The sequence below is a fragment of the Mytilus edulis genome, chromosome 1 (assembly GCF_963676685.1).
Source record: "Mytilus edulis chromosome 1, xbMytEdul2.2, whole genome shotgun sequence".
NCBI classification, from domain to species: Eukaryota; Metazoa; Mollusca; class Bivalvia; order Mytilida; family Mytilidae; genus Mytilus; species Mytilus edulis.
The window spans coordinates 73,365,741-73,499,979 of record NC_092344.1 but is presented as its reverse complement, the minus strand read 5'-3'; the positions used below and the strand labels follow the sequence as shown (position 1 = coordinate 73,499,979).

The window sequence follows — 134,239 nt, the reverse complement described above, 5'->3', positions numbered from 1 at the left end:
AATGTAGATTCAAATATTTTTCACTTTAAACGATAAAGTAAAACTTCTTCAAAACTTATATATAATGTATAGTTCGGCGAACGCAAAAAAGAAGCCAAGGAGAGTGTTTATCTATTCTTCACAAATACGTATTTCATTGAATCGCGATATTTATCATGTTTATATTTTTTCTAACAATGACGTTCTACCTCCATAAGCCTGGAAATGTCATGGTTGGTCACAATTTTGATATATAAATATAGGTACCATATTTTAGTTAATATTATATAAAAATGGGTACATTGTTTTAGACAAACATAGCACATCCCTACCAAAAAAATTCGAAGTTAACCCTTCCACCCATATCAAAATTGATAATTCCAAGATTAAAGTTAGAAATTGCAAGATTAAAGTTGATAATTCCAAGATTAAGGTCGACAATTTGAAAGCAAAAACTAAAAAAGGATGACCCTAATACGCTTTCGTAAAAAACGGAATTACATAAGTAAATGCCAAAAGTATCATCTCTCGTCAATCATAGACCGTAACTCCCAAATAACATAAAGAAAAATTGTCAAAAACTTAACACGAATTTTGTTGATATAACAACATAAAATTATCAGAATTTGATAAATGATACACAAAATCTGTCTTTTGTATATACATATTTTAATAACTAGATTCTTCCGTTGGAAAAGTAAGTTATTATACAAAATGTAAGAGATTTGTTGTTGTTTGCTTAACCTCCAGTGGTAAATATTTCATTCATATTTAAACTTTACGAAAAAGCGATGATTTCAATTTTTCCATTGTGAACGTTCCATTTCAGTGAAGCGACTTTCCAGCTGTAGTAGTATAGGGCTCGGGTTTCTTTTCCTATTTTCTTGATAGAGGATTGCTACTTGCAAGGACGCTGTGTTACCAAGGGTTTCAAATAGTTAAGTTGGATGTATCCCTATGAAGGTTTAACGGACCCTTTGCCTTGTTTCAATGGGTTCGTGTTCTGAACAAACTTTCTAAAATAGCTTTCAGTAGTATATTAAAGTGTAAAGTGCGATCGTTTTTGGCTTTCGTAATCACGGGGAATCATGATAGATTAATGAATATTTTTGAGTTTTGAATTTTGAATTTTGAATTTTGAATTTTGAATTTTGAATTTTGATTTTGAATTTTGAATGATCCTTCTCGGTTTTCGTATAAATATATAAGCATTTCCTACTTGAGTGTTATAAATATTTACATGTCCGATAATGTAAACACTAGAAAATCTTTTGTTACGTTAAAATATCAAATCACTTTTTGGCCTATATAATATATTGACTTCTTGTTTTTCTCTCTGTTGTGTTGATATGGAGACACATTAACATAAGAACAGTATTGTTACTGAAAAGAAAAAAGAAGATGTGGTTTGATTGCTAATTAAACAACTCTCCACAAGAGACAAAAATGACACAGAAAATAACAAATATAGGTCAGCGTACGGCCTTCAACAATGAGGAAAGCCCATACCGCATAGTCGGCTATAAAAGGCAACGAAATGACAATGTAAAACAATTCAAATGAGAAAACTAACGACCTCATTTATATAAAAAAAAAATGAACGAAAAACAAATATGTAACACATAAACAAACGACAACTACTGAATAACATGCTATTGTATTTTGTATGTCATGTCTTTCAAATGAAATATGTTAAAACTTAAAAGCTATCATCACAAAATTAAGGAGATTAAAAAGAAATTTCTGACATAGTCCAGTCAATCTAGCATAAATTTGATTCTAACCTTAAAGTAATTGCAACAGAAGATTTTTAAGTATTATTCCTTAGCATTATACTCCAAATATGCACAGAAAAAGTCCCATAGAATCTTACTAAAGGAAGACTAAAAAAAACGATTTAAAAATCCTATGGGGATTTGCATTGAAAAGGGAGATAACTCTGACAAAAGGCAGAAATATCACTAAAAATTGATACAAAATTATAACTTTACCGCTTCTATTCAACAGAATGTACTGATTCTGGATATTTCAGCCATCTTTAGAGTATAAAAAACAACTCTTCAGGTGTTTTCATATCTTTTATTAAGCTACAATCTAGATTTCATAATTCATTAGTTGTCCATTTATTGAATTTTTCAATATGTCAAGGTAAAGAATCTCAAATCTAATAAAAATAATTCAGCATATAAACTATTCTTCTTTTTGTTGTTTAAATTTTCCTTTACCAAGGTAGATGCTGGACAAATATGATATACAGATATAAACAATACCAAATTTGCACATTATTCTTTTAAAATGGTTTGAAAGCCACAAATTTGCAATTTCTTAACTGAAAAATGCACCACAAAAAATAAAAATACTCATAAAAATTTGGTTTGTACATTTCATGAGCAGAAGATTATATAATATAGTCAAATGTGAACTTATAACCTCATCACAGTATTATCCTTTACATACATTTAAAAAAAAATCAACTAAAAACGAACAAAAGATGACTCATTTTTGCGAAGTTATCTCCCCTTCCAATGTTAATTTCCATAAGAAATTTAAAATGCTTAATTTTTAGTTTTCCTCAAGTAAGATTTTATTGGCCTTGTTTATGTGTATATTTTAAAGGGCTTAATGTTATAGATTAGAACTGCAACATTTTCTGTTGCAATTAGTTTGAGGTTAAAAATTAGTTTGACTAGACTAACACTTTTGTCATTGAACTTATCCTGCAATCAAAAATATCAGTGATAAGCAAGTTTTTATCTAGCAAATTTATAATCCTAGAAATTCGAGTGTAACAAATCAAGTGAAAGTTTTGATCGATTCACACGGTCCTCGACCGTTTTGAGGAAAACGATTGTATGCCTATATCGTTTTTAAAATAGAATATTTTAGATGACAAACATTGCGGAAAAAATGTTTTAAACTAACATTTGGATTCATCCAAATCAAATTAACAACTTGTTATTTTTTTCGAGTGTCAAAGACGCGCTTGGTAGTCACCCGGATGACCAAAATATATAAAAAAAAACCCAACAAAAAAAATCCCGTACAGTTCCGTTCTCACACGTTACAGTAATTTAATTCAAAATTCTTACAAAGTAAACTTTTAATCATCATCATGATTCTAGACAGTATAGCCTTACAATTTCAGAAAGTACTCCCATTAATGCCTTCAACTTTATTTTAAACACTTTGGGTGGTTAATTCTCTGATAGGTATATCACTGTACACATTAAATTTATAAACCTGATATCACCTAGTGATGAATTCATTGCGGCCGGGTTACAGTTTTAGAATTGGTGATCCTTTTACAGAAATAAAGACAGGCACACCCCACAATTCCGCACTGCACATACAAAGTAAAATAGAAATGACAGCGCAATTTCGAATTCTCAACCCATTTTCATAAAACCAGTACAGTGTAACTTCCTTAAAATTTAATTGATAAACATCTTCCAGCTTCCCATCAATTGTTTTCAATTACATCAAGTGGTTTATCGGTAAATACATATTTTTAGGTCTAACAGTGAATCGAGTGAGTGACTGCTTCTTGGTATTTATTAATGAAATGTTTCCTTGTGTGAATTTCATCATTATATGATACAGAAGTTATTGTTCACGCAAGGTAAATAAGAAATTTACATTTTAAGAACAAAAAATCAATCTTTTTCTGAAACAGTTGTTCTTTTTTTTTTTTAAATAATTTGAAAATATATTGTTAATATCGTCAGTTCATCTGCATATCACACTGTATAACAGAGAGGATAAAAGATATGGTGTATATACGGAAAATATTTTGATGTTTTAGATAAAATGAAAATATCAATTCTTAATGTTACATCAATTAAGAATTGAATGCTCTTTTTTGTAAATTTATTGGGGTGTAAAAGCGTTGACCGAAGTACATTTTGTATGAAGCGGAAGCGCTTCATACTAAAAATGTGCGCACGGTCAACGCTTTTACAACCCTATAAAGTTATAAAAAAAAAAAGCATTCAATACTTATAATTACATTTTTACGTATAGGATCATGAAAACACGCCTTTTATCAAGTTTTTTTTATTTCATTTACCTTTGCACTTTATTGTGGGACCTCGTGTCATCATGAATGAAAAGTTGCATTGTGTAATGCAATTGATTAAGGAATATCACGAGACTGGTAGTTAGCCAATCCGAAAAACGTGTTATAATGAAACATACATCTAATGTAATTATTGTATTGTAAATATTATAAAGAGGCCAAAAATCAATTTATTAATTGCGGGTTTTTTTTCTATCTACATTTTTATAGGCAGAAGTACGTTCTATAATACAGTAGATGTCATACTATGTTTTATACATTTCTTATCAGCGTTACTGTTGTATTGAGTGTTACAGCACAAAGTAAGTAACTGTTGTGTTTTCTATATTGTTAATCATACTCCATTAATCTTTGGTTTTTCATTATTTCACTCAGTTTTAAACAAATGATCAATGAAAAATCTGCGAAACGATTCGCTTGATGAAATTTGAATGCTAGTTGAACAAACGTGCAATTGAACTTCTGTTATTTGTGTTTATTTCAACTGTAAATACGTATTTGACTTGACATTGAAATTACCAAAAACCTAAATTATACATATTCATTCCTGTAAAATATATAACAAATTATCTATACTCAATTTAACAAGTATAAGAACCTTGTCTCTTTTCTCGAATGCTTTGTCAAATACATTAATAGATAACCATGAACGTTTCTCAAACGCATAAGAAGATTTATTCACATAAATTGCCATATCAAATAGTACTATGAAAGACAAACGAACATTTAAATTTACATTTTTTTATTTGATTTCTTACCATTGCTCCGTCAAGTAGTGAACCAGTATTTATACCATTATACATGTACTTCCAAACAAGGGATTGATTTCATGATTTCAAATAAGATTGGGGAATTCCGAAGTCAGTTTCAGGAATATCCTGACGACCTGTTGTTATACAGATTGAGGAAGCTAGATTGAAAATGCTCAACGAGGTCATCGACCGTCGGCAAAATATCGCGCCATGCGTATTCATTGAGTTCGGAATCGATTACACCATACCAGAAACACCTCGCCAAAAACGAGTTTTTAATTTACATCCTCAGCAGTTGACAAGATTAAAATTACTCTAGTATGAAGCTAAACATAGTTTGAACACTTTTTTAATGCAACATCTTTAGAGTTTATAAGTCAGTTACCTGTACAATGTGTTGCTTATTTCATCGTGTTCTTATAGATATATCATATAATAACGGTTTAACTATGGTTAAATAGTAAAATGCTAAAATTACGATTTTGATTGCGGTGGATTTGGTTGTAGATGACCAATTTTGAAGTTTTTTTTACGAAAACAAATGTGTTTATGCAAGCATTTCAAGAGACATAATTGTCTTAGTAGCCCAGCTCACATGCTCATTAGAATAGTCTAAATTACTACGGAAATGTTTTTATGAGTTTAAACTTCTATAGTACATATGTTACAATAACCAGAACTATTGATAGTACCTGATCATGATAAGCATAATAATCATCAAAGTAATACATAAACATTATCGTATCTTCGGTGCACTGACGCCCATGTATTGTTTAACTTTAAAACAAAATATTTTTGCTATTTTGTAAAACATCAAAGTCAGATTTTCCTTTTCTGGAATGTCAAACACAGTGTTACTTTCAAAATTGGATTCCACAGGTCTGTCATTCTAAAACTAATGACAAACGTGGTCTTCGCTAAATAATATATGATTAAAATATTTTTTGCTGAACATGATACATTTATGATTACACTTCCATTTTTAATCCCTATTTTCTATATGTATTCGAAACTTTGAAATACGAAAGCTTATTAGGGTCACAAAACTATTTTAATTTATTTCGTTATAACGAGATAAATATCTCGTAATTGCGAGAAAACTATCGCACAATTACGAGACAATCATTTTTTTAGCTCGTAATTACGGAAAATTATTGCGTAATTACGTGATAACTATCGCGTAATTACGAAAAAATATGTCGTAATTACGAGATTAAATCACACATATATATATATATAAAGATATACAGATCATGATTACCCTTCCGGGGCACCTGATGAAACGCCCGTTTTTATAAGCATAACTGACCCAAAGGGTCAAGTGATCTTTTCCCATCACTTGGCGTCCGTCGTCCGTCGTCGTCTGTTACCTTTCACAAAAATCTTCTCCTCTGAAACCACTTGGCCAAATTGAACCAAACTTGGCCTTAATCATCCTAAGGGTTTCTAGTTTAAAAAAAAGTATCCTAAGACCCCACCCACTAACCAACATAGCCACCATTGCTAAAAATAGAACATGGGGTGTAAAATATAGTTTATGGTTTATATCTCTGAAACTAAAGCATTTAGAACAAATATAACAGGAAAACAATTCAGACGAATAAGACTTCCCGTTGTTTGGATGATTATTTTTCAGTTTTTGGTTATTATCTTGAATATTATGTAGAAATATATAGACTGTAGTAGCAAAAATGTTTAGCCAAGTAAAATCTACAAATAAGTCAAATGTCCAAAAGGAGTTATCGCCCTTTAAAGTTATTTCTGCAATTAAGTTATTTTTTGTAATCTTTTACAAAAATCTTTCTCCTCTTAATCTACTTTGCCAAATGAATTTGTATCTCTTAATTACGAGATAGTTTTCTCGTAATAACGAGATATTTATCTCGTAATTACGATATAATTATTTGTTTGTGTGACCCTCATAGGCTTTCGTATAGAATTAAATATAAATCAAATATATACTTCGAATCATGAACACTTCACGTCTTTATTGCAAAATAAACGTAATAATATTGCAATAACATTTTCTTCTTTACCAGGAACCTCAAATAAAAAGACCATTGGTCCATCTTTATCACTTACATAAGGAAAGTTATAGTATGTGCAAGTAAATAACTCTCATTCAGCTTGATTGCATTTAGTGTTCATTATTCTCTCCAAAGAGATGAATTTATTTACGCTACAAACTTTACCCTTTGACGATCATTTTGAATTTCCTATCTCCTCAACAAGTGACATTCAAAGGTTTTTGTAATTCTGTCATAGTCTGTAATTCAGTGGCTGTAACTCAAAACGAAATATCTAATAATCAGAACCAAATTAAAAGGTCTTTCATCAGAAAAGTGGTAAAACGCCGTTATCATGTGAATGTATGTACATTTTAAAACATATCTATGCATCACTGAGTTGGTTATGAACTGTGAAACTTTATCATTTCTTCATTCAACACTAAAGAAATTGTAAATGATTGTAGAGTTCATCTCATACAGTCGTCAGTTGATGGATAATTATGAATATGAACGTGCAATTGAACTTCTGTTATTTGTGTTTATTTCAACTGTAAATACGTATTTGACTTGACATTGAAATTACCAAAAACCTTAATTATACATATTCATTCCTGTAAAATATATAACAAATTATCTATACTCAATTTAACAAGTATAAGAACCTTGTCTCTTTTCTCGAATGATTTGTCAAATACATTAATAGATAACCATGAACGTTTCTCAAACGCATAAGAAGATTTATTCACATAAATTGCCATATCAAATAGTACTATGAAAGACAAACGAACATTTAAATTTACATTTTTTTATTTGATTTCTTACCATTGCTCCGTCAAGTAGTGAACCAGCATTTATACCATTATACATGTACATGTACTTCCAAACAAGGGATTAATTTCGTGATTTCAAATAAGATTGGGGAATTTCGAAGTCAGTTTCAGGAATATCCTGACGACCTGTTGTTATACAGATTGAGGAAGCTAGATTGAAAATGCTCAAAGAGGTCATCGACCGTCGGCAAAATAGCGCGCCATGCGTATTCATTGAGTTTGGAATCGATTACACCATACCAGAAACACCTCGCCAAAAACGAGTTTTTAATTTACAACCTCATCAGTTGACAAGATTAAAATTACTCTAGTATGAAGCTAAACATATTTTAAACACTTTTTTAATGCAACATCTTTAGAGTTTATAAGTCAGTTACCTGTACAATGTGTTGCTTATTTCATCGTGTTCTTATAGATATATCATATAATAACGGTTTAACTATGGTTAAATAGTAAAATGCTAAAATTACGATTTTGATTGCGGTGGATTTGGTTGTAGATGACCAATTTTGAAGTTTTTTTTTACGAAAACAAATGTGTTTATGCAAGCATTTCAAGAGACATAATTGTCTTAGTAGCCCAGCTCACATGCTCATTAGAATAGTCTAAATTACTACGGAAATGTTTTTATGAGTTTAAACTTCTATAGTACATATGTTACAATAACCAGTACTATTGATAGTACCTGATCATGATAAGCATAATAATCATCAAAGTAATACATAAACATTATCGTATCTTCGGTGCACTGACGCCCATGTATTGTTTAACTTTAAAACAAAATATTTTTGCTATTTTGTAAAACATCAGATTTTCCTTTTCTGGAATGTCAAACACAGTGTCACTTTCAAAATTGGATTCCACAGGTCTGTCATTCTAAAACAAATGACAAACGTGGTCTTCGCTAAATAATATATGATTAAAATATTTTTTGCTGAACATGATACATTTATGATTACACTTCCATTTTTAATCCCTATTTTCTATATGTATTCGAAACTTTGAATTACGAAAGCTTATTAGGGTCACAAAACTATTTTAATTTATTTCGTTACAACGAGATAAATATCTCGTAATTGCGAGAAAACTATCGCACAATTACGAGACAATCATTTTTTTAGCTCGTAATTACGGAAAATTATTGAGTAATTACGTGATAACTATCGCGTAATTACGAAAAAATATGTCGTAATTACGAGATTAAATCACACATATATATATATATATAAAGATATACAGATCATGATTACCCTTCCGGGGCACCTGATGAAACGCCCGTTTTTATAAGCATAACTGACCCAAAGGGTCAAGTGATCTTTTCCCATCACTTGGCGTCCGTCGTCCGTCGTCGTCTGTTACCTTTTACAAAAATCTTCTCCTCTGAAACCACTTGGCCAAATTGAACCAAACTTGGCCTTAATCATCCTAAGGGTTTCTAGTTTAAAAAAAAGTATCCTAAGACCCCACCCACTAACCAACATAGCCACCATTGCTAAAAATAGAACATGGGGTGTAAAATATAGTTTATGGTTTATATCTCTGAAACTAAAGCATTTAGAACAAATATAACAGGAAAACAATTCAGACGAATAAGACTTCCCGTTGTTTGGATGATTATTTTTCAGTTTTTGGTTATTATCTTGAATATTATGTAGAAATATATAGACTGTAGTAGCAAAAATGTTTAGCCAAGTAAAATCTACAAATAAGTCAAATGGCCAAAAGGAGTTATCAACTTTTAAAGTCATTTCTGCAATTAAGTTATTTTTTGTAATCTTTTACAAAAATCTTTCTCCTCTTAATCTACTTTGCCAAAGGAATTTGTATCTCTTAATTACGAGATAGTTTTCTCGTAATAACGAGATATTTATCTCGTAATAACGAGATATTTATCTCGTAATTACGATATAATTATTTTTTTGTGTGACCCTAATAGGCTTTCGTATAGAATTAAATATAAATCAAATATATACTTCGAATCATGAACACTTCACGTCTTTATTGCAAAATAAACGTATTAATATTGCAATAACATTTTTTTCTTTACCAGGAACCTCAAATAAAAAGACCGTTGGTCTATCTTTATCACTTACATAAGGAAAGTTATAGTATGTGCAAGTAAATAACTCTCATTCAGCTTGATTGCATTTAGTGTTCATTATTCTCCCCAAAGAGATGAATTTATTTACGTTACAAACTTTACCCTTTGACGATCATTTTGAATTTCCTATCTCCTCAACAAGTGACATTCTAAGGTTTTTGTAATTATGTCATAGTCTGTAATTCAGTGGTTGTAACTCAAGTCGAAATATCTAATAATCAGAACCAAATTAAAAGGTCTTTCATCAGAAAAGTGGTAAAACGGCGTTATCATGTGAATGTATGTACATTTTAAAACATATCTATGCATCACTGAGTTGGTTATGAACTGTGAAACTTTATCATTTTTTCATTCAGCACTAAAGAAATTGTAAATGATTGTAGAGTTCATCTCATACAGTCGTCAGTTGATGGATAATTATGAATATTAGGAGAAAAATATATGGGAATAATACCAGGAAAAATATTTTGTCTTAATTAACAAACCTTTATTTTCAGTGAACCTTACATCGTTTGGTACAGCTAATCAAAGTTCCCTATATTGGCCACATAGTGCTGGACCATTAAATGCGATACAACCACCTATATCAAACACTTGGGGTGGAAATCTCTGTACACACACAAAAGCTCATCTAACCCCAGCTTGGTGGATGTTCGACATTTCGTATGAATCTCCTTTCATCACAGATATTAATATCTACTACAGAGAAAGTTGTACGTATACACTAGGACATACATCTCTTTTCATTATATTTAGATGATGTGGCTGCAGATACATCATTTTTTTTAAAATTTGATATAAACTCTATTTCTTTCAACTCGCAGTCAAGACTGAGCTTTTCTTCCATGTACGATATTTAGCTGTCTCTTTGTTTTGTTTTTTCTTGGGAGCTTGCATACATTTTGTGTCATTAATCAATAAACAAGGTAAGTTTTTTTCTATGAATGTAAATGACTTTTTCTTTTATGGCTGCCTATGCGACAAGTTTAGCTAAATGCGGTACGATGACTATAGTGTTTAACATCTATATGATTTTTTGCCTTTGGCGGAGAGTTTTCATTCATATCATTGGCAATAATGTCAGATTCTTCTTAATTTAATAGTTTCATATTATTAACTCCCATTGAATTATATTTGGATTCAAATGTAAAGATGTATTTCAAAGGATGTGTAAAGTTTGAATGTTCAAAAGAAAATTTAAAATATTTCAACTTTGATATTAGAGATTCAGATTTTAACTCGAGATATTAAGCTGTAAATGCGATATTTTTTGTTAATAAAGTAAACCTTAAAAGCCCGGTCACAACAGATCGTACGATTTCTTGTCGTATGAGCTCTATAAAATAGTTGTCGTGTCACTGTCGTGCGAAATGTAAAAAAAATATGTCGAGTGGTCACATCAGCTACGACATGTCCACGATGGGTACACGGCAGATTTATTATTAATTAGATATAGGAAGATGTGATATGAGTGCTAATGAGACAACTCTCCATCCAAGTCAGAATTTATAAACGTAAACCATTATAGGTCAAGGCACGGTCTACAACATGGAGCCTTGGCTCACACCAAACCGCAAGCTATAAAGTGTCCCAAAATTTATTAGTGGAAAACCATTCAAAGGGGAAAATCAACGGTCTAATCTATATAAAAAATGAGAAACATTTATTGTTTTTAAACACTTATGAACCACATAAACAGACGACAATCACTGAACATCAGATTCCTGACTTAAAACAATTGCAGCGGGGTTAAACGTTTTAATGGTCAAACCTTCTCCCTTTTCTGAAGCAATAGTATAACATCACAACATAGAGAGACATACTATAAAATATCAATTAGAATGGCTTAACTCAACAAAAAAAAATCAATCGTAGTAACACAAATTAACACATAATGAAGCATGATTTACTCGTTATTCAGACCCAGATCAACTACACATTGTCAAATGGCACAAAATTTTTCCTATGAATGATACGGCAGGCAATGTTTTCCATTGAGTTAAGCTCTAAATATAAATGTGTTTTTTACCTTAATTTCATTCAATAAAAGGATTGATTTTATTCTCCAAAATAATCAAAAAAGAAATGAATTTAAGTACTTGTATGGGACTGGTATTGTTAGCAAATGAACTTATGAGACACAGAGAACATTCCAGCAACATCTGCAAAACAGAAGTATTTATCTTCCAGTTGATTCGATATTGATTTTAACCTTTTCCTTCTGACTATCTTTGAATAGGTGATTGTTGCTCACAAGAACTTTGTATAACCAACGGCATTTTCATATAAAAGTTGACGTTATTTTTTCAAACATTTTACAGATCATGGTCCTTTTGAATTTAAAGATTTATAGTTAAACTTGGTAAACAATAACTATTGTTATTATACTTCATGTCAAAATGCCAGTTTTTGATTGGCTTATACGAGAGTGTTAATTTACTTTATTACCCTTCATAGAGACGCTTGATCAAGTGTGTGCTTTATTAAATACGACTCTATCGTATGACAAATACTCTATTACCCTTCACGGAGATGCTTGATCAAGTTTGCGCTTTATCAAATACGACTCTATCCTATGGCAAATACTCTTTTACCCTTCACGGAGACGCTTGATCAAGTGTGCGCTTTATTACATACGGATGGTTGTTATGTACAAGACGTCATAGTTTATTACTTTCAATTTGAAATTTAATCAACAGTCATAACAGAAGATTCAGTATAATAATTTAAATAACACATATCTGAGAGGGCGATAGAGCAGATTTTTACCCCTCGAAAAGACATTGTCAACCTTGGCTTCGCCTCAGTTGACAATGTTTTCTTGGGATAACAATCTGCTATATCACCCTCTCAGCTATGTGTTATTTATATAATATCATCTACTTGTTTTATGCACTATCATGTTCTCTTTATCTGATAAATGCCTGCACCAATGTGAATATTCAAGAGAGTTGTATTTTGAATAGTATACATTTTACTCTTAAAGTTTAAGCAGCAACTGTTTTTACATGTTTATCTGTTGCTCATGTCTAATGGAAACTAAGAAATTCAGTAACATTCGTTAATAGAGGAGGAAGGAAACAATTGAACACGACACGCAGAGTTGTCTTATATTATCGATCGATCGCAGATATATTCGAAAAGTGTTGATGAATATTATAATTAAAATTCATAAGTGGCAAATTCCTACATGCACAATTCAATGCAGCACAGGTTTTGATTATACTATCTGGCTCAGAAAATGAACATGAAAACACAAATATACAACAAGCACAATAAAATGCAGCACATATTTTGACAAAGGAGGTAACACTTAATTGAAATTTCGTTTACAGATTATAAACCCAATGAATCAAAATAAATAAATAAATGAATACTTTATTCTCATTAAACAAATGGAAAATAACACAAATATCAAACTCCAAGTAATATTCACAACGGAAAGTCCCTTATCAAATGGGGGAAAAAGATCAAACACATCGAGTGAATGGTGAACAACTGTCACACAGAACAGTTACAACGACAAAACATAATTACGTTCAGGTTTTGCCAAAACTGACTCAACCTTGCATTGATCATGCTGTGTACATTCTGTTTTATTATTAATATTTGTTGATTATTCCTTAGTTTTTATTTCATGAATAATATTATTCGTATCACATATTTAAACTATTAATAATATCGAATTGTCCAAATTCATTTTGAAAGATTACTTAATTTGGGGTTGTTTTGTTTTGGCCGGTGGTTACTTTGGTAGTTAATTAATTTTAACTTTTTGCGCATAATGTTTTTGACAATAGCCTTACCAATCATCTATTTTAATTAAGATTAATTCGTATTGAATATAACAAACACAGCTGATTTTGTACCATTTTAGCTTTGAATACCATATTTTGTCAAATGCCCGTTCGAGGTACATTTACGTGTTCGCTTATTTAAGGGTTTAACAAACATTTATTGCGAATAATAAATAATGCGTTACATGACGGATGCTTTGTAAACATGTTTTCTGATTTATAAGCAAATGAAAGAAAAACTGATTAGTACAAAGTAAGTTCAAAATTGTCTTTCAAATATTGGAATAAATTCTAAAACGATCCAATTATTTTGTAAATGATATTATATTTCGGAGAATTCGGAAACTTGCACGTATGACACGGATGCAGGTAGTACAAGTTTGCGTGTTAAATGACACTACATTTTTTTTGTACTTACTTGTTATTTATTCATAATGTGAAGAGATTATATGAAATAAATTGTAGTTGAACAACGGATGAAGGGATTTAAGTTGTATATAACGAATACCTCAACTATTCCGCCTACTGGTTATCTCTGTTACGAAGATCTGGGTCCTGATCCTCCAAATATTAGGCAAAATATTTCCTGCAATCAACTTGGACGATATGTCATTTATTATGATGATGTGCCAGAACAGGGTAAATCAGGAAGTGTTATTGAATTATGCTATGTCTCCATTAATGGTAAGTTGTGTGTTACGGTGTAAAGACATTTTTCCAAAGATAATTATATAGTAGACATTATTTCTATGGCAAACAAACAGTTTAACGTAAAATGATTTTTTTAAGTCCAATTAAGATTTAATTTTTTTATTTCAATCGGATTAAAATACAGATCTAGCTTACAAGGATATGAAAATGCTCAATTCTACTTTCAGTAAAACGGCCTTTTGAGATCATCAGTATCGTCACTGATGAGTCTTATGTAGACGAAACGCGCGTCTGGCGAACTAAATTGAAATCCTGGTACCTTTGATAACTATTATTGTTGAAACGATTCAAACTTTCAGAAGTTTGAAGGCAGACATAAATTTTCATTGAGTGATATTTTTGTTGATGATCAAAACAGAAAGTAGACAGTATAATTGTTCTTGTACGCAACCAATGGTCACATTGTTCAACGTCAAAAGTTTCAGATAAATAAAATATTCTAAGAATCTTACTCCCAAAGGTCTGTACTTTGCAACTACGGTTAGGCCAATGTGAGTTACTGTAATTTCTAAATTCTTAAAACTACATGCACTGCTTTCACCATTTGCAATCATTTTAATAACTTGTTAGACCATTTTTTTAAATAATTAATATGGTATCAGTGCATAGCGTTTTTGATAACAGACACTTTCAAATATGCTTGTATTATTTATGTTTAATCACTCAATATGTTTTAAGTGTTTTTCCCATACTTCTCAGGTTGTCCGAAAAATCTTTGGGGAATAAATTGCACTAATTCCTGTACAAAACGATGTGTAGACCAACATTGCTATCCTGGAAATGGTTCGTGCGTATGGGGATGTAACACTAAACACTGTTTGGGTGATATTTGCAATAAACACACTGCAGTTTGTACACACGGTTGTAAAAAAAAACGAACTGGAAAATATTGCAACGAGTGTAAGTATTTTTACGCATACGTTTTAACATAACATGACAATTTGTTTTGCATGCATTGAATTGATTCTAACTCTTACTTTCAAAGTCGATGGACAGATAGATCACTCAGAGCACGTTCAGTAGTGAATCATGCTACATTTTATTGAAAATAAATCTTATTTTGAAATACCTTTAATTTGTTTCCTGATAATTACATTACAGATTTTATAATGTAATGTAGGAACATGTATTTTGATAAATTTGTATTGATGCTAATTAAACAGCAGTGCTGTTCTTTTTCCAGCATTAAAGTTTGATATTCAGAATTGTAAGAAACAATTTAGCAGAACTAGCCCTTCACAGTTCTTTTACATTGCACATCTGATGTTTTTGCACGGAAACAATGACACAGGACATATATTTGATACTTATACCGCTTGGTTATTTCTCCTTATCAACATGCTACTTCTCTTTTATAGATAACATTGCAACTGATGCTTTAGTCTCACAAATTTCAAGTGTTACCAAAACGGCCCATCTTACAAATGATGGAAATAACACATCGTGTTTCAAAACACAAGGAACTAACATACGGATTCAGGTTGACATGAACGAAATCAGAATTGTAACAGAAATTCATCTTACTGGCAAAGGTATGTTTAAGTGCCAATGTTTTTTTTCCTTGAAAGGTAAGTAAATTCAACTATTAAAATCAAATAGCAATTAACATCTATAAAATTATTATTGGTTGAAATAAATGAGTTATCTAAAGTTTTATAACAATACAAGATATAAATATATCTTCTTAGTTCACGGTGCATAACAGATTAACATGGTTTTGAAGTTTGCCTTGTGTTTTTAAGGAAAAGTATCGACATTTGATATAATATAAGTTGATATACATTGTAACTATTGAAAGCTCCAACAATTTGAACATGAGAATTCTGGCGTAACAAAAATAATCAGAAAAAACCCTTTGATTACTTGTTTTATTAATATGTGATATGCATTCATTTACTTATTTCAATGTGTAATGTAGTCGTGACTTGAGAAATGCCTTAACCGAGGGAAAAGGCAAAAGATACATGAGAACAAACAAATCTGCATTGATCTTTGTGCGTATTTTATTTTACTTATCCTCCCAGAGCAACTGAGATCACCCCTAGTTTTTTGTGGGGTTCGTGTTGCTTATTCTTTACTTTTCTATGTTGTGTCATGTGTTCTATTGTTTGTCTATTTGTCTTTTTTCATTTTTAGCCAGGCGTTGTCAGTTTACTTTCGATTTATGAGTTTGACTGTCCCTCTGGTATCTTTAGTCCCTTTTTTTTTAATTTTAAAATGATTATATCATTAAAACTATTAGTTTAAGACAAATGGGACTATCAGTTATTCTTGAAGAATAATATGAACTACTTCAAAGCATGAACTTTACCCTTAACCATTAGTTTTCACTTAACTCAAACGCTTTAATAAAATTGAAGAATTTAAAAAGTTGCTCTGTGTTACATATTTTATTTGTTTTTCGTTTATTTTTTTTAACTTAAATTAGGTCGTTAGTTTCGGGCATTTTATAGCTGATTGTGTGGTACGGGCTTTGCTCGTTGTTAAAGACCATACGGTGAAATCCAGTTGTTAATTTCTGTGTCGTTTAGTCCCTCATGAAAATTTCTCTCATTGGCAATCGTACCACATCTTCTTTTTATTTAAGGAATGCCTGTAATACTTTTTCTGCTATGAAGAAATAACATAAAAAATGTTGTGCACACTGCATAACGTGCGTAGCGTGTTATTTAACAGTGTGCACCACATTTTTTATGTTATATCGAATAGACTGACAAAATATATAGTTTATATTTCTTATAATTTAATTCTAAATTCCATTTTAAACCGGAGTAAATCATGAAAAAAAGGTTGATGACGTCTTGGTCACCTGACAATATTGTGTCTATGATATGATAAACAAAACGACGTGAGCCAATCAGAAGACGCGTTACATCCAAAATTAAATTATTCTTAAATGATTAAACAAACCAAGTGAATCATAGAGTTATTTCAAAGGCATACATGTTCCATATAACGTACAAATATTTCTTAAAGTGGTCTAGATCCCAACTCCAAACCATATTTAGTCCTATTTGTCATGTCAAATGATTTGAATAATTTACAGAGTTAGTAAATAAAGGCAACAGTAGTATACCGCTGTTCAAAACTCATAAATCCATGGACAAAAAACAAAATCGGGGTAACAAACTAAAACCGAGGGAAACGCTTTAAATATAAGAGGAGAACAACGACACAACACTAAAATGTAATGCACACAGAAACGGACTAAGCATCAGACAAAATCCCACGAGAATAACAAATATAACATCAAAACCAAATACATGACTTTGGGATAGACAAGTACCGTGACACGTTTTTATCGCAATGTGAAATTACACTAAATATTAGGAGAAAACAAACGACGCAACGTTTAAATGTAACACACACAGAAACGAACAATAATATAACAATGGCCATATTCCTGACTTGGTACAGGACATTTTTTAAAGGAAAAAACGGTGGGTTGAACCTGGTTTTGTGGCATGCCAAACCTCGCACTTTAATGGCAATGTTAAATATAACATTGAAATGACAACATAATATTACAGGACTACAATACAAATAAATAGGAGAACGTATTAGATAAAGAAACACATGATTAATGGATAACAAAAAGCATCAGGTTTAAAATTCAATACGCCAAAAACGCATGGGTCATATTTATTCCCTATAATTTGATTACTTTTAAATATTTTGTAAGTCGGCAAGATCCTCGACCCCTAATCATACATTTTCTGGTTTGACATTAATAGGTAGATTTAATGAAGTACCAAGAGATCATCCCAATCTTCTATCATAAGAGACTGTTTTGTTTTCCTTGTAAATATTAAGGTTCCAAACTTAAAGATGAATTGATTGAATCAAAGAGAAAGTCTTGATGGGTTTATTCTTATTTTAAAAGACTTCTTAACAGCATCCTGTTGCAATCGTGTCGTGTTTGAACAATAAATTACTACACACAAAAAATTAGTTTGAGATATCTAATGGTTTATTGGTTAGTAAAAACAATACTTGTGAATCTCAATTATCTAGTATACAAAAAACCTAATAATATCAATCTTGTCCATGTTTAAATCATCATTTATGATGAATATCATATTTTCTTGAGTAGCATTGATAAAATCGGATGGAAATTTTGAGATTGTAACCCGGATTTAAAAAAAAAATTTGTTATGAGTTTCGAACAGCGGTATACTACTGTTGACTTTATTATGTTTTCAGTAAACAGTACGAACAGCAACCTTGAATATAAATTTTACGCCTCAAATTCAAGTAATGAGCTAGAAAAAGGAACTATTCTGTATCGAGAAGGAAGTTTACCAAACAATATCAACCGTTATTCCACTTTCAGATACTTGACATTTATGTCATCTTTCAAGACTGCGTCAGTGGAACTGGAAATTTGTGAAATAGGAATCGTTGGTGAGTATTTAACTCGAAACGACTTATATAAAACCTTAAATGATTAAAATGAATTAAGTTACATATCGTTCGTTAAATATTTGCCAAAAAGATGCTCACATATAAAAGTTAGTATCTACTATATATATATATATATATATAGCTAGCACTAGAAATCTGGATTTGTTTCACAAGTTCTGTTTTAATCGATAACGAGCCATAATAATTGAAGATGATAACAAATCTATGCTAGAGGTTTATAACATGTAAAAGCTTCAGTAATACATGTACGTCGTAATCGGGGAAATAAGACAGGCCTGGGATGGTGACTACGATTGAACAATGTCACTTTTGCCAGACACTGGTAACACTTCATGAAATTTCATTTCTTAGACTTTAGAAATATGATACTTTCTTACATTTTTTTTTTAATTTTGTCATATTTTCTTCGTTTACCGTTATTGTAATACAATGACGTATATCTTCATTGCATTGCTGACTGTCATACGGTATATGTGTATCGAAAATTGAAAAGAGCACACACCGAAAAAGTATGCTGTTATTCAAATAGTCTAAGACTTTTCAAATCAAAATACAGTGAGCAGTAGCTTTGTCTTAACGATGCTACCGTTTATCTAATAAATAGGATTTTGAATAACAACAAAAAACTTTATTTTTTTAGTAGTTTTACCTACACTTCATTTTAATGTTGAAGTAGATTATAATTTTTTTTCTTACATTTGTCATCATCTACAAGTTGTGTCTTATTATATTAACTTGAAGGACAAACTTCGATAACATCTCAAAACTATTAAAATAATTGTGTCAGAAAAAGTATTGTATATCGGGTTATTTGATTTAAAGGTTGTCCTTCTTCAAATTATGGTAAACTTTGTAAAAAGAATTGTCCCGAAAACTGTCATGGACCGTGTGACCTGGAAACCGGACGATGCATATCTGGATGTTCAAATGGATGGATTGGAGAAAAATGTGAAGAGGGTATTGAATATCAAATATATTACTTATTTTAAACATAGTTTGCTATCATTTGAGAAATTAAGAGTTAACATTGTAGAGTTGTTAAGGGTACCTTAAGTAAGTAAAACCAATGTTAAAAGAAGAGAGATAGTCTTTTATTAGATCTTAGATAGTAGAACAATGATATTGTGATCGATATATTAACCATATTTTTAACATGTTTATTGACAAAAGTAAAAACCATTTTGTTTCTACATGTATTTCACTCAAACGATGTCACTATATACTATGTATTTTCATTTCGAGTTGAAATATTTCGGTTCCATAGATCACTCAAGGTAATGGTACATAAGAAGACACCATTGATATGTATATACATCAGAAAATAGCCAGTCAACACTGAGGTTCGAACCCACTCGTGCGGGTGCACGCGACTCTAATCTTAATTGACTAGTATTGTCAGTTTTCCTATCGTAGATCGATGGTTTTTTCCGGGCACTCCAGCTTCCTCCACCAATAAAAAAATGGCCGCCACGAAATAACCTAAATGCGGTGCTTAAATGTGGCGTTCAAACACCAAAAATCAACGGAAAATAAATAAAACAGATGACTAATAAAGTCAACAGTAGTATACCGCTGTTCGAAATTCATAAATCGATAGAGAAAAAACAAATCCAGGTTACAAACTCTTAGGTTAACGTATCAAATAGGAAAAAACTACGACACAACAGAAACACAACACCAAAATGTAACACACACAGAAACGGACTATAATGTAACAATGGCCATTTGCCTGACTTGGTACAGGACACTAAAATATTCTAATTTGACTGATACCTTGATTTTACAGCGTGCACTTCTGGTTTTTATGGAAAGGAGTGTTTTCTCAATTGTTCAATAAACTGTTTAACGCCACCATGTGATCATACGACTGGAAAATGCACTGGTGGGTGCACTATAGGATGGAAGGGATTCAATTGTACACAAGGTGGGAAGAATTCTTCTGTATAATTTTGTATAAGTTATAGAACTATACTTCTAGATATTTAGAATATCAAATGGTAATTTTTATACATTTACTGTTTGTAAAAGTATAGATTATTCGAAGGACTAATGATTGTCTCATCCAAGGCATAGATTACCTTGGCTGCATTTGTCATTTTTTTGGACATTTTGGGTCCTCAATGCTCTTCAACTTTGTACCTGTTTTTGCTTTCTAAATATTTTAATATGAGCGTCACTGATGAGTCTTATGTAGACGAAACGCGCGTCTGGCGTATTAAATTATAAACCTTGTACCTTTGATAACTAATAATACAAATTAAACAAACACATTTTTATTTTATAGAAGATATGTTAATGTGATGAAATAAATGACAGAACAATAAGAGTAATCTGATTTTAACCTTTGAGTATGTACAAGTTTTTTTTTTAAATAAACGAAATGTGTGTAGTATCATAAGATAAGTAATAGGGATCAGAAGAGGGTCTTTCCGTTTTGAATTTTCCAGGGAGTTCAGTATTTTTTGTGATTTTACTTTTTTTATGAAACACAGCAAGAACTTACTAATCATAATTGTTTAATCTCAGAACATGTTTCAGTGGGATCTGATAAGCAAGAAGATACTAACGGAGCAACGATAGGTGGAATCATTGCTGCTATCATTGGGGTTATTTTAATAATCTTAGCAGTATTTATTATTTACAAGTAAGTTCATTATTCATAGAAAGTATCATCTTGAAAATAGAATTGCTATGAATGCTAATTTTCAAATTTATTCAATCGTGTAGTGGAATGAATTATTGGTGGATTCTTATAAATTCTATATAACTTTTGGACTATTTAAATCTCGGTCTATTTCTAAAATTAATTCTTACATACTTTGATGTTTTAATCCTGCATGCTAACATTGCGCATGTGAAATTTTCAAATTGTTTGTATATACATTGACCGACAAATTTATGTGACGTATAGAAATTTCTGACGTCAGAAACGCGAATCAATGAATGTGTTTGTAGATGTTTTTTTGTGTTCTGTTAAATTGTTCCTACTGAACTTGTTACACGATGATGACTGCTGTTCCCATATTTTGACTATTTTATTTATTATGTCTGTTTAGTTCAGGCATCATTGTATATATAACGGAATTTGGTGAGACTGTCATCAAAGTTAGAGGTTTCGCGCTATAAAACCAGCTTCAATTCATTTAAGTCGAATAATTTGTCAGAACATCAAAACAAAAGCGAAATAAAGTTGTATTAGATGAAACAAACATATTATTATGATTGGTTCTTGTAATGGACATTTTTTCCTATATTACTTTTATATTTATATTGAGTTTGAGTATGTAATATCGGCAGCCTAGTTGCTCTGTGCTACGGTAATGGCATCACAGTATGGACTGTCTTTTATGTCATGCCATTATCGTGGTTTTTATAAAATTTGCAATAATAATAAGTTTTAGGACATCATTTGACAATAAGGAATGTATCTCCTTGATGTATATCTCTGATTGTTTGTCCGATTCTAAATATACTTTTGGTTCTGTATCAGCTCGTCAACGTTTGTTATAGGTTTTATACTTGAAACATGGAGTATTGTTATGTGTAAACTAGTATGTCTGTTTTATTCACGCATCGTTGTAAATATAATGGAATTTGATGCGACTGTCATACACGTTAGAGGTTTTGCGCTATAAAACCAGGTTCAATGCACCATTTTCTACATTTGAAAATGTCTGTACCAAGTCAAGAATATGACAGTTGTTGTCCATGCGTTTGATGTGTTTCATCATTTGTATTTGCCATTTGATTAGTGACTTTCCGTTTTGTAGTTCCTCGGAGTTCAGTATTTTTGTGATTTAACTTTTTACATTATTTGGCGAAATTTATTTGAGGTGCTATAATATTTATTTGACACCATGGTACCTCCAGGTCAGTTAGCAATTAAGTTATTAAGTTACACATGTGTATTCACACTTTACGGGCCGAGGCGGTCGAGTCGTCTAAGTGGTCAAACTGCTGAACTCTAGCCTGGCAATACTAAGATTGTGAATACAAATCTTGTACGTGACAGGTGTGATAAGTTTATCAGTTTGTAGTGAAAACCGTTTTTTTTCTTCGGCTTTACTGTGTTTGCTTTGTCTTTTTATATTGAAATATTGACCTACAGTGATTATTATCAACAGCTTACCAACAGTTTACCAAAGTTAATTAGCAATCCCTAGATCGTCTTTAAAATGCAATTTGTTTTCCAAATTAATACGGCAAAAACAGATCTTCTTTCAAACAAGACTGAAAACGAGGTGTTTTATTCAAATCCTATTTAAAATAAGTATTAAGAAACACGATACCAAATATATATTGACGACTGTAAGAACCTATAAGATGACTTCGAAATAGAGTTTTACAAATACTCTGAGATACAGAATTATGATAAAACATTTCACACGTCTATTCGCTTAACAATTGCAACATTAAAATAACTTTCAAAATTGAAACAACAACCACAATATCAAACTTTTTAAGAAAGAATAGTTGTGCTTAACCATGTTATAATGTGTTTTTTTTTATATTTTCAGACGCAAATCAAAATCAACGATTGATAAATACTCAGACAAATCAAAATCAAGTCAAAGGACTACCTTTAGTGAGTTTAAGTATCATCTATCTATTACAACGGTACTGGCATGAAAATACGGATGTTTTGTGTTATTAAAATTTCCTGTTACAAAATATTAGAAATTATTATAAATTAAGGTATGTATCTCCCTCTTGCAAAACTCTGATTCCTTTCACGGATTTGGCTATACTTTTTGGACCTTTTGGATTATAGCTCTTCATCTTTTATATAAGCTTTGGATTTCAAATATTTTGGCAAAGAGCATCACTGAAGAGACATGTATTGTCGAAATGCGCATCTGGTGCAAGAAAATTGGTACCGTTAATTTAATTACTACCACTGGATCGATGCCTCTGCTGGTGGACTATTAGTCCCCGAGGGTATCACCAGCCCAGTAGCCAGTACTTCGGTACTGGCATGAAAATACGGATGTTTTGTGTTATTAAAATTTCCTGTTACAAAATATTAGAAATTATTATAAATTAAGGTATGTATCTCCCTCTTGCAAAACTCTGATTCCTTTCACGGATTTGGCTATACTTTTTGGACCTTTTGGATTATAGCTCTTCATCTTTTATATAAGCTTTGGATTTCAAATATTTTGGCCAAGATCATCACTGAAGAGACATGTATTGTCGAAATGAGCATCTGGTGCAAGAAAATTGGTACCGTTAATTTTATTACTTCCACTGGATCGATGCCTCTGCTGGTGGACTATTAGTCCCCGAGGGTATCACCAGCCCAGTAGCCAGTAATTCGGTACTGGCATGAAAATACGGATGTTTTGTGTTATTAAAATTTCCTGTTACAAAATATTAGAAATTATTATAAATTAAGGTATGTATCTCCCTCTTGCAAATTAAAGCTCTGATTCCTTTCACGGATTTGGCCCATACTTTTTGGACCTTTTGGACTATAGTTCTTCATCTTTTATATAAGCTTTGAATTTCAAATATTTTGGCCAAGATCATCACTGAAGAGACATGTATTGTCGAAATGCGCATCTGGTGCAAGAAAATTGGTACCGTTAATTTTATTACTACCACTGGGTCGATGCCTCTGCTGGTGGACTATTAGTCCCCGAGGGTATCACCAGCCCAGTAGCCAGTACTTCGGTACTGGCATGAAAATACGGATGTTTTGTGTTATTAAAATTTGCTGTTAAAAAATATTAGAAATTATTATAAATTAAGGTATGTATCTCCGTCTTGCAAAGCTCTGATTCCTTTCACGGATTTGGCTATACTTTTTGGACCTTTTGGATTATAGCTCTTCATCTTTTATTTAAGCTTTGGATTTCAAATATTTTTGGCCAAGAGCATCACTGAAGAGACATGTATTGTCGAAATGCGCATCTGGTGCAAGAAAATTGGTACCGTTAATTTTATTACAAGAAAATTTTCTTATACGCAAACTACAAAGACATATCTTTGATATATCATCTACCCAATCAAAATGTGTGAAATATTCTATATCTGCATTCAATTTATATTCTCTTCCATTCATAAGTTTCGTTTCATAAGTATGTGGTCTGTAATTTGATTTGTTCCTTGTGACCGACTTAATTTTTCCCGAGCAGCTAATTCCTGTCTGACGATACCTTACATTTTGCTTATTTTATCGGAATGGAATTGTTTCGTTACGTTTTGCTCCTTCCGTGTTTTGAAATAGTTTTATACTCGATTTGTAATTCTATAGCCATAGTTCTGTTGTATCCAATTTATTAATCAACTAATGACATATATATAATATACATAGGATATATAAATGAAGTCATATCTTGCTCTTCTTCAAACTAGCAACTACACCCTTGATAAATAAGTGAGTCCGTTTAGCAGTATTGCATGTATAAATACACAGTCACTTCCGGTCACCATAGTATCTTGTCACGATCTCTTAACGTTATAAACACTTACAACAACTATGTGATGGGTACATATGTACCGGTGGACTGGTGCAATGCTTAAAATGTCTCTATCCAATGTGCCTTTAGGCATAGATCACCTTAGCTGAATTTGGCAACACTTTTAGGAATTTTGGTCCTCAATGCTCTTCAACTTCGTACTTTATTTGGCCTTTTTAACTTTTTGGGATTCGAGCGTCACTGATGCGTCTTTAGTAGACGAAACGCGCGTCTGGCGTATATACAAAATTTAGTCCTGGTATCTATGATGAGTTTATTTATATGACTGTTGTTCTCAAAATTTATGTCAATCATCCCAGAAGACTTTCACTTGTTTTTATATTTTCAACGATCATCAAATTATCAGTATCTATAACGAGTGGAGGTGTACTTAGCATGACATTTCTTGTTTAATTTTAAATGAAAAATTGTCAATACAAACGAATAGCTGCCATTACTTTTGTTTAATGTTAACTTTATTTATACGTCCAATAGTGTAGCTGTTTACTCAACAACAAGCAGAATTGCAAAAAAAAACTACATCTCAGGAACTCTGTGTCAAGAATTTTAATACTGAATTGATTATGGTTTTTTTCAGCATTTTTATTTTACAATATTTGATATACATGTACTTGGGTGCCGCATGAAAATTTTATCTGAATTATTTTCGTCTATATTTATGAAAATAATCACCAATAATTCCATGTTAGAGGGAAACGTTGCGTACCTACTAATAAATTTTGCTAAATTTGAGTCATAGAAGTGTTAGAATTTTTTTTTTTATAGATAAGAAAGGCGAAAGCAGTAATGAACACGAATATGTAAATGCAGCCATTACATCGGATACAAGGGAGGTAACTGTTCACCTTCAAGACACTGATCTAGAGGAAACTGAACTACCATCTGGAAGGAATGATAGCGTGTTACAAATATTACCTACTGATCTTTCTGTCTACAAGATAAACATTCAAAATTTGAAAAGTGTTATTAAAGGAAAACGGGTAGACAGAGGTTACAAAGGCGAATACGAGGTTAGACATTCACAATCTGTCTTGTAATTGAAATCAAAAATATTCTTTTTATATTCACATGTTTTACTTCAAGCAAATGCAATTGTTGCTCAATTGTTGTGCACGGATAATTTACATTGAAGTGCAATTACGCCTGCACTTTATTTATCCTAAATAAGAAGTCCGAGGTTCTGATATCTCTCGCGAAATACTTATCTTACATGCAGGGTTATGTTTTCAATTCAAGATAGAGTATTATAATTGGATTTATGACAAACAAAATCGTCTGTCTATTCAGTTATACGTGTAAGGCGCGTGTAACTACACGTAGCAAATCAGGAATTGTTTACCCTTACAGAGCACGTACGGGTTTAGATTTAAATTGTATGTTGATTTAACTAACGTTTGCATTGAAATGATTTTTATGCTGTAGTATTTTCCAATTCACTTGTAAATTATCTTGCAATTTCAGCTTTTTCTCAACCCATAAGTACGACGTCCAAGTAGTCTTTTATAAATTGTCTTCCCAATAGCCTTTATAACATTCAAAATTAAAACATTTGTCACTACATGTATAACATATAAAAAAAAAGATGTGGTATGATTGCCAATGAGACAACTGTCAACAAGAGACCAAAATTACACAAACATTAACAACTATAGGTCACCGTACGGCCTTCAACAATGAGCAAAGCTCATACCGCATAGTCAGCTATAAAAGGCCCCGATAAAACAATGTAAAACAATTCAAACGAGAACACTAATGGCCTTAAAATTATTTATATATAAAAAAAATGAATGAAAAACAAATATGTAACACACTAGTAATATTTCGTTAGCTTTTAATTTACTGATAACAAAATCAATATTTATACCAATAAAAACAATATTAAATGATCTTATTACAGTGTTGAGTAGGTAACCTTTTAGAATAAGTTTATTTAAAGGAGCGACAAGTTTACATGGATGATTTCTAAATTTCTGGGCACGGTCAACAGCATTTCCGTAAAAATGAGGATGTGCTTTCCCGTTTAAAATAAGTTTTCTACAGGTACAACCAAACTTCAAAACCAAATCTTTATATCTATGGAAAAATTTAGTAAAGGTTTTAAGTAATTTATGGTAACGATATCCCTGGTTTAATAATTTACCAGTAATACATAGATTGCGTTCGTTAAAATCAAAAACGTCACAACAGACATGGACATAGCAAACGAGCTGTGAAATATAAACCTTTCTCATTAGAGAAGAAGGCTTTAAATGAGTTGCAGCAAATATCTTTGCATTCAGCTTTACCAAACGATTATTTAATTAAATAGGAAAACTTTTGTTTAATAAGGTAATGTGGAAATGTAGCGTAAAGAGTAGAAAATTAAAAAAAATGTCAACAGAATCAAAAGGACCATCAAAAGCACGTAATTTATCTAAAACATCAAAAGATTTTTTTACGCTCCAAAAATGGTTTATTCCACTATGTTCATATATTTTATTACAATAGTTTATGGTAAGCTCTTTGATAGTAACTGTAGTTAATGAACTACATGTAGTTAAGAGCACTGAACATGTTTTTATTTTTTTAGATTTTACCTAAAGGTCTTGTCCACCCACACGTTGAAGGCTCAAAAGAAGAAAATAAAGTCAAAAACCGTTTCCTAACAACATGGCCATGTATGTTGGAATAAATCAAAAAAAAAGATCTGGCAATTTTGAAATTAACACTTCACGAAATATTCAAACATTCTGTCTGTAGTCAGATAATATTTAATCTAATTTATATACTTTGAAACAGGTCTCTAAAAAAATGTACGGCGGTCAAATCTTGAAAATCTTTAATTTTAAATATGTTTTGCCGTGTTCATTTTAGCCCAACTTCAATCTGTTATGTCTTGCAATATTCACAAATGTTATTTCACAATTTATTTTACAAAAATAAGAAACTCCAAACCACTGTGAATGCGGAAGTTCATAACAAATCATTTAATCGTTATTGGCACAAATGAAATTGATACAAAATTATCAATTTACGTTACCAGTTTAGTATGTTATATACTTTTTTAAACTATGCAAGATCTGGTTTAAATATTTTTATTTCTTTCTTTTAGATGATCATTCACGTATTGTACTGAAGGGAAACAAAAAGACGGATTATATTAATGCTAATTACATTGATGTAGGTTATGAAATTATAATAATTTAAATTTAAAGTGGGAATTGAGTTATGCCTTATACTTACATCATATATAAATATATAAAATAAATTAAACTTAATTAAGAAAACATAGATTTGACACAAAAGCATTTTCTTTATTCTTTTTTATTCCTTTTTTTAATTCTGATTTGGTTTAGCTTAATAAAATATTTATGATTTTAAAAGCATTGTGTCTTTGAAGAGTTGTTTATTGTATTTTATTATTTTGTCATTTAAACAGGATATTATTTGAATTATTTTTGATTATGGAATTTGCATAATTTCTTGTGTTTAAATTTTTTTAATAAATTCCATGTTTATTTGGTATCATAGTCTTTTGGGCGGTTAATAACACTTTCCATACAATGTATTTTGGTTAGATAGTGCACAGTACATTCTATTGAAAATAAACTATTTTCTTTGTAATAGAAAGTGTTGTGCGCAGCACAGAACATTATAATACAGAACAAACATGGAATTTATTAAAAAATTCAATATCACGAAATTAAGCAAATTCCGTAATTAAAAATCATTCCAAGATCAAATAATAGCCTGTTTTTAAATCTTTTTGTAAAAAATATCACAGAATTATCTGTCATACACGTATGTTTTTATTTATAATGTGAATTTTTTGGAAATATTAATATCTTTATAATATATTACCATGGATATTTTTAAAGCTATTTAAATACTAAGAAGCATGTTAATTTCAGAACTATGACAAAGAAAAGGCTTACATAGCAGCCCAAGGTAGGTAAATGCTAAATCTAAAAAAAAAAGGTATAATTTATATGAAACTGGCATGCTACTCAAAAATTTAAAGGTAATATTACTAAAATGAAAAGACGCATGTTTATGAATTGTCCGTATGATTTATAGGGTTGACTTATTAGACGTTAAGATAGGTTAAGCCTCGGTCACACCTTACCGGATAGCACGAACGGACGCCTAACGGATGAAAATAAAAGTTGTCCGTTGACAAAATTGTTATCCGTTGGGAGTCCGTTGATGTACTGACCGAATAAAACGGACGTGTAACAGATGCCTAACGGACACACACCGGATATGCAACGTACGAGAAACGGACACGTATCGGACAGAACGGATGTCGAACGTACATCCAACGGACGAGTACCGCATAAAACGGACACCTAACGGAAGCGTACCGGATAAAACGGATGAACAAGACATACGAAAAAACCAAAGGCGACAATAATAATACATGTAAATCGCATATATATTCAAAATGTTTCTGTGTAACTGGTTTAAGCAGGAAGTCTAATTTAGTTCCAGTATCAACCAAGAAATTTGACAAAAATAAACAGCTGTGCAGAGGTGATGTTACAGTCTTTCCGTCTCTTATAATAGTTGCATTCAAATGGACAAAAACAATTCAGTTGGGTAATCGTATTTTAAGGATACCTTTGCTTGCATATCCTCTATCTAAATTTTGCCCAGTAAATGCATATAAAAGGATGTGTTCTTTAAATCCTTGCACGTCAGATGATGCTGCTTTTTCTTATAAAAAAAAGGGGAAATGCATACCAATTACTTATAACCAGTTTCAGAATAAACTGAGAGAATTACTTTGTAAAATTGGGTTAAATCCAAATTTATTTTCTTCCCATAGTTTCCGAAGAGGTGGAGCAACGTTGGCATCGAAAGCAGGGGTTTCTCCTAGTTCTATCCAATTGATGGGTGATTGGAAAAGCAATTGCTATACTAAATATATTGTCAGTTCTTTGTCTGATAAAATCAATGTAGCGGAACAAATTAAAGACTTTGTTTTAAAATAAATTTTGCTCTTTATAGATTTTAGGTCTACTCTGGTGTGCGATTCCATAGCCAAGCATGTTAAAACTATAAGAAGGTGTCACTTGCAAGCCTTTCCTGGAGCAAATATTTGGGATATGATCAATTTGCTTAATTGTAGAACAATTCAGGTAAATTATGATATAATTCTGATGCATGTAGGAACCAACAATGTTGGTACCTATGAGATTGCTGATTTTGATATAGGCTATAATGTGCTTATCTCTACAATTGAGAAATTAGTTAAGCCACATACTGTCATAGTTATGTCAGCAATTATTCCACGCTTACTTGATTTTCAGAATACAAGTTATTTTGTCACTACTATTAATTCTAGATTAAGAAGTTTATGCTTTAAACGTGGTGTTCAGTTTGTAGCTACTTATAAACCTTTTTTAAAGTTTGGGATGCCAGTTTGTGAACTTTATTCACCCATCTGTAAGTTACATTTGAATTATTTTGGTAATTTAAAATTGACAAATTTTTTTGTTCAAGTATTGTCTCATTGTTAAACAAGAGGATGTTAAGTCTCATCTTGTTACTGTTAAACAGAAGGAGCAATCTTATTCTGTGCCTTTTTTGTCTAATTGTGCTTACAGTACGTAGTGGGTGATTGTATATATCCTTAAGGGAACATTTTGTTTTCTGGCCAATCTTGTCAGAAAGATCTGACCATTCATGTCAGTGGTATTGTTTGATATCTGACCATTCATGTCGGTATTATTATATGTATTTGTTAGAAATATCTGACCAATCATGTCAGTGATATTTTTTGATTTCTGACCATTCATGTCAGTGATATTTTGTGATTTCTGACCATTCATGTCAGTATTTTCATTATTTTTGCTTGTAACTTAAATAGCTTTTAAATTTTATTTAATATCAATCAATGTGCTGTAGTTACTGTTTGGCCGTTGGGGTTTTGGTGCTGAACATTGATTGGATTAACTTTAACGTCTATTATTGTTTTTTCATATGAAATTGTAATAATTTGCCAAAATTAAATGTTTTATTTTAATTCGTTTTAATTCCTACTGAGCATTTATTTAGTATTGCTTTGCATCCAGTCGTCTCATATCTTTAATATATCTGCGTCTATTTACTTCGAAAGAGCAAATTGTGCTATTTTTAATTAATTAAAAATATATAATTGGCGACTAGAGATAAAAGAAATAGACTTTATACTGTTCGAATTATTTCGGTTCTTTACATACAGCTAATGATACAACTTGTTATGAATTTTATAACATAACAATGCATTCTGATTGGTTCCTTTATATACTTGTGATTTAAAGAATTTTAAGTTTTTCATTCTGCCGTCGATAGCCGAAAACTAACCCTCCCATTATTTATCCCACCCAATATTTATAATCAGTAGTTTCAGTCTCATTTTCTGTGGAAGTTTTATTTTTCAGTGTATGTTCCTTGCCGGTGTTACTGTGGATATACGAATTTACAATATAATCGACTGATTAAAGGATAATAAAGGAGCAATAGAGTTTATAACCGATAATTTGGATACGGATTAATTCACAATGGTGTAGATGTCAGATTTATTGTTGCCCGCTGAATACAGACGTGTGGTCAAAGTGTTGTTGATGAATGGTGGTGCTGAACATTGATTGGATTAACTTTAACGTCTATTATTGTTTTTTCATATGAAATTGTAATAATTTGCCAAAATTAAATGTTTTATTTTAATTCGTTTTAATTCCTACTGAGCATTTATTTAGTATTGCTTTGCATCCAGTCGTCTCATATCTTTAATATATCTGCGTCTATTTACTTCGAAAGAGCAAATTTAACTGGTTTTGGTTTATTCTTCAAAATTCCGCCAAAGGGAGTGTCTAGCCTGAATAAGAACTGCTTGATTGTGAAGACGTGCCTATACTCTAAGATCGATTACGAATAATAAGAATTCATGAACCTTAAGAAATCTGACATACCAATAATTGGCATTTCTGACGCGAAATTTTCAATTGGCATTTATCCGTTTCAGATCCGTTCATCGTCCGTTTTATCCAATTTACGTCCGGTAGAAGTCCGTTTCTCGTCCGTTCAACATCCGTTTTATCCGTTAAACGTCCGGTAGAAGTCCGTTGGTGAATTTATCTTCCAGACCTCCAACGGATGTATAACGGACACGTAACGGATACAAAACGGAAACGAAACGGACGAGTACCGTACAAAACGGACGCCTAACGGACGTTCAACGGACATTTTATCCGTTGGACGTCTGTTCAAAGTTTTGAACATGCTCAAAATTTTCAACCGGACAGAACGGACGCCGACGAATAAAACGTACGCTTAACGGACATGCAACGGATATGGATGGACGTCTAACGGATAAGAACGGACGTCTAACGGACATGAACGGATTGAAAAAAAGTTATCCGTTAGGCGTCCGTTCGAGCTATCCGGTAAGGTGTGACCGAGGCTTAACCTATCTTAACGTCTAATAAGTCAAACCTATAAATCATACGGACAATTCATAAACATGCGTCCTTTTCATTTTAAAGTTATACTTTTTTTTAAATAATTGCATCTGATAGTTTGAAGGCTTTACACAAGGCTTTTTGTATTGCTTGGACCATAAGCTTTGTTTAATGATTTTGATGACCTCAAGATGTCTTGTTTTCATTACTATGTAGTGATTGGTTGCTGTCTTATACATAGTGTATTAATTGTAGAAATATAATACTTGCAAAAACCAAAATTTTTGTTTAAAATATTTTATATTGTTTTTGAATAGTTATGATGATTTAATTTTCATTAAAATGTAGTTTAAAAATATATGAATATGTAATACACAAAGATACGAGGACAGAAAATATTTTTCGAGATTTCATATGCTCAACACGGCAAAGAGTTCCTATCCCGATTATAGTTCAGACCTTATGTCATACATGTATGATCAACGGGATCGAAGTGTAAATTTGGTATGTCTCTCTAAGTTACAACAGATATGTTACAGGTATTGAAATTGTGCAAACCTTTTCAGGTTGAAAGATTCCAACTCAACTTTTATACCAATTTGATGATGGTATTTGGCAAAAAAGGATTACTACCAATAGTTTTTTATTTCTGTATTTCATTTTCTGATTCAAGGTCCCAAGAAAAATACCGTTCGAGATTTTTGGCATATGATATGGCAGGAAAATGTTGGCAAAATTGTAATGGTTACACAGCTGAAAGAGGGAAACAGGGTATCTAATTGCATTATCACATTGAATATAATAAATCAGTTAAATCTAATATATATATATTATATAAAAATTATTAAGCATTTACATAACCACCAAATCAAAAATTCGGCCTAAGAGGTGAAAACAATTGTTAAAAAACCCGATGTGGTTTGTTTGTCAATTCGACAACATTCAATAAGAATCGAATGGTACATTTTTAAAGATGATTCTAATACTAGATGTTGGATGTGGTATGTGTTGTAAAATTCTGGCCCACCATACATTGCTCTTCGGGTCATATTGCCATGGTTATATCGTGGCACTATGCCTACCTTTAAAGATTTTGAAAATTGATATGGAAGGTTGTGAGAGGTCTCTACACCATGCTTGTGATATTTTAGATTTAAGACAAAAACTAACTGGGAAAAAAGGTAAACTGTGTTCAAGCAGGAAGACATTAAAACATGTAACCTTCCGCTTTGGTATATAGTTATAGTACGAGCAGAGCTAATATAAATATGTATATTACATAAACATATTTTCGTCCATATATGCATGTAATATTTGCCACTGGAAGTCAATTTACCATCCTCATCTAAGGATTATAAAAATCCGTGATTGTTCCGATTTCAAATGCCTCGTGATATACAGAGTTAGGACATAGGTTTAATGGCGGATGATATGAATGTAGATATAAGAAGATGTGGTATGAGTGCTAATGAGACAACTCTTCATCCAATTCACAATTTATAAAAGTGAACCATTATAGTCAAAATACGGTCTTCAACACGGAACACCGAACAGCAAGCTTTAAGGGCCCCAAAATTGACTAGTGAAAAAAACATTCAAACGGAAAAAAACAACGGTCTAATCAAAATAAAAAACGAGAAACACTTCTGAACCACGTCTACAAACGATGTAACATATTGACAATTTTTCTATTTAATTTGTTTCCTAAAAGATAACGCAAAAAAACACTTCGAAGTTGTACTGGATATAGAACAAAATCATTATCATAATTACTGTTTTGAAGACATTGCTAGACATTAAACACGCCCTGCTTTTTATTTAAAATTTTGCAACAGATAAAGATATGAGAAAAAAAGAAATTTAGAACGTTACTTTAAACATAAGAAGATGTGGTATGATTACCAATCATGACACAGATCTCCAAAATGGAATAATTGAAATAGAAAATAACAACTATAGGTCTTCAACAATGAACAAAACACATTCTGCATAGCCAGCAATTATAACAAGCCCCGAATGACAAATATAACACAATTTAGAAGAGAAAACACAGTCTGTTTAATGTACAAAATAATGAACGAAAACCAAATATTATATACAGCAACAAACGACAATTAATGAATAACAGGAAGCTGAATGTGGATATGCAAATACAGAATGAGACGGGGTTAAACATATTAGAGTGTGTTTTATCCTCCCCTTGGAAGGAGTAACTCAACAGATCGATAAAATGAGAAAAATAGTAACAACAACAGAGTGGACGTGGCAGGCTACTTACACATGTTTTAATTACTAAAAGATGTTTCAGGATCGATGTTTGAAATCATTTTTTCTTCCGAGTAGTTATTCAATGTTAGTATATCAAATGTTAATGAATTTTCTTCAGGAAAAATGTGTACAATACTGGCCCGATGCAGTTAATGACCCAATGGTAGTACACAATTATCGACTTACAATGACAAAAGAAAAAGAAAATACTCTATTTGTATACAGACTGATAACTATATCCAACAATAAAGATAGGGTAATATATAAATTTAGATAAATAAAATAGTTGAGAAGTTAAAGAAAAAACGATATTCAGAGTACATTTATGTAAAAATAATATATCAATATAGGGATTAACGGGAATTGATTCAAAGCATATTAAATGCAGTTAAATGAAATTGAGAATGGAAATTGGGAATGTGTCAAAGAGACAACACCCGAACAAAGAGCAAAAACAAGTGAAGGTAACCAATGGGTCTTCAACACAGCGAAAAAATACCGCTCCTAAAAACGATGTGTATCCATGTTTTGTGTCTATGACTATCATCAAAAGTAGATGATATTATATTGATTCAAAAAAGCATGAACAGCTTCACAAGATCCATGAATACGTTGACATGGTCAAAATCATCCTGCGACTTTTATAAAATGTATAGGTTATTTTATTTCAAATACTCATGTATTGCGTTTTAATGAAGTCTTAATTAAATCTAGAAAATGAAAAGTTATCCGCAAAGTAAGATTTGCATATCAGTCCATTAACAAAATTCATCAGTCGATATCTTATAATATTTGTTAACAATCGCTGGCGTGTTTTTTTTTTTTTAAACATCAATAAACAGAGATAATGTGTAAGGTAGCTTCATCAGCCAAAAAAATCTGGAATATAGTCAACATGGTCGAATTTATCAGTCGACTCTTTACATTTACATTGTCATTAAATGACGATATTTACCATTTTGTTGGTGTTTATTATTCAATGAAAATTTTAAAAGCTTTTAAAAGTAAGTAGAATCATTTAAAAACATAAATGATAAGCAAGTGAAGATCTATAAAATGTAAAACGTTTACATTGTTGAAATCAAATGATTTATTTTCGAAGTTCTTGAGCTTCAATGTCAATGTTCACCTATATTGCGTTTTTGGGGGTAATTGATAGTTGTTAGAGCGAAACTGTAACCATTTTAAATTATCATTAATATGAAATCTGCTAATAAGTCAAAGTCGTCAAAGTACAAAGTACAAAATGTAGTCAGTAAATAATTGATAACAAATATATAATTGATGAAGAAAAACAAATTTCGGATAAGACAGTTTTATGGAAAGCCACAGTGAACCCCCCGATTATTTTCCCATTAGAAATGCATTAAAAATAATTATTCGGCGGCCTTCAAATTCCCGCCCGCAAATTATCATTATTCCCGCCCGAAGATTTTTTTATTAATCCTGCCCGCAAATTATTATCATTCCCGACCGCAAATTATTATTATTCCAGCCCGCATATTCATATTTCCCTATTCCTTTTTGCGGCGGCCGCAGTTTTATTTTCACAAAGCCGACAGATTATTATTACACAAACCCCGCATTTTTACACAAGGCCGAAAGATTATTTCAACACAAAACCCGCTTTTTTACACAAGGCCGAATGATTATTTCAACACAAAACCCGCATTTCTAACGCAAGTCCGAAAGATAGATCAGTATAGAAAGTCCCTGCTTCAATAGGATAGGTATGGAAAGACACAGTTTCAATTCAAAACAAATGTTCAGGTTCCATGGTCTCGAGCACTTAATACTTCAAAAAAATATTTTATTTAGTGGGTACCTGATGCGCAACAAATATTATTCTTTGACTGTTGTTCATGTTCATGTTTATGCTCCTTTCTCATCCTCTTTATTGAAGCACCCCCCCCCCCCCCCCCCCCCTCAAGCCAAACCAAACCCGTTTTATTTTAGTTGTTTTTATGTTGTTGCTGTTCATGGTGTATTTTTTCATAGACGTTAGGTAAACATTTCTGCATTTTTGTATTTTTGATTTATATTTAATACTAACCTTTATTTAGAGCCAAACGGAAAGAAGCATTCACCATTTTCATTTCACTCAATGGCCAGACCACGGTGTTCCTGACAGCATCCAATTGGTACATTTTTACAGGAAAGTCAAACTCGAAGATTGTGATCAGCTTGGACCTATGGTTGTACACTGCAGGTATGAATGAAATATTAGATAAACATGGTTTGATTTGTACGATTCCGGTCTTTTTGCATTATAATGCCATACTGAAACATTAAATACTAAAAAAACAAAAATCCTCTAGACTTAGTAATATAGTATTAATTGTAGTATTGTATTTTAGTCTTAATTGTCAAGACGAGTTCTATTTCTTACAAAAGTTTGATATTTTTACATTTGAAACATGAAATCAATAATAATTTCTTTGATTTGAATGTAAAAGAAGCAAAGTGAAACACATATTTTGCAAGCGCTTAATATGTCATATTGATCTTGCCGTTCTATATATCATTTTAGTGCTGGTGTAGGAAGAACAGGGACATTTATTGCAATAGATGCATTATATGAGCATGGAAAGAAGGTCAACAACGTTAATGTTATGGAATATGTTCAGATGATGAGAAAAGATCGGATGAACATGATTCAAACACCGGTAGGTAACTTTGAGTACTGATAACTATTTTGAGTGCATATTTGTAAATCAAGAAAAAAAATCTGTAACGAGGCAAAGAAAATTCTTTTTAAGAGGAAAGCAACGTTTAAATGTTGCTGTCTATCAGTCTCAGAGTGTATTTTCCGAAAGGTTACATAGCTTTGATAATGGTGCTCATACATGTCTAGATCGTGTTAAAAGAAGACGTTTTCAGGAACGAACACACGGATTTTTTTTTATCTTCAGACAAATTAAATAATACGATGAACAGCGTTCTATTGATATTCGCACATATCGACAGCAACAAGATCAATATAGAACTTAGACAAATGTGATGATTGATTGCAACTTTCCAATTGTCAACTTCACATTTTGCAGCAGTAACATACCCTCTGTTTCATCGTATGGCGTTATCATATCAAGAGAAACGCTACGATCGCGCATGTTCCCGCTATACGATCTTTATCACCAAGGTTGTGCTCAAACAGAGGTAAAATAAAGAGCCGTGGTGTAGTTGTAAGTGCATCGGACTACTAAAACAAAGGTTCCTGGTTCGATCCCCGTTCTGGGGTGAAACTTTCAGGGAGTTAGTTTTCGGCTCTCCCTTGTCACCATTTGCGAGTATGGTCTTAAGGAAACAATGATAGTCCGTCGGAAGGGGACGATATAGACAATAATAGTGCATTGACTTGACATATCAACGATATAAGGATGAGGCTTAGAAACGGGGAAATGCGAGGCTGTGCCGAGCATTTTCCCCGTTTCGGGCCGAATCCTTATATCGTTAATATGTCAAGTCAATGCACTATTATTGTCTTTATACTGCAATCTAAAAAAAAAAAACATTTTCAATTGTTGTTTATTATGTTAATGTTATTTTTTTTTATTCAAATATTGGGGAAAATCCCCCTTTAAAAAGGCCTCATATCACACAGACGGAGAAATATTAAACACGATGAAATGTACATGATTACCGCAATCAATGGTGAACGAATTCGTTGCAGACTAAAATATCAACAATAAACATAAAACATAATGATTTATAGGTTGCAAACAAAAAATATTAAAAAGTGAAATATGTTTTCCCGAAAATTGCAAAAGAAACAAGTTTGAGTCGTTAAACGCATCGTTGTTTACATTGAAAACAAAAACAGGTTGAAGAGGTCATATGAATAATTAAACACAATTTCGACAATTTCTATTTAAATATTCATGAGGAAAAGTGATATCAGGTCAGTGACTGTATATGACATAGAAATATACGGTCAACGCATTTTGACCTCTCAAATAGAACGAGTGCAGTATAAAAATTGATGACCCATGTTAAGAGAGAGCCATATGTCTTTGCACGTCATAGACACCTTTGTAGATTTAAAAAAAGAGCAGGCTAATGCCGCTACAAGGCAGCAACCTGCAAAGTGGAAAGGGATTAATTATAAATAAATATGTTTAAACTAAGTAAACAGAGTTTTGCAGAAGAACAACAATAATCGACACGACATAAAACTTTATTTGTTTCTATCACGAATTGTTTAAGAATTGAATGCTTCTTTTTGTAACTTTATTGGGTGTAAAATCGTTGACCTAGGTACATTTTGTTTCCGCGCTTCATTCTAAAAATGTGCGCACGTCAACGCTTTATCAACACTATGAAGTTATAAAAAGAAGCATTCAATACTTATAATTACAGTTTTTAGCTAGGATCATGATAACATGATTTTTATCAAGTTTTTATTTCATTTATCTGTGCATTTTATTTATGTCGGCGTCACACATTGGCGTATAGACCGGCGTGCACCAAACGTACAGAGAAAATTGACAAAGTCGGTATACATGTACGTTAGTTGAACGCCAGAGGAACGCTTAGCAATCGTTAAACGCGCATTGCATAAGTTTGAAGTAAGTCGAAATAAAAAGGTAAACGCTTGGTGAACGCTACAACTCGAGGAAATTTTTATGCAGCATAAACATTTTATCCAACTCTGGGACGCGTCTCAAATACGTTCAAGAGTTTTTTTCATACGTATCGTGTATTCCATCTACGTTAGACACACGCCAGGCATACGCCAACTTACGTTCATTGAACGCCCGATATACGCTAAGGTACGCTTCTCGTACTCCCAATACATGCTTAAAGATCGTTGTGCACACGATACAGATAGGATTGACAGGTTGCATGCATCCAAAATTACTAGCGTATTGGCAGCGTACGTGATTTTTTACCACGCCCGGCGTACGTCGGAGCTATACGCTGATGTGTGACGCCGGTACAGGTACCTCGTGTAATTATAAACGATATTAATATTATTGTGTAATAAAGTTGATTGGGAATAACGCCAGATTACCTTGTAGCCAATCAGAATAACGTATCATAATGAAACATACATTAATGCAATTATTAACACGTACGATATATATCTGTGTCGCAACTCACTAGCGATATATTCTTGCATATGATCCAGACCGTACGCGTGCGGTCTAAATACTCGTACACGATATGTCGTCTAAGCTTAAAATTAAGTTCGGATTCGTATGGCAGTTGATGCATTCATAGCAGGAGACGCTTACCCTGTCAACGCAACCGTTCGTTTCGCTTCTTTTGGAGTTAATGAGATTCACTCAGATTATGTGTGTTGATTTAATTTGTCTTTTGAATCGATTTATGTAATTTGGTAAGCTACTGTTGGCCCAAAAGTATGCCTTATTCTACATGTAGTATATCTTTATACTTAAAACGCAAGATAGTGAAAGGCCTACTGCACTATTCAAATTTAATTCAAGCCATTCAGCGTTATGTCTTTTTTTCAACACGTGTTCAACACGTAGGCAGCTGAAGTATATGGATATTTTTTTGTAATAAACGTTGCAAATTGTTATATTTTTTTCTTGATATTTTTGTTTGCTAAGGTATACACATTTTGATACACTACTTGTAACAAAAGTAGACATGAATTATAGTTCTAAAAACCTTGGCCCTAAATTAAAGATAATTGATATAGGTTTTATTTAATTATAGACTTTGCTCATTGTTGAAGGCCGTACGGTGACCTATAGTTGTTAATGTCTGTGTAATTTTGGTCTTTTGTGGATAGTTGTCTCATTGGCAATCATACCACATCTTCTTTTTTATATGTCGATGCTTATACTTTTGAGGATTTTTAATGATTTTTCCTTGGTGAAGGGTTTATCAGTGGGCAATTTGTTAATAAATCATTGAACACGCATACTTAACATTTTATAGGAACAATATGAAACAGTATTTGAAGCACTGCTAGAACTGTTTACTATACAAGAAACAAATATTCCGAAGAATGGTTTTTGTAGATATATGGAGGTACAGGAAAGTACAACATTACCAACAAACCAGAAAGCGTTCAAACAGCAGTTTGAGGTAAGACGTTTAACCAGACATTAAACATCATCACACATCAACCAAGGATGCATAAAAATCCAAAAGTTCAGTAGACACATTCTGTCAACTCTGGCCTTGAATAACATCAATAAAATGAAACCACAAAACAACACATTGCTGCTATCAATATGCATACATATTTGTGAAACAACATGAAAACAACGACGACTAATGATTACACATCCAGTTAATTAGTATAAGTATCTTCAATATCAATCAATACACATTTTGTCTGATAAAATTCACATAAATAAAAAAAATGGCATTTGAGCCATCTTTTTTAGCTAAGCTAACCGCTAACGTTAACACATTTCATACAAAGGACAACACAACTTGTTTTTTTTTTATTGATGACTTATTTCAATGTTTCTTGCAATGCCATTGTATTTTGAACTAGACATTACAAACTCTGCGGCCTTCGTATCCTGCATCTGAATATTCCGCTGCAAACTTGAGGGAAAACATATCAAAGAATTCGGTAAAGAACATTCTTCCACGTAAGTACATATTTCTCGTTATGTTTAGAAATCTTTCTTAACAATGTCTATTTTAGATTTGAAATTTATTGAAAATTATTTATTCTGTGTTATGGATAAAATAGGTATAGTACATTCAAATAAGTTGGGCAAGATTTACTGTTTATCTTTAACCTCATTTTCATTTATTGTTTCCTGAGAATAAAAGTTAAAGTCATATGAAACGAGTGATCAGTGGTGAAAAATAATGTTTATCCAATTCTTGAATCAATGCATGTATATATCATAAACTAAGTCCTTTGTGCACGATTTTCTCATTTTTTACGCAAATATATCGTATAATCGTCAATTTTTTCTCTCTCTGTCTATTATGATTTAACAAATATGGCTGCTAATTAAATGCCGTGTTTTGAAGCAGAAGATTACCGATTGTCACCTTATAGTAAACAAATAACAAAAATCATGGGTATTGAGCACGTGTTTAACATGTACAATCAGAAACTTGTTTATTTTAATGACAGATCCATGCGTATTGCGATCACCGGATTTTTACGAGGAGGGTTACGCTCAGGTCACTATGCATACGGAAAATATGTCGGCGAATTGCTTCCTGGAAAGGAAGCAAGGAATTATAAATAAGTAAACTTCTTCTTAATGTGGACAATTAAAGAATTTTCCTCAGAAAAAAGTATATGTACATAAGTTGTATAGTGACAACTATCCATTTAGTTATAAAAAACCTATGCATATTTTTTTTTAATTTGAGGTTTCTTATGACTTTAATTATCGTAGGATCATTGTCAAATATAAGGTGATCTATCAATTGATCGTTCCATTTTGAGCAATCGCATATTACATTTTATTGCAGACGACAACTTTAGGCCATACCTTATGTCATTTGGAAAAAAAAGAACTAATTACATCAACGCAGTGATAATACCTGTAAGTGTTGTTATACTGCAATCAGCTATTTTACTATACAGATAATTATACGTATAAACGTTAGCTTTATACGTCAATGACCTCAACTTACCTATAAGCCCCGCCTACTTATTAGAACTACTGTATTTCATCAACAACGTCACGTCACAACCATGACAACGTGAAATAACAATGGTCAAACTTTTATGAATTTAAACTTGTTATGTCTTCAAATTGGTAATTTATATACAATGTTTATAAAATTTTATTAATTAAGTTCATTTTCACTTTCTAATTCCTTGAGGGCATCCGACACAGTTTCTCGATAAAATGTCGTTTTATAATTTTGTAATATGTTGTAGGCCTTGGCATGTTATAAAATAAAACACATAATAAAACATAGGTCACCGTGCTTGTTTTCGAGAAAATTGATGCTGAAAATTGGAGATTTGTGCAATTTTGTAAAAACATTAGGCAATGTTATAAATGTTTTGAAGCAGATATTTTTCGTCGTAAATTATCAAGAGCGGGTTCAATCTGAAGCTGTGATAAGTGACACAAAGGAAAAAAATAAATCACTGCACGAATAACTATACAATTATTCAAGCCGTGCTTGACATTGCGGACCAGATGCATAAAGTGGTATTTTTTCAAACCTAAAAGAACAATGGAAATAAACTGTTTCTGAAAATGACATTTTAATCATTTTTCTGCATAAACTGCATTTTGTCATGCTTTCTCCAAATCTCAAATAAAAAATATAGGTCACCGTGCTTGATTCCATGATAAACGCGATTTATCCTAAACATTGTGTCCCCCTTTTCACCATATAGCGCGTACATAAAATATCCCACGTCCATTCCTTTGTCTGTCCTTCCGGTCTTTCTGGTTAATTACATTTTTCAAGTGTGCAATTCTTGCCAACTTTTTATAAAACTGATATCGTATGGACTCGTTCGAAAATCAGTGTATATCAACTATTCTTTAAAAGATTTATGCCATTTGAAAATATTGATTATATTGGAAATTGCATTGTATTTACTGTCATTCCATCATTTCTTTAATATATCTATGAAAATATAAAGAACAAAATAAACAGCTGCGCCACGAGCGCATGATACGCCCGTCGTATTATGAAAACACATAATACATGTTTTTTAAAATAACACGGCATGTTCAGAGTCAGACATGTCACTTGTACATTCTTGGAAGCCTTTATCTACCCCATTCGAATGGTGTTCTGTACAAATGGTTGGCCTCTCCTGTCTCAATAAAAAAAACTAACGATGCGCTTTTAGTCTGCTTTGTCTGTTAGAAAGAACCTCTGGAGCACATCGTCAATGGCGCTTATACGTCAGGAAACTTATACTAGTAAAGATTGTTTCAATAACAACGAGGTTGAGATGAACTGTTCTAAAATCGTCAATATCAGTAATAAATTACTATTTCAACGCTATGCCATTAATTTTATACAGGAATAGGAATAGGAAGTTTGTATATCACAACATATTTTATATGATCCCAAAATTGAAGCTCAATAAAAATTCAAGAACTCAAAAATGAATTAACGAATCATCACACAAAAGTATACAGATCTTAAGAATAATTTAAAGAAAAAGTATGTGAAGTTTCATGCAATAATTTTAAATAGTTTCTGAGATACGGCGCGACATGTGAAAACCCCTCTTTTTGTCAAAAACTCAATAACTCTAAAATCAAATTTTGAATCATCCTCAAAAAGTATATACAGATCTTCAGATTAGTATAACTAAGAAGTGTGTAAATTTTTAAGCAATAGTCACAAATCGTATTTGAGATACAGCGCTAACTGTGAAAAAAAACCTGTTTTACTTACAAAATCCTGTAACTCAAAAAGTTCACCAAAAATTAAACAGATCATTTGACCATCATGACTGAAAAAAGAACCATGTTCAATTCAATGAAATTTGGATAATATACTGTACCATATTTACGACGGACAGACGGACGCGGGCATTTGTATACCATAATACGTCCCGTCAAAAAATTTACGGGTGTATAAACATATTGTTGGCTATTGCCTTTTGTTAGATAAAATACGTGCAACGTGGAAGAAATAAGAACTTTGTTCTTTTATAAAAGTTGTATCATTGTTAAAAAATATTAGCGGCGTGTACCTACATTTTCGGTATAAGTTTTAAAATATCATTTGTTTCCTGTGCTGTAATCAAATGTCATGGATGATGAATTATAATAAAAATGATAAAATTATGGACATGCACCAAAAGGGTCAGTCGTCTTGAGATTGCTCACTATACGATATTTTGTTGAAGATCTCAAAGAAACAGTAATTTGTTTTATTTCTTATGATGTTATTAGACTGTTATCCTGTTAGAATGAAATGCACTAATATTAATGGCGTAGAAGTCAGCATGAGGGAGAAACAGAAATTGGAGTATCGAAATTCCACATTAAATTTCTTATTACGGACAATTACACGCATTACGTCCCGCAAAAAGTGACGTTTTGCGGGAATTCAAACGCTTAACGTCACGCCAAGAGTTAACTCCCTTGAAACTGTATCGGATGCCCTTAAATGTCAATGTCTTACAGCCTGGACTACGCTCATAAGAAAATTCCCCAAAATGGTACCCCATGAGGGAAATTCCAGACACTATTTTCTAACAATATTTGTTACATATTTTTTTTAATTTTTCATCGATTTCAGTATAAAGACAATATACGTATAGTGTCTTGAAATATGAAATTTATTTGTATTCTGCACGAAACAGGAAAATGCTCGGTATAACCTCGCATTTCCCTCGTTTCTAAGCCTCATACAAATAAATTTCATATTTCAAGACACTATATGTGCATGACGTTTATTGTCTAATTGTTATCATTTTATCTATCAGTATGCACGAATATCAGAAAATCAATTAATTAAAATACTATGGATATTAATTTTGGACTAATAATAAAGACTATGTTTATATGTTTTCACAATTCCATTTGTATATGCCAAATTTGTTTAACAATACATATGATGTTATGTTTTTTAACTTTAATGCCGAGTGTTTATTGTTATCTGCATGCCTTAATTATATGACTGGTAAAAAGAAAAACAGTAATGGTATCGCTTTGTCTTTATTTGTAATATAAGCTTTTGTTTTTGTTTGTTTTGTTTTGTTTTTTTTTCTGTTTTCTGATTTTATGTATTTTTGTTTTGTTTTGTTGTATGTTGGGTTTTTTTTCTTGGCCACGTATATACAACTTGTAATTTCAATAGATCTGGATGGATTTCGTACAATTGGTTGTTTGAGTTATTATGTTTTTTATACATCTTCAGGGATATAGAGAGGAAAGCCGATTCTTCGTAACACAATGTCCAATGAAAGACACTGTTGTGGATTTCTATACTATGATATATGACCACGATTCCAGAATCATTGTGTTATTGGACCAAGTTAACCCAGTAAGTTTGTTTTAAATGTCTTGTCACTGGACGTGTGTTTTGTCAGACCTTCTTCAGAATTTTTATATCTATGTGAAAGCACGATGCTTAAAAATGTCTGATATTTAAGAATTGAGGAGACCTTACAAATATAGCGATAATTTGTAAAACAGTACCACGTTTTCAAAATTTTCGGCTTAAAGCATTCTTGGTGAAGGTAAATGCAGACAAACGCTTCGAACAATAAACATAAAGTGTCTTCGAGGTTAAATATTTCTGAGTTTTACATTTGTATGTCAACTGTTCTATCATATTCATATTGGACATTGCTTGGAACTGTATTTGTATGCTCATTTTTATTTTAGTACGCAAAACTGTGGTTAGGAAGACCAGACACACTAGTAATTGATGACTTTAGCATACAACAGGAAGAGGACCATACTATGGATAAACTTAAGATTGCTTTGAAATATAAGGTATAAAACGATAATAATTAATATGTAGTTTTCACTTGAGCAACAGTTCAATTTGAAATGTATTATGTAACTTTTTGTATTATAAGCTCACATTTTTCCGTTTATTTCAAAATTATCGTTGGATATCAAAATATGGATATGTGCAATAATTGACCATAAAAAAATTATCAGAGTCAAAATGACGTGGACGAACGCCACTTCTAACTTTTTTTCACGATTGGTAAGTGAGCGTTGTCATATGACAGAGGACTTGAGTACACACATTATTAAGACTGTTATCATCAAACTGTTGTCTGGATAAAATAAAACCCAACTTTTTTTTCATATGAAATACTTTATAATGTTTAATAAAATTCTAATAAGATATATCAATGAATCTTTTGACATTGATTGACATCGATACGATGATTTGATTTTTAGTGTTTTGACGCTTCTTTTGAGGACCGCATTTAGGTTATTTTGTGGCGGCCAGTTATAATTGGTAAAACTAGACGGAGTGCCCGGAGAAAACCACCGACCATGGCTTCAATTATATTAAAGGTGTGGTAAAGCCTTTCCTATCGATACATATATCGATATTGTCAATAATAGCAGACACAACACGATTGCCTTTGACAGTATTGCACATATACAATTTATCTGTAGTAACTACTAAGTATACAATAAATAATTCTTAAATCATGATATGTATCCCTTTCTTCCCAGAAACAACAGGACAAAGGACTTATAAATGTATTTACGACAAGCGACTGGCAAGGTGTTGCACTACCTTCAACAAAGCTAATGGTGGATTTTCTGAAAAGTGTGGTTAGTTGTTGGAAATCACTGAAATGTCCTATCACGGTCGTATGCAGGTACCTAAATTTAAGATATAAAACAATACTCAATTCCACAATAAGATTGAACATAACATAATCTTTTATGCTAAATACAAGAACTCCACGTATGGAAGAAAAACCAACATTTGCGTTGATGCTGTAATATTTACTATACAAGCATCATATGTAAAATGATACCAAAGTACAAATTAAAGTGTCAACGAGATTGAACCGATGATCATGACATATGCGGACCCTTATACACATTCGAATTTCTCTAATAAGCAAAGAAACAGAGACTAAATGACTATCCAATACGTGCTAGTAAAATGAAAAGTGCATTCGTTTTTCTAAATTCCCTTGTATTTTTTTGCAAGTTTGACTTAAACCACTGTTTCAATATAAAAAGAGCGTATTGTAGTTTATTGTCGATATTATTTTGAAATTTTTGTATCAATTTTGAGATTTAGTAGATTCCATTACCTTCTAGTTTCTCATTTGCAAGATGAATTTGAATATCAGGGAGAAAATGCATCACATAATGTATCATACTTGTAGGAGAGAGGTCACTACTATCTAGTAATTAGTAATATTCAACCTAGGCAACCAGAATATTTGATTTGTTCACGTTGGTAGAAAAAAAACTCTAAAAACCAGCGTAGCTTTATACTCTTAATTAAATTGTACTGAATCAGTTTTAGTACTAAATTATGTATTACATTTTCCGTAACATTTTTAGAGACGGATGCACCAAAAGTGGGTTGTTTGTAGCACTTTATCTTCTTTTGGATAAAATAGAAATAGATGAGGAAGTCGATGTCTTTCAAGTTGTAAGAAAAATTCAAACCACACGCCCAGAATTCTTCAAAACCAGTGTAAGTGAATTATTTACACATTATCATGAAATGTTTAAATGCACGTATCTAAAAAAGATGTGTCCCAAATATGAGGTTGTTTGAAAACATAATCACACGGCAGTACATTCATAGGAAAACGTCCAGTTTCAAAGTATATTTCGGTAGAATAAAGTCATTGCATTGCTGGTCTGTGATTCCCATTGTCATTCATGCAGCCCTTGTATCCGAATCAAACGTTGTATGGCGGGTAATATGGGTAAGAATGCATTGATCAAAATCAAATTAATTATATATAATTTATATATAATACAGATTAAAATCAAAAGTACAGGAAATAAGTCCATCGATACTTGTGGTCAATAGGTAAAACATTAAGGTTAATATTATAAATAGTACTTTATAGGGAAGGGTTTCTAGATTTTCTCCTTGATAGATTAAAATCACACTTAAACAGAATAGATATAAGTAGGATGATGCTTAAGATAGACATAAGTAGGATGTGGTTAATCGTCTAATAGCTAAAGTTAACAAGTCACCGATACTAGAAATTGTATGTTACTGATTGTTTCCTGGATCGAAACTTGAGGTCTTTATTTTAATTGGAACGAAACATAAAAATAAAATACTCCAAATCTCTGTTACAAATAAATATTTGCATTTGGCTAAAAAGCTAGTTGCATTGTGATGTAAAACAGAGACAAAAGATGTCAAATAGGATAATCAACTCATAAGTCGAAAACAAACTGACAGTGTCATGGCCAAAAACTAAATAATTACCAAAAGACAAATAACAGTATGAAACAGAACAAAACATGTCAACTGCGGTTTTTTTAGTAATGGTCATAATTTCCTACAGCTGGTGTACAAGCGAGTATTAAAATAAAAAAAAAATGCTTAACTTAATTAGAATTAAAGACTAACACAATAATCTGGTTTTTTTTTGTATAAGGGTTTGTCGAGAAAGTATTTGTAAGAATTTTGGTTTCAAGATACATAAGTTGTGTGCATCTGTTTGAAGTGAAAACTGTACACGTGTCAATTATGGTATAATCAAGTGTAAAGGAAAGGGTTGACTGTACATGCTGTAATAGCGTTAATTATGATACATTCACAACCAAAGCGCACATTAATGCAAACTACAGATTGTAAGCCATGGCGTTGTCAGTTTATTTCGATTTATGAGTTTGACTGTCCCTCTGGTTCCTTTCGTCCCTCTTTTAGAGCATAACGAAAAAAATAATCATGATAAAATTATATCAATTTAAAATAAGTATAAACAAATAAGATTTATTTAAAACAAAAATGATTTGGAAAGAAAAGTATATATTTTTCAAACCTTATAGATGTAAATGAAAAGTAAAATAATAAATTCGTATGTAAAGTTTCTAAGATGTTATATTTACTGTCGGTGCAACGTTGTTATTACTTGCAATTCATTTTTTTTTATTCTTTTGTTTACAGGAGCAGTATGAATATTGCTACCAATGTATCAAAGAACTACTTGAAGGAGAATCAATGTATGCAAATACTTAATGATGCATATGCCGTTTATATTTTTAAAAAATTGATTGAATTAATTGTTGTAAATATAATATGAATGATAGATTGGGTAGCCATGAGTATCGTTAAAACTGATACATTTATTTTCAAAATGCCAGGACTGATTCTGAAGTAGCAGAGCTTTTTATTGCAAAAACCAGCGCATTGTTGAAATACAAAACATTAAGGAATATTCCATAAAGTCACAAGACAAGGAACATCAGTTGTCAAATGCCGTGCCCATGCAGACGTTAGTGGACAATAGTATACATTAAAACGTCTATTTTTAAGATCATACAATTAAGATATTTTGAAATGAAAACAATTATATAACTTTTCATTCAACAAATCCATGAACAACTGAGACGATAATGAAAGTAAATTTGTTCCAATATTACATAAAATGACATAAAGATACCTGAATGACTCCATGGTGCTGTTATTTTCGTAAACGGGTTTTGTATAATATGAGTTTTATTTATTTTTAGTATCCATAGGTATATTTTTAACGTTATTCTATACATTTTTTTTAACTGCAATGGTTCAAATTTTTTTGTATATTCACTGCTCGTATATTGCACTAGGTCAAGCTTACCACTAGTACTTCATAAATGTGTAAATTTCCTTGAGGCGGTAACCGACAAACCTCATTTTACTGCATTTATCCTACAAAAAATAGTACGATGTTTAGACGAGTTATATAATGTTTAGACGAGTTATATATATATATATATATATATTAAAAATTAAATACACAAAAAGAGTTTTAAAAGCAGCATTGTCTAGCGCTTTCATCCATCTTGGGACTTTTCAAGACTATGAACGTCGTTATGAACGTCGTTATGGGGAACACATTAGTATTATGACGTAACGTCATTGTTCGTAAAATATTAGTAGTATGACGCAACGTTATTGTTCATGTAACTACTAAGCATTAAGCTTGGCGTCAAACACTTTTATAAATTTTCTTTCTAGTTCTTTACGGTATTCTTCTGTTGGTTCTGTACATTTGAAGAACGGGAAAAATTTGAATTTTCCTCCCGCACAAATATCTAAATGTTCGCTCAACGAAATTTGTCTGTACTCGGGTTGCCGTATTTGCTGTTTATGGATCCTGACCCGTTCACACACACTATTTCCTGTTTGACCGATGTAGTTTTCTTTACAGTTGACACATGTTATACAATAGATTACATTTTCTGATTTGCAAGTCATATTTGCGTTTACTGTAAATTTCTTACCGTTTTTGAAATATTTCGTACTGCCTATTTCTAAGTAAATATAATTGTCTCTGGAACATACTCCACAGCGTGAATCGCCACAAATTTGTACGGATGATATCTTCTTAACTATATCAAATCGCGCTTTTGTAAGTTGGCGTTTCAAATTTTTCGGTTGTCTTCTACTATAAATGATCGATTCTTCTGTTACCAAATTTTTCATTGTTTCACTTTGATGTAAAATCGGAAAATTCGATTTTATAAACTTGAAGGCATTTGGTAATGACGGATCATGAGTAGTCACAAACGGGAGGATATCATCATCGGTTGTATGTTCCTTCGGTGTCCTTAGTTGATTTGTAGACATTTTATTTGTCCTCTCGATACTGTCATCTATAAGTTTAAATGGATATTTCTGCTGTAAGAGATACATCTTCAGTTCTTCTAACCTTCTTTTGCGAAGAGTTTTATCTAATACAATTGAACATACTCGTCTTGCCATACAATATGGAATGTTTCTTTTTGTATGTGATGGGTGGCATGATTCAAAATTGAAATACTGGTGTGTATCTGTCTTCTTGTAATAAATATCCGTAATGATTTTATTGTTTGAGAGTTTAATTAAAATGTCTAGAAATGGGAGTTCCAAGTTACTACTTTCAATAGTGAATTTTATTGACGGATGCAATGAGTTAAGAATTTCATGGAATTTTTCTAAGTCGTCTGTTGATTTACTCCATAATATGAAACAATCGTCTAGAAATCTTTTCCACTGTTCATAAACATAAGTTTTGAATTCCTGTCCAAAAATCTGACCAACTTTTTCGTATAGAATTTTTTCTAAGTAAGCCATAACTAAATTGGCATAGGTAGGCGCAACTTTTGTTCCCATTGCAGTTCCTTTAATTTGTTTGTAGTATTCACCATCGAAATAAAAAATATTTCCTTCAAGGATGATTTTCAAAGCTTTTACAATTAATTCCGTATCGAATCTGCCGTCGACAATTTCTCGGTTTATTTCAACCCAATATTTTATTGCCGTTGTTCCTAGATCGTGCGGTATATTTGTATACAAGCTGGTAACATCAAATGTTGTAAGGAGTGTATTTTTCGGAACTGTTTCAGGTATATACCTCAAAAAGTCTATATCATCTCTGACGTAACTTGGTATTAGCGGACATAACTTTTTTAATATTAGATCCAAAAAGTGACTCATTCTTTGAGTTGGTGATTCAGGGCCAGCAACTATTGGTCTCAGTTTAAGATCGCTAGGGTTGGGAGATTCAATGTACTTTTTATTCTGATGTTTTACAGCTGTTTGGATTGTATTACTTTTGTGTATTTTTGGTAACCCATAAAAGTTAGCTTCTTTTGGAGTAAAGTCACACAAATAAGCAATTTCATTAGCCGTGAATGATTCTGAGTATTCTTTCACCAATCTTTTAATTTTTCTGATTGTACTTTTATCATTGTTTTTACGAAGCTTGGTGTAATATTCGTTGTCATTTAGCTGTTCTAAAACTTTCTCCCTATAAAAAGTTTTGTCCATTATAACTATTCCTCCTCCTTTATCGGCTTCTTTTAAAATAATTGACGGATTATTCTTTAATTCTTCTAGTGATTTTTTCTCCCGTCTTGAGAGATTCTGTTTTGTATTATGATAATTGATCGGAAGTTTCGAGATAGTGTCTATGAAGGAATCTAAATACTCGTCTCTTCCTGTGTTAGGAGTGAAAGTAGATTTGTTCCTTACAAGTGATCCATCGTCGAATTTGCCGTTTCCGAAATATTCCCGTAGGCGCAGTCGTCTTGAGAATTGTTGAATATCCGATTTTAAGATAGTTGTGTTTGGAGTAGGTGTAGGTGTAAATTTAAAACCTTTAATTAATAAGTCTATTTGCGAATTTTCAAGTTTTGTAGATGATAAGTTAATAACCTTCGGATCAATTCGATTTGTAGTTTTATTCAGTTCGCTGGAGCATGTAGGTTTGGCGGTTGTTTGTTCCGGCCTCTTCCTAAAAAAGAATTGAATGTGCCCCGGCCTCGAGATGCGGTCCTCCTGTTAGAGTCTTCTCTTTGTTGACCACGTCCTCTGTTGCCTCCACCTCTTACAGTTTCTCTATTACCTGTGTTTCTTCCGCGTCCTCTCGTTTTCCTGTTTCTTTGTCCACGAATTTGTGTCCACTCTTCATTATCCCATATATCGTTTTCAGGGTAACTTGGTGATCTATCGCGACTTTGCAGGAGTTCAACCGGCTTAGAGGTATTCCGTTTTGCATTCGTTTGTTTCGAATATTTTACAGATTTTGTATTTTGTTCTTTTCCTCTGTAACCAGTAACTGCTGTTGCGTAACTTTCAGTTTTTTTCGGTTGTGAGCGGTTCTTCGACGCGTTTCTTTTCTCATATATCAAAGGACTTTTTTCTTCTTTTCCTTGTTCTTTGTCCTTTGTTAGATATTTTGGCTTTAGTTTGAGGATGGATTTGTCACCATATGAGGCTTCATACTTTTGAAACCATTCGTCTTGTTTCAGCCATATGGTAGCGGATTTTTCTTCTTCTCGCTTTGTCGCTTGTTTCCATAACCCTTGAAGTTTTTCATCTATTTGTCCACTAGTTCTCTCTGATATTTCAGTAATCATAGCAGTGTCAATAGAATTAAATTTCTCCTCGTATCTCTGCATTCTGGTTCGTAAAAGTGAAATTTCTGCATCCAATCGCGATAATGCTAGGTTTGCACGGATTTCCGTCTCTTGTTGGCATTCACCTTCGATTTCGCGAATAAGAAATTTCTCCGGTAATATAGGATTTTCCTTCGATCTCCATTCTTGGTAGATCATAGAAATATATTTGCATCTCATCATGTTCCAAAAAGATTGTTTTCTTTCGTTGAGAGATCTGTTCCACAAGGTAGCAATAAGTTCCTTTTGACGACTGGCTTCTATATCTGCCTGAATATCATTCATTTCACGCAGTAGTGGTAAAGCAATTTCTCCGTCTTGTGGACTTTTATTTTCGCTTGTTTTCTTTGTTATATCAAATATGTTTTCAAATGTCTTACCTTGTGTTCGTAATAAAGTTCCGATTTCCTGGAATGCTCCTGCCATCACATCAATTTTAGAAATTAACATTGTCCCTCGCCGGGATTCGAACCCATGCTACTGTGATATCGTGACACCAAATCGCCTGCACTGCAGCCGTCCTGCTAGACCACACGACCACCTGGGCTCTCAAAAAAGAGCTTTCGCTTGCCGTATGTTACCTTTCCTCGTCAGTTTTAATCTAGCGGCGTACTACAGTACATGATATATAAGGCATGAAGATGTTATTGTTACAGATCAGCTAAATTATCTGTAGAAAAGGATCCTACAAATTAATGTAATATACAGTCACAGAAAATAATTATATTTATAAGTACGTCTGAGTCAGTGACAACTCTACAACAGATGTATCCATCGGATCGCCATCAATGATGGTGATACATGGCTGTGTACATAATGTATATACAACTCGTCTAAACATCAACCCAACAATGTTAGATCTGTAAATTTGCTTTCGCAAATTTTTGGTTCTTCCCTCGCCGGGATTCGAACCCATGCTACTGTGATATCGTGACACCAAATCGCCTGCACTGCAGCCGTCCCGCTAGACCACACGACCACCTGGGCTCTCAAAAAAGAGCTTTCGCTGGCCGTATGTTACCTTTCCTCGTCAGTTTTAATCTAGCGGCGTACTACAGTACATGATATATAAGGCATGAAGATGTTATTGTTACAGATCAGCTAAATTATCTGTAGTAAAGGATCCTACAAATTAATATATATATATATGTATATACAAATTCAGGTAAATATAAGAGGGTCCCCTGTCCTCAGTTCCATTGACTTTTTTTATGAAGGATCCTAGGTTATTCACTTGTGTTGGTGTTGATGGGTTACGATAGATAGATACTAGATAGATAGATACTTTATTCTCTAAAAACTAGATACAAGTTTATAGAGAAACATATAATATAAATAAAGACACAATAGTTAAGGTAAACAAATACAAATATGCTTATGAGATTACATTTACATGCAAAAGGTAATATGCAGTCTTGTAAATTAATGAAGACAGTTTGTTTTCGTCTGAACATAGTTTGCACCAGAACGAAATAGTTCGGCATTTTATGTTGATGTCAAGTGGGTATCTGCCTGTTTCACCATACACAATTATGCTTGGTGTTGATTTTTTCAAGTGCAATATATGTTTTAGAAATTTCAGGTGAACTTGTGCGATAACATCATTTTTCTCAGATCCCCAAACTTCACATCCATACAGAAGTATGGGTTTAACTATTTTGTCGAACAGATCAAGTTGGCATTTTATTGGAAGGTTAAATAAACGGCTTTTTTTGTATGACGCCATACATGGCCTTCGTTGCTTTTTCCGCAATTTTTTTCTTTGCTTTTGTAAATGTTCCTGTCCTGGCAAGATTTATACCCAAACAATTGAACTCGTTTACTATGTCTAGTTTGTTTCCTTTGTACAAGAAATGTACGTTACTAGGAGGTCTTCCCTTTGAGAATATCATAACTTTTGTTTTTGCCACATTAACTTTTAATTTTCAAATATCACAGTATTCACTAAATATATCCAATTGATTTTGAAGATCGTCTCTATTCTCTGACATAATGACTGTGTCATCAGCATAAAGTAGTATAAATAATTTTAGGTACACATTGAGATAATTTTCCAAACATTCAGATATAGACGATAAGCCATTTATATTTTTGCTATTCAAATAATCAGTTCAATCATTTATATATAAAGAAAATAATAATGGTGATAGGTTTTCACCCTGTCTAACGCCAATATTGCAAGAAAAAAATATTGAAGATTCATTGTTATATGTTATCCGTGATTTGATACCATTGTACATATTTACTATCACATTATACATCTTACCATTGATGTCATTCAAGTTCATTTTATACCAGAGTCCATTTCTCCAGACAGTATCGAATGCCTTTGCGAAGTCGACGAAGGCGCAGAACAGTTTTTTTCTCCGATTTTTCATCATTTCAAAAAGACAATGTAATATGAATAAATTATCAGTGGTGGAGTAATTTTTCCTAAATCCGCTCTGGTTATTATGAAGTATAGAAAAAGATTCAATAAAAGTGGATAATCTTTCATTTAAGACAGACGTGAATAATTTCCCAAAACAGCTCAAGATTGTTATTGGTCTAAAGTTATTCGGATCCTCCACATCTCCTTTGTTTTTGTACATCGGATTTATATTTCCAAGGAGCCAGCTTTCCGGTATAATTCCAGAATTAAAAATTATATTAAACAATTTCACATATATATTTATCATTTTGTTAGCTGTTGATTTTATGTATTCATTAATAATAAGGTCATCGCCACTAGCTTTATTGTTTTTAAGCTTCTTTATACATTTCAATATCTCTTCTGCTGTAATTACATCATTAATAATTTCGTTCGACTCTTTTTGTACATTGGTATCATCATGCTCATTCTGTTGTGTGTTTCCATTTTCATCGTTGCTTGTTGTCTCGTTTAATTCCTTAAAGAAGTCATATAATATTTGTATAGGTATATTTGGTTGTTTTTGTTTTTGTTTATGTTCACCATTCAGTAATTTCCAATATTCCTTTGGGTTTTTTGTTTTCATATTTTTCATTTTATTTCTCATTTCGATCCTATATTTTTGAATACATTTGTTTAAGGTCTTTTTATATTCTTTTTCGCTTTGATTTTTAATTCTTTTATTTTCTTCGGATTTACATAGTCTGTATAACCTTTGAGTGCGCCTCGTGTTTTTTCGTTTTTTGCCTGCACTCGTTGTCAAACCATGGTTTATTCGATTTCTCTTTTTGCGCATTGTAGGTTCTTTTATCAGTTTTTTTTTGGATTGTTAAGTATATATATATATAACTTTGTCATTGTCAGTGAGATTAGCAAATGAATTACTTTCTTTGTTAATGCAATTAAAATATGTTAATCTAATATTTGAATTGTGAGAACAATTTATTAAGAAATGTTTCTCATCATCTAGTACTTTGCATTTTTTGCAGAGTCTCTCTTTGCGAGGAATTTTTAAATGCCTTCTTTTTTCAATTTATAATGAATGGTCACTAATTCTAAGTTTTGTAATTAATTTTCTAAATTTAAAAGTTTGAGTTAGAGAGGTAAGGTTTGATCAATAGATTTGGCTCAAGTCCTTTATAAAAAAATAATTACTTTTATCAACAATAGATCTCAACTTATCCATCAACAGGTTGTTGAAGTATGAGTTTATTTAGGGTTTAATATCATAGCGTTTAATATCTTTTAATTGTTTTAATTATCACAGGTTTTTAGCCTATCTATATCAATGCTAGATTCAGAGAGAATATCTTTTGCAAAAGTGAACCATGAATAGGAGCCACTAGAATCCAAAGTTTTAGTTAATTGAAAAGATTCATGCAATAATGGATTCAAATTTGAGGTGAAAAGCCTTGCTAAATACATAATAGTTTGGGTTTTTATATGACATTCAATAGGCAGTCTTCCCAATTCGTTCCTTGCACCAAAATTTGAGGCACTCTTGTTAGTGCCAAGGGTAAACTTGCAATAACCAAGATGTAAGTTTTCTATTGGAGTCTTGTCAATAAAATTAAATGGTTCCTCATTTTTTTCCCCGGAAACCAAAGCTCTTTTTTTAGCTTTGAAATATGTTATATATGAGTCCAGATTTGTTATTTCAGAATTATAAGTCAATATACATGTAGGTCTTACTAAGGTGTCACATAAGTTATTTTACGCTCTGATAGGAGTTTTTGTTAATTCAGCTGTACTATGACTGAGATTACCATTTGATTTAATCAGCAGACCTAAGTGAGGATATTCAAAAACATTCTCTATTTTTTTGTTTTCATTTACAAGTATAGATGTTTCAAGCTTTTGCTTTTTTGTTGAAAAGACCATAGTTTTTTTTTGTTTTATTTATGTTTAGAGAAAGCTGCCACTTTATTTAGACTATTTTTGGAGACCCTAGATTCTGATAGTAAAAGCAGATCATCAGCAAACAGGAGGGAGCCTAGTTTACTATTCATAATGGACTTGAGTTGTCATCTTCAAAGCCTTAAGTGATATCATTTATAAAAATAATTGAACAAAGTAGGACTTAATGTGTCCCCTTGTTTTACACCTCTAGTAATGTCAAAATAGTAAGAAATGTGATCTTTATATTTTAAAGAGGATTTTGTATTTAAATATTGTTGTTTTATAACTCTGTAAAAAGACTTTCCTACTTTCATTTTGAATAATTTATATAGAAGGGCTGTCCTCCATTCAGAGTCAAATGCTTTCTTAAGTCAATGCCATGAAACATGCATAGATTTCTTTGTTTTTTTTGTGTATATATTTATTAATTAAAGATTTTAATATGAAAATACTGTCAGCAGTTCTGTGGTTTTCTCTAAAGCCAAATTGACAGTTATTCAGCTGTTTATCCACAACTGTGATTAGTCTATTATTGAGTACAGCATTGAATATTTTAGGAAGATTTCTGATTAAAGATATTCCTATGTTATTATTGGGATCAGATTTGTCTCCCTTCTTATGAAGTGCGATTATAAACGAGTCCTTCCATGATTTTGGGTATCTACCCGTTTTTAGAATAAATAAAATATTTTAACAATTGACTTAATTATTACTTGATTTGCGGTTTTAATTATTTCATTTACAATTCTATCTGGTCCAGCAGACTTTTGAAGTTTAAGTCCACTGAATACCTTCTTTTACTTCTGAACAAGATATTGGAGCATCTGTTTCAGCTTTGAAGTCTATATTATTTTCTAATAGCTTTAGTTGTGATTCTATGTCTATCATAAAAGCATTATTTATAGATGAAGGTTTTATTAAAACTTCTTCATCTTTTAATACCTCTGGTATTTCATCTTTTTCTGTTTTATTCTTAGTGATTTAAATATTCCAATATTCCTTTGGACTTTGATTGATATATTCACTTAAACAATTATAAAGTTTTTGTTTATATTCATACTTTTTCTGTTTAACCACTTTCTTCATGTTTTTTCCTTGAACTATTACTATTTGGATTATTCCTTATTTTGTTTCCTATTTTATTTATTTGACGCTTGGTTTCATATATAACATTGTCTGACCAAACTTGTTTAAATTTCTTTATCTTCCTCCTCCTCTTAGTTTTTGGAGTTGCTTTTCAGGAAAGGCTTGACATATTACCTAAAATTTTGGCGATTTTTTTGTAGACTCATCAACACCAACCTGATTTTCCTCGTCATTTACCATTTGAAACCCTATTATCTCATTCCTTTTCGGTCAATAAAGCATCAGTAAGTTTAAGTTTATAATTTTCTGTCCGTTTATATGATTTAATCCAGTGCCACCCTTTCACTCAAGGCCACTTTATAGAGCACTTCATATATAAAGTTATTTGAACATGATCTGATAGGTAAGAAAAATAGTTTGTTTTAAAATAGTTGACTGAGGACAGGAGACTCCCGCTAACGACAGCATAATCAACAGGACTAAATCCACAGCTTGACATATATGTATAATATCCCAATGAGTCGCCTAAAAATCTGCCATTGAATAAACGCAGCCTTGAAGACAAACACAAGTCTAATAACTTTGTACCAACTGTATTGACAGAAGTATCTTGATTGTTTCTTTTAATTTCTGAATCAGTAATATAATTTTCAGGAAGTAAATCAAAACCATCAAAATTATTGATGTGAACAGAATCATATACAATAAAGTCAGCTCTTTGGCCAGTTCGAGCATTTAGATCCCCAATCAATATAAACTGTCCATTCATGGAGAAAGAAGAAACCTCATTTTCTAAAAAATCTAAGTCATTATCATCGTGAGATGATGAAAAGGGGGTATATAAAGAGCGCACAGATAAATATCATGTACAAATCCAAGAAGGTTCTTATTCAACTTAAGCCATTGTCTATTTAGTGAGGTTGTTGCTTTTTTTTAAATATGTAATTCCTCTAAAGTATGGCTTTTGAATAGTAACAATAATGTCCCCACTATACCTTTTTCCTTTTTTTCTTTTTTTACGGGACTTAGAGATAATACAATGGCCTTCCAATTTAAATTCTTTAGATTCTACTTTCCAGGTTTCTAAAAGTATGTTTATGTCACCTTTTAAATTCTCAATAAACAATTCATCTTTAAGTTTTGCTCCAAGGCAGTGAACATTCCATGAGGATATAGATATTTTTTTTATTACAATTTGACATTTGAGCATATAAATCTTTCTTATTTTGTTGTAAACCTGAAAACCTCAATATTAAGTTCAAATGATATTACCTTGTGTATGGTCTATGGGAGGTAACTCTATTCTTTAAATTTAGAAAAATCAATATTTTAAGCCCTTGCATACATATGTACTAATTATATAAAATCAATACAAAAGACAATTCGATGTAATAAACAACTTTAAATTGATATGTTGTATATACCAATAGCCTAGTTGTCATATAATTTTCTTTTGTTTCTAGTCACACTTTGAACATATAAAAAAAAAGCTTTTCTTTAGAATTTTTATTTACACCACCCATTTGTCCTTCAGTTCTATATATATAAAAAAAATCAGTTTGTAATCAGAACATATGAAAAGTCCATATGGCGGTAAACATATACCGGTAAGCAATATATCAATAAACTATACATTTTTCTTCTAATCATTCAGATGAGAAGCAATTATATATATAGATAAAAAAAACTGGCAACTGAAGGGAATGTGTGTAATAATAATATTTGAAATTAAAAACGGCAACCAATACTTTACTGGCAATTACAAATTGTAAAATTCAGATTTTCTCAGAATGTCAAAAAACATTTCCATGGAAAAAATGTTCAACAACTTAACACCGTACCATCAAAATAAATACAAGAAAGTATTAAAAGTTTCTGCAAGTATTAAATAATCATCTTAAAACATTAATGTAGACCCATTCTTGATTTAACTGAAAAATAGATCTAATCTATCAGCTTGATTCTTATGAGAATTATTCATAGTATTCAAATATGTTTTATGTATACATGTATTTCATGAACAACTTGGCAAAAGAACTGTTTACACACAATTTGATGTGTGAATAGATTTTATACAACATATAGATCATGTTTACATCTGATGATTTTTGGTTTCACAAGTTTGTTGTATATAACTTTTTTGTCTGCCTTGTAATATACTTGTATCTTGTATGCTTAATTTGAATTAAAATATTTTCTTTGCTTGTACAATCTAGTTTTGTGCATTTTAAGTATAATATGAATGACGTGAATATGAACTGTGAAGGTGATCGGACAACAGAAGAAAAAAACCAGACATATACTTTAAAGTCATATGAAACGAGTGACCGTTGAAAAATAATGTTAATCAGATTCTTGAAAAAAATGCATGAGTATATCATAAACTTAGTCTTCTGTGCACAACTTTATATATTTTTTACGTATCCATATCGTATAACATATATATATATAAACAAAAATTTCACTCGATCAGTATTGATGTGAAAAAAAGCATCTTCTTAATTGTCTTTTTTTGAAGCCGAAGTTTACCGATTGTCACTTTTGTAAACAATTAACCAAAACGCATGGATAATATTGAGGAAAGCACATGTTTAATATGTACAATACGATATAGTTTATTCGATGATGGATATGAGCGATTTTTACGTTTGTTGACTCTTACTGCCACGTTGGTTTTCCCTTAGCACTTGTGTATTGCGATCACCAGATTTTTAAAAGAAATGTCACGCTGAGGTTTCTTCATACGAAAAACATGTTGGCGAATTATTGTCTTGGAGGCTAAAAAAGTGTTTTCTCTGATTTTTAATTAAGACAAATTAAGGAACTTTCTTCAGAAAACAAATGATATGAACAGCATTGTTATAACAAAAACTAGCCTTTTAGTTATATAAATTTATGTATAATATTTTTTAATTATAAGTTGTATATGACTTTAAATGCACATAAGCTGTCAAGTCAAATTCATGTTTACCGATTTGACTTAAGTTTTAATTTTTGATTTAAAACCATGAACAAAAGTTCTAAACAAAAGTAGAAAGCGAAATCGTTCAATTGCATTTTTATAGGTCCGTTTAATTTCATATCATAAATTAAAACTATTTGTTATTCTGTATAAGAATGAATATTTTGTGGATCGAATCAGTCAATCAATTGATTTACCTGTGTTACATTTGCACTGTCTATCAAGATCACAATCGGTAAAATTCAGCGACAAAAAAACATGCAGAGTTAATTTGCAGCCAAAGTTTGCAATCAACAATCACCTATTTGTGTTAAATTCGCCGAGATTATTTATCTCGGTATATATGAATAAAACGCGCTTTTCCTTTGCTTTTTGTGTGTTTTTGTTGTTGTTGTGAATGATCTTATATTGCGTGAAAATTGTATACTCCATATTCTTGTTGTTCTATTATACATCAATTCAGAACACATATATAAATATATTGTTCCCAGATTGGTTAAATACCTTTTTATTTTTATAATGACCAGAAATTCATTTCGTCTGATTTTAAAGAAATTCAAGGATTCTTTCTTTCTTTTTTCTGATCATGAGAAACGAGCCAAATGAATATTAAACAATGTGGTATGGTATGCACGATAGGTCTAAAAATCGCAGATCATTGAGTTTTAAATACATACAAAATTTCATAAAAATTTAAAAAAAATAATCAATTCTTGATTTATGACCCCGGCTGTTATTTTAAAACTTTTATTGTTAGATTGAAACAGTTGTCATTACATAACCTTTACATGACCAAATATGTGCAAATACTGTTACATTTCTAATCAGAATTTGTTTATTATCTTTTTTCGTAGAAATGAGCAGCAACATTATGGAGATGTTAAAAAAAAATCATAAATACATACACGACACATCCAACATCAAATTATATGATCGAATGGATACCTCTTACGTCAATTGTAAAGAAATGTACATTTATTTTATGTATGTTGATTGCATATAGCATGCAGATGGTAAAATACAATATAAATTAATAATTTGATAAATATTAGCCAAACGAATACAGGATAATGTTATCGCTGATATAGTGTAACTATGTACAAATGTGTGTTACTCCCACAATGAAGGAAAACAGTCTGACGAGTATTCATAGGAAACCGATCTATACTTCTCTTCCTCTTTGTGATTATAAGTAAAGATTATAAGTATAAATAGTTAATCGGGTTGTCCCTAGAATGTTATCATAAAATATTATCCGCAATTACCCATGGCTATTTTTAAGAAGTTTCCAACTTCTCATCAGCTTTTACATATATGAAAAGCGAATAGTATAACACTTTTAGTCATATTGAGGTTATCAGTTCATATTATCTTATTGTTTAAATCATTTTCATATTTCAATAATCGACAAAGTTCCAATATATAACATGAGAGAGATAGATAGGAAAATAATTATTATTAAAACTATTCAAAGGAGATAATTGTGCTATATTCCTATGCAATAATATATTTGTTAAATTATAATTGAACGTTTCTGGTTATACGATTTCAATTTAAATGTTTAAACGTACGGTAATGACATATATCTACGTTTCGTGTTTCTAATAAATTATTTTAACAGGCAGGTAAACAAAGTCCATTGTCCTTTTACATCATGAGAAGTCATTTCACCTGGTTTATTCTTTATCTTCACGGCCTCACAACTTAGCACATCGTACCCGAGATCACCTATGGTTTCTGGTTGGGTTCGTGTTGTTCCATCTATTGTTTTATGTGTTGTGATTTGCATAACAACGATCCTCTTGGTGTCTTTGTCTTTTCTCTTATTTTGCCTTGGCGTCATTTGTTAGTTTTGGACTGATGATTTTGAATGTCCCTTTATCAACAAAAGGTACAAAATGAATTTGTATTAAAAAATTTAAACAATACAAATAAGAAAACTATCGGGTTTATGTATACTTAAGTGACCATTCAGGTCGGAATTTAGCACACGCAATATAGCAAACACACTTAGTACCTATCTAAGAGTCCATCCAGTAACTGAAACATAGCACAGTGTCCAATTTCATGGATTCATAAAATTATGTAGACTTTTCTCTGAATTTTCACTTTTCAATTTCGTATAACATTGTCCTTTTAAATTTTTTTTTTCGAGGGTCATTGTTGGGTCAATTGTGGACCGCTCGCGCGTCTGGCGTACAAAATGTTTATCTCGGTATCTATGATGAGTTTATTTCGTACAAAAACGTCATATCTAAGTGGATTAGCCTCATTAGGAAACCTTGGCACAACTTTTACTAAAGGCATACTACTGTGATATAGATGGGTGAATTACATGTCTTCCAATATTGCATCAATAATCAAAATGACCTTAATTTGTGCTAGATTAGTAAAAAGTTCTTGAAATGTTTTTAGAATGATATTGAAACCAATGAAGAACAGTTAAAACTAAAGAAAGACAATTTGTGCAATTAACCATTTGTTCATCTTAATTCAAATAGTTATCAGGTACCAGGATTATAATTACATTTATTCGTTAAGTGTTTATGTATTTTAAGGTCTGAACTTTGTACAATAATCTTAAGAATGGATTTAACCTAGTAACATAATAAAAAAAACATATATATATATATAAGTGCAAATGCAAGGACAAGGATATAATTACTAGTATTGAAACTCATCCTAAAAATGTTTCCAGATGGATGCTCTGATTATAAGTAAACAAGTGTGTATTTCCGTTTACAATTACAGAAGTATATACATGATATAAGGCAGTAGTGATGGGAATATACTAAAATACATTATGTTCTAATTCATAACTTCAAGCGACCATAAATTATTTACAAAATAAACACAACACCTTTGAATGGGATCAGTTCGCCAACCAGTGTGCAGCAAAGTCTAAATTTGATCAAAGACAAATGTAATATAAAGTTCATCTGTTGTTGTCTGCCTAGGACGCTGCAGGTAACAAACACAAAAACCAATCTACAAAACTGAAAACAAATTTCCTTATGTACGCAAATTTATACATATTATGCATCAAATTAAATATTGTCAGTCAGGGGCATTACTTAAACAAGTAACTTTTAAAATTACCTATATAAGTAATGTTAAAAACGAGGCTATTTTCAAAATTACTTATATAAGTAACTTTTCTAAATATTATTTTTATAGGTTACCAATTAATATACATATTTTACTAGTTTTAACAAATTTTTACAATGCTCTTCAACTTTGTATTTATTTGGCTTTTTAACTATTTTGATCTGAGCGTCACTGATGAGTCTTATGTAGACGAAACGCGCCTCTGGCGTATAGAAATATAATCCTGGTACTTTTGATAACTATTTACAGTCATCTGGTTATTTTTCCCATGAAATATAAAATCTAATCATTCTGAAACACTACTTGCTTTTCTGACGCACTTATCTTTGATATCGACGCTTCTTGTTCAAAGATTGGTCTCTTGGGACTATTGAAATATCGTTTTCCTTCAAAATCTTAAAGGTAGACAGATATAAATAGATAGAAACTTATGAATTAATTAAGACTTCAAGTTATTTATAATTTGTAACCCAAAACAATTACATATGTTCCTTAAATAAGTGTTATTACTAATTCTTTCAAAGATGTACAAAATAACTTATTCAAGTAACATTTTTGTCATTATTCTTAAAGTAACCCTTTATGTCTATTCTCCTCTCAAATCTTACAAATTCTTAAATTTATGATATAAAATGATGTAAAAATTCATGAAAACTACATTTATTCCCTGCTTCTATTGAAATTTAAAATAACTCTATTGAGTAATTTCATATTTTTCAAAAACAAAAATTATACCTATATAAGTAACTAAAACAAGTTACTTGTTTAAGTAACGCCCCTGACTGATTGTGGTCTGGTTCTTACACACATCATTATTCACATTAATCAAAAATACATTAACATGATTAAGTCGGTTGGGAAGCCAGGAAACTTTACTGCCCCAAAAGCGTACCTCGAATGCAAATATCTTAAATTCACCCAACCATCAAAAGTAATGCACGAAATATTTGAATAGACATTATTTAAATATTATTATCAGTTGCAACTCGACCAATAAAAACGTTTAACCTATTATAAACTTTCAACACGTGTACAATTATAAACAAATACACGTGGTAATGTTTAAATACCGGTGTACATAACTTTAATTGATATATTTCTAGTGGCTATTGACACATATGAAAATCCACTTCAATAATGAGAATAGGCTAGGGATGTTTGTTTACAATTGGTAGAATATATCATTGGGTATAGCATTCCACATTTGTATTTATTGTATGATCAAGAAACCAAAAAAATAATGTAATTGACAAAACAACTTGGTATGAACAAGTAAACTGGCAATTAATTAATTGAAACGTGAATGTATTATGTGTTAACGGAACGAACATATCTCAGGTACGAACTGCACAAATAATTATAATAATTGTATCAAGAAGAAACTGAAATTTAGCTTTGAGTAACTTTTAATGGCATGTATTATGAGTTTACATGGAATGCTAAATCATAAATGTTTCTATCGCCTTACAAATAAATAGTGTCGTTATACAAAATATTTATATGAATATATTAAATTTCTGCAAGCGCTCTCCATATTTGATATACATCCTTTGAGCGAGAGCCTGAACTCGCATACAATTGAAACGCACCACGAATCATGGCTTTTGATAGATGAATAGCCTATGATAGAAAGTGTTTATAAGTTGACAGATAGATAAATTTAAATCTTGATATAATTCTGAATGACCAGGTTAAGATATCTATGGACTAGGAGTTCAGACGTGTATGTAACAATCGCAACACAGCCGACAACAACGACTGATATTTTGGGTAACTGAAAAGTTGGAATTTATTTGTGTGATACGATTTAACAATATATGATGATCCCTTAAATTGTAATTTAACTTAAAGCAACAAATCATTCACGTGTGCAACGAAACTTATAGGTACTGACAAAGTTTACAAGTTATGTTGGCTGACTGTTATTACTGTTTTCCGCAGCGACCGGGCATGTGGCATCTCTTTTGAATACATTCACATTTTGTAATTCGCAGGTCTTTAATAGGTTTCTATTTGTTTTGCACATTGTGAAATGGATTTTGGTCCTATTTTGTCGTTGATGTTATTGAATATGTTCGCTGTTGTTCGGCGGTTTTTATGTTGTGTCGACTATTATAGTATTTGTCTTTGCGTTTCTCTGTTATTCATGTCTTGCGTGTGTTTGTGTGTATTTCTGACACTTAGTGTTTCAGCGATATTTTAAACATTGTCATAAAGCGGGATGTTTGGCATGCCATTAAACAAGGTGCAACCTACTTTTTTTAAATGTCCTGTACCAAATCAGGAATATGGCAGATGTTATCAAATAGTTGCAGCGCTAGCTAGCTCAGTCTTACTTTTGTTCCTTTATTTACCTAAAATAATTGATGTGTTTCCCACGTTTTTGGTTTGTAACCCGGATGTGTTTTCTCTTAATTGATTTAAAACTTTTGAAAACCAGTATACAATTGTTGCTTTTATATCTATGTCCTTTGGCATAAAGTCCCCTCGCAGGCCTTCATTACACATCTTCTTTATATTCGTTTATTTTCACAGTGTTGTGAAATGAACTTTTGAAACTGCTGATCCTTTAAGGTTTACTAACTAGGTTTTATTTTTACAATCGGATTTAAAAAATACGAGTTTGTCAGGTTCAGATTCAGAGATATAGTATAACATGTTATTTGTGAATTTAAATCTCATTGCAGCTTTTAACAATATTGATATGAGTACATATACACTTTAAAAAGTGTTATTGTCAAAAGCGTCGCACAAGTCATATATTTAAAGAGAGTAATTTGATATAATTGCGATTTAAACATAAAATAGAAGAAGTCAAAATACCTTTATTAACTAGTTATCGCGTCCTGTTAAGGATCAGTTTTCCGGAGATTGTTTTAACGTGATTTAAACTTCCTGTTTCATTTTTGCAGCTGTGTGAATTTTTTTAATCATTTTCAGGTGAGTTTATTTTCTTCTTGCAGTTGTGTTTTCATCGGTTTTAGTTTCTGAAACGGAATTATTTTCTCTCAATCGATCTCTGACTTTTGAACACTGGTTTACTACTGTTGCCTTTATTTAAGAAATACTTTCAACGAAACATAAATAATGATTTTTTAAATGAAAAAATGTATTGATATTTGATTGAAATTAAGTTAACAAAAATAGCGAACTCCGAGGTAATTCTAAACGAAAACTCCTTAATCAAACGGCATAATCAAAAGCTCAAACACATCAAATGAATAGATAACAACTGTTATATTGCTGATTTGGTACAAAACATTTTCATAGGAAAAAAATAGTTGAATAAACCTGTTTGTATAGCTAGCTCACCCTCTCAAGTATATTACAGTCGTATAAAATTCAATTATATTGACAACGAAGTGTGAACAAAAGGGAAAGATGAACGTTAATATTTATATATAACATACCCATAACAATATCGCTCATTTCACTGATGAAATCAAACAATAAGCTTAAAGTGTGTCATTTATGTAGCCGTTAAAAGTTTCGTTTTCTACGATTATGAGATTACATCTGTACATGTAAAAGAGATTTCTGTTAAACACATAAATTGTATTACTTATCATTTGTGAACAAATAAGGTGTGCAGGTTATGTGGAGGTGATGGTAGACACTAACTGAATGTATAGATGATGATTTTGTAACTAAATCACACTTTCATATGGTGCAATGTTACAGTAGTCATTCAAATGTACACTTGACTGGTTTAGGCTAGAATGATTTTCCAATTTAAATTTAGATTACTTGGGGGGAAAAACATTGTGTACGTCCGCTTATTATGTATATAATGTGGGTGAATTCATTCAATCTCATAACACAAGGTATGTCGTTTTTGTTAAATCTCTGAATTCATCATTTGATATGTCATACTCATTTTAACGGTATATATATATTATTTGTAATGTTGTCGTTGTATATCGACATAAAAAAAATACACTTATAATTCTTTTTTTTATAAATCTTATGTGTTAAAACTATGATACTTAAATTTACTTAACACGTATTGAATGACAATTTTCTTACGTTTCCTGGTATTGTACGATCGTGAAATAATGTAAAATTGAAAAATAGTTACATATAACTTTACACTTATTTTTTCTTATGGGGAAACCTTTAACTGAAGAAATTCAAAATACTAATAAATAAGAAAGTGCAGATGTATTGTCTATCTTGAGACAATATGTTATCTTTATCATGTTAGTCCGATTTCTATGCATTTTGTTTTCTGAGAAAAGGGGATGTGTAATTTTATCTTATTTATACTGCGTGTGATTTTTTTTTATTCATACTTACATTTCCGTTAAATCGATATTTTTCCAGTTGGTTATTCTTGATACATGAACATGTAGGAGTTTTTGTTAAAAACACAGGACATCATCATCGGGGTAAAATTATATTAGTTTTCTGAGGTTTTGAACATCCATAGTATAATCGAATAGTCTTGACAGTTGAATATAATTCAGACGAATTATGAAAGTTTTCAAATTCATTGTTGCCAATTCAGCCTAAAGTAGAATAATTCAAATTGTAAATTCTCGTCTTTTTTATATATACTATAAAAGTGTATCGAGTAAAATAAAAAAAAACTAAACTTCCAGAAAATTTCAAAAAGGAAAGTCTCTAATCAAATGGCAAAATCTAAAGCTCAAACACATCAAACGAATGAATAACAACTGTCATACTTCTGACTTGGTACAGATATTTTCTTATGTAAAACATGGTGGATTTAACCTGGTTTTATAACTAGCTAAACCTCTCAATTGTATGACAGGCGCATCAAATTCCATTATATTGACAACGATGCATGGACAAAACAAAGAGGTATGTAAGAATAAATTTCAGAAATAGACCAAGATTTAAAATAGTCCAAAAGTTATATAGAATTTATAAGAATCCACAAATAGTTAATTCCACTACAGGATTGAATGATTTTGACGTGTGTGGTTCAACGTATTTTGTAATTCATAATAGAAATATATCATAATGACATAAAATAGAACAATATCATACTGACGGGATCTTTTAAAGTACAGAGTCACGGTATAAGAACCAAAGAAATACAAAAAGTCGCATATACAAAACATGCAAAACACACCACCAAAAAATGAAAGACAATACAAACACATTGACGGCATGTATAAGTACCGAGTCTCGTTAAACGGATATCACATACAACAATTCAACATCTATTACTTTTACAGAACAATGGATTTTTTTTTAATTTTAGTATGTAAAAAAGTAAAATCACAAAAATACCGAACTAAGAGGAAAATCTAATCGGAAAGTCCATAATCAAATGGCAAAATCAAATAACAAAACACATAAAAAATGAATGGACAAGAACAGTCATATTCCTGACTTGGTACAGGCATTTTTAAATGTAGAAAATGGTGGATGAAACCTAGTTTTATAGCACTAAACCTCTCACTTTGATCACAGTCTCATCAAATTCCGATATATTTACAATAATGCGTGAACTAAACAGACATAATAAATAAAATAGTCAAACTATGGGTACAGCAGTCATCATCGTGTAACAATTTTAAAAGGAACAATTTAACAGAACACAAACACATCTATCTACATTCATTGGTAAATTCATTGGTTAAATAGAGCGTTCAACTTGCATATAAATCATATTATGCCAGATTTGATAGTTGTCTTTTTTTACATTATCTAACCATTTTCTACATTTGAAAATGCCTGTACCAAGTCAGGAATATGACCGTTCTTTTCCATTCGTTTTTGATGCGTTTTGTTATTTGATTTTGCCATGTGATTATGGACTTTCCGAATTGATTTTCCTCTAAGTTCAGTATTTTTGTGACTTTACTTTTTACATCCCATATTTTTATTCATATTGTATTCATATTTAGCTATAATTCAAAGGAGTATGTTCGGTGAGGGCCATATTTGGCCCCGATTCTAAATTTTAATGTTACAAGATAAAAAATGTTTTAAGTTCACTGATAGACATGTGATAAAGTTAAAAATAACTCTGTTTGTCAAAGTTTTATTCTAAAGCATTGATTTTTACATCCCAATTATGTCAAAATAAAGGATTTGGGCGAAAATTGACAAAATCCGCCAGATTTTAACAAAATTTAGGACCAGGAAACATTGAGCCCAGGCGTCGACAAACTAAATATTCAACTTAAATACAAATGTATGTTAAATGTCCGTACAAACATTATTTTCAAAGATCTTGTTTGTCGACGTATGCGCTCTATGTTTCTTGTCCAATAATCAACGGAAATTTAGCCATGTTCATTGATTTTTCATGGAAAATCAAAACGAGTACTATTTGTGACGTCATGAATAAAACGCGGGAACGTAAATTTTATACAAATAGACTTATTTCCTATCTAGTCACAGTATTAGCTATGATTTATTGTAATATTGGTCAATAAATCCTAGTTTTAAATTTAAGGTAAGTAACAGAGCCATTTTATGACCTTATCGAACCTACTCTTTTATTCGTTCAGTGTATTAATTGATTTTGTAAATATGTTTTTTTAAAAGAGGTAGTCATTTCAATTGATATCTTATAGTGTGTCTTTCTTTGTTGTGATGTTTAACTATTATTCGGGTTAGGGGTAAAGGTTGACACCTTTTCAAAAGTTTAAACCTGCTGCATTTCTTTGCACCTGTCCAAAGTCAGAAACCTGTTCTTTAGTGGTTGATGTTTGTTGATATGGTTAATAAGTGTTTCTTGATTCTCTTTTTTATATAGATTAGACCGTTGTTTTTCATGTTTGAATTGTTTTCCGCTAGGCATTTTAGAGTCCTTTATAGCTAGCTGTTCGGTGTAAGCCCATGCTCCGTATTGAATACCGGTCTTTAATTACTTTTTATCCATTGTGATTTGGATGGAGAGTTGTTTCATTACTACTCATACCACATCTTCTTATTTTAATTTTTTTTTTAGATATATTAATATTAATAATTGTTATCTCTAAATGTTAATTTAGATGCATTCAAATATCCTCATTTGATACATTTCAGCCTAATAGTTGTTCCAAATGCATTTGCTGGACGTAATAATACCTGATATGTTACTAGTGTTTCTAATACATACAACTGTTATGTTGAACGCTATAGCACAACGTAAGTTGATGTAAAGTACTGTATGTAAATATTGGAAGCGAAATAAATATTTGATTGGTTTAGACAATCTGACGTGACAGTGAAAAAAACCTTCATATACCCCTATCAGTAGCATATTCCCCTCTAAATAATTACACTACCTCGTGCGACATAATGCACGTTTTAAGTAAAGAACATTAAGTTGTCATTATTCAAATCAAATTGATTTCAGATTTTGAAATAATGAAAAAAATGAACTTGTCATAGAGTAAGAAGAGGACTTTTTTTATTAATCTTTTTGTCATTTTCAGTTTTTAAAGCGGATATTAAAAATTAGCTACTCTAACAAATTATTGTGTTATTTTTATGAATTTATAAAAGGTATGGGCAGTGGAATAAAACATAAAGGAGTAGGTCCAGTAGAACCGCTTTTTGGCCCAAAAATATTGCAGTTTTACAAAATTGTTAAAATGTAAACTTTTAGTTATTTATTGGAAAGTAGAATGCTTTTGCTTCATAAATATGGGCTGTTTTTGACTATAGAATGCACATATATCGGGTACTAGCATCATTAAGTCATGCTTAATTACTGAAATCTTCAAAATAAGTTAAATTTTTGACGATTTCCGTCTTAAATGAAAGTGGCCTCATTTGTGTTCATTCATAATATTGAAATGTAAGTTGAAATTTATGATGATATATTACATAAAGGTTGAGGATGAACACGGATGCGGTCACTTTCATTTTTGACAAAAACCATCTGAAAAGTGACATTTTGGGCATATTTGATAGATTTGTCATATTTAAGCTTGAATCGGAGCGTTTTTAATGACTAAGGTAGTTAAAATCGTTCACATAAACTAATTGAATCAACTGAAATAGACACTTAAGTGTTTAGAAAAGTGTTCAAAATCTTTCGACAGATGATCCTGACATTTGAGGCAAAAATCGGCCCTGACCGGACCTACACCGTTCCCTTTGCTTAGGAAATTCTGACGATTTGTTTACCCTCGAAAAGTCATACTTCCGGTTCCCTGTGGCACAACAAAATTTAAATCAATTCAAACAGAAAAAAAAAGCACTATTTAGCCAAAGAAAACGAAATAAACGAAAACACAAAAATCAAACAGACAACAAATAACAAACAGGCAATCGCTGAATTAGAGGCTCTTGAATTTGGACAGACATATATAATGTGGCGGGGTTAGATTAGTTAGTGCACTCTTAACCGTCCTCAACCTTTGACAATAGTGTAACAGCACAACATAAGAACAAACCGTAAAAACAAGTTGGTAGGCGCATAACTAGTCCGATTGACTCGACGCATTAAAGCAACAACTAGTAATTTAGCATACTAATCTTAGTTTAGTCACCTTTTGTAACTAAAAAAACATGCTGGATAGATCATATTCTTTGAAACTTTTTCAAATCTTCTGTGATTGAATAAGCCTTTCGATGACGACTTGCTTCCATTGATAATTAGGGTCGAGTAGAATCCTATGAACTCTATTTAAGCATACAAAAAACCAACATTTTATTCATTTTAAAATCATGTCTACATCTGCTAGTCAAAATACCAGAACAGCTACGTGTGTCTAAAGTTCCTCTCTGATTTTCCTTCATCAATAATGCCGGAATCCAAATATATAAAAACCAGAGATGCAGAAATATTAGGTAAAAATAAAATTACCCCTCAATCGCCTTATTCTAGGTATTCTTAATGTCGGGGTAGGGGACCAAGGACATAAGATTGAGTTACATTGAGATTGTTGATATGATTGAACGTTTTTAACGTCATTCGGAATGACAGATTCTAGATGTTGGGCAAAACACCAGAGTCATTTGTAACCAATGAAATGCAGTTTTATGTAAGCGAGGAGAAAACAATATTCACCTATCTATAAATTGGGAGACATCAAGATACTCGATTCTACACTAGGGATATAACACCGAAGTACACAATTTTCACCCATTTAGCAATCAAAATAATCAAAAAAGAGCAGAGTTAATTATATTGGTTTTCTACAGACATCATAAAGGGAAACATAGAAAAAACAGGATCCGTGATCTCTTATTGATATTCTGTTATATCGAATTGATAAAACGTCATCTCGGATTCTCAATCAGTTATGTCAGATTCGCAAACCGTTATCTGAATTCGCAATCCGTTATCTCGGATTCCCTTAACCGTTATCTAGGATTTCTAATCCGTGATCTTAGATTTATTATCCGTTTTACTTCTAATGAATCATTCTTAATCTTTGATTGATAATCTTTATCTCAATGAGTGATTTCGGATTGATAATCTGTGATCTGGAATTGATCATCCGTGATTTTTGTTAAACATTTGTTATCTCTTATGCACAATCTGCGACAAGGTGCGTTTCTGAGATAGTGTAAGCTGAAGGTCAACTATATTTGATGTAAGGAATGATTGTAAGGTGTACATTTATATGTCTGTCGGGAAAAATTACTTGTCTATAACCTCATTTTTTATTGTTTATTTCTCAAAGTTCAGTTTGTATTTTGTTCTGGGTTTTTTAATACTATTGGCAATGTGTCAATTATATTTGGCCTATTGCATGAGTTTCAATAGTAAATGTCTGTTTTGCATGGTTTATCTGACCAGGAACTCATTTGCATGGATCATTCATAATTCAAATGTATGTGATACTTTATGATTAGGACTATCAAATTATATCAATCATGGCTTGTTCTAGTAAAGCAGGTGAGACAAAGTCGAAGAAGGCATCACAGCAAAAAATATTAGACTTTCGAGACGTGATGACTATTTCGATATTAAAACAGGGAATGCTGAGTAAGGAAATCCGAGATAATGTATTGGGAATCAAAGATATCCGAATTGTTAATCCAAGATAATGGATTTGGAATCCGAGATCAGGGATTAGAAATCCGAGACCACGAATGAATAATCCGAGATCACTGATTGGGAATTCGAGATAATAGATTATTTATCCGAGATCACAGATAGGGACACGAACGGAGACGACAAATTGGGAAACCTAGATCATGGAATTCAATATGTGGCTTCCATAGTTTTCTTATAGACTCGACAATTCCGTATTTTTATAATTGTCCATTATGTTTGATATTAAACATATTTTTAGACAATATACGTATAGTGTCTTGAAATATGAAATTTATTTGTATGAGGCTTAGAAACGGGAAAATGCGAGGTTCTACCGAGCAAATTTCCGTTTCGTGCCGAATACAAATAAATTTCATATTTCAAGACACTATACGTATATTGTTTTTATACTGAAATCGATGAAAAAAATAAAAAAAATAATAAAAATATGAAACAAATATTATTGAAAAAAGTGTTTGGAATTTCCCCCTTGGGGTACCATTTTGGGGTATTTCCCTATGAGCGTAGTCTAGGTGGTAAGCATTGACAATTTAAGGAATTAGAAAGGGAAAATGAATTTAATTAATAACATTTGATAAACATGGTATATAAATTACCAATTTGAAGACATAACAGGTTTAAATTCATAAAAGTTTGACCATTGTTACCACACGTTGTCATGGTTGTGACGTGACGTTGTAAGAAGGCGGGGCTTATAGGTGAGTTGAGGTCATTGACGTATAAAGCTAACGTTTATACGTATAGCTTTATCTGTATAGTAAAATAGCTGATTGCAGTATAATATTCATTAAGATATGAAAAGGATTGAGCAACAGGCACATCCTATAAAAGCTATCTCCATATTACATGTACAAGGTATAATTCAATTACAACAACTGTATTTAAAATGATGCAATATAATGGAACATGCATGATACTTGTGAGCATGCAGTGTTACTTACTAAATGCAAAGCATATTTAAATATATTATGTAATAAGTCATGAGAAATATATTTATGGCTTGAAACAGACACTAAGCTTGCTTAGTGGAATAAATGAATTAATGTTTGAGTGTAGAAAAAAATAAAAAATAAAACTAGATGAAACGAAAATTAAGTAAGTTTCAAACAAAACGTTGAGTGTCACTGATATATTTCTGAACAGATTTAAAAAAGAGCAATATTCATATCATATGAAAATAATCTGTTTCCAAAAAGTAGTAATTCAATATTTATGTCAACATTATCAACAATGGAGTAAATGGAATCAAGAAGGATCTGTCTTACATCATTATACTTAGGGCAAATAAAAAAGAAATGTTGGTTATCCTCCATAGGATGGTTACAGTTTGTGCAAAAAGTGTTCTCGGATAAGAACTTATTAAACAAATGAGATTTTATAAGGTTGCTAGCATTATTTCTGAGTTGAAAATGACTTATATTAAGTTTCCTTATCCCATAGTTGAAAGGTTTAAAAATATCATCAGTCCTATAAAACGTATCCGGTCCATTCTAAATATACCCAAACTTGGTGATTTTTGTAAACTCAAAGGAAGACTATTCCAAAGTCTTATAGTGGAAGGAATGAAACTATTAAAATAAGAGCTAGTTCTAGCAAGAGGCGGGTGAAAAGTGTTATTTTCATTCCTCAAAGTATAAGGGGTTTGTCTGGGAAGATATGGCTGGACTAACTCATATAAGTATGCAGGTGTCATCCCATTTAATATTTTGTAGAATAGTATAAGCTTATGTTTATTACGTCTATTCTCCAGAGTTTCTAAACCTAATTCAAGATAAAGTTTTTGTCTGGAGGAATTACGTCGTAATCCTGTAATAATTCTAGCAGCTTCTATCTGAATATTTTAAAGAAGCTCAGACTCTTGCTGGGAGCAATTGCCCCAAATAACATCACCATATTCTAATATAGGTCTAATAAAAGCATAATAAATACGTATAAGTGAACTCCTATCTAATAAGTGTTTAACTTGACGAAGCACAGAAAGACGAGAGCATGCTTTTTTATAAATAATATCAATATGCGTGTGCCATGAGGCTACTGAAATGTTATCCCAAGATGACAGTGAATATTTATTTTCTCAACCTCTTCGCCATTTATCCCCAAAAAATACAGGTGGATGCTCCCTTTCCCTTCTAGTATTAAAATACAATAGTTAGTTTTCTTAGAATTAAATTGAACAGCCCATGATTTTGCCCGATTTGCGATAACATCCAAGTCATCAGTCAAAGAAGCAGCTGCTACAGCATGATCATCATCTACTATGACAAATAAAGAGGTGTCATCTGCAAAAAGTCAAATATCATTAGCAATGTCATTTACTATAACATTTATATAAATAAGAAACAGAAAGGGTCCCAAAAATGATCCCTGGGGGACACCTGCATGTATACTTCTTAGAGTTAACGAAAAGCCTTCTGAAACTACCTTTTGTTGACGATCCGAAAGATAACTTTCTATCCAAGATAAGAGCTGGTCATTTAAGCCAGATTGTTTAAGTTTAAATAAAAGTCCTTTATGCCAAACTTTATCGAAAGCTCTAGATACATCACAAAATACAAACCTTACATCCCTACCACTATCCATATTACTAATTATTTTATGATATATTTCGATTAACTGATTAACAGTAGAATCACCTGGTTGGAATCCAGATTGAAACTTTAACAAAAGGTTATTACTCCTTATATAATTATAAAAATGTTTAAATAAAACTTTTCCCATAATCTTACAAACAATACTAGTAACAGATATTGGACGATAGTTTAGAGCTGAATGTGGCCACCTTTCCCTTTAAAAATATAATTAACATGTGCAATTTTCCATAACAGTGGAACCTGTTTAACTGATAGAGACATATTAAATAACTTAGTTAATGGTTTAGAAATAAAGCTAATAACCTCTTTTAAAATTCTAGGACTGATACCATCAGGTCTAGCTGGTTTATTAACATTCAAAATTTTTAACTGGTCTAAAGTTTCTTTCTCAGTGATGAAATTTTTTTTCAAATGACATGGAGGAGGCTCAATATTATTATCAGGAATTTCTGGTTCTATATCAATATTAGCTATATCAGCAAAATAATTGTTCAGGATCTCTGATTTGTCCAATGGATGAATAAAAATTTGGCCATCATGTTCCAAAAAAAGGGGGGGATCTCTGTTTTTAGTAAAATTTGATACAGACTTGGCAATGCGCCACCATTTACCAGGAGGAATATTTTTGTCAATAAGTTGTGATATCAGTTTGCATTTATAATGATCTTTTGCCTTTCTAACTTAACTGATAATGTAATTACGAATTTCTCTAAATTTTTTCCAGTGATCTGGATTATTTGAAGTTTCCGCTTTGTGGTGAATTCTATTACGATGCTTTATCTTGTTTCTTATCAAGTTGTTCATAAATGGTTTATCATTTGGTCTAACTGTAATAGTTTTGGTAGGTATACATCTATTGACAGTACTTTCGAATGTTTTGACAAAGTTCATATAAACATCATTTATATTATTTGAATTAAAAACAACATCATCCCAGTCAGTATTATTCAACTGGTTTTTAAGACCTTCATAATCTGCACGCTTAAAATCTCGAATTTGTCTTTTAAACGAGTGTTGTTTAAAAGTTTTAAATGAAATTTCGACTGAAACAGGAGAATGAGAACTGCATATCGGTGTAAGTACAGTTACTGATTTAATTAAGTTTTTGCGATTAGTCACACATAAATCAATACAAGTTCCAGTTTGGGTTGTAAAGTTGGTAGACTCCCAAACAACATTTTTCAAGTTTAACCGGTTAAGTAACTTTTCAAAAGAGTTACTTGAGTTTGACATCATATCACAATTGAAATCACCACAAAGGAAAATTTGCAAACTACAATCAAGTGCTTTATCTACTGACTCACTAAATAAGTTCCATATATTAGAGTTTAGAGTACGGTATAACACACCAACTAAAATTGTTTTCATTACTACAATTCCTCACTTCACCTAAAGTAATTCAAGATTGCTTACAGATATGTCGTTCCGTATAATAAAGTGTAAGCTATTTTTGATATAAATGGTCACACCTCCACCATGTCTATTTCTATCTAACCTAATAGGTTTATGAAACCCATTTAATTCAATTTGGTCATCAGTAATTGACTTGTCAAGATGAGATTCTGATATACAAATAATGTCATACTCGTGAAGTTCATTGTTAATGAGATCTAACTTAGGAAGTAAACTACACACATTATTGTGTACTATTTTCAAATTCTTTTTGTTACTCTGATCTGGACCTGGATTTTGCTCAATTCCAGCAACCAGTAATAAAAACTGTATTATACTACTGAGGATAAAACATTTTTTATGATTATAGGGAGGATTATGTTATGAATAATAGTATAGTTTACAAATTTACAGATTAATGTTAAAAACATTGATCAGTCAAAACTATCAAAACTTATAATGAATATATAGTGAAACATAAGCACATGATGTACACTTTGGACAGATCTTTGAAACCGAAAGCTGACGTATACATTAATAAACAGGACACTCAAACATAGACGAGATTAAGTACAAAACAAAACATACATGTACAGAACATATATACAAATGGGAAACATTAATAAATAACAGATGTTGAGGATATCAGATATCACTTATCTTGTGATACTGTAATACTATTGAAAAATGAGCAAGGTCTGTGTTCATGCAATAATCTGTGTTTTTGAATTACAAAGATGTATGGCAGTAATTATAATGTGAAATGTAGAAAACAAAACAAAAGCAAAATAAATAAGCAAAGGTAGAATTACACTTGGCCTGATTTCAGACAAAAATTGAATTAAGCGCAGTAAAATTGACTAGACTTATCTATAGAATATGCGTGACAGAAGTTTATAAGCTTGACTTAATTTTCAATTTACGAGTGCAGACAGAAGTGAGAAACACAATTTGTCAAATGATAAGAATAATCTATGTTTTAGATTATGGTAAATACTGTATATTGAGGGATATTCATGTATGTGAAATCCTTCACTATTGCAACCATTATCCAGTTGCGTGTGTGAAAATCTCACGTGTAAAATGAAGTTAACTCTGGAAGTAAATAATTAAAATTTTGTGTTTACAGCTAACCGGAAATATGAGTATTTTTAAAATTAAACCAAGTACGTAGAAAACGTATAATTTCCGGAAAATAGTTACAAAATAAAAATAGTTGATTGGTATGAGAGACAAAGAGACAAATATCATCCCAAGGTTCAAGTTGGTGTTGTAGACAACAAAATAATTATAGATGAACAGGAATTATATAAAAAAAACATATGGTACTTGACAATATCAAACGAATATGAAAAGCATGTTCAAGTGATTTTATACACACATTTTATTTTTTCAGTTTTTTGTTTATGTCGTCAAATATTTCGAACCGATGTCTAGTTCCTTCTTCGTCTGATCCATATACATGACCATTAAAATACCACGAACTGATAATATTGTCATGTTGGTACAATCTATTTAGGAGACCCTGGTTGAGTTTTGTTATATCATCACCAATTCAAACTTTGAGTGCTTCGTTTATAGCCTTCTTTTTACGCAGAAGTGAAATTTTGGTATCCATTCTTAGAAATTTTATAAGAACTGGTCTTGGACTCCCTTCTTTCCCTGGTATTCTATGCATTGCAACAACTTCTGACGGGTTGATGTCTAATTTGACTTGGTTCTTTAGTTCATTAAGAAGAGAATGTGGTAGGTCTTCATTTCGATTTTCTGGTAAGTGGTATATTATCAGATTTTTCTTACGCGAGTATTGATCATTCAAGTTACCAAGCCGAACACTTTCAGTGGCTTTCTTGTTGTTTTCATCAACGACTTCCCTCATTTACCTAAGATCAGAATGTAGACTAGCATTTTTTTCGAGGAGATTCCCATTTTCAAACTCAATAGTGTTTAATTTGTCATGTAGGTGGGATATTTTCAAATCATAATTGGTTTTTAATTTCTCGACTTCTGACTTGACTTCAGACATAATCTCTTTTTTAATTTGTTTTTTCAAGGTTTCGGATAATGATTTAAATATCTCGGTCACTATCTCTGTAAGTCAGATTTTGTCGGCACATTTTTCAAGGACTGCTTTATTTCATCAAGTTCGTTTTCAATACAAATACTATGGTCCGAAGAACTAGAGAGACAAGAGTGGAGACGTTTTGCTGGATTTATGATATTTTGTTTATCTCCATTTTTCTCTGTAAATGCTGATTCCTCAGCATTATTTGTGTTTTAGGCTGACAGTTTATCTAGTGGTTGAAATAAAGCTGGTTATTTGTTGTTGTAGTTGAGACAAATTATATGTGCCATGGCGATTTAAACTATGTCTGCGATTATGAAAGTTTACTTTATGTGTACATCTATATGTAAACATTGGCTAATTACTTCTCACTCGGTCGTCAATTTTAAAACTCGTAATTTAAACTGCAATCTTTACAGTTAAAGTTCTGCTTTTTTGAGTATGTCAATTCAAATTAATTAGTAGTAACATCGATGTAATAGAAAAGACGTAAAGAATATCTCTAAATGCATAAAAACACAAAACTCTGTGCAACAAATTCACATCAAACCTTCATGAGCGCCATCTTTTCCCCATTATGTTTGTGTTTCTACAAAGCTAAATATTCATAGATGTACACAAAACGGTCAGTAACGACTTTTTTTTTTTGGGGGGGGGGGGGAAATCTAATAAATGACCACTTTTATCAAATGCTATACAGGCTAATTATTCTGGGTTACCTATTGCCGAGTTTGACCCAAAAAGACTGCATAATTTTTGAACTCAGTCTTACATAAAACTGATCGCTGACTGTTTCCTAATTACCATCAGCGTATCCCGTTAAAGAACAATAATTACGACGATGCATTTTCACAATACTTTAAGCATTTGATTAAGTCCATACTTTAATATAAGATATTACTTTCATGGTCTAGAAGCTTATATCATACATTTACATAATGAATTATAAAAAAAACCTCATTGATTCCTTTGAACAAAAATGTGGCGTTCATTGATCAAAATTGAAAATCCACTTTAAGTAACAACTTGTTACTTCTTGCTGCTTATATATTTAACATTTACAAGACAAGTTAAGGAATATCATATGCATATGAGTAATGGGATGGTTATACTCAACAAGATTCCGAGAATTAAGAACATGTTCAGTTGAATGCAGGAAGATGAGAAATTGGGTTGCCCGTGTTTGCTAGTCTTAGAAACAACTATATATTTTGAAACAGGTTGGAAATTGCTAGTGGACAGACGAACGTCCATCATGCTCAATATGTTCTTTATTTTACATTATGGGACTGCTCCTGATTATCTCTGTAATATGATGTTCCTACTTGTGCTGATAGGAATCTCAATATCATTCATACGTGTTTGAGAAACATGAACAGTTTTTTGAAAGTAGACGTACACCGTATAAGTATTAAACCCAATTCTGCATGCAGTTGTGGCCATCCTGTTGATGATAGGTTTCACTATTGTTTAGTTCCCTTTTCACAGAGAAAGTTTGTTTTCAACATTAGAAAGATGTGCTATATCGATTGAGCTTCTATTGGCTGGGAAGGATGACCTTTCATTTCAGCAAAACAAAGATTTTTTTTCTCAGTCTCAGTGTTCTATCATATATCAGAATTACACAAAGATTTAGAAGAATGAATTACAATTCTGAATTCCTACTTTCCAACTCAAGTTTAATTATTATTTCCTATAATATTGTATTTTTTGTTTTTGTTTTGTTTGTAGTTTGTACTGCATGTATTTCTACTATGTTTTTCGTCACAATCTAATATATTTTGTGTTTATATTCATATAAGGAGGGGACGTCACTAATGTTGTTATACCTTGTGTCCAATTCCTTTTGCTATATATGCAAATGAAATATGTTTAAACTAAGTAACAAAATAAATTACAGTAACTGTTGAAATCAAACATTTAACATTAAGTTTGATTTTCAAGTATTTTGGCTCTTGCAGGTGAGTCTTGATCGATCGCAAACTCGTTGCCATATTTGGGTTAAAGTTTTAATTGGGCCAAACATAATTTGAAAAAAAAGAAAAATATTAAACACCAAACATGTATATCTTATACCCCGTCACCTATAGTAACTTATTAATCATTGATTACTACAAAAGAGGGGCGAAAGATGCCTTCAGGAGTGATGTTCAAATCCAAAAATAGAAAACAAACTGACAACGTCATGGCTTAAAAAGAAAAAGACAAACTGACGAACAATAGTACACAAACTACAACATAAAAAATACAGCCTTAGCAACATAATCCCCTGGTGGTTTATAGGAAATAGTCAGCAATAAGTTTTCTGTTAAACTGTGTTCACACTATGTAATCTTTTCGGGTTAAACCCAGGAATAGTAACCCGAAATAATAAGTATAACACTTGATAACATGAAAAATAAGAACGATATCGTAACTTGGTGGAATTAAGGTCAACGATTATACATTTGTATGATATTTACTCATATGCCCTACTAATAAATCCCATCTTCAAAATATAAATGTGTTACAATCTATTGAAAATGTATCAGTTATAACATGCTATGTGTTATAATTATCATGTTTATATATTTTGGGCTTATTTTACAGATAACCTTACACCATTTGGCACAGCTACCCAAAGTACTAACTACCGTAGCTATAATGGTAAACCAGAATATGCTATTGAACCACCTATATCAAATAAATTTGCTTTGTCTAAATGTTCCCATACAGATGTAGGCCGCCGTGGAGCCCCAGCAGATTGGTGGATGTTTCAATTTTCTTTTGGAATTGCATTCATCACAGATATAACTATTTACTATAGAGAAGGCTGTAAGTATCAAATAAAATGCATGCATGTTATCATAAATACCTTAGACATTTTCACTTGTTTAGTTTAATCTTGATTCGTGTACAAGTAACTTAATTACGCTTCTATGCACAATCAGTTGCAAGATAATAAAAAAAAACCACACAAGGTAGTCTGGTTGTATCTATCAAACTAAATTAAATTCAACGAGTTATTTGAACCATACAATATCAATATCAAAAGACTTTAAAAAAATGAATGAAATAGAAATACCAGGTGAGAAACAAAAGACTTAAAAGTTTTAACAACTCTTTTAAAACACTAAATTTTCTTTAGTGGTTAAAAACGAGTATCTTTCGGCTGTGTTGTTAATAATCTCTAATGCTGCATCAATAAATAAACTCAGCATAGATACCAGGATTGCAATTTTATATTTAACCCAGACACATGGTATATGAAATAAAAATTAGTTTAGTCTGGTGATGCCTTTCCTAGTCGCCATATACTGTGGTTTCAACCCATAACAAAACGATTAATGGGATAGAAATATCATATTGCAAGATGTTTGCTTTGAACATTTTGCTACAAATCAGAAATGGTAAAATTGTTCATAATTAAAAGGATCTCATTATTTGTGAAATGATTCGTGACATCCGTAGATTTGTTTTTATTTAACCATAAGTTGAACAATTACATTCGAATATGTTATCCTTTGAGACCGTGAGGGGTACTATACGAATATAAATGCCCAACCCATGGTTAAATAAAACATATCTACGCCTGTCATTAACTTTTCGATTCTGGTAGGACTATTTCGTCAACCGTGAAAGTCTATAATAGCTAATACAAACAATATTTTTTTCACAAATTTCGCGGTCTATATAATTTTACGAAAAAGAATACATGCGAAATCAAATGCTGACAAAATGCATAAATATACAAAGCCATTAATTTTTTTTATAGTCTGTTGATTTTTGTTTTGATATTTTCGAGAGAAAAAACGAATTCAAATACACAAATTATAATTTATATGTCCATCAACAAAAACGAAGAGTTGTTATACTATTTGAATAAATTTATTCAAAATTCAGTTCTACTTTCAAGTTTAAGAGACAATGAACTGTAGAATTTAAAGTAGCAAAATGGTTAAAAAAATATCAATACAATTATTTCCGTTTGATAACTTTTGATCGAGCCGATTAATCTTTGTGAAATTTTAATACAGCGAATCTTGTCAGGTCTATAAATCAGCCTATTTGGAACTTCTTGTGTGCTTTTGTTTTTAAATTTGTACAAAAACCGAGTGCGGAAGTGATAATTCTCAGCATTATTTTTTTATTCGTGTTTGACTATTTTGATATGAGCGTCACTGCTGATGAGTCTTCTGTAGACGAACGCGCGTCTGGCGTACTAACTTTTAATCCTGGTACTTTTGATAACTATTGATATGTTAATACATATATGAAAAAATTAACTCCCTTGACACAAATCGCACAAGAAGTTATAGTTACAGGAAATGTTTTAAATTAAAACATGGAAATGTGGTATGAATACCAATGAGTCAAATTAAATATTCACCAATGTTTAAATGATGGTTGATGTAAGAATTATTAACAACCACACGGCCTAGTGTGACTTGGATTAAGAATTGTCTCACTGTCACTCAAACCAAATATTCTTATGTATAATATTCGTGTATTGTTGATTGAGTGCTAAAGGATAGTTAATACAACTCATACGGGTTAATCGGTATAGCAATTCTATTTTGTAAACCCTCAACTATTCATATTCTAAGACCGTTACGGTAAGACGACACTGAGTTTACTAAATGTATGGAAATGCAAATTTTAAAGATAAAGGGAAAATAAATTGAATAATTATAACCCAATGATACAAATAAGCAAACCGACCTGGAATACATCAACACACAGTCATCAACGGTGTGTGCAGTGGGATAAAGGTGATGACCGAAACTGCATTCACGGTCATCCGAAGATGTTGGATGATAATTTAGGTCAGTATATGTATTGTCTGTTAGAGTGCTTCTATATCATTGTCTTTACAAAGCATACATTGGTAAGATGTAAATATATAAAAGATTCACACGGAAATCACAAATTACTACCAATAAATGTGTTTGAACCAGGAAATTGGATTTGAAAACATCGCTTAGATGACCGTAACAGGATCAGCGATTCATAACAAGGGTGATCGTTATTGGTTAAAAGAGGACCGTAATTTATCAAGGATGGCCGTAACTTTTAAAGGATGACCGAGAAATAAGAAATATCCATATTTGTATTCATAGCTTTTTGTTGAGTTTGTCTCAATAGGGGTTCGGTTAGCGAATATAAATATGTTTAATCAATTTCTTTTTAACTTTTTGCCGTAATTTGAGTTTATAACAATGATATTAAATTGCATATTTCTCGTAAGTAATTAAATATTTATTGATAACGACGTTAAAAGTTTAATACATATTGACAGCGATACGAAGAAAAGTTGAAGAAAAAAAACATATCAATTAAACATATAAATATCCAGTAATCGAGCCCATGAGTATGGTTCCAAAGGAAGCAGCCTAAAATCTTAACATCTGCCAGAAAACTAGCACATTCCTTTGAGAACACCGGATCCGATGGAACTGCAAAACTTATTCTGCATTCTGTTGGTTTGGCTGCTGTGTGTTCAGCTGATATTCCTTGTGCTCTATAACCTAAAAAGTTAATTCCTTTTGTTTCTAGAACATACTTTTTAGAGTATAGTGTTGACTGGAAATTAAAACTTCCGACATCCAGTTACAAATGACAGCAATATTTTCAGTTAATATTCAATTAGCTATGGATTTCAATACGAAAATGAAGTCTTCGTATCTCCCTATCTCTTTTTTATTTAGTTTTGCCTGAATATTTGGCAAAAGTTCATTAATATAAAAAAAAAAGATGTGGTATGATTGCCAATGAGACAACTCTCCACAAGAGACCAAAATGACAAAGAAACTAACAACTATAGGTCACCGTACGGCCTTAGCAATGAGCAAAGCCCATACTGTATAGTTAGATATAAAAGGCCCCTAAATAACAATGTTAAACAATTCAAACGAGAAAACTAACGGCCTAATAAAGTTCATTTCTTAATTCCGTTTGACAACATTCTTCGAAATAACCGGCACTGACTTTCAAATTTGATGAACATCTTTTGAATGATATAGTTTGTTCTTCTAAATTTATATTTGGCTGATAACCTTTTCCTAACATCATTTTAAGTTTTGTTACTTCAACTCCAAAATGTACGGACCGATATGCAGAATGACCAGTGTTTTCATCCAAACCTTTCTTTCTTAAACTAAATATTTGTGAACCAACATGATTGCCTATATTGTGTATCAAAATGTCTACATTCGATGAAGTGAATTTGCAGGTAGTATATTGATAAGACATGAACTTATCTGAAATAAAGAACATTTGCAATGGTAGTTGAAATGATATGATATCAAAAGGGTGAACATGCCTAGTGAATTTTAAAAAGGTGTATTTATTATATGACATTAATAGGAATCCCAGAAATGAAAATATCTTGTGGCTTGTAGTTGGAGGCTACATATGGTGAACTTTGTATTTGAAGCACGCCTTTTTTTCTTCTACCTATAGAATAAGGCTGTCTTATAAATATTTGTTATACCAACACGATTAATTATTTGATACAAATTTTTTTTACAAATACAGATAATTCTTAGAATTGATGGTCATCCTTTAAAAGTTACGGTCATCCTTTATAAATATCGGTCATCTTTTACAAATTACGGTCATTTTATTTTTACCAATCACGGTTATCCTTGTTATATGATACGGTCATCTTGAAAATATTTTAATGATGAATTCCGGTCATCTGAGCAATTTGTTCAAATCAAATTAATTTCCTGTTTCATACACATTTCTCGGTAGTAATTTGTGATTTCCGTGTGAATCTGTCATAAATTTACATCGTACTAATGTATTCTTTGTACAGAAGATGATATAGAAACACTTTAACAAACAATACAGATACTAGTTTGTCATCCGACATCTTGGGATGACTGTGAATGCAGTTACGGTCATCAGCTTTAACGCAGTGGTAGGCGTTTATAAGATATTGCAAGCTGTAAATCGTCACAAAGGCAATAAACAAATAATACAAAACAATTAAATATATGATGATTTTTCTAAAAGTTTAAAACTAAAATTGGAGGTGGGTTTATTTTACAGTAGCCCGTCGTATGGATGGATTCAAACTATGTGTGACCAATACATCAACTACTCCTCCTGACAGTGATGCCTGTTATGAAGATCCTGGACCAGGTCTTCCAAACATCTTTCAGAATATTTCTTGGAATAAACTTGGGAAATATGTCATTTATTACGATGATAAAGGATCCGAGGAAACAGTTCCAAAGCGATCCGATGGACCTGTTGTTGAGTTATGTTATGTTGCAATTAATGGTAGGTCCGTCCTAGCTATATGCCTGTCCAAAATCATTTGCCTGTAATTCAGTGATTTTTGTCTGTTGTTGCATATCATATTTGTTTTCCATTTAATAGTTTGGACATAAATAAGGCCACTAGTTTCTCATTTTAGGTCTCTGACATATGTTATTTCGGGGCATTTTAATAACTTATTCTGCTGAATGAGTTTTGCTCATTGTTGAAGATCGTACATGTACGTTGACCTATTGATAGTAATTTATATATTAATTGGTCTCTTGTGGAGAGTTGTCTTATTTGCAATCATACCACATCTTCTTTTTTATATTCACATCAACAAATGCAAACTATATTTAAAAATATATTTGGATAAACGACAATCACTGCGCTGTTGTATGATTCATTTGAATATAATACTATCATTGTGTAATTTAGCGTCACTGATGAGTCTTTTGTAGACGAAACGCGCGTCTGGCGTATACTAAATTTAGTCCTGGTATCTATGATGAGTTTATTTAGGTAAATTTATATTTAGATTGTTTAAGCTTAGATCCTAAATGTTAAAATAATGTTTGTTTTTTTACAAACAATTATTTACATCCGAGGGGTGGGATATAAGTAAGGCCGTTAAATTTTTGAAACTTGATAAATCTCCTGGGGAAGACGGAATTGTGAATGAATTCTACAAACCGTATTGGTATTTGATAAGTGACGACTTCGGGGCGGTTATTAAGGAAATTTTTGACAACAATTTGCTCTGTGAATCTCAATACAGAGGTATGATAACGCTTATGTTTAAGTCTGGGGAGAGAAAAGACATAAAAAATTGGCGTCCTATAACGCTCTTGAACACGGACTATAAGATTATTTCCAAAGTACTCGCGGAAAGGTTAAAAATGTATTACCGCAAATAATTGATTTCGATCAAAAAGGGTTTGTCAAAGGGCGCAACATTTTTCAAGGCAATAGATTATTACAAGATATTATAGATTTTTGTGAATTAGAAGATGAGGAGGGTGCGATATTATTTTTAGATCAACAAAAAGCATTTGATAGACCGGAATGGGAATGGATCGATTTTTGCTTATTAAAATTTGGGTTTGGGGAAAAATTCAGGAGTTGGGTAAAAATGCTTTTCATTAACGCTAAGACGTGCATTCATACGAATGGGTTTACTTCTAGATTCGTAGGCATAACCCGTTCAATTCGTCAAGGATGCACAATAGCCCCGATGTTATATATCCTGCAAGAAGAACCACTTGCAGCATCAATAAGAAACAATCCTAATATAAAAGGAATAAAACTTCCTACTAGAACTGGGGACTTTATTGAAACAAAGCTAAATATGTTTGCTGACGATACTCAACTCTTTAATAAAAGCGAGGAGTCTATAGAAGAAACATTTAAAACTTTAAAACTGTACGAAAATGCTTCGGGGGCTAAAATGAATATGGATAAGACTGTTGGCATGTATTTAGCCAAGTGGCGAAATAAAAAACCAAAATTTAACAAAATTAAATGGTCTAAGCGTCCTGTGAAAGCATTAGGGGTACTACATGGATACGGGGTGGACTTAGATCAAATTTGGTTAGAAAAAAAAAAATAAATAAAAAGCTGTATGGAAGTTTGGAAATCAAGAGATCTCACATTTACGGGAAAAGTTTTAATTATTAAATCCTTTGCACTGTCCGTCATTGGATACGAAATTGAAATGAGAGGTATCCCGGATATATACGAAAAACAAATAAATAATATTATATGGTCCTTTATATGGGATGGGAAAACAAACCAAATCACTAGAACAGTGTGCTGTTTACCGAAAGAAAAAGGGGGGGGGGGGATAGGAATGATAAACTAAAGGGACTTTATTAAATCAAAACAAGTGAAAAGTATGTACAGTATTGTCAACTCAAAAACACAAAAATGGAATGCAATAGGAAAATACTGGTTAACGTCACTAGACGAAAAATATGATACAGACTTTTTTATATGTTCGTGTTCGGACACTACATGTTTAAGGCAAATACAAATGTCCAAATATTATAAAGAACTTTTAATTTCCTGGACTGACGTACAGAAAATCCAAAAATCGGTCACGAAAGAGGACCTTTTAGAAGAAAATATGTTCGGCAATTGTAAATTTAAGTTCAAGGGACATGCATTATATTATGCAAATTTTGCCTCCAGTGGAATAAAGAAAATTAAAGATATATGGGACTTAAACAATAAATCCTTTAAAACTTCTTTTGATATTTTTAACAGTCTTAAAGATAAAAGGAATTGGATTGCACAATATAGCCGCATTAAATCTTCGTTAACACCTCAACAAATTGACGTTTTAAAAACAGACTCTAGCACACATAGTCATTCTGATGGACCTATAAAAATAATAAATTCTTGTCAATTTATAAAAAAAGGGAGTTGTCGTTGATGCCAAAAAATTATGCCTTAAAGATATTAGATTCTTTTATGAGAATAAAACAGCTCCAAATAGTCAGTTGAGGTGGAATTTACATTTTTGGAATGAACTACCATGGGATTACATTTTGGAAACTTTGAATAAGAATTTAGCTAACAGGAAAATTAAACAATTTCAATGGAAGTTACTACATAACATAATTTACACTGAAGAAAAGTTACAAAAAATGAATCACTCAAACGGGAAGTGTCATTTTGCAATGAAAAAGAATCACTATTTCATCTTTTTATTTATTGTAAACTGGTGGCAGACGTTTGGCGGGAAATTTTTGAGAAAATAAGGGAATTTTGTTCAAAATTAAATATCCAAAAATTACAAAAATCGGAAACAAGTTTAATTTTTGGGGTCATTAATGCAGATGCATCTTATACCCAAATTTTAGATACGGTGCTTTTAATCACGAAATGGGTTATCTGGAAAACTAGAAATATCGCAAAATATCAAAAGAAAGGGATAAGTAAATCGGTGATTTTAAATATGATAAAACATGAAATGCAATTTTTGCTCAAATATATTAAACCGAATACGAAAATCGAAGCCTTGTCTACTATGTGTGACATTTTTTGTATATAAATATATATTTTGCGTGGTCAGGTCAGTGCAATGACCTCTTTGATACTGATCGAATAATAATATGTACACTGCTCTCAACTCCCTACATGTAATTTCTGTTGTGTATGTATTCATGTATATCATCTAATGGTAACAAGACATGTTGTATCAACAGGTTCATATTATAAACAAATATGTACTCACCATATCTTTGAAATTAATCCTTATTGGAAATCAAAATCATTTATCCATTTTTTAGCTCACCTGGCCTAAAAGGCCAAGTGAGCTTTTCTCATCACTTGGCGTCCGTCGTCCGTCGTCGTCCGTCGTCGTCCGTCGTCGTCGTCCGTCGTCGTCGTCGTTAACTTTTACAAAAATCTTCTTCTCTGAAGCTACTGGGCCAAATTATACTAAACTTGGCCACAATCATCATGGGGGTATCTAGTTTAAAAAATGTGTCCGGTGACCCGGCCAACCATCCAAGATGGCCGCCATGGCTAAAAATAGAACATAAGGGTAAAATGCAGTTTTTGGCTTATAACTCAAAAACCAAAGCATTAAGAGCAAATCTGACATGGGTTGAATTGTTAAACAGGTGAAGATCTATCTGCCCTGAAATTTTCAGATGAATCGGATAACCTGTTGTTGGGTTGCTGCCCCTGAATAAGTAATTTTAAGGAAATTTTGCTGTTTTTAGTTATTATCTTGAATATAAATTATAGATAGAGATAAACAGTAAACAGCAATAATGTTCAGCAAAGTAAGATTTCCAAATAAGTCAACATGACTGAAATGGTCAGTTGACCCCTTTAGGAGTTATTGCCCTTTATAGTCAATTTTTAACCATTTTTCGTAAATCTTAGTAATATTTTACAAAAATCTTCTCCTCTGAAACTACTGGGCCAAATTAATCCAAACTTGGCCACAATCATCTTTTAGGCTAGTAGTTTAAAAAATGTGTCCGGTGACCCTGCCATCAAACCAAGATGGCCGCCATGGCTAAAAATAGAACATGGGGTAAAATGCAGTTTTTGGCTTATAACTCAAAACCCAAAGCATTTAGAGCAAATCTGACATGTGGTAAAATTGTTTATCAGTTCAAGATCTATCTGCCCTGAAATTTTCAGATGAATCGGATAACCCGTTATTGGGTTGCTGGCCCTGAATTAGTAATTTTTTGGAAATTTTGCTCTTTTTGGTTATTATCTTGAATATTATTATAGATAGAGATAAACTATAAACAGCAATAATGTTCAGCAAAGTAAGATTTCCAAATAAGTCAACATGACTGAAATGGTCAGTTGACCCCTTTAGGAGTTATTGCCCTTTATAGTCAATTTTTAACCATTTTTCGTAAAGCTTAGTAATATTTTACAAAAATCTTCTCCTCTGAAACTAATGGGCCAAATTAATCCAAACTTGGCCACAATCATCTTTTGGGTTAAATTAGTAGTTTGAAAAATGTGTCCGGTGACCCGGCCATAAAACCAAGATGGTCGCCATGGCTAAAAATAGAACATGGGGTAAAATGCAGTTTTTGGCTTATAACTTAAAACCCAAAGCATTTAGAGCAAATCTGACATGGGATAAAATTGTTTATCAGGTCAACATTTATCTGCTCTGAAATATTTAGATGAATCGGACAACCCGTTGTTGGGTTGCTGACCCTGAATTGTTAGTTTTAAGGAAATTTTGCTGTTTTTGGTCATTATCTTGAATATCATTATTGATAGAGATAAAATGTAAACAACAATAATGTTCAGCAAAGTAAGATTTACAAATAAGTCAACATGACCGAAATGGTCAATTGACCCCCTTAGGAGTTATTGTTCTTTATAGTCAATTTTTAACAATTTTCATAAAATTTGTAAATTTTTACTAACATTTTCCACCGAAACCAATGGGCCAAGTTCATTATAGATAGAGATAATTTTAAGCAGCAAGAATGTTCAGTAAAGTAAGATGTACAAACACATCACCATCACCAAAACACAATTTTGTCATGAATCCATCTGCTTCCTTTAATATTCACATAGACCAAGGTGAGCGACACAGGCTCTTTAGAGCCTCTAGTTTTATGAATGAACTACACATCCCTTTAACAAATCGCACGTGGTAAATGATCACTCGACCAGAAATTTAATGTAATTGAAATTAACATAACAAAAGACTTGATGCACGATAAAATTGAAACTGCTTAATAAATACAGGTAGCCTTTGTGAGAAATAAATAAAGATAAAAAACATACTTTATTCAAATAATTATATATGGTGAGAGGTATAGATATATAGATCGATAATGATTGCAGGTACATGTACATTTGTACAAGGATAGATAATATTTATAAAGGTTGATGTTGATAATTTATAGTGGGAGTTTTTTTCTCATTTGCTTTTTCCCCGACAAATGAGACTGTAAAAATGGGGCTCCCTTAGTTGCTTCCCTGGGCAACTGAGGGTTGATGTAACAGGTGATTGTTAATAAAGTATGTTTAATATTAAAAAAAAATAAAAATAAAAAAAATGTTTGTTTATTACGACAACACCTTCTGCTGTCACATAGTGTGTGTTTATGTATGTATTATATGTATTATTGATGTTGATATAATTGTATACCTATAGTTTATGTAGATTTTGGTATAAAAAGATATAATTAATCACTGATTAATCAAATAATCGTTCGAACTATTGTTCCTTTCAGGGTGTCAGAAGGGTTTTTGGGGAAGTAATTGCTTGACTAAATGTCCCGAAAATTGCATCGAAGGTAATTGCTTCCCTGGAAATGGTTCTTGCGTTTGGGGATGTGACCCTACAAACTGTTTAAATGATGTTTGCAATAAAGATACTGCAGTATGTACCGACGGTTGTAAAGAAGGAAGGACCGGAAAACATTGTAACAAGTGTAAGTCATTGTATATCCAATAGTATATATTGATAGCATGTAATTACTTAACGTTATGGATATTTCTTTCGACATCTTATAATTTGTGGAAAGTATATAACAGCCACACTGTAATTTTATAGGCCTTATACAACATTAAAAGAGGGGCGAAAGATACTAGAGAGGCAAAAGATACTAGAGGGACGATCAAATTCATATTAAATTAAAAAGATTTACTGGCAACGCCTTGGCAAAAACGGAAAAGTACAAACAGACAATAACATTGAAAACTAAACACTGAGCAACACGAGCCCCACTAAAAACTGTGTTTTTCAATATGCTTTGGACGAGTAAGGAGAACCTACTGCTAGTATGGCACTCGTTGTAATGCTCGTGTTAATATATACCCGGTAACAAGTTTAATTTGGTAGGTTACATTCATGAAAAGGGGAAAGAGATTGCAGTAACGACAACAAAAACAATCCCGATATCATCTGTGAAACGGATATTCCATAACGGTCAACCAACTCGTGATGACATATAAAGTTAACGAAGGGATGATTTTAACTTTATCATTTTAAGCTCTTGGTTTTATAACTTACTTGTGAGCAGCAACCCTATGTTAAGCAAATTATGATACGAAATACAAGCCCGGAATATAAGTATATACCCATTGTCCATTTTTTTCAAAATTGACATGTTGAAAATGATACAGTTGCAATGTTGCTCTATGTTGACTACAATCCCGATCCCTTGGCATGAATGTAATCTACCGAATTATACTATTTACCGGGTTTGTGATAACACGAGCAACACGACAGGTGTCACATGTGTAGCAGGATCTTCTTACCCTTTCGAAGCACCTGAGATCACCCCTAGTTTTAGGTGGGGTGGGTGTTGCTTAGTCTTTTTTTTTCTATGTTGTGTCATGTGTACAATAATTTATCTGTTTGTCTTTTTCATTTTTAGCCATGGCGTTGTCAGTTTATTTTCGATCAACGAGGTTGAATGTCCCTCTGGTATCTTTCGACACTCTTTTGACACTATATGAATGATATAATATAATGAAACTACTGTTTAAGAGTCACTCAGGTAGAGTTTATCTTGGACTGTTTTGTCGACCGATTTTATTTCGATGCTAACACACTATGATATAGAAAAGATATATATAGCAGCGGAAATAATTAAAAGTACCGTCATATCATTTTGGAATTTACTTATGGAATACTATTTACAAAAGCGTGATAAATTTGGGTAAACCATAAAAATGATTTACTAGCACTTTTGGTTTACGACGTACTAGTATATGAAGTTATTTAAGAAAGACATGTCAGCTACCGATTGACGTCCTTAAAGCTTCAAATACAGTACATTTATCTCTTAATTATACTTATTGCCAATAGTATTCTTTACTTATATTCTCTTCACTTTAGATATAAAAAAATCGTACTGTACTACATACATATTTTTATTACAGATAATTTGGCATCCTACAGTTCGGTCACACAGAATCCAAGTGGAAGTCTACCTGCTAGATTAGCTATAGACGGAAATAAAACTTCATGTTCCAAAACACAAGGAAAAATTGTAACATTTCAAGTTGACCTGAAGAAAGCAAGGGCTGTAACAGAAATATTTGTAATATTTGTTGGTATGTTATTTTACAAATGATAATTGATATAAGGATTGTCAACCCCAAGAAAAACCTTATTAGTGTAGTCAAAAGTTCAATCTTAAATGTTAACGGACTATTTATAGTTTCAAAAATAATAACTCTCTCTTCATATCTGCATGAACTATATGTATTTAAGATTCTGAATTTCATTAATTTTTGCCAGGGCAATGACACATTCGCTGTATATATATTCTCAGTTGAGTAACAAGTCCGTAAGTTTTTTTTTCAAGCCATCTAATTTTTCTATTAATTAAACTCTAACTCAAATAATGAGGGCTAACTATTTCGTTATTTAATGCCTGCACAATTTAAGTAAACTATGAGGAACCTCCGGTGGCCGAGTGGTCAACGTAGTTACTACCGTAATCACTAGCCAGTCAACACTGAGGTTGCGAGTTCGAATCTCGCTCGTACAGGTGCACCCGACTCCTATATTAATTGACTAGGATGGTCAGTTTCCCTATCGAAGGTCGGTTGTTTTCTCCGGGCACTCCGGCTTCCTCCACCAACAAAAACTGCGGCCACGAAATATCCCGAAAGTGGAGCTTAAAAGTGGTTTCTTTTTTATATTTCGTAATTGAGCATGTCGTCAGTTACATGTATCACTGAATTAGTACAATCAGAAGGTTGTATTGTATTTCCACTTGTAGAGCTTTCTGGTGAGGACAGTTTACATGATTTTAACTGATAATATCGTTTAAATATGGAAATCGCACATTACCTTTGTTTTTAATCCCTTTTAGGAATTACTTGACTTATTTTAAAAGAGAGGTGAAAGATACCAGACGGACAGTCAAAAAATAAACTGACAACGCCATGTCTCAAATTAAAAAGACAGACAAATAATAGTACAGAAGACAAAACATAGAAAACTATAGGATAAGCAACACGAAACCCGTCCAAAACTGGGGGTGATCTCATGTGCTCCGGAAGGGGTAAGCAGATCCTGTTAAAGTGGAAAAAATGGGAAAATATGGTCTCTTGGCTTATGAAGTCATTTCCATTCTCTCATTTTTGAGCGTCAGTATCACCAGCCAAGTTGTCAGCTTTTGTTTTGACACAAATTGACACTAAAATGCTCGTTTTTATGAATTAACTGAATCAATATCTTAAATGGTTTTGCATAGGCGGTAATGGTATCGTTTTTTCCTGTAGCTCAGTCCATATCATAAACTTGGATATGTATGATAGCTCGTTTCGAAGCTGTAAAACATTCATACATGTGGTTAAATTTTCGGAGTACGAACATTCTTTCGTGATGCGGCTCCTCATGGTTAAAATTCCTTTTTTACCACAATAAAAGATAGACGAAATATACCAGAGAAATAGTCAAACTCATAAATCGAAAATAAACTGACAACCCCTGACTAAACACAAAAGACGACAAACAGACAAACAATAGAACACATGACACAACATAGAAAACTAAAGTATAAGCAACACGAACCCCACTAAGTTCTTTGAAAATTTAATACTTTGAACTCATTTAATAACTGCATAGTTTTTACACATTTATTCTATGTTCCTCATTTCGAGGCGCACAAAGGATATTGCCCGAACTGTTTTCAAAATTATTAAGCTGTCTACCCAAGAAACAGATTACATTATCTGTATATGACAAAACTTTCAGAATTTCGGGTTTTCGATGCTTCGTACCTTATTTTGCCTGGAGTACAACATTTAAATTCTGGTATCTATAACAATGTAAAAATACATTGACACAGGACAAATAAAATTGAGAATGGAAATGGGGAATGTGTCAAAGAGACAACAACCCGACCAAATAAAAAACAACAGCAGAGGGTCACCAACAGGTCAATGTAGCGAGAAATTCTCGCATCCGGAGGCGTCCTTCAGCTGGCCCCTAAACAAATATATACTAGTCCAGTGATAATGAACGCCATACTAATTTCCAAATTGTACACAAGAAACTAAAATTAAAATAAAACAAGACTAACAAAGGCCAGAGGCTCCTGACTTGGGACAGGCGGAAAAATGTGGCGGGGTTAAACATGTTTGTGAGATCTCAACCCTCCCCCTATACCTGTAACCAATGTAGAAAAGTAAACGCATAACAATACGCACATTAGAATTCAGTTCAAGAGAAGTCCGAGTCTGATGTCAGAAGATGCAACCAAAGAAAATAAACAAAATGACAATAATACATAAATAACAACAGACTACTAGCAGTTAACTGACATGCCAGCTCCAGACCTCAATTAAACTGACTGAAAGATTATGATTTCCTCATATGAACATCAGGCACAATCCTTCCCGTTAGGGGTTTAGTATCATACCATCATAACATATATGAGAAGAACATAACCCGTGTCATGCCAACAACTGTTTTTAGAATAAATGTGTTCAGTTCCGATGCAAAGACCTTATCAGTGCCTCAATATTAACGCCAAAATATGCAATCTTTAATGACTTGACAACAGTATCGTAATTATATCCCTTCTTAATAAGTCTATTCAAAGGTTTTGTAAGTGTCTGAGGTGAATACTGACACCTTTGTGCTTTATAAAGAATATTTCCATAAAACAATGGATGTGAAATACCTGAACGTATTAGAAGTCACTAAAAGTATATTTTCTTTTTTTCCATTAATATATGACGTCATGAAATCGACAAAAAAAATATCTAAATAGGATATAACTATTTGACATAATCGGCCAACTCAGTACTCGAATATTGAGACGATTTTAATTAAGTTATAAATTCCATCTCCTACCTTTACTAGCAATAAACCATCCTCAACTGTATATGGGATATAGAATGTCACCGGTTTCTGGGCAGAAGAAGTTGTTGAACAAAGATAATGTAAAAAGAACGCCTTGTACTTTTTCTAAGCAAGTTCACAGAGAAGATAATAAAACCTTATTGATTAATATTAAGCATTATTATATTTTGCCTTTTTTTAGCTTAAATGTTTTATCATCTTGTTGATTTTTACTTTGTGTTCCTAATATCATTAGATTATTCTGTCCTCTGACAGCAAATCTGTACAAACACAAATAAATCACTTCTGTTGTCTCTCTGCGTCTGTAACAAACAAATATGTAAGTCAATAGAAACGACAGAACATATTTCATCGGAGACCTGCACTGATTTCACTACCACAACTGGACAACTGGTAAGTATTTTGATCGTTGAATTTAGACATAATTGAATTTTGTTGTGTTTGATTGATACAATTGGGGTTACAAACAATGAAACATACTGATATATACGTGGTGCATTATATTGCTACTGAAAAATCAATTGCATCAATACAGCATGCGTCAGTTTGTATTTTTTGTTTGTCCATTGTAAGACTATTCGAAATAATCTAATTTTAGAACACATTACAACAGTTGGTGATCATATCATTTACGCTTCCAATACAAGCTCTTCTTGGAAAAATGGAACCGTTTTATATCAAGGAAAAGCTATTCCTGCTGAAGTAAACTTATCTACCATATTCAGATACTTGACTTTTGAACCTCTACCTCAACAAGCTTTTGTTATACTTGAGTTATGTGAAATTGGAGTAATTGGTGAGTTTTTTTTTTTATATTAAAACAAAACAGTAGGCTTTGAGAATGTTTACATATTGAATGCACAAATACGATAATGAAATGACCACTTATTTAAGATATAAACACAAGATCTTGTAGTTGAATGCAAGAGGGAAAAAAAACTTATTAGACTTTATTATCTTTTGACCTGTGTTGGTTAGTTGTTAATTAACTGTATAATCTTCTACTATTTTTGCGGGAATATTACCATAAACAATGCTGGCACATTTTAAGGAAAGTTATTTGATCTATAATCGTAAACTTCTATGTTGACTGGTCTCAGATGGAGAGTTTCCTCATTGAAAATCACACCACATATTATTTTAGTATTTTATCAACCTTGAACATGGATTGTTCTCTCTTCCAAAAGACTCGCAATCTAATAATGACATCTGAAAGTCTCTTTATTGTATTGTTGTAATTAATATACATTTTTCGTCATACGTAAGTCCTGTCAGTAAAGTGTTGTGCCAAATCAATTGTAGCTGTATATATTTTATATCCCAGTGTTGTACGTTAGTTAGCAATCATGGTGCGGCTGGCCAGTATTTAGTGTCAGTCATGTGTTATTTACTGCGTAATAAAATGACGTTTAAATCATAAAGTATGAAGGTAATTTGTATAAATGTAAAATCAAAAATAAAGTTTTATAGTTTATTTGCTAGTAGAAAAACCTTCACAGTAATGCTTCGTCATTTATAAGCAATTAACATTTATGCATTGTCACACCATTTATAATACTTTTCCCGATTTATTCGAAATTTTCACCCGACAACGTATTTAAACAAAACACAGTTGATTTCAGTTGCATGTATGAAAAGACAGAGTAGTGGGATATATCATATACAGACAATATATAATATGCAATCGTAATTTGAAAATAGTCGGTGGAGCAATGTTCGGTATATATATTTTTAATTAGTATAATAAGAAGAAAAATGTTTTTAAACTGAGATAGCATCCCCTCAACAAAACCTAACATACAAAAACAGTAACAGTAACAATAAACAGTACATATATAAAATCCTATAATGAAAACAATAGTCAGAATATGTTGTCCAAATACGTAATATTGATTATGTCGAATTGTTTGTTAGGTTGTCCACCGGGACACTATGGTTCTGATTGTACGGAGTCATGCCCACAAAACTGTCAAGGACCATGTCACCTTGAATACGGTAACTGTACATTTGGATGCTTAAGCGGATGGACTGGAGAAACATGTGGACAAGGTATGGAACATATGTTTGGTTGATTATAGTTTAATTGCATTCATAAAGATCGTATTAATGAGAATAACTTCCTTCATTTAAAAATTGTGAACATTAAAAAAAAACATTTTTGATTTTCATTTGATACAAAAACGATATTCTAATAGCCGCACCAATATGCAAGAACACAAACAAAAATTCTTTAAAAGCACATGAAGACCATTCACAAATCATGAACCAAAAACAAAAACAATAATACGGTTGCAAACAACAGTCAACATAAATTAATTAGAAAGTTTTGACTAATAACCACAAAACCCTAAGTAATAAGGAATAAAGTTTTTAATGGTTTGTTCTAAGAGTTGATAGCTAAGTATTTCAAAAGAACCATGCACATTTTAATCGATCTGTTGTGATTTGCCTGTTTGGACGACTTAAGGAGTATTGACTTTGATGGTAAATACCATTTGTTAAACTTGTGCATTAGACCTAATGCAAGTCAACAAGTATACATTATAATGTTTTGGGTTTATTTAAACAAAACAAGATCAAACTGTTCTGTCACCTAAACCATCAGGAAACCGACCAAAATGAAATAATTGCGATTATGTAGTCACTAGAATATCACAGGATTGCCTATTCATAGAGCAAAATGTCTTTTATATAATTGGTCAATACAAAAGAATTCATTTCCTAAATCGCTTTTTGTATAGAATTAAATGATAAATGAAAAGTTATCATTTCATAATGACTGAACTGTACAGGTTGGAACAAATTTCGCAATATGTTTGCGATATACCATTTATGCAAATAATTTTCATATTTCAGACAATGCACACATAGTGTTTGTATCTCCTAATTAACGACCGGCTTTAAGGTTAAGTCGTTTAAATCAAAAAAGTTATCTGATGGTTTACATTTACAAAGAAATCTACATTGTTTAATTTGGCAACGCAAAATGAACCCCAAATAAAACTGGAAAACTAACTGAAGAAAAAAGTCTAATTACGATTTGTTTATTAAGTAACCGGAGAGCATGATCCTACTTGCAAAATTGCATGTCTCCACCGGGATTCGAAATCGGTACATCTATGTTAAAAGGCAGAGCGTTAACTGAGCTAAAGAAGTACAGTTCTTCTTTACCTCAACCGCTTACGGTTGACTAAGTATCTACCATATGTTCTACGGGAAGCAATCCCGTCACACTTCCCCCACCTCAAGAGTCATCATACCATTATGACTCTCACACAAACATACCATAGCTAGAATTCCTCTCTAACCACTCTGGTTTGTTTAGTTGGGCGCCAATGTAACCGGAGAGCATGTATCTACTCTACAAAATTATATCGTCACCACCTTGATTCGAACCCCGGTCGCCTGCGTGACAGTCAGTGCGTTAAATCATGGCGCCAAATAATCCATTCCCTAACTCAGATGATCAAGACTGGCTTTATATGTTCTACCTGTACTAAGGAGGGGAAGCAATCCCGCTACACTATTCCCCTCACCACAAGAGTCATCATATCACTGTATACGACTCTTAACAACATAATCCCTGGCTATACTCCAAATAACCATCGTGGATTTTTTTTCTTCTCCAAAAGTAACCGGAGAGCATGGTTCTACTTGCAAATTTGCATGGTCTCCACCGGGACTCGAACCCGGGACCTCTGTGTTACAAGGCAGCGCGTTAACCGTTAGCCCAACCGCTTACGGCTGACTAAGTATGTCAGATATGTTTTATCATATGTTCTAAGGGAAGCAATCCCGTCACACTTATAAAGGTGGGGTAACAGGAGACTTTATTTGTACAAATAAACAAAAACCAATATTGCACCTGTTACTTGTACAGTATTCGGCAGATTGCACGATAAATGCTAATGAAGAAGCTGGGACTATTATACTAACAGTATAATAGTCCTAGTCAGAAGAAAGTACTTTATAAGATCTGGTGTTTCGGAGTTATTGTTGTTATTGCTATTTTCCACTATTCTATTTTAGCTACTATCTTCCAGTAACGTATGCTCATTTTATATAAATCACGCAGATTTATTTATTTATATTATTTTTTTTATATACATTGTATATAAATGATACAATAACACGCCTGAAAGGTTGAACTTGTATTTCAAAACTACTCGAAAACATAAAAAAAACAAATTGAATGAGTATGCAAAATATATATAATTACTACCCTGATTTTGAAAGGTATTGTGTGCCGTTCATTAATCACAGATTTTTAAAGAAAGTGTTATATAATCTCTCATAATAAGTTCAAGATAGTATATATCAGTCCATGTTCCTTATATACATGTACATGTAAAAAAAACGTAATCAGTTTGTAAAAAGTCGACTATGTTTTACAGCATGCAACGACGGGAAATACAGTTTTTATGGTGAATTGTATTCAACCACACCAACACATTTATCAATTAGAGCTTTTTGGTTTAATGATCACCCCTAGTTTTTGGTGGGGTTCGTGTTGTTTCTTCTTTAGTTTTCTATGTTGTGTCATGTGTACTATTGTTTTTCTGTTTGTTTTTTTTTCATTTTTAGCCATGACGTTGTCAGTTTGTTTTAGATTTATGAGTTTGACTGTCCCTTTGGTATCTTTCGTCCCTCTTTTGTCAACGTAAACAATTAGATAAGTTTAAGATAACGTTTCTAGATTTTATCTTATATATATTATCTTTTCAGCATGTGTTAATGGTAATTTTGGAACGAACTGTTCGAACTTTTGTGACGGGTGTTTATCTTTTAAGTGTAATCGTGTTGATGGCTTATGTGATGACAAAAACGCCTGTAATGCTGGTTATGTGTTCGGAGATTACTGCAATGAAGGTACATACATTGCTTGAATTTAGTTGTTCAAACAATTGAGTTTATTGTAAACATTGAAAGGTTGACGCAATACACGTCAACGAAATAGTGATGGTTATTTCAGAGATAGGGACTGCGATTATATTTGGGCGATTAATGAATGTCTGATGACCGACTTAAATGTTAGTTTCAAATCAATCTAAGTCGTGACGACTAGTCCACTAATACATAAACAAACTGCATAAACAAGTTATGATATTTTTAATTAAGTTTTGATATAAAAAAATAAAATATGGGTGATATCTCCCAAACAATATACAACTGATTTCGAAGGCAAATTTGACTTACCTCGTGTATGATACCCTTAAATGTAGTGTTCAATGTTTTGAACAAATTATCTTCTTCCTTATGTTGAAAGTACGGATTTAACATATACAACTTTTTCCAGAATGTTCAATTGGTCAATTTGGAACAAACTGTTCGGAAATCTGCAAGGGATGTAGATCTTATATGTGCGATAACGCTGATGGTTTATGTGATGACACATACACCTGTAACCCTGGGTATTTCTACGGAGATTACTGCAATAAAGGTACGTTAAGTGCGGTATTCAAATTGTGCATAAACTTGGTTGTGACACGATAAAAAGATTGACACAACTCTCCTCAACTACATAATGAGAAATAGAGACATCGTTTGTATATAAGCGTTTACATAATGTTTAATGACCAACCAGAATGAAGAATTAAATCGTGATAAAGCTTGACGAATAGTTCATTGTTCCGCTTCACTAAGACAGCAAGGACATACATCGCAAAATAATTTAGATTGCTTTTTAAGTGCAAAAAATGAATGATATACTCTGACAACACAGAACTGGCGTATTAATATGCAATGGTTAAACACCCAAAAGATACCAGGCTTCATATTTTGTAAATGGTATTTCACTTTCAATGTCTTGGCAATGTGTCACAGTGCTGCTAGGAGATTATACTGGCACGCATTCAATGGTAAGATGTTTGTCACTAGTAAACAATCGATGCTTGTTATATTCAATAATCTTATTATTTCAACTCATTTAATTTACAACCTTAGTTAATAGAAGAGAAAATTTCTGATATTTTCCTAAACTTGAACGTTGAAACGCAATGTGCAAGCGAAATCAAACAAACTGCAAAAAACGTAACTGCATATTTTGTTGAAAAAAATTATATAACGTAGACGCGCTGTTGTTTTCAAAAGGTATCCTTTGCTTCGTGCTTGGTGTTGTTGTAAACAAATTCAATGATTAATAATTATTTTTCTGATATAATGTTAGTTTTCCCTAATCAAAAAGGTGTTTTCGTAGATCAAGTTGACTATTATGCAATTGTGTAATATGCTGACTTCGGTCTGATTATTGTGTGGTTGCAATGCCCCTAACACAATGAAAAACGAAAGAAATGTAACACGTGACCATCATAAATCAGCTCACTTAAACTAAACTAAAACTGCTGACACATAAACTAGAAATAATAGAAATAAAGAAAATATAATAAAAGTGATATTATATACATGAGGCAAGCTTAAAACTAATGAAATTAGGAATATTGAATGGTGATTATTTGTAAGTGCTTAACCCCTCTTTTAGCACTTTTGGTTATATTAAGATAAATAAAGATTGGTGCCAATCGCATATGGATGCATCGAGGCTCGTACTCACACTCTCAGTTTTGACAGACTAGTGATATATGTACAGTAGAATAACAATCTCTTAGTTCTGTTAAACTAACATGTAGAACTAAAAAAAACAGCATTACCCTGTCTATGTTAGGAAAATTAGGCTTCTGACAATGCTTTTTGTGCTCTTTTCGTACAAATGGTGACGATTTGTTTATCAGGGAAAGTGCAATTACAATTTCATAATGACATTTAAAGACGTCTGCGCTAAAAGGGCTGTTTAAATCGCATTGCCCTTTGGACTCGGGGACCTTCACATCTTTTTTTTGTTCGGAGGCTTTTGATATCAATTGATACTTTTTATCGAAGTTTGACAATTACAAACACACCACAGATAACATCCTAGGTTAAATGCTGCATTTTGTCATCTATTAGCCTGTGACAATTGGTATTTTGGTCACAATTGTTCAATGGAATGTAACTGTCTAGCTGAACCATGCAACAAAGAAGATGGAATATGTCCATTTGGAGGTTGTAAAGAAGGATGGCATGGTGATTCCTGTTCTAAACGTAAGTAGCTTTATGTCGTACTTAGAAATGGACACGCGTAAATATAGACAATTCAATGTATCTAACTTAACCAAACCAAATGCAAAACCCTTAAGATGCGACATTTTATCACTTATTTATCTGTTATCTTGGTTGTACGGAATTTAACTCGGGTGATTCAGCCAATCAAGTCAAAAATCCGTATTCCTCCCGATCTGACTGATTCAAGGTACCAAACGTGTTTCTCAGAAAGCAAGCCTCTACTCATTTTGATACAAAGACAGGGGTGATTTTGCCTAATTCTACCTTTCAAAATTGCCTTTTTGAAATTGCAACGATTATAGGGGAGGGTTGAGATCTCATAAACATGTTTAATCCGCCGCATTTTGCGCCTGTCAGGAGCCTCTGGCCTTTGTTAGTCTTGTATTATTTTAATTTTAGTTTCTTGTGTACAATTTGGAGTTTCGTATAGCGTTCATTGTCACTGATCTAGTATATATATTGGTTTAGAGGCCAGCTGAAGGACTCTGGGTGCGTGAATTTCTCGATAGATTGAAAACCTGTTGGTGACCTTCTCCTGTTGTTTTCTCTATGGTCGGGTTGTTGTCTCTTTGACACATTCCCCATTTCCATTCTCAATTATATTTATATGATTCAATCAGACCAAATTTAATTATTTTTTTACAATACACCACCTACAAAAGATTTAATAAAAAGGAAAAAATTCTGAATTAAACTGTCATGACAAACTACTTTTTTAATAGTACAACAAATTGTGTTTTGACCATTATTGGAGGGAAAAAATATATATATTTATATTTGCAACTTTTTATGGCTAAAACGATCAGCCTGATGCAAATGTTATCAAGGAAGATGTATAGAAATGATTTATATTAACATACAAAGGAAGATGTGGTATGACTGCTAATGAGACAACTCTTTACAAGTGACAAAACTGCACAGACAATTAACAGCTATAGGACGAATGGCTTTCCTAATCAAAATTTGTAAATTGGAAACTCAGATCTTCATGTTGCTTTACCACATGTTTTGTGAATTTTTCTCTTCTCAAAATAACGTATGTAGAGACATATGCAATACTGAATATGTGAATGATTACCTTCCATCGTTTTTAAACGAAAACTGTTTCGAACAAAATATAGACGTAAAAATGTTAAATACTGTCATTCGGTGATTTTTTTTGCCTTTTTGATTTTTTTTCTTTTTCGTGCTTCACTGGTGAGTCTTTTGTAGACGAAACACGCAAATGGTGCAAATAAATAATTTCAATCCTGGTATCCTTAATGAGTATATTAAACCAAAATGAGAAAGTTATGTCTTCATAAAGTGTTTATTGCATACAGTACATATGTCTACGTTGTTCGGTTAGTTACTGTTTCAAAGGTTAACAGAAAATAAAAAAAAATGGAAATTTTAACATAGATTCATACACATGATACATGAGCCTATTTTATGTTCAAATAGTTTTGCAATGGAAATGTACAATGTAAACAAATTTCAAGCATAAGATGTATTGTTCTTTTTTTGATCACATTGAATAAACATTTTCAACAATAACATTTGGTGCAAGAAATATTTCCAAGAAGCAGGTATAGATATTTTTGTAATTACATGAGTAGTGGATTAATAATTTAAAGAATACATAGTACATTGTTTACATTCGTTATATTCTAAGCAGATATTATATAAGCCATTATTTGGTCCGTGAACTTGCACAATTAGGACAATGACTTCCAAATCATACACATTTTATTGATAAAATATTGGTAATATAATTTGCACACTTTATGAGTTATGGAGTAATACCACAATTGTTTTCGTAAATTTGTCAAATTGGAACTTTAATTAATTTACTCTTTTTTTCAAATAAAGACATATTTGGCATGTGTAAATTTCAATTCTTTCCAGTGATACAGACAAAATTTCACATTATATTTCATTGCATGTAAGATAATAACCATTACTGGAAGTTAACAAAACAAACTTTTACCACTATTTTTTTGTATACAAGCTTTGATAACAAGTTTCCAAATAAAAGCAAAATGGTATTTTGAAACACATGAGATATATCTTTATGACTCGGATCTTTTTTTACTTTAATGAAATGTAGAGATAGTTTACTACAAAAGTCAAATTCAAGGGGATATTTGTTCAACTCTTTTTTCTATGAAACCGCATGAGTCGTATTTTGATTTAGTGATACTTCACCTTCCTTCAGTGCAGAAAAGTTACTTGTGATGTCACTATGATATAAGAAAAAAATACGATTTCAAAATAAACGGCCAAAATAACCATGAGAACATTTTTGATTAAAGTTTTCTGATTGTGAGATTTATTTTAAAAGTTATTTATAAATAAATTATACTTATAAAGACTATTTTTTTTCTTCCTTCTACATGATCAATTCTATTGCAACTTTCTCCATCCCTTCTTAAAACATTCGGAATGTAAGAAAGAAAAGGTATTTCAAAACGTCATAGAATAACGACTATACATATTTTGCAACTGATATCGTTTTACTTTTACTTTCATATTCAGATTCGAACATGAGACAAATTTCAAATATTTTTAAGCGTTGCTTTACAAGAAAATTAACGGATGTGTCTCATTATTTATTTTGCAAACACTCATATAGTGTTAACATATTTTAAACGGACCAATGACCATAACTGGACACTTCGTTGATGAGTTTATCCCAAACCCCTATAAAAGATTGACTGGTCTATACTGAGCGGACTGGTTCTACTTCGCCCAGTCTAGTGAAATAAATCAGGTAACAGCAGCTATGTAAAAACACATCTTATATTAAAACATATTTTGTTATAGCCTGTGCTGTTATGTACATATAAAAGATAAAATCTAAAAATGATGATGTGTAACGTATTTTGGGGAATTTGCATATTGAATTAAAATAAAATATGTAAGACAAATTTTAAAAAAGAACAGTGATGTCTTACAGAAAATGAGCAACAAAAGAGTACCGGTTTATTATCTTAATTACTTTCAAATACCTTTTTCTTCTTTAGGTCTTTTTTTAGCATAATAGTACATAGTTCCGCAATAGTTTAATAGTCATTAAGTTTACCTTGAATCATACTCTTTCTTTTTGTATGAAATAGAAGCGTGTGAATATAAAATTTTGTCCGAACTAATGGTCAATTCAAAGTAAAAAAGGAGTAAATCAAACAACAACAATAATAACTTCTTTGTCATAATTGTATCATCGAATGTCTAAGGCTAGACTTAACATGTGCAGTAAGATTTGAACACAAAAACAGATAATAAAATTGAGAATGGAAATGGGGAATTTGTCGAAGAGACAACAACCCGACCAAATAAAAAACAACAGCAGAAGGTCACCAACAGGTCTTCAATGTAGCGAGAAATTCCCGCACCCGGAGGCGTCCTTCAGCTGGTCCCTAAACAAATATATACTAGTTCAGTGATAATGAACGCCATACTTATAAGCAAAGTAATAATTCGAAGACTTACTTTTTTTAGTTTGAATTGAATAAAATGAAACAAATACTAATCTAGTCAATATTACTAACATTTCAGGGTGTAATAAAGGTAAATTTGGACAAAATTGTAATGATTCATGTGATGGATGTTTAGCGAATAGATGTGAGGCCACTGATGGATTATGTTATAACACTACTGGATGTAAACCCGGTTATTACTTTGAGGAATACTGCAACAATAGTACGTATAGTATGGTATTATACATGTTTTGTTTATTATGCCTTTTTTAATGTCTGTCTATCGACATATTTTTGGTTGCTTGAATTTGTATGTCAGACATTTACCTTTCTCAAATCGCCGATGTAATGGAAAATAAACAGTGATATGAATACGATAAATAATATAACTTGGTACGATTCTTTTAAGTTCTTCTCCATATATATATTTAAGCAGTTGTTGTGTCAGGAACAGACTCTTGTGAAAGGGATCCATTAACATAAACATACAAGAGATTTATCTACCAATTAATATATATTAACGCAATAACATACTGCAGATGGTATTTTGAATAATGATTGTAACATTGATATACTATAATAAGTTTTCTACGTTATAGCCTGCGATGATTGGTTTTTCGGAACAAACTGTTCAAGGAAATGTAATTGTTTGCATGGACCATGCAACTGGTTTACAGGAATGTGTCCTTCTAGTGGCTGCGATAAAGGATGGCAAGGCGAATCATGTGACGAAGGTAAGCCATTAGTTTTCATTTGTTCGACGTAACAAGTATATATATGTTCAACAAAACAATCGACATTCACATTGGTACAAACTGTACCCCCCCCTTTTCTAGGCTAATTTTTCCTTTATAAATATTTGTCTGACTTCAAACAGGAGCTTATGAGAAAGAAAGGAAATACGCAGGGTTTTTAATCTTTACTTTCCCCTATATAAGATGACGTTCTGTCATTAAATAAATCAAATTTGGTGACAATTGTATACGCATCTATCCCATTGAGATATAGGATGCAACAGGTACTGTTAGTTCTGCCTCATATCTTGAACTTGTATTTCCTATCATGATTTCCTTGATAGAGGGTTGCTGCCTACAAAAAGGTTATTAAATAATGGCAAAAGCAGTATACCGCTGTTCATTCGTCATAAATTTATTAAACAAAAACAAGTCCGGGTGACATGAGCAACACGACGGGTATTTGCTTACCCGTTCGGAGCACTTGAGATCATCCCAAGCTTATGGTGAGTTTCGTGCTTGTCAGTCTTCTATATGCTTTGTTGTGTTTCTTGCTTCCAAGTCTTTAGTTTTTTTTGTTGTGTTTCGTGTACTGTTGTTTGTCTGTTTGTTAATTTTGTTTAAATCATGTCGTTGTCAGTTTATTTTTGACCGATGAGTGTAAATATCGCTTTGATATCTTTCGCCATTCCTTTGACAAGTTTTGAATTCACTGTCACAAATTAGGTCATAGAAGTACAAACTGCTTATTCCAAATATCTCCGTCGACTTTTATCTTATTACAATGTGATGCATGGCATGCAATTACAACTTAGCAAATTAAAGCATGTGTCACTAAATGTATAAGATGATCGTTATCATTGAAAGTCCAGACCGAGTACTCAAAAGTCGCAGTCAGGGAATGGTATACTTTGATTTGAAATAGATGATTATAACAAATACTAATCTGGTCTAATATAACTAACATTTCAGGGTGTGATGAAGGTAAATTTGGACAAAATTGTAATGATTCATGTGATGGATGTTTAGCGAATAGATGTGAAGCCACTGATGGATTATGTTATAACACTACTGGATGTAAACCCGGTTATTACTTTGAGGAATACTGCAACAATAGTACGTATAGTATGGTATTATACATGTTTTGTTTATTATGCTTACTTTAATGTCTGTCTATCGACATATTTTTGGTTGCTTGAATTTGTATGTCAGACATTTACCTTTCTCAAATTGCCGATGAAATGGAAAATAAACATTGATATAAATACGATATATAATATAACTTGGTACGATCCTTTTAAGTTCTTCTCCATAAATATATTTAAGCAGTTGTTGTTTCAGGAAAAGACTCTTGTGAAAGGGATCCATTAACATAAACATACAAGAGATTTATCTACCAATTGATATATATTAACGCAATAACATACTGCAGATGGTATTTTGAATAATGATTGTAACATTGATATACTATAATAAGTTTTCTACGTTATAGCCTGCGATGATTGGTTTTTCGGAACAAACTGTTCAAGGAAATGTAATTGTTTGCATGGACCATGCAACTGGTTTACAGGAATGTGTCCTTCTGGTGGCTGCGATAAAGGATGGCAAGGCGAATCATGTGACGAAGGTAAGCCATTAGTTTTCATTTGTTCGACCTAACAAGTATATATATGTTCAACAAAACAATCGACATTCACATTGGTACAAACTGTACCCCCCTTTCTAGGCTAATTTTTCCTTTATAAATATTTTTCTGACTTCAAACAGGAGCTTATGAGAAAGAAAGGAAATAAGCAGGGTCCTTAATCTTTACTTTCCCCTATATAAGATGACGTTCTGTCATTAAATAAATCAAATTTGGTGACAATTTTATACACATCTTTCCCATTGAGATATAGGATGCAACAGGTACTGTTAGTTCTGCCTCATATCTTGAACTTGTATTTCCTATCATGATTTCCTTGATAGAGGGTTGCTGCCTACAAAAAAGTTATTAAATAATGGCAACAGCAGTATACCGCTGTTCATTCGTCATAAATTTATTAAACAAAAACAAGTCCGGGTGACATGAGCAACACGACGGGTATTTGCTTACCCGTTCGGAGCACTTGAGATCATCCCAAGCTTATGGTGAGTTTCGTGCTTGTCAGTCTTCTATATGCTTTGTTGTGTTTCTTGCTTCCAAGTCTTTAGTTTTTTTTGTTGTGTTTCGTGTACTGTTGTTTGTCTGTTTGTTAATTTTGTTTAAATCATGTGGTTGTCAGTTTATTTTTGACCGATGAGTGTAAATATCGCTTTGATATCTTTCGCCATTCCTTTGACAAGTTTTGAATTCACTGTCACAAATAAGTTCATAGAAGTACAAACTGCTTATTCCAAATATCTCCGTCGACTTTTATCTTATTACAATGTTATGCATGGCATGAAATTACAATTTAGCAAGTTAAAGCATGTGTCACTAAATGTATAAGATTATCGTTATCATTGAAAGTCCAGACTGACTACTCAAAAGTCGCAGTCAGGGAATGGTATACTTTGATTTGAAATAGATGATTATAATAAATACTAATCTGGTCTAATATAACTAACATTTCAGGGTGTGATGAAGGTAAATTTGGACAAAATTGTAATGATTCATGTGATGGATGTATATCAAATAGTTGTGATGTCATTGATGGATTATGTGTTAACACTACTGGATGTGAACCCGGTTATTACTTCGAGAAATACTGCAACAACAGTATGTACAGTATAGTATTATACATGTTTTATTATTTTGTAACCAGTGCCTTTAATTGGTTGTTTCACAATTAATTTTTTTCGATTTCGATTTTGACTGATGTGTCTGATGAAGACGTCTCATGTGTCTAGCTGGTATAATACCTTTGATTAAATTGTAGTAAACGACCATTATAATACCTTTGATTAATTTGAGGTATACGTCCTTTCTATTACATCTTATTGTATACCAGAACATCGACCATTTTTAATTATTCTTTTTTTCTGTTGAATAAAATTTGAATAAAATGTAAGTTGTTTTCTCAACGATAAAAAACTGCTTCCTGTCATTCCCTAAAAGAATTAGGATGTAATAAGTGAATACAGTTTCAAACATTTCCAAACCTTAATATATCCATATTTAATCATAATTCGCATACTTGGCCGTCTGTTCTTAGAGTTTAAATTTCTGACTTTCTATTTAATTCTTCGATTAATGTTATAAATGTTGTTAAATGCAAGTCGTAATTCTCCATAAATCCATCTTCACAAGTATTGCTTAAAACCTACATATTGACAGAAAGATTTCTATACGATACTTTAAAGAATGTGTTTGATTTATAAAACAATTTTGTGTCGGACAGTAATAGAAATATGTTAAATTTTAGCAATGCTAAATATTTAGAAAAGTTTTCTGAGTACACTTTCTTATTCTACCATACTTTAGGTAGCGATTAAAAATGTAATGAACTCGAAGAATTTTCTGAACGATCAGTCAGTTCTAAGCTTGTGAACATTATGCTCTCTATAACGTAATTTCTGCGGTATGATATAGATACACAAATTCATACTTCTACTTGTTGCAGTCACTCCCGACAGATAGTATAAACAATCATGAAAGGTCAATAATATATTTCAGCTTTATGTATGATTGTAATTGTGGTTGATGTTGACAGTATGAGCATCTGGTACGTACACATTTGAAAATACAAAAAAAGGTTAAAACAAACGGTACATTTCAAATTTGCAAATTGTTTTTTTAGCAAGAATATGCTAAGATGCTTGATGTTTTCCATTTGTCTTCCATTTTGTAGCCTGTGACGATTGGTATTTTGGTTACAACTGCACATGGAAGTGTTATTGTTTAACTGAGCCATGCAGTCGGTTTTCAGGAAAATGTCAATCTGGTGGATGCCAAAAAGGGTGGCATGGTGAATCATGTGGAGAAGGTATGAAACTGATCTGTAATGAGAGTAGCTGGCAGCTAGTGCAGAGACAATAACATTCTATATAAATATTTTATGAAAAAACTTTATTGTCAATCACGTTCACTTATGTATGGAAACCATCCAGCAGTAAGCAAATGTGTGGCTCTACTACCTCTTTTCTAAAACGGCACTGAAATAATCTGCATTCGTTTCTGTTCCAATCTGGGTACTTGTAAATGATACGGATTTTTTAAAGGTTTTATGGATTTGTGAGTATTCAAATGACAACTGAAAAAATGCATTTTAACTTAAAAACGGTCATTTTTTAATCTAATTTTACAAAAAGTCCCAATACTATCGAGCTGAATTGGTACATATGAAAACCAAATGTTAAGTTTCTATATTCTTTATTAACAAATAGGATATCAATTATTGATTTTCTTATCTGGATTAAACCAAAAATGTCATGGAAATAGGCCAACACAGGGTATAAGAGAAATTTGTTATATTAGTGTTTGAATACCTATTCAACTTTTAATCACCAAACTGACATTATTTAACTCTTGGAATTGATAAATTGGTCTTTCTCAGTAGGTTTCGCTTTTATCTGGGGTTATGGCTATATTGCTTGTATGAATTCATACGTAATTTAAAGTGTGTTCTCTAAATTCGGCTCTTAGGCTAAAGAGAAAAGTGTTGTGAAAATGATAAGGTCGTGAGTTATAAATTTATATTAATGAGAACCTTCATGGAACTATCAGGTGGTTTATTCTTGAAGTCGTCAATATTGAAATTCTGCCACAGAAACCAATGTTTGTATATTAAAAATGTGTTCACAATACCTTTAGTATCATTGAAAACAGGTTATTGCTGAAAACGGAAGTAGTTTAGACTTTGGACGCTGCAAAATTGTTACGTGCATTTTCATTCTTCGCAAAAATGGCTTTACACATTTTGCTTTTTTCTCGCTTCAAACTGTTATATTGAATGACGATTTATTTTATTTTTTAGCGATATCTGAATTTCAAAAGGAAGATCCTCCTTACGCTGCCGCAGTCGGAGGAGGTGCTACTGCAGTCATACTTATTCTACTTATAGTTGTGGTATTCATCATTTACAGGTTAGTTGTATTGTTTTTCAAAGTTATCCTACTTTTCAGTTGAAAAGCATTCATTACCAACATCAATTATTTCTTACTTTTATTGTTCAAATTGTTGTCTTGAAGTCGAAGCAAAAGATACAAAACATTATGAAACAGCCATCCTTTTTTCTTCTTTATAAAAAATTAAGACAACTCATCATAAATTTCATATGTTTAATTTCTTGATATTGGGACTATTTGTTTTAAATCAGATCACATGGTATCGCTCTTTATTTGCCTAATAGACCTTATATACGGTCATAACCATATATTAATGCTTAAGCAAACTCAAACGAAAATAGTAACTGTCCCTTTTTATTGATTTTATACATGTGCTGTCATGGTGTTGTCTGTTCTTTTCCAGACATAGACTTTGATTATCCCTTTGGGACCTTTTGCATCTTTTAAGATATGTTTTCAGTCAAGTTTTTATGTCCCCTTCTGGGTATGTGTGATATATCAGATCTTTATGTTTCGTATGACGTTATATGTTTTCTCGGTCATCAATTTAAATATCTTATTGGCGTCATATGAATCGGATGCAGTTCATGCTAGTATCGTTTAATCACTCACATGTTTCGATAACGACAATTTTAATGAGATATGTTCATCTTTAAATCTTGTTTACTTTCTTTTCCAAAGTACCATTCTTACAGCCAAAGTACGTATAAGATTTGTCAAAAAAATAAGACGATTTTTGGTATAAAAAATGTCAACTGTTATTTTCTTTCTTAGTTAATTAAAGATTAGAACGTTTACTCTATATGTAAAAACAATTTGTTAAAAATGTTCAACATACAACACCAGTTTAGGGAATACGGGCTTTTAAGACGGGGTAAATTTGGGTTCATTCTATTAAACTTTCTACGTCGTCTATATATTCAATTATAAGTATATCAATCTTTGAAAAATATTAAATCGTTTTTATGTATTTTTGGTTATATCAGCTCTTTAGAGTTTGCAGTGCATGATGTACAAGTATGCAATCAAATCAAAATTGGGACTATAAAATATGATGCTTTGTGTAGACAGTGCCAAGCTGTCTGCACGTTAACAACCCCTGTTACAAGTCTTTGCTGTATCCTGATGCAATGCAATATTACTGTTAATATTCTATATACATCATTTTTCAGTGCTAGTGTATTTATTATTCATTTGTTTGAAAATGCATAAAATATTTGTCACTGGATGATGGGCAACCCACAATCAATCAATGAATCAATGTTTGTAATAAGGTTTGGATCTTAATTTCGTTTTTCTCTAGCCTTCTTGAAGAGAAATTAATTGTCAGAATGTTATCAGGTGTCATAAAATTGAAACCGTTAATGTTATATGAAATGATAACATCATGAAACTGGGATTCACAAATATGTATGTTTGGTACTAACGTATTAACTTACCTTGAGCGTATTTTACTAGTGGTATGCTAAAGAAAATATTTCAAAAAAATATCTCAACCATATACTGACACGATATGTACATTGTCAGGAACAATTTTATTAATTGTCTTTTCCATTTGTTCATTTCTACGAATTTATGACAGGCATATTGATTTTACATATTCCCTGACATTTACAACTTCACTTATACTTATATTTGGTTTTTTTTATTAACAGACGCAGGTTAATATTAACAAAAGATAGAAAAGTAGACCGGAAATCATCAATAAATGAGACTTCTTTCGGTGAGCAAGCACATAATTGTTAGCTTTTAAATCTTACTGTCTTCACCTTGAATCACAATAAGACCAATCGTTTACATTTTAGAAACATTTATACTGTAGTGCGTTCGATGTAAAAAATTTTTAGTTAATCAAACCAATGAATGTGAAGTTTGCATCATATATCAAGCAGGACATATACATGGGCTCCGTACTGTTTGTGGTTTGTCTCTTTTATTTTTGTCTTGTATATTGTTGTACTTAAAGTTTATTATTCACGTTTTTAGAACCTTTTGGATTATAGCTCTTCATTCTTACATGTACATATGCGAGATAAACTGATAAATGGGAATTAATCATTTAACATTTTTATTAGATACAAGCAAGAAAACCAAAAATAACCATAACTATGCTAATATAGATAGTATAGCAAAGGCAAAAGATGATACTCCTTCCGTGACAGAGAGCGAAGACACTGAATCACAAATAGTAAAAGTCGATGATGTGAACATGTACGGCAATGTGCTTAGCGTATTGAAATACAAGATAATGGTTGAAGATCTGAAGACTACTATACATGAAAAACAAAAAGGCGAGGATTTCAAGAAAGAGTATGCGGTGAGTTACATATATGCACATTTTAAACGTTTGTCTGTTAATCCAAAAGTGATCCGCTACAATTTTATAATTTATTTTTTTTCAAACGTTTGCATTTGTCTGTTAATCCAAAAGCGATCCGCTACAATATTATGACTTTCTTTCTTTTTTTTTTATCTGGTATTGAGAAATGTAAAAACTTGAATTTTTAACCATAATCTTTATGGTTAAACAATTTCTAAATTGAATATCGATGAAAATTGGAGAAAAAAAAATATTTGACGTACTTATAATAAAACAAAACTAATCATTGATACCGAATTCAAAAGACTTGCTATTAAATCTCTTATCAAAAAGTTAAAATAGGCCTTATAAAATATGAAAGAGCATTTAGGACCCAATATTCCGAAATATATTTTCATATAAAACTAAGGTAATCTAAACCTTGGAAAGAAAGTATTTCGATATAAATCCAAGTTTTACAAACATTTGAATTCTAAATGTGACCATTTCATTGATAAGTGAAGTGCCTACTGCTGAGTATTAAATGCTGTAGTTTGATAAAACACATGTTTCTTTTTTTATTTTTAGATTTTACAAAAAGGACTTCTTTATCCACATGTTGAAGGTTCAAAAGACGATAATAAAGTCAAAAACCGTTTTCTGTCATTATGGCCATGTATGTAACATAACAAATCTTCTGATTTCTACTTAGCTTTTGTTTTATTTTATAATATACCGTGTGTATGCTATGCTTTATACATGTTTTAAAGCTGTTATGATACAGTAAACTCAGTAAATGTTGAGAAATTGTTTTTGGAAAACATAGTACTATTCACATTTTCTGAAAGATTTTTTTATTAAAGTTTTACATGGATGGAGTTACATACAATCATGCATTTTTTGGTCATATGGAGGGAATAACCAAACCTATACAAAATTGTATCAACTTTCTAACGAAAAGATCTAATTGCAAACTGTCATTAAAAATAAACATAATGGAATCGACAAGATATATTTGTATTCTTACACAGTATTGAATTATCCCAATGCGATATTGGTATTAACTTTTTATATTGACATCATAATCATATGTATCTGTTATAGATGATCATTCAAGAGTGGTTTTGGAGGGGGACACAGCGTATGATTATATAAATGCTAGTTATATTGATGTAAGTTTTAAAAAATGTTAGTACATTCTTTTTATAATCTTATTTTGTAATCGGTGAGTTTTGTCAATTTGAATCTAAGGATTTTTAAAAGTGTAAGTCTTATTATAAAAGTGTTAGTCTTATTAACAGTGTGTCAACAATTTGAAATAATGTGAAAATACAAATGCAATTCTAGATTACTTTTTTTTTTAAATTGCTACATTCAATATCAACAATCCATAAACTCCTGTTGGGAAACGCAAAACAAACATTATTTCTATATCAAATAAGTCAAATAGTGCCTGGTTTTCTTCCGCTGTTACTTTTGATATGTTTTCTAGTAAACAAACAATGATAATAACATAAGCAGACAAACAACAGTTTTGCGAACACATAACATAACAGCCGCGGTTATTATTAGGGAAAACACAAGACAAATAGATATTTCCATTTCTGTGTTTCTACTAACTTGATCAGCAAGAATATAAGGCGATCCCGCTAGATCGAGCTGATATTCGAGCAGATGAAGGGAGGGGGGGGGGGCTATATGAACGAAAACGAAATGATTATTGATGTTAGTTTTACACTTACAAGCAACAAAACGTTAGATAGTTTATCGGTTCTTTAAATTTGATTGATACGTTGACGTTGATTGATTTGTACTGTATTGATGCTGCACTAACATATATATGATATAATTGTCGTATATTTTCGAGTATTAAGTCCTCTGTGGGTTTGGCAGATAGTTCAAAAGGAAAAAGGAAAATGTGTCGATAACATTCAAAACCAGTCAGACAATCAAACACACACTGCGAATGTGTTCATTAAATGCTAGTTCGGGTTCGAGCCATAAATTTCTACTGTACTAGTTATACCAATCGTATTGCTCGTGACCTAAAAGAAATTATTGCATGTTTATGTATAATCAATTTTGTACGATTTTCAAATTTGTAATGTAACTACTTTTATTGTCCACGTACTTTTCTTGTAAAATTTCAGAACTATGAAAAAGAAAAGGCATACATAGCAGCACAAGGTTTGTATAATATATCCTATGTTTGATGTTTGGTTTTTTTTTATATAAAATCAAAAGTCAATTGGTCTAATTGTTTTTGTTCTAATTGATACAATGAATTATCATACAAAAATTGATATTATGATTTTTCTAAAATAAAGGTCCGAAAAACGAGACAGTGAGAGATTTCTGGCATATGATCTGGCAAGAAAAGGTTGGAAAAGTAGTGATGGTCACACAGTTAAAAGAAAATCAAAAGGTAACAAACTACCATGTCATAGTTTTTTTCATGTTACATTTATCTTATCACTTAGGTTTCCGTAAATATATGTGCAAAGATAATTGAATAGTATTTTTGTGAAATTGTAATTTGAATAATTGTTTAAATACATTGCTAACTGGATACTCAAAACTAGAACATGTACTTTACCTATTTGTTAACTAAAAGATTTAACCATGTTGAACTTTCATGATTATAAAACAACAACTGTATTATTTAAAGGTAAACGAGATACACTAATTGGACAAAAAAAAAAAGACAAACAACAAACAACAGTATACAAAACACAACACAGAAACTAAAGACTGATAAACACGAACTCTGACAAAACAAGGATTGATCTAAGGTGTTGCGGAAGGGTACTATATTTTTGCACCCGTGACGTTGCTCATGTGAGTACAAACTCGGTGATAAGGCTAATTCGGTTGGTAATATTTGGGGGAAGAGAGGACGGAATTGTGATTAATACAATAAGAACAAATTCGTCCTTATTTGTGAAAAACTATTCCATAACGGTCAACTGATTCAACTTCACCACTGAGTAAAGATATACTCAAACTGTTTAATTATCATGCTCTGATCTTGTTTATTAATTTACGTCTATTTCATTCGTTTCCAGATAAAATGTGCACAATACTGGCCTAAATCAGTCACAAAACCATTGGCAGTTAACAACTACATAGTAACCATGAAGGAAGAAAGAAAACATACAGTATATGTGTACAGGTTGTTAACAGTGTTGAACAAAAACGACACGGTAATTTCGTTATCAACGAATGTGGCTCGATACAAAAATTTCAGTTAAATATCACCAATACTATGACGAATCAGCATCAAATTGTTTATTAAATTTCCCTTTGATTTGTATATGGTTACAAATGAGCTGCGTTTGATAAAAATCAGCAATATTCATATCAGTAACCTATTATCATATTTCAGGTTTGAACATATTTATGCAAAGTCTGAAACGGATTGATTAGTGATTAATTACAAGAAGCCTACAAAATGAGCAACACAACAAAAGTTGTATGTACTATGATTGATTAGTTTCTGACAAACCCAGGATATTTAACAATGTTTCATACAGGCTTTAATCTGTAATTTTATTTCAAGGGGTTAAATAAATTGCCTACTCCTTTTTTTGTAATCCTTTGCTTACCTTCTCTTTACTTTTTGACACTTTTTGCTTTTTATATTTGGAAACCAGGAAGATGTTTTAACTGATGCTATAGTTAATATCAAAATAACCGTTATTTGTAGCTCAGATTATATGTTCATAATAATAAATGAACTGTTAAAAAACTTTAGATTTTTGAAATACTAAAGCTTTTCTACCTCAGGAAAAGATAACCTTAGCTGTACTCGGCAAACCTTTTAGGAATTGTTGGTCCTCAATGCTCTTCAACGTCGTACTTGCTTTCGCCTTTTAAACATTTTTTGATTCGAGCGTCACTGATGAGCCTTTTGTTGACGAAACGCGCGTCAGGCGTAGATATACAATTGTGATCCTGGTATCTTTGAAGAGTTTATCTACTACCACTGGGTCGATGCCACTGCTGGTGGAGATTTATTTCCCCCAGTGTATCACCAGCCCAGTAGTCAGCACTTCAGTGTTGACTTGAGTTTGCATTGAAATGTTCATAATAATTAATTTACTGTTAACCAAAACTTTAAATTTTTGAAATACTAAGGCTTTTCTACCTCAGGAATAGATTTCCTAAGCTGTATTTGGCATTACTTTTATGAATTGTTGGTCCTGAATGCTCTCCAACTTCGTACTTGATTTGGCCTTTTAAACATTTTTTGATTCGAGCGTCACTGACGAGTCTTTTGTAGACGAAACGCGCGTGTGGCGTAGATATGAAATGTTGATCTTGGTATCTTTGATGAGTTTATAGATGTTTTCCATTTCAGAATGAAAAGGAAAGAAAAATTCACCATTTTCATTTCACACAATGGCCTGACCACGGTGTTCCTGACAGCATAAAATTAGTTAGTTTTTACAGGAAAGTAAAGATTGCAAAATGTTACCACAATGGACAAATGGTTGTACATTGTAGGTATGTGTATAAAAAAGGAAATATCATAATTAAAAATTCAAATCTAGAAAAGGTATGATAATGCTATTACACTACTTAATCTTAATCAAAATAAAGAAATTGTATTTACAGCTAGATATCGAAAGTGAATTTAAAAAAAGAAGCAAAAGATTCCAGAGGGACATTCAAACTCATATATCGAAAGTAACCTGACAACACAATGGCTAAAAAAAGACAAGCAGGCAAGTAATAGTACACAAGACACACAAAGAAAACCAAAGACAAAGCAACACGAATCCCATCAAAAACTGCTACCAAAAAATACTATCACAAAACATTTAAATTAATCCATCGTAAAATTAAAAGAAAAAATGTTCTTTTGTGTTAAAATAAAATATTTATGATTTCTTTAGTTATCAGGAACATTGTTGTCAATAATCCTTTAAATTATCAATTCTATAGCGCTGGCGTTGGAAGAACTGGAACATTTATAGCTATTGATGCTTTATACGAAAATGGCAAGAATGTCGGTTACGTAAATGTTATGGAATGTATCGAGATGATGAGAAAAGACAGAATGAATATGGTCCAAACATATGTAAGACTTATTATGATTGATGTAGAAAAAGCGATACTTGTACTAAAGTTTGAAAAATAGCCCAATAATCACGTATTGCTACACTGTATGCTTTATTGACTTGTTCAATCCTTGCATGTATCACCGCATTCACATGTATCTTTTAGTTCGGAACGTATATGCATTTAGCATAAGTATTCCACGTTTATGATTTAAGATAATACAATAGACTTTTATCTCATCGAAACAAAACATGGTTGGCGTTTTTAACATTATAAGAATTATTCCTGCCTTATTTGACGTGTTGTTTAAAACAAATCCTTTCTTATATAGTAAGCAATTAGTGTAAATGGACTAATAACATAACGTAAAAACATCTACATAAATAAAGGAATCATTAATAAGGAACTCCAATTGAATAAGTATGTTTTAATTTTTAGTTCAAGTCGCATTTGCCAGAAGAACAATACTTAACAATTGCATAATTGAATTCACACACGAATAACTTCATTACCAAAATTACCAACAACTCGTTTGAAATGTAATTTTTATTACACGTGATACTTTGGAAATGGTTATGTTCAAATCTGTTCAATTTAAATTTCAGGAACAATATGAAACAGTCTTTGAAGCCTTGTTAGAACTTTTTACCGTACCAGAAACATCAATTCCGAAGACTGATTTCTGTAAATACATCTCGGATCAAGAACATAAAACTGTACCACGTAATCAGAATATGTATAAAGTAGAATTCCAGGTATACTTTTTCATTTTGAATGAGTTTGAAAAGGAATAGTGAATTATTAAAAATTGGCTACCGCATTTATGATAAAATTGAAACAAAGATCAATGACAACGAATTAGTTTGTCAACCTGCCATATAGTTTAAGAATTGCATCACTTAAGAAACATTTATACATTTATGGCAAAACCTGCGTCCAATACAATGACATAAGGGTTTTAAATGTTATTCTTTATTGGACCATATCCATTTTTTTTTTTTCAAATTTAAACCAATCAGTTATGAAGTCCACTTGAACTTACGACGTAATACTATATAGGCATTGCTTCTATGTAATGTTCTGTGTCATCATTTTTATATAATCGACCATATATCTATTCTCTCAAAACAAGTTGTCATTTACTTGTATGTTATTTTTAGAGATTGGAAACCCTGCGACCCATGTATCCACAGTCAGCACATACTGCTGCAACATCAAAAGAAAATATTCATAAAAATTCAGCAAAAAAAATATTCCCACGTAAGTAATTGTACGTTTTTTATATAAGAATATTAGATTCAATGTTCAGTTACACGTCGTTTTGACAAAATAAAAAGCGTACAATAAGTTCATATTATAATTTACAAAATCAGTTTATGTGAAAAGTGAACACGCGTTTACTTTCAAGTGCATGTAAAAATTCACTTGACAAATCTCTAGTAAACGCCCGTTTATATTTCAGTGCACGTAAAACAAAAATTGTGAAATATGAAGAAAACGCCCGTTTACTTTTCACTTAACGGACACCGAGAAAACACCTGTCTGTTTACTCGTTTAGACAATTTAGAAATGTCGAAATTTCCATTTTGACCGCGTTAACTTAATAATAGAAAACGCAGCATTGAAGATAACAAACAAAATATGTGCATGCGGCATTAACGTGCGTGTACTTTTTTTAAAAAAAAATTATGTTTTTCATTTGCTACTTATATTTTAATCGTACTAAATTTTCCATACAGATTTGAAAGCATTTAAATTAACGTCTTTGGCTTTATACCTATAAGCCATAATTTTGAATTAGAACCAATTTACGTGTATCTAAATCAAAACCATTTAAGAATAACAGTATTTTCGAAATCGAGATGTAATGTATATATTCTGTTTTGTTTTTAGATGACAAGTATAGACCGTATTTAATGTCATATGGTAAAACACGTAATGATTACATCAACGCAGTGATTGTTCCCGTAAGTTCTACTTTAGTCAAACTTAATATATTTATACTCGATATGAAAGTCCTAAAAACAAATGAATTGATTAACACTATATCATGAAAACGTTTTGTCAACTCATCAACATATACTAATAAAATTGAGAATGGAAATGGGGAATGTGTCAAAGAGACAACAACCCGACCAAATAAAAAACAACAACAGCAGAGGGTCACCAACAGGTCTTCAATGTAGCGAGAAATTCCCGCACCCGGAGGCGTCCTTCAGCTGGCCCCTAAATGCATTATTTTCCTTATACCCACCATTGAATCATATTGTTTGTATAAATGCAAACATTATGTTTCTTTTGTTACACGTATGTGATATGTTTGAGTGCTCGAAAAGAGTTGTTGTTCAATAAAATTCAGAACAAATCATACTAACAAATAGAATAAAATAAGTATTCATAACTCTTACTAATTCAGTATCAATCAAAATAAAAACAAAGATGGTTTCAAAAAGGGGTAAGTAAAAAAAACTGACAAATTCAGAAGCTAGACTATTCAACCAAGGAAACGAATAAAAAAACCTATTTGTATAGCTTGATAAACCTTCTACTTGCATGGCAGTTGACTACATTCTTTTACTTAAAAAATTTGGCATAGTAACCCTGACAGACACAATTGTACAATGCAACACGAATTGGGATTAAGCAGCTAAAAACAAACATCACTTAGATACAACATAACATTTGGAAGAAAACATATCAAATGATCATACAAATGAATCTGACAAAGATTCAAATAAAAACGTTATTGTACATGTTGTAGTTGATTATGAATATAACAAAATATTCCACGAAGGTTTATTTCCAATTATAGTTTCAGTTGAAGCAACTTAAACGTATTACATTTTTGGAAAATTTATCATGCCATTCATGCCAATATCACTTCACTGAATGTACTCGACGATATGTGGGCAGCTATGTTTATCTCTTAGTTATATGATGATAGCAATTTCTCGAGTATTTGTCTGGCACCAATACACCAGCACCATGCAATCACATGTATATCATAGAATTAAATATTTCGTATTTCTGACCTGTGTTTATTTTAAGTAAAATACGGTATTTTAACATTTTCAGCATAAAAAGGTAGGAAAACACAAGCCTTAGTCTGTTTACGTGTTTATATATGTAACCTGCTGGATTTCTTGCATCTATCCAACGGAATTCTTTTATGTTTTTCATAACAGTCTATGTACCTTGATTAAAACCTATGAAAGTATTTGGTTACGATTCATACATATATATTACTGCCATTTTACAAACACTTATATATTATTATTGTCCAAACTTAAGGTTGATATGGAAAAATAAATTTCTAAGTTTTATAACATTTGATTAATGACTGATGCAATGTTTTTTTTACAGGGATACGAGGAGAAGAGTAAGCTCTTAGTTACACAATGTCCTCTAGAGAAAACTGTTGTAGATTTCTGGACAATGGTTTATGATCATCAATCTAACATAGTTGTTTTATTAGACCAGTTAAACATGGTATGTTAATCTTACTTGACAAGGGCGTATATTTAGTCATATGCAGTTTGATAATTTTTTGAGTATTATATTAAAAGTAAAATAACAATTGTAAGTAGGTTTTTCTGTTACATAAGTGTGTCCGGTCACATATCTCAACCGTCACTTGGACAATGACCAGAAACGAAAATATTTAATCAAACATTTGGAAATAATAGATATGATGTCGTTGATTGACAATCAAGTTAGAAAATAATATAAAAGATATCAAAAACCTTTTTTCAATGTGTATACTACGCTATATCAGATCCACAATACAGCCTGGTATCTTTCATGTGTTATACAACTTTTCATTTAATATATGAAAATATAATTTTTGTCTATGTATTGATAGAAAAAAATGGGTAAAAATATTAAATTGTATATCTGTTAGAACGCTCCTTTGTGGTTAAAACAACATGAAGTGCTGGAGTTTGACCAATTCTCTATTGTGCAAGAAAACGTATACAATCCAGATGAGCTGCAGCTTACGTTAAGACATGAGGTGAATATGTATTTACAAATTGTTATTTGAAGGTCAACAATTACATAAAACATAAATGCGTAAAAACCGAAAAGAGTTTTAAACGTGATTGTCACAGTAGGCATTTTCTGCATACACATATCAGCTGTCGTACAATCAAAACGTCATATATGTTTTTAAACAATGGGGTGACACATGCATATGGTTATTTGATGCAGAGTAAGCAACAATAACTCTCTCTTTCTCTTGTCGGATTCAAAAAATGTCAATGAAGTCGGAAAGGTGGTACTGACTGCACAAGAAGGACCCGCTCAAGTCATGCTCTACCGATTCTCTGTATAATTACAAATAATAAATGTTTCCAACAAACGAGGGACCAACGAAACATGTCTGTACCTAGTTATTAATATGACAATTGTTTTTTTTCACTCGTTTTGTTGATAATTAACGTTAAAATTTGTCTTTTTGTATGGACCTTCTCTAGTTGATTTCACCTTGGAGTTGGTATTTCTGTTATACGTATTTACTAAAATGATAAATTGTTTTTGTTTTTTTATTTATAAGACCTCGCTATTTTTCTATAGCAATGTAATTATATTTTCTTCAGAATCAAGGTGAGAGGAAAATTACTGTTTTTACACCAAGCGAATCAAATGGAACAAGTGATACTATGCTCCCTTCACACATTATACTTGATCTTCTGAAAAATGTAAACGACTGCTGGGAAGAAAACAAAGGACCAATTACTGTTGTTTGCAGGTTCGTGGAAAACATTCCAGAGAAAGACTTTGTTTATCGTTGTTCTTATACTTTTAATGTAACTGTTGTCATTTTCATGGCATTGAACGGTTAAAGTGTTTAATAAAAATGGGATGTCTGATCGTTCGTTTGCTTGTCACATAGTTGAAATGTCACCTCTTACAAAGAATCAAGGTAGTAATTTGAGTTTTTTGTTGGCAAACCTTTCCAAGGAAACTGAAGTACTCGGAACGGTTAAATATACTATTCTTTTCTTTATTTTGCAGTTTTTTAATTTAAAGTCAAGACTTGGATCTTATTGTTTTTTCATATACAATGTATAACCTATGATATGTTGTGGGAAATATTTTCAAGTTTAAATTAATAGGGCCGATTTAAGTCTTGAAGAGCTATTTTGATCTAAACACCAATTAAACTGACTTAATATGGCAATGTTATCACTTGTTAAGTCTACGATATCAAAGTGTGTGATAAGGGACTGTCCGTTTTGAATTGTCCTCGGAGTTCAGTATTTTTGTGATTTTACTTTTTATATTCAGTACATCGATTTCTTTGTATATGGTTTGGCTGTTGAGTAGCAAATAACTTACATATGTGTCTAACCTATATCACTACATATAGAGATCAATTAAGTTGTCAAAAAGTATTGAAATAATACAGTAAACATGTTTGCACTGATGGCTTAAAGGCTGCGTATGACCTTCTGGTTCAAATTGTAAGTCTGAAATGAATGAGGACTTTTTTTGTTAAGCTATGATAAAATATTTCTCTCTATTGGCTCACACTTATATAAAATACAAATAAGAAGATATGATTTAAGTGCCAATGAGACAACTTTCAGACTAAGTCACAATGTTTAAAAAGTAAAAAACATATAGGTCTACACTGTGTCACCATAAATGCAAGATAATAAGTGTCCAAAATGACTAATGTAAAGCATTTCTAACAGGACATAATACCAGAATTAAAATTGTGTACACAGGAGGCACGTTTTATCTTCAAAACAAACGTATTACTGACGCTAAAAAAAATATGGTAAAAGGCCAACAAGTTCGTAGTTGAAGATCATTGAGTACTTTAAATTCCCAAAGTTATTTTTTTTAAATACAGCTGCTATGGATACATATTTTTTTGAAATCTGCAAGCTTTGATTAAACATGTCTTGCGTGGAAGCACTAAAATATTTGAAAGGAGTAGGTCCGGTAAGGCCCCTTTTTGGCCCAAAATATAACAGTTTTACAAAATTGTTAAAATGTAAACTTTTAGTCATTTATTGGACAGTTGAATGCTTCTGCTACATAAATATGGGCTGTTTTTGACAATACAATGCACATATATCGGGTTGTAGCACCATTAAGTCATGCTAAATTACTGAAATCTTCAAAATTCTATCATTTTAGTTAAATTTTAGACGGTTTCCGTGTAAAACGAATGTGGCCGCATTCGTGTTCATCCTTAATATTGCAATGTAAGTTGTATTTTATGATAATACATAACATATATAAAGGTTGTGGATGAACACGGATGCGACCACTTTCATTTTTCACAAAAACAATCTGAAAAGTGACGTTTTTTGGCATATTTGAGAGATTTTTCATATTTGAGCTTCAGTCGGATCGTTTTTAATGACTTAATCAGTTAAAATCTTTCACATAAACTAATTGAATCAAGTGAAATAGACACTTAAGTGTTTAAAAAGTGTTCAAAATCTTTCGTCAGATGAAACTGAAATTTGAGGCCAAAATGAGTCCTTACCGGACCTACTCCTTTTTATGATTCAGCTTGACTAGTTCTATAATTATGAATTTAAATTGTCACAAAATGAAAGATTGGTTGTTTTGTTAGAAATAAAAAGGACATTCATACAAATACTGATATTGTTTTGATTTAATATAATAAACATCCGGTAGGTGAAGAAGTTGTTTCAGTGTTTACAAGTTCTTGTTAATTTATTGGTTTTTTAAGAAAGTGACATTGAAACACCACCTTAATATTTCAGCGATGGATGTAGTAAAAGTGGGATATTTGTTGCTCTACGACTTATCTTAGAAAAACTAGCGATAGATGATGGGATTGATGTTTTTCAAGTGGTGAGAACAATACAAGTTAGACGTCCCGAATTTCTGATGAATTTTGTAAGTTTTCAATAGATTACTAGTATGTTAGCGAATCTTAAATGCGAAATATGTATAGAAAGTAAGAGTTTCGCTCTTCACTATTTAGATATTTGCCTTTGTTTAGATTGTTTTGTAGAGGTAAGCTATTTTTCCAATAGTCAATTTTTTCACTGTTTTCTTTTTAAATTTGTTTTCTTATTCTCTGCAATTATAAAATATGTAAACGTTGAAGAACAGTTAGTTGCAGGTCTTTTGTTCAGGGATTTGCGAAAAGAAAGCGAACCAAAAAAGAAATTGAAAAATATTTTAATTTATCTATAGTCTAAAAACAAATATAAAATGCATTCAGTCTGGTGAAAATTCAACTAAAGAATATTTTTTTTAACTCAAATGTAAAACCTGTTTTGCTATATTTTCAATCAATGCATTAAATGTTTCAATGTATATGATTATTCTGATAAATTATTGTCACTTCCATTATTTTGATAACTGAAAAGGTTTTTTGACTCTACAAATAACCACTTTCATTAGTTTTATAAATGTATTAGGTTTAGGTATGAATTTTAAAACAATGTATTTAGAGTTTTGTGTTAACACCATTTAGTTGTTATAAGTTGCGTACATATTAAACTGTTATTCGTATACATATTTTTGGTTATAAATGGTCAAAATTGTTACAACCAATAAAAATATAAAAGCATGTAATACAGTGAATATTTTCAAAAACTCAAACGTCGTACGTAAAGTCCAACTCCAAAAATTGTAATATTGTTATGCTGTTGTCGGAATAATGATGCACGGAAACATTTAAAGACTTCTCAAAACAAATCATATTCTCAGAAACTATGGTAGACAAAACTGATTACTAATAGGACCTGGAACAAAGTTATAGTCCTTTTATTTTCGTTGACCACGAATATAGTTCCTAGTCTTAACAGTATGTTACTTGCTATTTTTTATACCCTTTTACAATTTCTTTCTTTATATTTCATGTCTCAAATAACAAGTAGAGGGATCAAGTTATACTGTAGAAAAATTGGGGTCATGAAAATGAAAGTAAAGTAGTGATTTGGTCCAGCTAAAAAGTTTACAAATTAGCTTTTGGGAACCTTTCAAAAAATTGCAAGACCCACTTAACATAATGTTGTCCATATTTTGAGTAATGAATTTTCTTTGGTTTTCTTTAGTTAGTCCCAAAAGCAAAACAACACAGTAACACGATTATTGTTTCATTTATTGTCTTAAAAAAGTGCACTGCGAGATAAGTGTGTTCTCGGGCCAATAAATATATATTGTATCTGTTATATTCGGTTAAACAATAAAAATGAGAAAGGAAATGGAGAATGTGTCAAAGCGACAACAACCCGACCATAGAGTAGACAACAGCGACAAACCTTTTTTATGTTCATTTTAAGACATGTTCTATAAAAAAATTCTTGAGCCTTGCATCAATTAAATGGGATTTCTTTAATAGCTGATATTATCTTTTTTTCACAGTATCAGTATGAATATTGCTACAAGTGTATCAAGGACCATTTAGAAAACGAATCGCTGTATGCAAATGTATAGTGATGATAGACTCTGTGTTTTAGGCAATAGAATACACTTTAATACAGATATGTTTTGCTTTCTGTTCATAGACTGTAAGACATAAATGAAAATCCAAATGGTTATTATAGTGATATTATTTTTTTGAACAAATAAAACTGATCTTCAGGAAGAGGTCATACACCATTCAAAATATTTATATATTTGTATAAAAGAACATATTATAAATGATAATAAATATTGTTTATCAACGAAGATGAAGTTTAGCAGTATACTTAGTTACTAAAAAAAGATAAAATATCATTGAAATACTTTAAAACAAGAGCTGTGTGTTATTCTATCATGAACACTGGTTTAAATTTTCATAGAAGTATCAAAATATAAATAAATGTACAAATGTATATTGTGTTTTTCAGAAGTTTTTAATATAATTTGAATTTTATTTTCTATATATGTTATGTAAATTTTCCTTTATATGTGCTTAATCGTATGTTCAATTATGAAAATTGGATGCATATTCCCTCAAAATGTCAAAGTATACATAGTGAAAGTGTTAAAATAGCATTTAATGCACGCATGAAAATTCCTTTCATCAAAATAATAAAATGCAGGATGAATCTCTGACATAAACCCAATTGTACACAGACAAGCTTGTCATTCAGACAATACAATGACCTGTCCGATTTATTTTTCATTTATGAAAATAATAATGGATGGATGTCTAACGTGCAGTGGCCAATTAAATCCATATACAGGTCAAAGCTATGTACAGGTGTAATACCACCATTGATTTTTCCCTATTAGTCTTTGTTAAATTGGCACTTTTAAAAAAATCGTACAGTATTTACCTTTATTTCAACCAAAGAAATACTTTGCATGTGTAAAGTTCAATCCTTTCCAGTGATACAGTGAAAATTTCACACTACATTTCATTGCATATAAGAAAGTAACCACCGCCGAGGGTAGACAACCCAATTTTTACACTGTTATTTACTGGTTACCTGCTTTGGTAACTATGTAACCTTAACGTTCCAAAATATTTTATAAGACCATTAAATAAAAAAAGAATGATGCCTTCAGACACCCAACATACATATTTTCGACTCAGAAAAATTTAAGTGCATTGAAATGCAGGGTTAATTTTCTACAACTGTCAAATTCAAGGGAATATTTTTTAAGGCCTACTTTCGTATGCAACCGGATGTGACGTACCATGATTTGGTGGTATTACACCTAAAGAACACCTAAATGTCAAATAAACTTAATGCAATTTTTTCCCCTCCAATTGCAAGTTATTTCAAGCATAATTGTCAAGTTTTGTCTCAGTCAGAACTATAGTTTCAGAGAAAATCACTATAATGTAAGGCCATATCCTACGGCAATTTCAGTCCAATTTCTTCGAAAAATCCTAATTTCAGTGTATCATTATAAAATGCAGTGTTGACTAATATCTGATCATAAACTCATGATATATGCATTCAAACAATTAAATAGAATACACAAGACAACTTTAAGATGATAAACAATTTTATTGCACCTTTTAGAGTTCATTTGAAGGTCTGTTTTGGTCTGTTTTGGTCCATTTTTCCTCCTTCCTTCCTTTTTCATCAAAACTTGATATCTTTTGTCTAAAAAATAAAACAAATGTGATTATTTTCCCACAAAAATGAAATAAATGTAATGTTAAATCAATAATTAAAGTGTTTTAGCTGAAAGAACTGTCTCTATAAATGTTAACAGTCTACACGGAAGTTTCTATAAGCCCTTATGTGTAACTTGAGTTTTTGGTCTGTTCTCCTAGTGTGAGAAATAACGGTTCCCTTTCAGTCAATCATTTATTGCTACTGGTATCAAAGTCTTTTTATTTACTCATAACAGTATATTTCTAATAGATTTACACAAAAAGTCCACTTTCTTGTATTTTACATTAGAAAATGGGGAGAAAGAGTAATAAAAAAATACCTCAAAATGTTTTTAAAAAGGGTTATGTCCCTTGGAATGCTGGTACAAAAAAAAATTGGTAGGAATTATAAAGTTTAAGTATGTGAGACTGGATTCTGATGTGTATAAGTCCAGGACAAATAAGTGTTTAGATGAGTTATTGTCTGTGCAAAATGTAGACGGCACAATGGCAAATTGTAAACTTTTGCGGCCAAAACAAAAAAAAACATGATGATAGTTGATACATACTTAAATGCTGAAGTGTCATCTGCAGACCAATTCACATATAAGATTTTTCAACAGAATGCTCTTCAGAACATGGTTAACACTGAAATGAAAAATTCACATGTTGTATAAACAAAACAAAAACTGTAAGGGTAATTTAAAATTTAACACAGTAATCTAAATACAGCTTCGTCTGTCCACCCATTTGACTAAGAAAACACCCGTAAACCCCCATTTCAATTCAATTTTACCTCAAACGTACTTTCTGTGTCTAAATCCATTCCGAATAGTCCATGTTTACAATAATGTATGAACTGGTTTATTAATAACTTTTAAAAATGAAAGTAAAATAGGGTCAAGAGTGCACATTTAGTTTCCCTAAATAGGTGTAATACCACCATTGATTTTTCCCTATTAGTCTTTGTTAAATTGGCACTTTTAAAAAAATCGTACAGTATTTACCTTTATTTCAACCGAAGAAATACTTTGCATGTGTAAAGTTCAATCCTTTCCAGTGATACAGTGAAAATTTCACACTACATTTCATTGCATATAAGAAAGTAACCACCGCCGAGGGTAGACAACCCAATTTTTACACTGTTATTTACTGGTTACCTGCTTTGGTAACTATGTAACCTTAACGTTCCAAAATATTTTATAAGACCATCAAATAAAAAAAGAATGATGCCTTCAGACACCCAACATACATATTTTCGACTCAGAAAAATTTAAGTGCATTGAAATGCAGGGTTAATTTTCTACAACTGTCAAATTCAAGGGAATATTTTTTTAGGCCTACTTTCGTATGCAACCGGATGTGACGTACCATGATTTGGTGGTATTACACCTAAATGTAAAAGAATTTAAGCCTTCTTTGTTTTAAACAGGCTAAACTGCTGACTATGCGGTATGGCATTTGCTCATTGTTGAAGGCCGTATGGTGAACTTAAGTTGTTATTTTCTGTTTCATATATGCTCTTGTTGAGAGTTGTTTCATTGGCAATCATACCACAGCTTCTTTTTTATAAATCAGATTGTTCATCTGCTGGCTTACACTGTAACAAACACATGAAGACTTGTCACATAACCCTCATACTAATATTCTTTGATCTTGACAACTGATCTTTGCTCTAAATCCTGAATACTATTTTTTGCGTTTGGCAGTATTGCAGCATACACCTTTTTTATTATCATTTCGCCAAACCGGGGATTGAACATATGACCTCTCGCACACTACACGTTCTCGATAAGGAAACCGCCGTAGCCATATTTTTAATATTAAACGAAGGTTACGCTTTGATATTCTTTTTCGAATATATTTGTCAATATAAAAATAAAATGCCTTATGTTTATTATGGTAAAACGTCAAAGGAAATAATATGGACTCAGATTTCCGCTAATGATAACAGAAAGAAGTGTTTTGCAGGAGAGTGAAAATAAATCATCAAATATAAAAAAAAAAAACAATAACTCAACAATAAATTTCTAATGAGGATTAAGGAGGTAGACCTAGGTTAAGGGAAATAACTCTTTAAATCATCAGTACGTTTGTGT

At 31.7% G+C, this 134,239-nt stretch overlaps 2 protein-coding genes and 2 long non-coding RNA genes across 4 annotated transcripts; 3 read left to right on the top strand and 1 right to left on the bottom strand.

The window, feature by feature from the left end:
- Positions 1 to 18,495: 18,495 nt before the first annotated feature.
- On the top strand, positions 18,496 to 21,323 carry LOC139489700 (uncharacterized). The gene is made up of 4 exons (XR_011656225.1): positions 18,496 to 18,658; positions 19,502 to 19,636; positions 20,466 to 20,603; positions 21,218 to 21,323. It is a non-coding gene; the product is annotated as an uncharacterized lncRNA (long non-coding RNA).
- A 1,870-nt stretch (positions 21,324 to 23,193) lies between these two features.
- Positions 23,194 to 49,459, top strand: LOC139489637 (receptor-type tyrosine-protein phosphatase epsilon-like). The gene is made up of 17 exons (XM_071276271.1): positions 23,194 to 23,264; positions 25,927 to 26,171; positions 27,731 to 27,818; positions 28,253 to 28,320; positions 29,052 to 29,088; positions 33,259 to 33,356; positions 34,972 to 35,109; positions 36,917 to 37,062; positions 37,384 to 37,519; positions 40,761 to 40,910; positions 41,329 to 41,428; positions 42,276 to 42,349; positions 45,657 to 45,782; positions 46,127 to 46,237; positions 46,943 to 47,091; positions 47,795 to 47,930; positions 49,374 to 49,459. The coding sequence occupies exons 6-17, from the start codon at positions 33,294 to 33,296 to the stop codon at positions 49,443 to 49,445; spliced, it is 1,401 nt and encodes a 466-aa protein (XP_071132372.1). The 5' UTR covers positions 23,194 to 23,264; positions 25,927 to 26,171; positions 27,731 to 27,818; positions 28,253 to 28,320; positions 29,052 to 29,088; positions 33,259 to 33,293; the 3' UTR covers positions 49,446 to 49,459.
- An 18,141-nt stretch (positions 49,460 to 67,600) lies between these two features.
- LOC139489576 (uncharacterized) lies at positions 67,601 to 131,991 on the top strand. Its single transcript, XM_071276155.1, has 35 exons — positions 67,601 to 67,755; positions 71,824 to 71,925; positions 83,432 to 83,656; positions 87,878 to 88,111; positions 93,826 to 94,026; positions 95,483 to 95,656; positions 99,022 to 99,219; positions 100,338 to 100,472; positions 103,149 to 103,292; positions 103,720 to 103,863; positions 105,366 to 105,500; positions 109,059 to 109,202; positions 109,579 to 109,713; positions 110,686 to 110,829; positions 111,206 to 111,340; positions 112,310 to 112,453; positions 113,526 to 113,660; positions 114,651 to 114,759; positions 116,397 to 116,464; positions 116,817 to 117,058; positions 117,629 to 117,716; positions 118,145 to 118,212; positions 119,191 to 119,227; positions 119,368 to 119,465; positions 120,106 to 120,243; positions 121,401 to 121,546; positions 121,988 to 122,123; positions 122,710 to 122,859; positions 123,265 to 123,364; positions 123,998 to 124,071; positions 125,468 to 125,593; positions 126,006 to 126,116; positions 126,703 to 126,854; positions 128,854 to 128,989; positions 130,469 to 131,991. The coding sequence occupies exons 2-35, from the start codon at positions 71,841 to 71,843 to the stop codon at positions 130,538 to 130,540; spliced, it is 4,563 nt and encodes a 1,520-aa protein (XP_071132256.1). The 5' UTR covers positions 67,601 to 67,755; positions 71,824 to 71,840; the 3' UTR covers positions 130,541 to 131,991.
- A 37-nt stretch (positions 131,992 to 132,028) lies between these two features.
- Positions 132,029 to 133,526, bottom strand: LOC139489697 (uncharacterized). The gene is made up of 3 exons (XR_011656222.1): positions 133,148 to 133,526; positions 132,710 to 132,788; positions 132,029 to 132,147 (listed from the first exon to the last, which is right to left on the bottom strand). It is a non-coding gene; the product is annotated as an uncharacterized lncRNA (long non-coding RNA).
- Between the last annotated feature and the right edge of the window lie 713 nt (positions 133,527 to 134,239).

What these genes read in the sequence shown, in the direction of transcription:
- LOC139489576 (XM_071276155.1), top strand. Translation starts at nt 71,841, where the DNA reads ATGCATTTGCTGGACGTAATAATACCTGATATGTTACTAGTGTTTCTA. An exon ending in TGAGGAATACTGCAACAATA is followed by an intron (nt 109,203 to 109,578) that starts GTACGTATAGTA and finishes TCTACGTTATAG; the next exon opens with CCTGCGATGATTGGTTTTTC. An exon ending in TATTAGACCAGTTAAACATG is followed by an intron (nt 125,594 to 126,005) that starts GTATGTTAATCT and finishes TATATCTGTTAG; the next exon opens with AACGCTCCTTTGTGGTTAAA.
- LOC139489637 (XM_071276271.1), top strand. Translation starts at nt 33,294, where the DNA reads ATGATATGGCAGGAAAATGTTGGCAAAATTGTAATGGTTACACAGCTG. An exon ending in GGTAAAGAACATTCTTCCAC is followed by an intron (nt 41,429 to 42,275) that starts GTAAGTACATAT and finishes ATTTTATTGCAG; the next exon opens with ACGACAACTTTAGGCCATAC. An exon ending in TCAACGCAGTGATAATACCT is followed by an intron (nt 42,350 to 45,656) that starts GTAAGTGTTGTT and finishes ATACATCTTCAG; the next exon opens with GGATATAGAGAGGAAAGCCG.